Source organism: Pantherophis guttatus, chromosome 5 (assembly GCF_059756535.1).
Source record: "Pantherophis guttatus breed Tessera chromosome 5, ASM5975653v1, whole genome shotgun sequence".
Taxonomy (NCBI): Eukaryota; Metazoa; Chordata; class Lepidosauria; order Squamata; family Colubridae; genus Pantherophis; species Pantherophis guttatus.
The window spans coordinates 94,363,219-94,485,114 of NC_142067.1; the positions used below are offsets into that span (position 1 = coordinate 94,363,219).

Genomic DNA, 121,896 nt, shown 5'->3' on the forward strand with positions numbered 1-121,896 from the left:
GACTCTTGTTCTGTTGTGTATGGGGAAAAATAACAGAGATCTTGGAAAGGCTCCAATCAATATGAATCTGATATCCTCCAGGATCTGGTTTCTTCCAAATATGGAGTCATGCTAGACAGGCATTTTGAGAAGTGAAGTCTAATGTATTTGGAGGACTAGTTGGGAAATCTTGCTGTAGATACAGCAGTAGGCAGTTTGAAATGTTCGTTTCCAACTCCTGTAGCTACACTCTAGCTACAGTACTTTGAATTTATTTATTTATTTATTTATTTTATTCAATTTGTATCCCGCCCTTCTCCTAGGACTCAGAGCGGTGCACAGCCAGAACTAAAACACATACCAATACAAAATTTAAAATTTTTAAAAGAATTATATGACTTTGGCCCAAAATTTAAAACATTCAAACTAAAACCCATTGACAATTTAAAAGGCTAAAAGGGGGAGGGGTTTCACGCCAGCCCTGCTTGATGGAAAAGAAAAGTTTTTAGGGCACGGCGAAAGACCCGGAGATCCGATATCCTTCGTATCTCCGGGGGCAAATCGTTCCAGAGGGCAGGAGCTGCCACAGAGAAGGCCCTCCCCCCGGGGGTCGCCAGCCGATATTGCCTGGCTGACGGCACCCTGAGGAGTCCCTCTCTGTGGGAACGTACTGGTCGGTGGGAGGCTATCGGCGGCAGAAGGCGGTTACCTAGTTTGGGTAATGAATTAATGGAAGCACTGAGAGGTAAAGAAGGACAGTGTTTCTGTACCTATATAGTTGTAATAGAAATATATTAATTCAGTTGTAAAATTTAATAGATTCAGAAAAAGGAGATAAAAACCTACAGTAGAACTAGAAAGGGGCTTTAGGCCATCTAATACAATCCCTGCTCAGTGCAGGAATCCAGATTACAGCATTGTAGAGACATGGCTGTCAGCTTCAGTTTGACTACAGTTTGAAGTGGAGTTTATCAGCTTCCAGTCAAACTGTTCTTACTATTTGGAAATGTTTCTCTATAAAAACATCTAAAAGTCGGCTTTATTTGACAATGAATTGCACTGAGGAAGTGGCATTTCTTTTGGAATTAATTTGCTTTAGAATTGCACTGTATTAGGTGCATAGAAGAATGTCAGGGTATGTGACTTTTGTCATTCCTCCTTTGCAAGTAGTATGAGGCAACTACAAAGGATTACTACTTTTGCATAATAATTTATGGCTTTGTTTCTTCTCCACACTTTTAGGCTAACTGAACACCCTCTATTTTAAATTACTTTTCCTATTTGTGTGAGGTTTGTTTGGTTAATTTTGTTTTGTGACATGCTGCATATTCCAATACTGGGGAAAAAAACTATTAAAATCCATTTATAATTAGCTTAATTCTGACATTTATAAATGGTTGAGATAACTGCAGATATTTCTAAAAAAACTGCATACACTTTGTTGTTTATTTGGCTCACAAGTGTCACCAGTTTTATAGCAAGCTTTCTGAATATAAGTATGTAAATTATATGGTAATCTGTCTGGTGACTACCAAATGTCTGTAATCCACAACATGTGCTTTGGAGCATGACTAAATATGGATGGTTGTCAAATGAATCATTTTATTGATTATTCTCTGCCAAACTGTTCACATTTAGATTAGATTATGTCAAAGATACCCAATCAAAAACAATCATGTAAAACTTTTTACAGTTTAAAATCATATGCACTTCAGTTTTATTTGCAATTCTTTGTGTTTTGTTTATTAATGAAATTTACATTCAAGTTTCAAAAAAGGTCCACTTTCAAAATGAGTAACATTTCATGGGATGAGAGAAAGTGTGCAGTTTATATCAACATTATACAAGTGCCAAAAAATTGTCCTATCTTCTTATGAGGACGCGTTGTTAGGTAAATTTGCAAATTGTCTTTTATTTTTTGGATTTTCCCCCCCATAAATTTCAAAAAGAAAGAAAGAGAAGAAAGAATTGACACTGGGAATTAGAAGAACCAGTGCTTTACACCTTACAGCACTCTTTCCTTCTTAATAATCCCTCAAAGAATTTCTCCATTTGCTGTTCCTATTTGTACAAAAAAAATATGGTTTTTTTTTCTAAACAATGATAGCAATTTTGAAAGCATGGTGAGTTTTCAGACTTTTGTGTTTAAAAGAGATGTCCAATTTTTGCAGTCTCTTAGTTGGGGAAAGAGGATTGTTCCCTTTTAACACAAGGCCATTAAACAATATCTACTTCAGCATTTCGTCTGATGAAATAAATATAAGGAAATTGTTTTAAAAGACATAAGGCCTATCTAGCCTAAGAATGCTACTCACAGTGATGTAGGAAAATTGACATAACTTCGGCATGCAAACTGTTCTCAAGCAACAGAATCAGCTATGACTTTGATCAGCAAGTTTAAACCTGTTTGTCTGATAAACCGTCAACTCACTGCATAGCACATAACACTAGTCATGTGTGAAACAGAGATCTACTTTTTCATGTTGAAGACAGAATCAACCTAGTCCAGAAGGTCACAGGAAATGGAACAGAAAGGAGTAAAAATGAGCTGGACATATACAAGGGTCTATTATGCATAAATTCAAGAAGATATGATAGTAGGAAAGAGCAAATAAATAAAAATCAAACAAAAAGGAGCTTCCCCCCCTCCCCGCCCCTAAAATCCCAGTATACAGTATGGGCATTTTATTGCAGGAAGTTTATGAACATTTTGTAGCACCACTGGACTTCAACCAATTGTTGTAAGAGATTCCATGACACAGTCTCTCTGAGTTTGACAAAACAGAATGGCCTATTCTCAACACTGATTTCTGAGATTTTTCATGGATGCTAGAGTTATCAAATCTTAGAAGGCTGAAAATTCATATACATGTTTCCAGATTTATTTCATATTTCAATAAAATGTTTAAATGTTGTGAAATACCATGGCATGCCGCTTGAAGAGAAGAGCAGTGCACCTGTTCCTGAAGAAGTTATCTCTTCCAATCTTCCATTTTGGGGGAGGATTTAGGACAAGGTGGCATAGTGACAGTTGCAGACACTCCCAGATCAAGCAGCTTATCTGGATTCCTTTTACTCAGAATTAATATCTGAAGATGGGATGAAAACCACGTTAGTGTAAAACTATCGGGACCTGAATGGAGGCAATGCAACTAGATCTCTTGATGGCATTTCATACTTTTGACAATGGTATCCCCCCTGAACCACTTGTAAGGGTTAGGAGTGTATGTCACTGATTCATTGTTGCTTCATTTCTTCCTGACTGGGCTGCTCCAAATAATAGTTATGGGACAGAAGCAGTGAAAGAATGTGTGGCATGTTCCCTGTAATATTTAACACCTACATGAAATTGTTGGGAGGTTTTATATCCACCCTGGGCTGAGCTAGAGTTGGAACAGAGGATTTTATTCCATGTCTGGGGGCTATGAGAGTTTGCATTGGGGGGGAAGATGGACAGACAGAGGTTTGTCTATGCATAATTTGGCTTCCTTGCAACAACCTCTATATTGGATGTGGATGATGAAGTAACCATCCCCCAAAGAAACAAGTCCATGACTTGAGAGTCGACCTGGATCCACACCTTTTGCTTAATAAGCAAGTAGAGGCCATAGCTAAGGAGGCCTTTGCCAAACCTCAGCTGATGTGTCAGTTGCTGCCCTTTTTGGAGTGGGAAGACCAAGCAAAGTGATTCATGTTCATATCACATCAAAGTCAAGATACTGCACGAGATTCCAAATAATGTGATTTCTTTAAAAGATTAAGGGAATGCAATAGATGCAGTATATCTTGATTTCAGTAAGGGATTTGACAAATACCCTGTGGGTATTGTGATTATCAAGGTTTGAGTTGGAGGAATACCAATTAAGTTAATCTATCTAAATTAGTCCTTAGGTCTTCATTCTTCAATATTTCTATAAAGACCAAGAAGAAAGGAGGCAATGATTATCACAGTTTCAGATGATGCATCTGAAAGTAACTAATATCCTAGAAGATAAAAAGAATATTCAAAATCATCTTGACAGGATAGAGAAATGGGCTGAAAAACAGAATGAAATTTAACACAAACAAGCATACGGAATATTACCCTTTGTATTGTGATAAAGATCTTAGAAAAGGATGCATAATAATAAAAGACTGAATATGAGTTGACTGTGATCTGGCTGAAAAAAACATTAAATGTAATTTAGATCTTGTTAATAGTTTCCAAATCATAGCAAGTTGTTTTTCTCCTTGGTCACACCATACTTTGAATACTGTGTTTGGTAAGTGGCAACATCCTTTAAGAAAGTTTTAGACAAACTGGAACAATTTGAAGAATTGAAAATGGAATGATCTTGGAAGAAGTTCAGGGAACAAGCAACTATGAAGAAACATTGAAAGAGTTGATAGAAGGACCTGATTCCTTTGTTTAAAAAGCTGAAAGAATGTCACACATAAGGATGGAATGCATTTCTACGTCCATTACAGTTGTTTATTAGAAAGTATGTTCTATTGGTCTGGTTTAAAAGATAAGATTGAGAAAGAAGCTTAAGGACTTTGAAAACAGAGAGCACACCTATTTTGCAGAGTGAATAGATACCAATCACCCATGCAGCATGCCAAAGATGATGTAAGTATACATTATCGACAATTACGTTACTGGTGACAAAAGACATGTTGTCTTTTCTGTTTCTCCAAGAGCTGTTCTGGCTCCTGTTCGCGTTCTTAATCTCACAGCCAATCTCTTCACAGATAGGATGCTGCAACCATGGGTAACAGACAAGGTTTCATCTGCCTGTCTGTTGGTTTCTTGTCATTTGAGGAAACATCCTGATGTAATGTAACCATGTTTCTAAAATCAAACCCTGCTTTTGTTTTCCCAACCTACTTGCCAGAAAAATACAATCTGAAAGCTCATATTTTTGTGTGTGTGTGTGTGTGTGTGTGTGTGTGTGTGTGTGTGTGTCACTTTGACTGGTTCTGTTTAAAGTATTGCCCAATTGTGGACTTTCTTTTAGATAGATCAATTTGGGCAAGATTGCTTTTAAGGTGCAATGCACTGAAAAGTTCCTCATCAGCATTATAAAGCATGCAAGAGTAAGTGCCCTTCCCTTAGACATTTTGCCCAGAGCAATTTGGGCTTACTCATACACAGGGTTTGGTCCCATTAGGAGATCTTGATCTGCTTTTATGTTCTTCTCCCATAGCCCTCTACAGCAGACTGTTGTTAGCTGTATAATGATTCAGATGAAACTCAGATGAAGAACTGTCAGAAATGAACTGTTCTTGATTTCCATTAAAAAATGACTTGCCCAAGACATACTTAAAAATTGTATACACTGTAACTATATACTATATAGTTACATATATTATATACTGTATATAACTATATACATACGTAAAAGTTTATACACTGCTCAAACAACTAAAGGGAACACAAAACTACTGTATGTAACGAACAAAGTATTTAATAAGGCTATTTCATTCATTCAGATCTCAGATGTCTTCTGCTTGTGTTCCCTTTATTTTTTTGAGCAGTGTACTAAAATGTCAGATGATGTACATTTTCACATACAATTTGTAGCTTTTCTTTTTTTTAATGCAAATAGCATTAGGGAAAATCTACACTGGAATAGATGCGTGTGTGTGTGGGGGGGGGAGTTAAGATATTCCTTGACTTACAATCATTCATTTACTGACCATTCAACAACACTGAAAAAAAAGTGACTTACGACCATTTTTCACACTTATAACCATTGCACCTATAACCCACAGTCACGTGATCAGAATTTGGACACTTGGTAACCAGTTCATGTTTATGACCGTTGCAATGTCCCTGGGTCATGTGATTACCTCTTTTGACCTTCTCACAAAACAAAGTTAATGGGGAAGCCAAATTCACTTACCAACCGTGTTACTAACTTAGCAACTGCAGTGATTCACTTAACAATCTGGGCAAGAAAGGTCATAAAATGGGGTGAAAACTCGTTTAACAACTCTTGTCAGCAACAGAAATTTTAGGTTAAATTATGCTGGTAAATTGAGGATTATCTGTATTTCTTCTACTGATGCAGTCTGAAGGAAAATCTCATTTCTGAAACTGATAGATCTTTGTAAGAAAAGGAAGATTTGAACCCAGAAAAAGTTGCAATTGATATGTTTCCTAGCATCACTTATCCATATACTTGTGCCAAGCAGAGAATGACACATGTACTGTGATGGTAACTGGTTCTTCTTCTGGGAGATTGCTTTAGTCTGTTTTCAGGTCTTGCAGCCACTTTGCACTGGTGTTATGTGTTCTCTTTCTCCCATGTGTTCTTCCAGTACTGCTCAATTTCTGCTGTCAGTGACTCTGCTGTCTTATTGTGCTGCAGTTGAAATGTACTTTGAATGGGATTTTTTTAGAGGCCAGGGCAATTATCTTCTTGGCCTCTGCTTCTATAGGGTATCTTCTTATCCAGGTAGTGTTCTGCCCCAGCTATGGACCCCAAAGAACTCAGCACACACAAAATCCGTTCAAACCTTGGTTTACTAAATAAATCAGTCTTTTACAACAACGGCTGTTACTTAACTGCATTAACAGCTGCCAAGAATTCAAAGAATAATAACTGAAAGCTTACTGTGGTTGGCAGAATGCCCAGAAGCAATTTGCAGGAAGCTGATAAGATAAGCAAGACAAGACACGAAGGTATATGAATGAAGTTGTTCCCTGCAAATTGCTTCAGTTAGCGTTCCTCCTTAAATAGGCTAAGGGAGTGGCCAATTAGCCCCAATCCTTACTCTCGAGGAGACCTCCTCCTGAGGAGCCACTCCTGCCTTTTGGCAGCTCTGCGCGCCCGTGCATCGAGAAGAGGCTCCTCCTCTTCGTCCTCTTCACTTAAAGGAACTTCTGGAGGTTCTGAAGACCCTGGCTGAATCCCCGCCTCTGGCACCACATCTTCTCCAGCCTCCTCATTGTCTGACTCAAGTGCCAGCTGCACAGGCTGCTGGCGCAGCACCACACCAGCCTCCTCGCTGTCTGAATCAGCTACTAGCTGCACAGGCCGCATACGGGTCACAACAGGTAGCCAGTTCTGTGAGCCTTTGTTTAGCAGTCTAGGGCTTCAGATGGAGTCAGGCCTTTATATTTTTTTCAGTAGCAATGGCACTAGCAATAGCACTTAGACTTATATACCACTTCATAGTGCTTTGCAGCCCACTCTAAATGGTTTACAGAGTCAGCATATTGCCCCCAACAATCTGTGTCCTCATTTCCCTGACCTCGGAAGGGTGGAAGGCTGAGTCAACCTTGAACTGGTCAGGATCAAACTGGCTGAGACACAGGGGTGGGTTCTACTTACTTTTACTACTGGTTTGCAATGGGGCTGTGTGCTTGCTTTGCTCGCGCATGCGCAGAAGCATTCTGATGAAGTCGGGGTCAGTGGGCAGAGCCTCCCACCGATTTTACTACCGGTTCTATAGAACCAGTGCGAACTGGGGGCAACCCACCACTGCTGAGACAGAGTCAGCCTGCAATAATGCATTCTAACAACTGCGCAACCACAAGTCTTCAATAGCCAAGTCTTATTTTTAATTTCCACACCCTTATGTAATTCTACCAGCTTACTAATCTCTAAGTTTCCTTGATAATTTCATTTTCCAGAAGTAGGGGGTACATACTGATATACCGTGTTTTCCTGAAAATAAGACCCTGTCTTATATTTTTTTGAACCCTGAAATAAGGGCTTGGACTTATTATCGGGGGGGTCTTATTTTGGGGGTGCAGGAGGTGGTGAGCATGGCCACCTCATGGCTGCTGCTGTGTTGCGCTGCCACTCGTCAGCTGTTCGCTGGGGCAACCAAAGATGGAAATTTCCCCGGCATTCTTGGCACTCGCCCGCCTCCCATCCATCCATCCCTCTCACCTGCAAACTCCTGCCCCGCTCCCACCTCTCCATCAGGTGACCCCTGGCAGTCCCAGACGCCTAAAGCCTGCGCACACCCAGTTCCCTTTTCCACAGCACCCAGCTCTTTATCAAAGGGGGTTGCATGTGGGGCAGGGGAGCAGCAAGACGTGTAGAGCAAGACGGGGCTCGCTCCTCTTGCTGTCTCTTCTCCCCCCCTCGCCAGAGGCCAGGGAGACACAAGACACGTGTCTTACCTGCCTTGCAGCTCTGTCGCGTGTCTTGCTGTTGCCTGCAGGCAAGCATGTTGTAGGGTAAAACCAAACTTCTCGTGAGTTCAAGAAGTTTGATTGAACTCACGAGGTTTTTTTTAACCCTACAACGTGTTTGCCTGCAGACAACAGTGAGACACACGACAGAGCTGCAAGGCAAGTAAGACGCATGTCTTGTGTCTCCCCAGCCCCACCCCTTCCCACCTGCCACCCCAAATTGCATACAATTTGGGCAGGGGTGTGAAGCCGTGCCATGCCCGGTGAGAGAGGAAGGAGACAGCAAGAGGACTGAGCCCTGTCTCACTCCATGCGTCTCGCTTCTCCCCCATCCCACCTGTTATTGCCCTCAATAAAGAGCCGGAAAAGAGAGCCAGGCGGGCATAGGCTTAGAGCATCTGGGGCTGCCAGGATTCGCCCAGCAGAGAGGCGGAAGCGGGGTGGGAGTTTGCAAGCGATCGCTTCCCCTTTGCCTTCTCTCCCAAAAGTGCTGGCCACGCCCACTCCATCACTAAGGCTTATTTTCAGGGGAGGGCGTATATTTACGCCCACCCCAAAAATCAGGCTTGGCCTTATTTTCGGGACATGTTCTATTTTCGGGGAAACATGTTCTACTGTTCTTGATCATATAGCCAAGCATTTCCAGGGCTAGAGCAGCTGTAGCATATATGTTCATTGGTTTGAGTTATGGTGCTTATAGGGATTGTCGTGAAGGTTCTATTGGCATCTTCTAGCATATAATCTGATATTTGTCCACTGAGCTTGGTAATCGGTCTTAAGGTAGCTAGTTTATCCATGATCTTATACCTCACATCAGCTGCTGGTCTCTGTAATAGAGGAGGTGGCAGAGACATTCCATCTTGAGGTGTTGGCTGCACATCCAGTTGTTTTTCTGGGTCTTCTTGAGTCCAGAATGTAATGTGTAATTGGTCTATCTCAAGTTGTGAGAACACCTTCCTTTTCACAATGTTGAATTGTTGGGTAACTAGCCATTTCTCAGTCAGTGTGAATGTAAGTCTTCTGTCCATCCATAGTTCCCTCATAAGTTTCATATATCTCCTCTCACTAGGTATACTGTAGTAGTAGTATTCCATCAATACTAGTCTCCCCCATCTCATTTGTGTATGATTTGTTCCAGTAGCTTACTTATCATCATATTGTTCTGATTGCTCAACATTTGATGTGGACCTTGTTAATGATCAGATAAGTATCAGCCACAATTTGAACTTAATCTCCCATGACAAAGGTACATTCTTACACCATGCTATCCAACCAGTTGCTATACACACAGGTTTACAAACAAGCATAAATATGTAATACCAGTAACAGTAATAATAAAAGCAATAAGTGCCTTGGGTGCAATTCCAAAACATCTGGAGGACCATTTGAACACCATTGACTTCAACAAAATCACCATCAGTCAATTGCAAAAGGCAGTTTTATTTGGAACAGCTTACATCCTGCCATGATCCCTCCTATGATACCTTTAGCATCATAAAAAAAATTGGCTTGATTGTATTTGCTTATTGTTTTGTTTATCTGAAGTTTTTGCCTGACCCAGGCTTTCTGAATGGATTACCAAATCTGCATTTCTATCAGCTGGCCGCCTCAGTTGCTGCTTAGGGCAGGAAAATGGGCCAGTTTCTGCCTCCCTTAAGTCCCCCCTCCCCATTTCTCCTTTAGGGGAAATATTCTATCCTGCCTTTTTAATATTCCCCCAAATATTTCATTCTTGGGAGGGGGGGCTTCCCACACCATGGTCTGAAATAGTTTTATATTTCATAAAGAGCAGTTTGCCTATTATATGTGATTAATGTTCTTCCCATATCTATTCCAATTTCTCTTCATCAATTGCCATTCAGGATGTAAATTACATTTCTGCATACAGTAACATACACCACAACACACATGCAAGTCACACACAAAATACCTTGTTTGATTTCAGCTTAGTGGTCCTCTAAACGCAGCCATTATGGATTTTAAGGGCTTTAAAAGGGTCTAAAGTTTATGCCTTAATTTACGGAAATCCCTTTTACTTTTACGGGGGTCTTACAATTTACTGTGAAACAAAGTCATGAAAGATAATTCCAGTGAATTCCTTGTACTTATTTTTCCAAATACATATATTCAGCAGCCTTCCCAATCAGTCTATTATCCAGGATGGGGACAATGGCAGTTGTAGTCCATTCCAATTCAAGGGCAACGAGTGAGATGCTGTACAACTGTGTGTGCTTTTTCTTTCGAGGCGAGCGTGCAGGAAAGGCATCAGTGCGGGAGGAGGGGCGTTAGGGAAAGCTCAAGTATTAACCCAAATAGTTAATTGCACAAGGATTGAAAAGTGAGCATCTGGATTAGAAGTGAAGCGACTATGCCTGGCACGATGGATAAAACGGCTGGAGCGAAGTTATTATAGAAGTATCGTGATGATTGCTAGTCGATCAGGCGTGTAAATAAAAGACCCCAAAACTCCCATTTTAAAACGACTGAACTTCTGAACTTCCATGCTTGCAAATATCGCGCACTTTATGAGAACTCGAAAGGAATGTTACAGGCAGAGATGTTTTTTCGGAAGCTTAACCAACTGGAAACGCTATCTTTAAATAGAAAATCCATGCTCTTACGAAACATAACGAGAATTTACTTCCGGAGCACGTCCTTTTTTTAAAAAAAAATGGTTTCAGAGGCATCCACTTGCAGCCATCTGCCCTTTCTAAAGATGATGGAATGGCTACCAGCCCGTCCCTGGCCTGTGGAGCTCTTTGTAAAATGCTGTATGGGTTAGTAGTGCTTTGCCCTTATCCAAGATGGCAACCCTTCCGTTCCCATTTTTTTATTTTATTATTTTGGTCCGTCCCGGAGGGGCGGAGCCGATCTCGAAGCACGCCCTCCGGCCCTCCTGCTTACTGATGCGCGCGGAGCCGAGGGTGTGTCTGCGTGTGTCATGTGCGCGCGCCGAATGCTCGCGCCTCGGTCGCGGCTGCCTCCGGCACGCGCCCAACGACAGAGGGAGGAGTGAGCGAGCGAGCGAGAGACGCGGCAAGAACCGCCTCGCGCACCCTACGGGCCAAAGAAGGGCCCGCAGACAGACGCGGAATTCTCAGGCGCTGAGGCGGCAAAGAGCGTGATGGCGGCGACGGCAACGACGGCGGCAACAAGGCTGAAATGGGAAGCGACTCCGCGCTCCACCGGGTCTTCCTCTCTTCCCGCGGTGACCGAGAGCCTAGCGGCGACCACGGCAGTCCCCTGGCTAGGAGTAGCGCTGCGGTTATTGGTCGCGCTGCTTCTCAACGCGGCCCGGGCCGACAAAGAAGGTGAGGAAGAAGCTGCCGATGGATATTAACCTCCTTCTGGGGCGTTTATTAACCGAAGCATCGTCCCCTTAGCTAGAGTGGCCCCGGGGGAATCCGAGGGACGCGGGCGATGCCTTCGGAGTCTCTCTCCCTCCTCCTTCCCCAGGTGCTTATAAACATCCAGGATTTCAGCGGGTTTCTTCCTTTTTATTGCCTGGCCGCCTCTCTTGTCGGATGGTCCTGTGCGGTTGTTATTTGCGGGTCCTCCCCAACGATTTCCGTAACATCGCGTCAACGTTGTTGGCAGGAATTACAACAATACTGTTTTTACGCCCCCTCCCCTCCCAAAGTTTCTGCGTCTTGGGTGCTGCCGTTCCCTAAACCGCTTGTCTCTGCTTTTCCACCCTTCTCGGAGGTCCCTTACGATTTCTTCTCGGAAATCATTTACTTCGTTTTCTTCTTCCTTGGCGCTGTAAGTTCTCTCTCGTCCCCTCCCAGCCGGGCTGCCAACTCACTGCCCGGCCCTCTTAGTTGCTCCACCCGGCTGGGGACCTGCCTCCCCTGGGCTTGACTTTCCCCACTTTGTAGCCGGGCCCGTAGTAGCTGAAGCTGTGCTTGTTTGGTAATAAAAAATGAAGTTGCTGTTTTTTTATTCTTTATGTTTTATATCGGCGATGGGAATGGAAGAGGAATTGCTCTTAGCCTCTCGACTAAATTCTAAAAACTGAAACAGTTACTGCACCATTTACAGCCAACGTTAGACTTGGCTTGCTTGTTTAAAATTACTCTACTCTAAATTATTTCTTCAGGCCACCCAAAGCTTTCTTTACCTCACTGACTAGCTCTCCTTCCTGTCCCCCCAATCGAGATATTTGTGAAAGTATAAATTGTGTAATACTTACTACCTTTGCTGCTTGGTTTATGATGGGTGGGAGTGATACCTGGTTATTGTAATGAAGCACGTATTCAGGTTGTGAAGAAATTCTAGGCTAGAGGGTATAGAAAGAGTCTTATCATATAATATTTGGTCTTGCCTTTAGTGGTTGATACCAATGCAAGAGGAACATGAAATGAGGGAAATGTCCCCTCAAGCTTCCAATCCATTTTTATTATTATTTTTTTATTTTATTTTTTTTAATTTGATTTATGTGCCGCCTTTCTCCGGAGACTCAGGGCGGCTTACAATGTCCTCAGCAATAGCCTTCATCCTTTTGTATATTAGCATATATTAACATGTATAATAAGCATATATTAACATGTGTGGACATTCGTAACTTGGAACTTCTAATTTGTTTTAGTGCTTATATTTTGCAGCTGCTTATGTGTAAAATATAAATTATTATTTAAGGCTTTATCACAACTCAGGAAGAGTTTTGGCCCTGTTATCAGTGGGTTGTTTGTTTGTCAGCTAATTTTTGCAGCAACCATAGAAGTGACTTTAAGCCAGGAGTTTTTGTCCCAGAAAGTAAATCATAGGTATTCTTGGAGAAGGTGCATATCAAACAAATTGCTACATGTGAGCATTTTTCTACATGTGAGCATTTTTGATAACAATCTTTAAACACATTATGAAGATGAATCAAAATAAAATATTTAAAAATCTATTGAGAAGTCTATATTTTAAATCTATTGAGTAGTCTAAATTTTAACTTAGTCAGGGAAACTTTAATTAAGGAACTAGAACCTGTATTGTTTACTGATTAAAAATTGTCAGAAAAATAAAATGTTGATTATATTTCTACTTTCTGATTCTATAGCTGATTTTGCAGAATAGTAGTTGTCTTGTGAATGGCTTGTGTAGATTCTGTTTGAATAAGTTGCTGCTTCATTCTGTCTTAATAACGTGCCCTCACGCTGCCTTCATGTGTTGCCTGGAACTTGCAAAGTCAGCAGTTAGCTCATTGTTCATTTCCTCCCTTCTGCCTTCTGATTATTTATTTATTTATTTATTTATTTAAAGCATTTATATTGGTGCCCAATTCAAACATGTAATTTTGGGATGCATACAATAAATAGATAAACAAAAATATAAAATAGTATATACAATCAGATATAAACAACTGGCAGCCAGAAACTCAGATTTATTGCCTTCTTTTTTTTATAAGAGCTCTAATCATTCTTACCCAAATGCTCAAGGAAAGACCAGGTTTTCACTGCCTTTGTAAAGGCCTAAAGAACTGGGACCCACCATAGGGTTGATGGAAATAACTCTAGAGGGCAGGCACTGCCCTGGGAATGGTATCCCCTTAGGTCTCGTCAGATGACATTATTTTAAGAATGTGCCTACCCCAAAGTGTGCCTACCATATGGGAGCATTTGGAATGGGTAGATGCCATCAGGAGAAAGTGGTGCTGCAAATAATAAGGCCCTATGCCACATAGAGTCTTATAGGTGATAACCAGCTTCTTAAATCCCATTTAAGCTTCTGGATAGTTTTCTGGGCAATCCTATATAGAGCTTATTGCAGCAGACCAATGAGGAGATGACTCAAGTATGAGTGACTGCAAGTGGAACTTTGGCATGTTGGTGTACAAGATGAAGTTATGAAAATGTCTCTAGTAGCTTATAGTAGTTTCCAGGCATACTATTTGAAATTGGTATTTTATTGTACCAAAAGCTGGCATATCATTGTTCAGAAGTCTTGACATGATATTTAATATTTCATAGCTACTGCGAACAAATATTTCTACTTCTGCATATCCATTTGAATAGTTCTATGGTTCCAATATCTTTATTTAAGGCATTTTGGATCCTCTATTCTGTATTCTTTAATGAAATTTATAAGGCATTTCCATCAGTTCGCTTATTTCTTTTAAAAGGGTACAGAAGATATTCTTAATGCTGGTACACTTTTTCAAGCTATCTGACTTTAACTGGATTATTTATCAGTCTTGGCAGTTCATTACTTTTAATTTTGAGTTGTAATGTCTGCTATTGATAAATGTGTAGGCAATTAGGCAATTACTTGCACATTGATTTAGATTTTTACATCAAATTTTAAATACAAGTTTTAGTAAAAAGGGAAAAACGTATTTAGAATGATATATCTTGAATTTGAATTCTTTTAATTCTTTTAATATAAAGGTAAAGGATTCCCTATCCAGTCTAAGATGCGGTGCTCATCTCTGCTACTTGGCTGAGGGAGCCAGCATTGTCTGAATACATTTTCTGTGGCCATGTGACCAGCATGGCTATACATCAGAGTTGCATGGAATGCTGTTATTGAAGTGGTACCCGTTAATCTACTCGTGTTTGCATGCTTTCAAACTGCTAGGTGGACAGGAGCTGGGGCAGGAATGAGAGTTCATCCCATTGTGTGGCACTCAGGTCTCGAATCCAAGGTTCAGCTTTTCAGCTGACAAGCTCAGCGTCTTTAACTGGTGAGCCATTGCGCCCCCTTCTTTTAATGTAGATAGACAAATTGAAAGGTATATTGGTATTGCCTGTGACCTGACAAGAGATGCAGCACAAAGCAACTCACTGTACCTCTGAAAATGCCAGCCACCGCTGCTGGCAAGACATTAGGACAAAAGAAAACTAGATCACAGCTATTCAGCCTGAAAGCTCATTACTGTTTCAAACTAAAACATACTTTGGAGATTGCGTTTAACTTTATCAATTAAACTGCTAACAATATTAAGACAATAATGGCAGGATGGACATTTATCTGCTTTGTCTGAATAACAGGTTGTATTGCACTTGGAGGGAAGAAACCTGATTCAGTGATACATGTGTTGATAACCTCAAGGCTAGACTACTGCAATGTATATTTCATGCAACAGTTTTCAAAGATGGCCCAAAAATTGCAGTTGGTCCAGAATGCAGTGATAGAAGGCAAGTGTCATTTCTTGGAGATGCCACATTGCTCTTATGTTGGAAGAATTCACTATTACTATCGTAGTTGCCTATACCCATATTCTTTAATTGTTCCTCAGAGGATTTAGTTTCCAGTCCCCTGATAATCTTGGAGGCCATCTGAACAAGCTCTGGTTTATTGATGATATTTTAGATGTCTATGCTAGAATGGAATACTATCTTGCCCTCATTTTGGGCAATGTCAAAATCCTAGGGTTTCACAAGAACCTGATTGCATTTCTTGGAATGATAGTGTTAACTCAATTTTCCTCATTATAGCTTTATCATTTAATAAGTGGTCCAGAATTTTTTTTTTTTAAAAAAACAACAGATTGTAAAATTTGAAAAAGTTTGAAAAACTATATTAGTGGGTGGGTGGGTGGGTGAAGAGAGGAAATACTTTAATTTAGATTCCTGAATTGAAGAACTAGGTGAGCTCCTAAATGGTTACTTCTAATTATTAAGATTCTATTAATTTATCCCTGTGGTTCACTCTCAGGCTTGCCATAATTTAACTCATGATACAGATTTAGATGTCATTCTGGATATAATTGTATTTTAAGCTGTGGTTATAAAACTGAATCCAGATTAGGTTAGAATTCCAGTTTAGATTGCATGTTAATTTGTTCATGTTTCCTCTCTCTTTCCTATTTTATCCTTTCAACAATACTGCTCATTCAGCATAAGTACTTGATGATTGTGTATAGTTTTGGAGTTGATCTTCCTTATCAAACTGTTAATGTTTTATTGCCATTGCTGGATATGGTATTACAGTATAATTTACTGTTTCTTTTATAACTGGTGTAGTAGTTAAGGCATCAGAACAGAAACCAGGTGACTGTGATTTCTAGTCCTGCCTTAGGCATGAAAGCCAGCTGAATGACTTTGGACCAGTCATTCTTTCTCAGTCCAACCCACCTTACAGGAGGTTGAGGGAAAATAGGAAGAGAAAGGAGTATTTGGTATGGTCCACGATTTATATCCCACTTTGTTTACAAAAATACTAAAGGTTAGATATAAATAAATAAAAATTGTTTTGTTATACACTCCTGCAATTAACTTCTGGCTCCTTTTAAATTAGATATGGATAGATATCATATTTATATTCAAGTACTGTATCCAAATTTTGTCTTTTAAACAATTCATTGTTTTTAAATTATAAATGAAATAATATACAATATTGTTTTTTATTTTATCAAAATATTTTAATACAAAACCTATTACTCATGCATAAACATTGATATAATTGTTTTTTAAAATCCATTTCTCTATGAATTGTTAATAAGATAACAGAAAAATGGGGAAACTGATATGTCCATGCTAATTTACAGAAGGAAGAAATATAGAAAAAACAATGTAATGCAATTACTATTTTTCATCTTATCCCAGTACCTTCATGTGTTTCTTTGTTATTTAACAGCTGGGAACTGGCTCATAGATAATTCAAATATATCTTTTGGTTGGTTGAGGCCTTGTCTCGCTGTGAATACTGTATCTAGCTATTATACTGAAGTTTTTTGCATTGCCTGAGAAATAATTATTCTCTTTGGATAAGTGTTTAAAGTCTACCTGTCCCCCAATCCTAACATTTCTTGCCATTTTTCAGCTCTAAAATATTCTTAATACGTAAATCCTCCTTATAAACAGTTTTCCCAAACAACAGCATTTCCTCACTATGGCCCTTCTTTCAATAATGGTTTATAGCAGGGGTGTCAAATTCACATCATCACTGCATCGTCATGTGACGTATTGGGACTTTTTCCCCCTTCGCTAAACCAAACTCGGGCAGGGCCAGCATGTGACACATCTGGCCCGCAGGCTGTGAGTTTGACATCCCTGGTTTATAGGATTTGTTTTTCTACAGTACAAAATAAAGAATTAATGATGAGCAACAGAATAAGATACTGGCACTAGCAACAGGGCGTTAAGACATGAATAGTTATTTTAAGGATAGTTTGGTAGAACTTGAATGGATGATGATTTGGGCAGGTCTTTTAAGACAAGCTGATCTGCTTAAACAGCAAATGGAAGCCATGGCCTACTTTAACTAAAATGCCTTGATGACAGTAACTCATGTTATAATCACCACTTGGTTGGATTGTTATAACATGCTCAAAGGGGCTACCTTTGGAGATACTCAGGCTTGCAGCTGGTATAAAATGCAATGATTAGATTGCCAACTAGATAAGCTGGACAGGCAGGAATAATACCTATTTTGAAATTGCTGCATTAGTTGCCTGTAGTTTCTAGGCTTAAAACAGTGCAGGTTATTACCTTCAAAGGTATTTCTGGTGCAACATTAGGATATATCAGGAAATGCCTTGGCAGAATTGAACCTGACTTTCTAGTCCAATCATTAAGAGAGGATATATTGCAGGTCCCTCTGCTATATGAGATGCATGATCAGGTGCAAGCCTTCTCAGTGGCATCCCCCACTTTATGCAATACCTTTCTCCCAGTAGAACACAAAACCCCAAATCTGCTTAAACAAGAAAAATAATTGATTTGAGCATTTGTTCAGCCTTTAGATCAGTGGTTCTCAACCTTCCTAATGCCGCGACCCTTTAATACAGTTCCTCATGTTGTGGTGACCCCCAACCAGGGGTGGGTTCTAAATTTCTTTTACTACCGGTTCTGTGGGCGTGGCTTATTTTGTGGGTGTGGCTTGGAGGTCATGTGACCGAGCGGGCGTGGTTAGCTGGTCATGTGACCGGGTGACCATGGCTATGTGTATAGGGACTACTCAGAGGGCTGAAAAAAAGTCATTTCTGACAGGTCCTCGCACTTTTGACTGGTCCTCACACTTATGACCATCCTCACATTTATGCCTGTGCAGCATTCTTAACAACCATGTCACTCATTTCACAACTGCTTCTCTTCACCATGGTGACAAGATAGGGCAAAAACGTAAAATGTGAGGACAGTCGTAAGTTCGAGGACTGGTCAAAAGTGCGAGGACCAGTCAAAAATAACTTTTTCAGCCCTCTGAGTAGTCCATATGCATAAAAGGATACAGCAATAGAGAGGGATGAAGGAAGGGAAGGGAAATTAGAATAGGAGTGAAGGTAAGAGAGGGAGGAAGAGAGGAGGAGAAGGAGAAAGAGGAAGTAGGGAGAAGAAGAAGAAGGGGGGGGAAGAGAAAGTAAGTAAGAAAGAAAAGACAAAGGTGGTAGGTTTGAGGAGAAAGATTGCTGTACAATAAAAAAGATAAAAGGGAAGAAAGCCAACCCCAAACAAATATAAAGATATTAGGATAAAGAATGAATTGTTAAACTTTAAAGAATAAAAGAGAACAAATAGCAATAAATAGCAATAATTAGAAACACACATACAAACATACAACATATTTTCTTTGAACAGAGTATTTGGCCGGTCCACAAATTTAAACAGTTGTAGGAGGTTAGCAGCCACCCCTTTCCTAGAAGAATGAAATATTTTGGGAAATATTAAAAAGGCAGAATATTATATTTCCCTGGATGAGAAATGGAGAAGCATATTTTACAGACAAAGCAGCTCCCACCTTCCTGCCCCCCACCCTTTGTTAATGGGCCAGAGGCAGAAAGTCAATCCTTTGTCAAAGGACATTTGCAACACAATAGCAACAGAAACTAACACAATGGGCCCCATCAAGCCATGTGATCCTGTCCACTATTAAAACATCTTTCCAAACAATCTCCATGTTTCCAGTGTCTTTTTCCCCACTTGGAGCAGAACCCAGAAGGATATTTCTTCCAACACAATATTTAGTCATTTCAATTAAATTTACAATTTCTATATTTCCTTTTTACCATATTTATTCCTCAACTATTTTTTTTAAAAAACTATATTACCCTTCATCCTCATCTCTAATCTTAATCAAATTCAATTTTTCCCTTCTATTCTATATTATACCCCTTTGCATTGTCATCTATTTTTATATCCATCCTCACATTGGTTAATTATGTAATACAGTTGTTTAATACAAATTCAACATTTTAATATAAATCAATTAGTTATATAACTATCTTTTTTGTATATTTATCAATATGAACATGAATATTCCAATTATTTCCATGCAATCCAATTTCTTACAAATCAATTAATTATATTTACCAATAATAATAAACCAAATATTTTCCCCCATATATTCCTCCAAACCACAACTTAACCATTTCTGCTTTCAACACAATATACAATTAATAGTATCTCAATTATTATAATTCCCTAGTTAAATAGAGCTTTTTTTCTTTTGTGTTTTAAAATCTTGAACCTCCTCTTGCCCTAAATTTCCCATTGTTTGCAGTTTTGTACCTACCTTTTTTGGTGAGGAAAAAGAAAAAGAAACCTCTCTGCCTCATTTTGTCACGTTGCAGCTAAGACCCTGCTTTCGATTTCTCTTTTCAGTATAGCTAGGGGGAAAAAAACTTGCTCCAGGAATTTACCTCTTTGCAGCTAGCTCTTTGAAGCCCCGCGGCAAGAATTTAAAGTTTTTTTCCCTCTAGCCATCAGCTGGGACTCCGGAGCAGCAATAGATTGGGAGTGGGCGGGGTAAGCGAACGGCGACCGGGCGATCCAGCAGAGGCAGAGGGTGAGTGAAGGTGGGGGGAGAGAGGGCTTTGGCGACCCCTGGGAAATGGCCGTTCGACCCCCAAAGGGGTCGCGACCCCCAGGTTGAGAACCGCTGCTTTAGATTAAAGGATTTAGGAAGTTTACTGATTGGTTTCTAGTATTTTTTTTTAATTGTCTTATATATATGTATGTATGTATGTATGTATGTATGTATGTATATATATATATATATATATATATATATATATATATATATATATATATATATATATATATATATATATATATATATATAGTATTTTTCGGTGTATAAGACACACTTCCCCACCCCCAAAAAGTGGGTGGAAATCTCTGTGCATCTTAAAGAGCAAATGTTGCTGAAACCCCTCCCACCTGCCGGCCCCCACCTTTAGCCTCTGCCTTCCAGCAGTTTGCCTCCTTGCAGCAAACAGCCTGGTCAGCTTCAGCACAGCCTGATTTAGAACGAGCAGCTGATTGGCGGTTGGATCGACCCCCTGATCAGCTGTTCCAGGCTGCGTGGATCGCCATAGCTGCCATCTCCACGCCCCCCGTTTTCTGCCTCCATGCATCCGTTTTTGGCCTCCGCATGTCCCATTTTCTGCCTCTGCACGTCCCATTTTTGGCCCATTCCAGGCAGCAGGGATAGGCAGCGGTGGCAAAGAGACTGAAATTGGGATGCACGGAGACTGAAAATGGGGCGCACGGAGGCTGAAAATGGAGGCCGAAAATGGGGCGTGTGGTTGTCAAAAATGGGGTATGTGGAGGCTGACAACGGGACGCACGGAGGCCGAAAATGGGATGCATGGAGGTGGCGATTGGTGGCGGCGATATGGGCGAATGGGCAGTGACAATTCCCGCAGCCTGGAACAGCTGATAGATGGTATTCCAGGAGGCCGATCCAACCGCCAATCAGCTGCTCATGCTAAATCAGGCTGTGCTGAAGCTGACTCGACTGTTTGCTGCAAGCAGGCAAATTGCTGGGAGGCAGAGGCAGATTTTTTTTTCTTGTTTTCCTCCCTAAAAGCTAGGTGCATCTTATAGTCCAGAGCGTCTTATAGTCCAAAAATATAGTAATTTACTACTTTATTAAATTTGTGTCACCCATCTCATAAGAGATGACTCTGGGCAGCTTAGAAACATTAAAACTAGTGCACATTAAAATAATAAAACAAAAACAATAAATAATACCAGTAAAAGATGGAGAGAAGGGGAACACAAAGGATACATGATGAGAAGTCTCTTTTCCTGAAAAGTGGAAAATTCTTGACTGATGGGGTCTGCAGCATGCTTCCTCTACTGATAAAGGTTGGCCAATCCCAATGAGGTGAGATGGTTCTTCAGCTAACTTGGTCCCATGCCTTGAATTGTAGCCGGAAACAAATAGTAGCCAATAGCAATAGTACTTAGACTTATATACTGCTTCATAGTGCTTTTACAGCCCTCTCTAAGTGGTTCACAGAGTCAGCATATTGCCGCCAACATTTTACCCACCTCGGAAGGATGGAAGGCTGAGTCAACCTTGAGCTGGTGAGATTTGAACTGCCGAACTGCAGTTAGCAGTCAGTTGAAGTAGCCTGCAGTACTGCATTCTAACCACTGCACCACCTCGGCTGTTAAAGCAACTTGCAGAACAGTGGTGTAACATGGGCCAACCTAGAGGCCCCAAGAACTGCCTATGTTGCTGCATTCTGCACTAGTTGTAGCTTCTGAATACTGAACCCTGACAGGAAGGGGTCCAAAAAATCAGTTTCTTCCTCTAAAACTGCCAAGCAACCATCTTCTCTATCATCTTCCCTAAAACGGGAAAGTTGAAAACTAGACAAAAATTGTTCAGACAAGTGGGGTGAAGAGCTGGGGTTTTCTAGGAGGGAACAAACCAGGACCTCCTTAAAAGACTGCAGGAATGTCCCTTCCTGCAGTGAAGAATTAATTTCACCAACAAGGAGGGCTAAAGATCTAATTGACAGGTGTTTGCACTGACAGCATTGAGGATCCTGTTCACTTCATCAAGATCGAATCATTTCCATATAACTGGGTAAGGCCTGTCTCCAGGCATATCACATGTAGGAGCACCACACATAGGTTCCAACTGGGAATGAATCTGAACAGCTCTGTCAGGTGTTGAAGAAATTCCTCTGTGCCACCCTGAAGATGATCATCTGCACCCCCTGTCCCAGGAGGGACTAGGTGATCCTGAACAGGGCTTCCAGGCAACATTCTGTGGATGCAATAAGAGTGGAAAAATAATGATATTTTGCCACTTTTACCGCAACAAGATAGGCCTTAATGTCAGCTCATTTCCAGTCAGAGTTATCCTTTGTCTTCCTCCAGTGGTACTCTATCTAGGTCTCTTAATCCTTTTCAAGACCCACAGCTCCTCTGTGAACCATAGGGTGGAGTGCGTATGAATAGTCAAGAGAGGTCGCACAGGCGCAATCCTGTTCAAAGCCTCAGATGCCCTTTGATTCCATGACTTTATCAGAGCTTTGGCAGGGCTGTGCAATGAAGCCCCCAGTCCATTCAGGTTCATCAGTCACTGGGGACAGACCACTCATATAGGTCCAGGAGGGTGGCAGCATAAGGGAATCTCAGGGACACCAAGGTGTGATCTGACCATGACAAGGGAGAAACCAATAGATTTCACACACACACCAGCTCATGTTGCCATTGCTTCAATATGAAAATTGTATTTGGCATGTGGTGACTATCCTGAATTAGACCTGAGATGATCTGAGATAGGCCCATGGCTGCCATGATAGTCATAAACACCTCGGCCACTTCTGAGACCAAACCCAGAAATGACAGATTGAAGTCTCCCAGAACCATAAGCCTGGGGAACTCCACTGACAGCCCCCATATTGTCTCCAACCATTCAAGTAGAAAGGTTGCAACACAGCAGGAAGGCTGGTTACAATAGTTTCATTTTTGTTTTGCCTTTGTTGTACTGCACCCACAATTGGTCAGAATTGGGCAAGTTTTAAATATTGTAAAATAAATAGGTTACAAAGTTCACTTGAATGAAATTTTTGTTTCTTTTTCTTACAGCTTTTATCCAATCAGATAGCATAATAGAAGTCTTACGCTTTGATGAAGGAGGCTTATTACAGGTAAATATTCATTGTTAAATAGAATTATATAGTAACATTTCTTCAAATAGCCTGCTTTACTAGTTACATTATTTTCTTTAATAAAGAAAAAATAATGGTGGAACAACTGGTCAGACTTGATTTCCTTTTCAAATGGTCTCTTGCAAGTCCACTGTGTTATTTTGCCAATAAGTATATTTCAGCAAGTGTCTTTTTTGATGCCGAGATAAAATTTTAAGTGACTAGCTGGATTTTTGGTACAACGATTTTTTGGGTGAACTCCCCAATTCCAAAATGATTTTATGAAATATATTTTTAATTAGTTAGAGTGCTGACTTGAGTTACAACAGCTTGTTTATTTTGACTTATTACTCAGCTAACCATGGTTAAAACAAACCATAGCAAGTTATGTGAAGTTATCTGATATTTGTTAGTTTGTTTTCAGAGAGAATTGTTTTAAAAATTTGTATTTCACTTTTTATTTCAAATGATGCTATTATAAAAAGATTTAAAAGGTAGTCCTTTACTTACAACAGGGCTGTCAAACTTAAGGCCCAAGGGCCAGATCCGGGCTACAGGGTGCTTAGATCTGGCCCATGGGACCACTCTGGAAATAGCAAAGAATTGGCCCGTGGTTCCTCTGCCAGCGAAAATGGAGGCCACTACAGCTGAAAACAGAGCTCACGAGGGCTATGTGCGGCCCTTCTGGGCTCCATTTCTACTGGCAGAGAGTTGCAGGAGGCCATCGCATCCGGAAATGGAGCTTGGGAGCCTGTTTTCGCTGGCAGAGTGCTCAGGCCACCAAAGGCACCACCGACACAAGTGACGTCAACTGGCTATGCCCACTCTGGCCTTGCCCACCCTGGCCCCCCAAGGTCAAACACAACCCAGATGCGGCCCTCAATGAAATCAAGTTTGACAAGCATGACTTACAACAATTCATTTAGTGATTGTTTGAAGTTACAACGGCATTGAAAAAAATGAGTTATGACCGTTTTTTACAACCGTTGCAGTATCCCCATGCTCACGTGATCATTTGCTTGGCAAATCACTCATTTTTATGATGGTTGCAATATCCTGGGATTATGTGACCTTCTGAAGTCAATGGAGAAGTCAGTTTCACTTAACCATTTTATTAATTTAAGAACTATAGGGATTCACTTAACAGTGGCAAGAAAAGACATATAATAGAACAAAACTCACTTTACAAATTTTTCGCTTCGCAACAGAAATGCTGGGCTCAATTGTGATTGTATTTGATTTCAAAATAGTTTTTAAAATTAATTTATCCTGGCTCATGAAAAGGAGATTATTCTTTTTTATATTTAATGAGTGCATTTTTGGCAAGATTTTATATAGCAGTGTTTCTCATTGAGCTTGAGCTTCTTCATTTACCATTTTTGGGGGCTGTTTTCCACTTTCTTTTTCAGTCTTTTCTCCTGTCAGAAAACTAGCATTATAATGGATGAAAGAGGCTTGAGTGTGCATGAGGGAGGGGGGGGGATGTGTCTCACAGCATACAGGTAGTCCTCAAGTTCATTTAGTGCCTGTCCAAAGTTACAATGGCACTGAAAAAAGTGACTTATGACTGTTTTTAACACGTACGACCAATGCAGCATCCCCGAGAATGGAGGCTTAGAGCGGTGCATGCGTCCCTCCGGGCCTCCGTTTACAGTGGCAAAGGGCTTTCCTTAAAGCCTTTGCCACTGAAAATGGAGGCCCGGAGGGACGCATGCACCCCTCCCAGCCTCCGCTCTTGGCGGCAAAGGCTTTTTGCAACAACAGTAAAAGGCTTTGCAAATGGAGGGAAGGCTTTGTCGTTTCAGGCCTTTCCTCTGTTTGCAAAGCCTTTTACCACAGTTCTCATCTTACAACATGCGGGGCCATGTTGTAAGTACTTGGGGGTGGGTGGGTTATTTCATAATTTCGAATGGTCGCTAAGTGAACTGTCATAACTCAAGGATTACCTGTACTCAAAAAATTATTTTTATGTGAATATGTTATATGAACAGCAAAATTATTAAACACCATATTTATTCAAAGGAAAGGTGTTTTTCCCTGTAAAGCGTGACCTTTGAAAAAAGGTTGGTTGTCTTTCTCAGAATACTGGCAGATATTGAAAGGAAAAGTTTGCTTGTGATTGAGATTTTGTCCATGCATCTGCACATTTTTTTGAGTCTTCAATTTCAGTAGGGGAAAAACAATTTAAATGGCTTCCCTCTTTCTTCTGCTTATCTCTTACATCTTTCAAATAGCATAACTTTATTCAAGTATTACCAAAAGGTTAAACCTCACTACTGTAACTCTAATATTGAAGATAAGTCAGCCCCACCCTAGTAAAATGTTAACTCTTTTTATAATTCCTGATAAGCACTTTCCTCTACTTTCTCTTTCAGTTACCTCATTTTTATTTAATCAGTTCATTTTCCCCTCAGTGCAGCTATCCTTTATAATTTCCTACTCTCTTTCTACTAAGAGGGAAAGAAATTTACTTCTAATTCCATATATATATATATATATATATATATATATATATATATATATATATATATATATATATATATATATATATATATATATATATATATATATATATATATATATATATATATATATATAAAACAATCTAATCCATCAGTGGGTTTTAATGTTATATCATTAAAAATTATAATACTTATTTCATGGAGATTTCATATCCATTTTGTAATCAGGACATGATTATTAAACTTTAAGTATACTTGGTTAAAATAATCAAGTCTATATAAAAAAAGAAAATAGTGAAACTATAACTGATAAACAGTGCATAAGTAATACTCTAAATTATATGTAGATCATATCTCAAGTTAAAAAATAAACTCTAAAATCTGAATGTTTTAAATGTGAAACAATTTCTGTATAAAATTTATGCTATACTTGTTCCTAATACATACTCCTATGACGCCCTTATATGTAGGATGAGCATTGTTCTTTTTTCTCCTATTTTCTCTTTTCCATTTTCTAGCCAAAAACTTGTATTTTTATCCCAGTACTGCTGAGTTAGCTTAAAATGGGTGAAGGGCCCGTTTGTAGTGGTTAATGTGCTTGCTTAGAAACCAGGAGACTATGAGTTCTAGTCGTGTCTTAAGCAGGAAAGCTGGCTGGGTAACTTTGGGCCAGTCACTCTTTGGCAGCCTAACCCACCACACAGGACTGTTGTTTGAGGAAACGAGGAGAAAGTAGTATTATATATGTTCACCGCCTGGAGTTACTTATAAGGTAATAAAGACAGGATAAAAATATAAATAAATAGCTTTTGATGAGGAATTTTGTCAAAAGATTTTAAAAGTAAAAATATGCAGCATTTATTGTTCATCTACAAGTTTAATAGTATGTGAGATTAGACATTCTCTAGTTACAAGTGCTCCTCAATTTACACTTTTGTTCAGTGACCGTTTGAAATTGTGACAGGACTAAACAGAGGGACTTATGTACCCAAAGTTACAGCCACTGCAATGTCCCCATGGTCACATAAACAAAATTCAGGTCATTTTGGGAGTAGTCACAATTCTCAGACCACATATGAGTTGGGGAAGTTCAGTGTGTGCCTGGGCCTGCACCAAGCCTTCCAGGGTCTCCCCTACCCCATGCTTTACTTAACAACCACAACATGGAGATCAGGGATTGTGCATCATGAGGCAATCATTTTGGTGCCTTGCTTAACAACTGCAGGTTCCATTACAGTCGCAAGTTGAAGACGTCCTGTAGTGGGATAGACAGCTGATATTTAGTTTTAAATAATTGGAATATTTAGAAGTAATTTCTTTAAAAAATGCTTTTCAATTGAAGTTTTCTATTCTTTTTTAGACTGAGACAGCTATTGGTCTCAATTCATATCAACAGAAAAGGTAAGTTGTTTGCTATAATAGAATATTTGATTTAGTTAAGCAGTTTTTTCAATATCTTTTTGTAATTTGAATTATTTTGACAGTTTGATAAATCTACCACGTTGTCTCCATTACTCTTATTATTTTTCTAAATCTATGATAATGGTGGCTAAGATTGCCTTTTATAAGTTTTAAATTAATGCTTTTGTGCAGACATATTGCAACATTGTTTATAGGTGCTTTGGTAACCATTCACTTGAATTACGGCAAACACAGTATGATGGACTACTTTTCAAAGTAGTTTCTAAACTTCAGTTCATCAAAATGAAAGTTTCAAAGTTTGTAATGGGATTAGCTAATTTAATCATATCACACTTATTTTTGGTAGTTGAATTAGCTGCCAATAAATAATCTATTTCCAGGACCTAAGAAAGGATTTGGAGACTAATTTTTAAAGTTCTGAATGGCTTACAGCTAGAGATATGCAGGTATTCAGAAGGGGAAAAGGTGCTCTGAAGGGTCTGTGAGCATTCCTCCTTAACCAAGATCTCCCTTTTTTCAGCTCTCACTACAGGCACATAGTGCCACGAAAATACATATTTCAATTAAGGAACTGAGAACAGAGTATTACATTGTGCAACAGTTCCTAAACACAAGTGCATTTCTTCTCAGAATCACAGAAATTTTAAAATTAATTGTTTTATTAGCAATTAAAAATTTACCTCATAGCAAGCAAGGTTTTCATTTTTTTAAAGTTATGTGTTCAGTGACGTTGAACTAGCTAAAGAAGAAGATACAAAGAAAAAAGTAGCAAATTATAATTAAATGACTTCTGATTGAATATGGCAAAATATTTTCTACACACACACAAACGTTTTGAATTTTTTTTGCATAAAGTTATTTTTTTTAACATGTCAAAGTTTCATTGTCAATTAAACAGTGTGTTGTCTGGGTATAAATAGTTTGAAAGATAGTAATGATGTTTACAACAATATTTGTTACATTGATACTAATTCTATAATAATAAAAATAGTAACCATATTTACTTCTCTGTTTTAATAAATCTCTCCTATTTCATTAATCTTTTTCTTATATTTCCATGTTTCTAACTTCTGTTGTTGTTAGAGATAAAATAAATCCCATATCATAAAATATGCAGTTTGTTCCTTTTCCTTAATTGCAAGTGTTAATCTATTCATTTCTGCATATTCTAATATTTTTTTAATCACATTTTCATCTGTAGGGATCTTTTCACTTTTCCATTGTTGTGCAAATACAATTCTGGCTGCAGTTAATACATGTAGGCTCAAATACGTATTTCCCTTATTATAATTATCCGGTAGACTACCCAACAGAAATATTTCTGGTTTTAAATCAGTATGTTGCTTTATCATTTTTTCCAACCATGTATATATATTTTTTTGCTTATGGGCATGTCCACCACATATGATAGTACAAACCAGGTATCTGATAGCATTTCCAGCATTTAACCAACATATCCTTAAACATATTTGCCAATCTTGAGGATGAGAAGTGCCATCTATAAAACATTTTATATAAGTTTTCTTTATACCGTGTTTCCCTGAAAATAGGACCCTGTCTTATATTTTTTTTTTTGAACACTGAAATAAGCCTTATTGCCATGCGCTCAAAAGCCTGATTGGGCTTATTATCAGGGGATGTCTTATTTTGGGGGAAACAGGGTAATTAATGAGGGAGTAGTAAATAGCTTGACAATGGTCTTTTATCAAATATGAGTACAAACAGAAGTGGTTGAATCTGTTGCCTACCATCACCTCCGACATTAAGGTCTTATAACTCATAACAGACTTCCCCTCACGATAATGAAACCAAATATAACCTCAAATAATGAGATAATGAGATGGGTCTCACTGGCTCATCGTTCTTGGGAGAATGGAGTATGGGTCCTTGAAACTTGTATTTTCCAAAGCTGTTTGGGTACAATGTAGAAGAAATGAAAAAATATGTCTCTCATTGTGGAAGGGTTTACTAAATCTGGAGAAATATTAAGTTGTGTAAATGTTGCTAGGAAGGTAATGGATATTATGTGGTCTATAACTTGTTGAAAGTGGCAGAAATAGTGAAAAGTTCACTTTGGTGAGGGTATATCATAGGAAATTGATTCAAGAACTTGAATCTGGTAGGGATTACTCAAGATATGTAAGTGGGGATGGGGACAAGAATGAATGAGCAATTAATGAGTGTAATTGGGTATTGTAACAATAGCATAATATTCATAATTGCATGCAGAAATGTGCAGTTGGTATAAAATCTATTAGAGTGGTTTGGTCATATAGAGAGAAATATGATAGCAATCCCGTAATATTTTGCAGCTGTAATGCTATAAAAGCTAGTCTGTGCTACAAAAAAATTTAGATCAACAAATGTGCATTGTGTACAAACTTGTACAAATTGTGGTTAAAATAATTTACCAGTCCATTAAAATATTTTAACAAAATATCTATTTCTGAAGCTTATATTTAAAAAGTTGAACAAAAACTAAAACCACAAAAAATGAAGTTCAAACAAAGTCTCTTAATAGACATAGGTGCTTGCTAATTTCACTTCCTGTTTATTTTTGAAATGTCAGACTTGCAATTTTCAAAAATGCATAAGAACAGTTACAATAAAGAAATCAGCTATGTTCAACTACTTGGTATTAGGGCAGTTTAATACTCCTTCTTTTGCAACAAATAATATTTTACAGATTGCATTTGTCTTCGGTTATGTTCACTTCATAATCGCTAAGTATAAAAATATAAGTAAAATCAGATGATAGAATGGTTGGAGCTTTTTAAGCAACTTGTTACTTAAATGCATTTGTAAGGAAATTCTTTAGTTTTAAATATTTAATTGTAATTGTAATTGATCTAAGATTTTACACTTGCATTCCTATTACTCTCATACCAGGGAGTACAGTGGGGCTTATTTCTGAATGCTGAGAGATAACTATAGTTTAGTGTAATATTTATTTAATTTATATGGCTGCCCATCTCAACAGTGGCTACTAATCTCCTTTATGAGTAGTTTTTAATCTTTCTAGCTCAGGGTCCTTTTGCGAGAACTGATCATAACTATGGGATGGCAGTACAAGAAAGGAGCCTGTCACAAAATGGTACTAGACACATTTTGTATGGTCCTCAGATAGTTATCACTTAATACTATTAAATAGTTAGATATTATTTTACATTAGTACACAATCTTTTTTGAAATTAGTAAATTCTTCACTGTAGAGATTTCTTATAGCAAGAGTTTCCATACTTCAGTTTCCCTAAATTAACTAACAACATTGACTGGAGGTGTCATTGCTGAGCTTTTTTATTTCAAGCATACTTTATTTTACTTACTAATCAAATTTATATAATTGCCTATCTCCCCAAATAAGCAACAATCACATTGATTCCCAAAGAAAATTCCGATTTGACTTATATTAAAAATTATAGGCCGATATCCCTGCTAAATTCAGATTATAAAATCTTCATGACAATTATGGCAGACAGACTAAAGAAAAATTTAGCGAATTTCATTCATACTGATCAAAACGGTTTTCTTCCCGGATGGCATATAAGGAACAACATTAGGATTATCTTGGGTATGATAGAATACTATGAAGTCCACAATGAAAAACAGATGGTGTTGATATCAATGCGCAAAAAGCATTCGATAACATCAAATGGGACTTCATACTAGAACAATTAAAATATATGTATTTGGGGGGAAATTTATAAAGATGTTTAAAACAATCTACTCCAGACAAGAAGTCAGAGTGGTGAGAAACGGGGACATGACAAAGAACTTTTTAATCCAAAAAGGCACAAGGCAAGGTTGTCTGTTATCACCACTGCTTTTTATTTTATCACTAGAGACTTTAATTAGAACAATTCGAGAAGATGAACAAATCAAAGGCTTAAAAGTAAGAAAATAAAGTTTTAAGGTACAGGCATTTGCGGATGACCTTGTATTTATTATTGAAGAGCCTGTACAATCTGGTCTTTGGCTGATGGAAGTGCTGGAGAACTATGGGGAAGTAGCAGGCCTGAAAATAAACAAAGATAAAACAAAAATGATAGTTAAAAACATGACACAAGAGCAAAAAAAAGAAAAAAAAGAAAAAAGAATTGGAGGGAAAGATAAATATTCAGACTACGAAAAAAATAAGATATTTGGGAAGTCAATTGACAGCGAGATGCATTACACTTAAAGAAGGCAACTATGACAAATTAATGGTACAAATTAGGTCTGATTGGAAAAAATGAGGAAAATTACAGCTATCTCTAATGGGCAGGATAGCCACCATCAAAATGAATGTTCTTCCGAAAATGTTGTTTTTATTTCAATGCATACCAATTCAACTCAAAAAAGATTTTTTTACAAATTTCGATAGACTCATTTCAAAATTCATACAACCGAGAATCAGATTCAAATTATTACAAGATGCTAGAGAAAGAGGAGAATTTTGCCTACCAGACTGGACAAAGTGTTATCAGGCAGCGGCGTTGGTTTGGCTAAGTGAGTGGATGCATCTTAAAAACACAAGATTATTGGCACTAGAAGGTCATGACTTACAGACAGGTTGGCATGCTATTCTATGGGAGGAAAAACATTTAGTCCATCAGTACTTCCAGAGGCATTATATTAGGAGAGCACTATTGGATATTTGGAAAAAAACAAAAAGAAATAATTATATGGAAATTCCTAATTGGGTGTCAACATTAGAAATGTACACACATCCAAATTTGACAAAACAAGGGGGAGCTGTCACCTATAAAGATATTTTGAATGAGAAAGGAGAATTAAAAGCAAGAAATACTTTAAAGGAAGAAGGAATCGAATTGGAATGGTGGGCGTATCTCCAAATTCAATCTAAATTTAGCAAAGATAAAAGGGAATGGGGCATAAAGCAAGAATCATGAGAATTAGATAAAATTTTATTTAGCAGGAAAGACAAGACCATAAGTGAACTATATCGATATTTATTAGAACAAGATATGATTGAGGAACAGGTGAAAGAAACAATGATAATTTGGTGTAAGTATTTTGGGCACAGTATCGACTTGGACAATTGGCAAAGTTTATGGGATTTTTTTTTTCAAATCATACTAGCAACTTCCTACAAGGAAAACCTCTATAAGATGTTCTATAGGTGGCACCTCCCCCCCCCCCAAGATTAGCACGAATGAATAAGGGGAAATCCTTGATATGCTGGAAGTGTGGAGAGACCGTTGGGAATTACTACCACATGTGGTGGGAAGGCCCAAAGGCGCAAAAATTTTGGAATTTGCTAAAGAACTGGCTAGAAGAAATTTTGCTAACAGATATAGAAGTCAAACCGGAATATTTCTTATTGGGAATTATAGAAAGAAAATATAAGAAAGATACAAATTATTTATTACTGCATATACTCACAGTGGCACGAATAACCTTCACTTAAAAATGGAAAGAGAAAGATATTCCAACTGAAGAGGAAATATTACTGAAAATCTTTAACTGCACAGAAATGGACAGACTCATTTTGGAACTCAAGGATAAAAGCAAAACTAAGAAATACAAAATCTGGGAACAATTTTATGATTGGACAGATTACAAGAGGGTAGGCAAGACAAATGTATAGTGTTAGAACAAAATATAGATGTTATTATAGATAATTGTATGTTTAAGAGATAAATAAATATACAGAAATAAGGGGGAAAGTATTAATATCATATCATATTATGCTTAAATAGTGAACAAAGCTGAACTATATGTTTATATGAGTACTAATATTATTGTAAAGTGACAGAAGATGTTTGGAACCAGTGATGTCATATCTATGTCCAATGTCTTTTTTAAATTTTGTATTAATAAAAAAACTTTTTAAAAATTAAAAAAAAATACATAAATCAGCCAATATAAAGCAGATAAAAAAATCTAAAAGCTACAGTAATAAATAACATAAAAACCAACATACTGACCCTGGGAAAAGGAAAGACAAAAATGACCCTCTCAGCAGTGGAACCATTAGACAAATCTACAGTTTCTTGGAAGCTCCAGGCCTAGCAGTATAACCAAATTTGACTTTATTTATTTACTTTATATAATATATGTGTTTGTTGCATTTATATCGTACTGCAATAAAAATGACACAGAGGGATTTGCTGATAATAAAATTATTATTTTATACTCTGCTTCCCAAACATGGTTCTCAATATTTTACCCATTATATATGCATTATACATGCATTTGCATTATATATGATCTTTTCAAATACCAGATCTTTTTAGCCTTTCCTCCTTTTATACTGGGTGAGGAAAATACAATTACAACATATTAATTCTCTCAATATCCTCTAGCTTTTGCTTGCCATTTCAGGGAGGACCAAGGCAAATATAACTAGAGATTCAGAATTGTCCAGCCAGTTATCCAGGATAAAAACTGGGTAGGCTTTTTATCTGTGAAGAAATCCTGCATGCTTATTTTTCTATTCACTGTTTAATATTTAGTGAATATTAAAAATATTAACATTACTTCAGTCTAGATCAGTGATGGCTAACATTTTTGCCATTGCGTGCCAAAAGCGGGGGGAGCGCAGGGGGATCACACGCACGTGTGCCCACATCCATAATTCTATGTGCCCCGTCCCCCCATGCTCCCCCTGCTTTTGGCACATGACAGCACATGGGCCCGGTAGGCCCATTTTTCGCTTTCCCCAGGCTCCAGAGCCTTTCTAGGAGCCTAGGAAGGGCAAACACGGCCTTCCCCACCCCCCACAGAGGCCCTCCTGAGGCCGGAAACAGCATGTTTTCTGACTTCTGGTGGGCCTAGAAGGCCCGAAAATCAACTGGCTGGCGCACACATGTGTGCCAGAGCTGAGCTCACGTGCCCACAAATATGGCTCCATGTGGCACCTGTGCCATAGGTTCGCCATCACGGGTCTAGATTCATCAGGGCAATTTGGAGTTGTCTTATCTGAATACAAGATCCCTTGCAGTCTTTTCCTTTGTAACAGGAATGCATAATCTGCAGATTTAAAATCATATGCAGCTCTTCAAATCAGTAGTGGGTTTCAAAATCCGTCGCTACCGGTTTGCTCATGGGCGCGCTTGCGGACACATGCAACACTTCTGTGCATGCACAGAAGTGGGCAGGTGGGCGGAGCCTCCTGCTGCCGCTGCTACTGGTCCGCCCGATCCAGGGTGAACTGGTAGCAACTCACCACTGCTTCAGATGCTTCATGTAAACCTCTGCAAAAGCTGCCAGTCTGATGTTTAAATTTTATTTTTGTCTTGGCCCTTAGTACTATTTGATAGTATGGAATGTACTGCTACAACTGTGGCTCTTGGCCTTAAAAGTGTTATGTACCCTTCTTGCATGATTGTTCAGGAAGCATTGCTGTTTCAAAGAAACAGAGCTGATAAGCAAAAATTACTTTCCAGATAAACGAGGAAAATGTGTGTGATTATTACTTATCTCTTTTATGCATTTAATTGATACACGTCATTTTTCTCAAAATCTCAAAGTGGCAAGCATAAAATCCTGATTTTTCACAAAACAATCCTCTTGTAAGGTAAATAGGATTAAAAGATCATGACTTGGCCCAATAAACTTCCATTACTAAAAGTAGTCTTGAATCTGGATCTCCCTAGATTTGGTTAAAACCAAGGTATTGATGGCCGTTCCTGGCTGGATCTATTCTAATCACCACATAGCTGAGCAGTGCACAAGCAAATTTTTATCTGATTTAGATCTGGGATTTTCTGGAATTGGTAACAATCAATCCAAGTTATTGTTAATCAAGGCAAATATATGAGGACGTTCTTAAAGATTCAGGGCAGGAAACAGATCAATTTCTTGGGTATTGAATTGCAATGAAAACCCCTTAAGTTCATATTTGATAACTAGATTAATTTCTGGATTTACCCATGATAAATCCTAGCTATATGAAAATTCTTGGTCTTCAAAAATATCAATTGTTTAACATTTACAGTTTAATTAGTATCTTAGGTTTAATTTTCCCTGATTCTGTCATTTGATCAAGTTGTTTCTGTCTATCCTACTTGGCCATTAATTTCTAGAATAGTTATCAGCCTTAAATAGCATCTTAGACTTGCCCAACATTCTAACGCTTTGCTCTTGTTCATCTGCAACCAATTTCTCTCAAGAGTGATTATTTCTCTCACAGCACATAAAGCAATTTTGTTTTTATGTTCAGTAATCTGATGTAACCTACAGGTGGCTGCTCATGGAGAATGCTGAGTCACCTAGATCCATCTAGGCTGTGGGTGGGAAATCCTTTTTGTAGCCTGAGGCTGACCTTTGTTTTATTTCATTTCAGTGGCTGATCTTTTATTTCATTTTAATGACTGATCTTTGTTTTGTTTTATTTTAATAGCCTGTTACCACACAGTTGGAGCAGTGATATTAATTGCGGTGTGGGTGTGGGGAAGATTTTTGAAGAATTACTGATGTAATATGTCCCTTTAAAAATTTATATTTTAAGATATTAATTTTAAATTACTTGTGTATAAATTACTTGTGTATAAATAGAAAATACTCTTTTCTATTTATACACAATAAATAAATAAATTGAAGCTCCGGGAGGTGGCAGCTTCTAAGCTAATTTTCATTGATTTCAGAAAAGTTAAATAGGCTTGGAGCATATGAGAATGAGAGATTACCTGAAAATCTAGGGCTGCAGACTTTAAAGGTGAAAGTCTTAAAAAGATCCCAGAAATAAACAGTAGAATTCACTTTTGTATAATTGCCACAGAAACTGCATAATTGTGCCTATGAAGTTCTGATTAATTGAATCCAACTTTAAAAAAAGTTTTTAATTTAAAAAAAATTAAAACTTTTTTTTATCTCCCATCTCAAATTTTCGATCTGATGTCTCATATTTTTGTCTTTTAAGAAAAAACTTTTCAGTTTTACAATTTGAATAATAAAATGTTAGGCAAATAGAACTTAAATATAGTCAAAATATCAAGAAGACAGAGTACTAGATTTTTTCATTTTTTCCAGGGGAAAATACCATATCCATGGTACCCTTTGAAAATGCCTTGTCTCATATATCTGCCAATCTTTTTTTAAGTAGAACAATTTTAGTGTTCAATGTCAGCATATACAATTTTCCATATATAAGGTTATTTGGATTTTATAGATCAATTATCACCTGCTTTAAAACAAAACTGTTTTAAACCTTCAAAACCATTTTCATGCTTGCATATAACTAGTGATCCTTATTTTACAGCCAAATCAGTAAACCATTTTACCGACTAATATTCATGAATCATGAGCAAGAATGAATTGGTGGCCATTAAAGTTGGAAACAGTATGTTATCTCAAAAAATTCAAATTGCATATCAAGTTGCACCTCTGCCTCAGTAAGGCAGCCTTTCACACTCCTCAATTGGTAGGCTACCAGATCTCCTGTCTCTGAGGGAACTGGCAGAATGCTGTAAGCAAGACTATCTTACCAGTTAAAAACAAATTCTTGTTTTTTGCCAAGAGTCCTAAGTTGTGCTCATGGCACATAGATGCTGCCAAATTAAACAGGTTACCAGCTTTAAATGTTTGAGAGTGCTTTGGCTCAAAAAGGCCCATATTTGGTATACAACCACAATAGCACAGAAATCCTCAGACGCCATCGTTAAGTTTCCTCACGGGATGAGGAATATTTCATAGCACCAGTGATAAATCTCTCAGGCAAAATCAAAGGCAGAATTACTTTATGAGATACAGGCAGGCTCTGCCTCCTCATTTTGCCCTTCTGGAACAAGTGCAGTCTCTTAGAGCAACTTTACAACTCTTGAAGTGCCCCAAATGTTATCCTTTGGCTGGAGACAAATATGAATAAGGTGGAGGCAAGTGTGTATATTGTATCTTTAAAATTATGATATTAAAGTATTAAAATATTAAAATATTGCCCTAGAGGATTGCAACCCCCCCCCTCCACAATGCCTATCAATCTTTCTGGATCAAGTCAATCCAACTGAAATTATTCCCTTCTGGATTTCTCCCCTAACAATGGATTAAGACAGGACTAAGATAGCAGTTAAATAAAGAATCTTTGACATAGAATGCCAGGAAAATTGAAAAGATACCAAGTTTGTTTAGCCTTAGAGTGGTTCAAATATTTAGTGATTCCTGCAAGGACACTTTCATAATTAGAAACACCAAGCCACAGAAAACCTTTTATACTGATAAGATGCTAAATCCTCCCCTCTGCTGTACTGAAGGGTAACTATAAACAGCACCCAGTAGTTTAATAGCTTTGTTCCTCTAATGCAGGAGAGGTAAAAACTTGGGGACATGCAATCTTCTGTTGCCCATTCTGTACAGATAAAAGGTTTCCTTGATTGACTGGAATCCTGATAAACTAGATTCAGCTTGTGTCCAGTTTCTATTAGAAGGCAGTAGCCCAGTGGTGTGCTGCAACTGGTTTAAGATTAAACGCACACGCTCACCAGTTCTGTTAGCGAGCGTGCCTAACGTGTTTGCACGTAGTGTTCAAAATACAACAATTTGAAGCTCAGCTGCTTATCTTCTAAGGCAGCCCCAGTAAATAGAACAGCGGAGGCGCAGAAATTAGCTGAGCCAGAAAGAAGGAAATATAAGACAGGATAGAGCAGGGGCTGGTGGGCGGGGTTAGCTGATCATCAGAACTACCGGTTCGCCCGAACTGGTCCGAACTGGCAGCAGCCCACCAGTGCAATAGTCCCTGCATCATCTCTATTTTAGCTTTGACTTAATGGGCAAATGAAATTTATTGTTTTTACTGCTGTTACAGCTTTTATTGTTTTATCTGTACTGGTATTAGGACCAGGGGTGAAATCCAGCAGGTTCTGACAGGTTCTGGAGAACCGGTAGCAGAAATTTTGAGTAGTTCGGAGAATCGGCAAATACCACCTCTGGCTGGCCCCAGAGTGGGGTGGGAATGGAGATTGTGCAGTATTTTCCCTCCAGGAGTATTAATAATAATAATAATAATAATAATAATAATAATAATAATAATAATAATAATAATAATAATAATAATAATAATAATAATAATAATAATAATAATAATTTTATTTCTATACCGCCCTTCTCCCGAAGGACTCAGGGCGGTGTACAGCCAATTTCAAAACACAGGACACAACAATAATTAAAAATTAAAATAATTAAATAGATTTGGCCGATTTAAAACCCCAAAAATTTAAAATACCCCAATTTAAAATTATTATGTTGATAGCCCTGCCTGGCGGAACAACAGGGTCTTCATTGCGCAGCGAAACACCCGGAGGTCGGAGATCTTACGTATTTCCAGGGGCAGTTCATTCCACAGGGCTGGGGCTCCCACAGAGAAGGCCCTCCCCCTGGGTGTCGCCAGCCGACATAACTTGGCTGATGGCACCCTGAGGAGACCCTCTCTGTGGGAACGGATGGGGATGGGGAACGAATGGGGATTTTGCACTATCCTTCTCCTGGAGTGGGGTGGGAATGGAGATTTTGCAGTATCTTTCCCCAGGAGTGGAGAGGGAATGGGGATTTTGCAGTATCCTTCCCCTGGAGTGGGGTGGGAATGGAGATTTTGCAATATCCTTCTGCCACGCCCACCAAGCCACACCCACCAAGCCACGCCCACAGAACTGGTAGTAAAAAAATATAGATTTCACCACTGGTTAGTACCATAATAAAGATATACAATATACAGGTGAAACTCGAAAAATTAGAATATCGTGCAAAAGTTCATTTATTTCAGAATGCAACTTAAAAGGTGAAACTAATATATGAGATAGACTCATTACATGCAAAGCGAGATAGTTCAAGCCTTGATTTGTCATACTTTTGAGGATTATGGCTTACAGCTCATGAAAACCCCAAATTCACAATCTCAGAAAATTAGAATATTACATGAAATCAATAAAACAAGGATTGTACATAGAACAATATCGGACCTCTGAAAAGTATAAACATGCATATGTACTCAGTACTTGGTTTGGGCCCCTTTTGCATCAATTACTGCCTCAATGCAGTGTGGCATGGATGCTATCAGCCTGTGGCACTGCTGAGGTGTTATGGAAGACCAGGATGCTTCAATAGCGGCCTTCAGCTCTTCTGCATTGTTCTGTCTCACGTCTCTCATCTTTCTCTTGGCAATGCCCCATAGATCCTCTATGGGGTTCAGGTCAGGCGAGTTTGCTGGCCAATCAAGCACAGTAATCCCATGGTCATTGAACCAGGTTTTGGTACTTTTGGCAGTGTGGGCAGGTGCCAAGTCCTGCTGAAAAATGAAGTCAGCATCCCCATAAAGCTCGTCTGTGGAAGGAAGCATGAAGTGCTCCAAAATCTCCTGGTAGACGGCTGCGTTGACCCTGGACTTAATGAAGCACAGTGGACCAACACCAGCAGATGACATGGCTCCCCAAATCAACACAGACCGTGGAAACTTCACACTGGACTTCAAGCATCTTGCAGTGTGTGCCTCTCCATTCTTCCTCCAGACTGTGGGTCTTTGGTTTCCAAATGAGATGCAAAAGTTGCTCTCATCAGAAAAGAGGACTTTGGACCACTGAGCAACAGACCAGTTCTTTTTTTCTTTAGCCCAGGTAAGATGCTTCTGACGTTTGTTGTTCAGGAGCGGCTTGACAAGAGGAATACGACATTTGAAGCCCATGTCCAGGATCCGTCTGTGTGTGGTGGCTCTTGATGCACTGACTCCAGCCTCAGTCCACTCCTTGTGAAAGTCCCCAACACTTTTGAATGGCCTTTTCCTGACAATCCTCTCCAGGCTGCGGTCATCCCTGCTGCTTGTGCACCTTTTTCTTCCACATTTTTCTCTTCCACAAAACTTTCTATTAATGTGCTTTGATACAGCACTTTGGGAACATCCAACTTCTTTTGCAATTACCTTTTGAGGCTTTCCCTCCTTATGGAGGGTGTCAATGATGGTTTTCTGCACAACTGTCAGGTCAGCAGTCTTTCCCATGATTGTGATTCCTACTGAACTAGACTGAGAGACCATTTAAAGGCTCAGGAACCCTTTGCAGGTTTATGGCTTAATTAGCTGATTAGAGTGGAACACTTTGAGCCTAGAATATTGAACCTTTTCACAATATTTTAATTTTCTGAGATTGTGAATTTGGGGTTTTCATGAGCTGTAAGCCATAATCCTCAAAAGTATGACAAATCAAGGCTTGAACTATCTCGTTTTGCATGTAATGATTCTATCTCATATATTAGTTTCACCTTTTAAGTTACATTACTTTTGCATTACAAATGAACTTTTGCACGATATTCTAATTTTTCGAGTTTCACCTGTATAGATGCATTTTTATCAATAAAGATAACTCCATATGTGACATATGAGCCGAGGTGGCACAGTGGTTAGAGTGCAGTATAGCAGCTACTTCAGCTGACTGCTAGTTCAGCAGATCAGCGGATCAAATCTCACTGGCTCAAGGTTGACTCAGCCTTCCATCCTTCCGAGGTGGGTAAATGACCCAGATTGTTGGGGGCAATATGCTATTTAGTATACTGTCTTTGGTGTAAGCCACCCAGAGTCCTCGGAGAGTGGGCAGCATAGAAATATGAATAATAATAATAATAATAATAATAATAATAATAATAATAATAATAATAATAATAATAATAATAATAATAATAATAATAATAATAATAATAACGTGTTGCTAAAATCATTCACTGGAAATTGTGTTGCTAAAATCATTCACTGGAAATTGTGCCAGAAGTTTGGATTTGAGTACAGCAAAACCACTGGGAACATCAGGTTGAGAAAGTTTTAGAGAATGAGAAACTCAAGATCTTGTGGGACTTTAGGATTCAGACTGACAGGCACTTGGTCCACAACACACCTGACATAACAATAGTTGAAAAGAAAAAAGTATGGTTCATTGACATTGCAATACCTGGTGATGCACGGATTGAAGATAAGCAGCAAGAAAAAATCACAAAGTACCGGGACTTACAAACTGAAGTTGAGCGACTGTGGAAAAAGAAATTGTGTGTTGTCCCGATTGTAATTGGAGCCCTTGGAGCAATACCCAAAGGGCTACCCCGCTATTTAGAAATCCTAAATTTGCCGGACTTGAACATTTTGACTCTACAAAAAACCACCTTACTAGGAACAGCTTACATCCTCCGACGATACCTTAACAGTTCCTAGGTCCTTGGTTAGGACTCGAGCTGCTGAGCTATTAACCAGCCTCAAAGGCTGTGAATCTCACTAAAGATTAACCAATAAATAATAATAATAATAATATAATCTGTCAGAACTGCGTCCAAGTAAGCATTCAAGTTTTCACCGCATCACTTTAAATAAGAATTACATCTAGTCTTAATTAAGGTTATATTATATTGAATAAAATAAAATTCATTGTCATATTTTATTGCAACTTTTGTAATGAATGTCTTGTTGGAAGTTGTCTGAATAAATAGTAAAATATATAATTATAATAAGATTTGCACGGTTGTGATACTTAAGCTAAATTCCCTGATGGTTCTTTTCACTAATTTCATATGAATGTTCAAAGCAGGTAGGAAATTATGAATGGAACCATTTTGCCTTAAAGAACAAATATCATTGGTATAGTATCTCAGCATTACATTCATGAACATTCCTGCAGATTCCAGGAGTTGATTTAAAATTTAAAGATTTAAGATTTAAAAGAGCTCTGGTGGCTCAGCAGACTAATTAACATCCACTTACATCTGCTGCCTGCAATTACTGCAAGTTCAAATCTCACCAGGCTCAAGGTTGACTCAGCCTTCCATCCTTTCTAAGGTAGGTAAAATGAGGACCCAGATTATGGGGGCAATAAACTGACTTTGTATAAATATACAAAAGTATGAAGGCTATTGCTTAACGTATTGTAAGCCAACCTGAGTCTCCGGAGAAGGGCGGCATATAAATCAATTTTTTTTAAAAAAAATACTACTGTGGCAAGTTGATCCAATTGAATATTATAGTAAATAATAGCAACTGAAAGAAGTCTGTTCCTCTTATGTCTGTAATTAGAAGTCCAACCAAGACTATTTCTGTCTCCAAATCAGGATATTAGCTAAACTAAAATTGATTGAAATAATCCGTGTCATCCAAAGCTACCTGGAAGTGAAAACTAACCATTCTTGATAGGAATGTTAGGAGAGATTTTCTTTTAGCACAGAATACTCAAAGGCCCACACTCGTCCCATTAATGCAACATATTTTATTATAAGCAAGATCTTAAATTATCCGTAATCTGTATACTAAAATTCTCATATCTATAACTTTTAACTGGGTGAAATAGTGCATCATAGGGCAACAACTTTTGAACCACGATACCTCAAATGGATTAATTTACAGAATACATCCAAAATCTGGGACCAATGACTCATGGAGTTGAAATTTAGTAAATAGGTGGTTGCTTCAGTGCTCCTGTACTGCATGCTGCCACCCAAGATAAAAAAAAAAAGTACTTCATAATGTGAGCCATAGCTTTTTTTCAACCAGATTTCTGAATGTAAATTGTCTTAAAGTGTTTTGTACGGTCTGTATATGGCACATGTGTTTTTATGTAAAAAATGACTCCATTATAAACATAGAATTTTTTAGTTATTGTTAAAGTTAGATTATAAGACTTTTAGCTATATATCTGAGTGTCTTTTCTTTTTGTGTAACAGTGTATCTATGTATCGAGGAAATTGCAGACCTATTCGGTTTGAACCACCAATGCTGGATTTTCATGAACAGTAAGTTGGGAATATTTTAATTAATATACTAAACAATGCCTTCAGAAAAACATTGTACAAGGTTTCAGTTCCAGAAACTATTGTATAAGCTTATTTTTCATTATGTCAAATTGCACATTGTATACATGTGCAAAACAACAGTTGCCATTTTTGCATCCCTTGAATAGAAGGCCTGAAATAAATCAAGGGTTATATAAAGGTAAAGTGTTAAAGATGTTGAACTGTAAGCCAGGAGACCATGATATCCAATTCTTCCTTTGGCATAAAGGTCAACTTGGTGACTTTGGGCCAGCCTAACCCATTTTACAAGGTTGTTGTTGTGGGGAAATTGGAGGAGGAAGCACTATGTGCACATATTGAGTTGCAGTAAAATAACAGATAATAAATCAAACAGTTGTAGTAGCAGTTACAGCAAGTGATGTTAAAAGATCAAAAATGATAATAACATGATGTCAGATATCCAGGATTGCTGCTTAGTACTGCAAATGATATGTACAGTACATTTGAATCCTATTTAAGTGAAAGGTGTCTTTATTTGTTCTTTGGATTTAAGTTCCATATTTTTACAGGAATGCAAAATGGCTTATATGGAAATACCTCTTCATGTTACCACAACAATATCCTGTAAGCTACATTACACTGAGAATAACTTGTCATTTTGAAAAATTTTGCAGTTTCAGCACCAATACCATCTGTAATGAATGTGTTTGTATTTGGCAACCTGAATGAAGAAGAAATCAGAATATAGAGGGATTATAACATATTACAATCCATGAATTCTAAATTTGTGACAGAGGATTTAAAATCAGAAGTAAACTTATTTAGTAGCAGGCAGGAAGAGGTTATTTTATGTTCCCCATTTTTCCTATCTTCTTTTTTTATCATCAACAAACACTACAGCTAGAAACATACATTGACTGTAGATATTTTCTATAATTAAAGAAAAACATTTCATAGAGATGTCTCTCCTGCAATAATCTGGCAGTTTTAAAACTAAAAGAAGACAGTTCATGCATGGGTTTGACGTCCTTCATTCTAGCTCTTGAATTCCTAAGTTTATGATGTATAATAATGTACATGTTCAAGTGTGTAGCACAGATGTAAAATGAGAAGAATTTTGACTATCTTTCAGTCTTTACAATTCACAATTGTATTTTAACACAAGCATAATTGAAACAAAATTATATTCTAAAGTTTGTGGGGAATCTGTTTTGTGAGTTTTTCTTCAAGGAAAGTAGAAAAGGTCTGAGTACTTTGTTGAGCTATTATAGAATTGAAATAAGTTGAAATAAGATTCAAGACTCTTTTCTTCCCTAATATTAAACATTGCCACAAGTATATGACTACCCTTATTCTCTGGTTATATAGCATATTCACTTATACATGTTTGTAGTATTTTCCTGTTCCTAATGTTGGGTAAAGGCACATGCTGAATATTTTGTTTGAGTCAATTGCTGTAAAAGTAGTATGCAAGTAGCAACTCAGGCTTTCTGAATGTGAGAAACCTCTATAGCAGCAACTCAAATGAACCAATGAGAGCCCTAATTAAATAAGGAAATGAGGAAAGAGTTGTATTAAGTAATGCTCTATTACTTTGGTGTTATTTAATTATACAGTATATTTTTATTATTATTTTAATAATAATAAAATAATTATTTTATTATTAAAATAGTAAAATAGTAATAGTAAAATAGTAAAATAGTATTATTTTATTTGCATGGGCAGGATGGCTCAGTGGTTACGATGCTGGATTTGTTGGCTGGAAAGCCAACAGCCTGGATTCGAGACCTGAGCATCACGCGATGGGGTGAACTCCCATCTTCGCCTAGCTCCTGCCCACCTAGCAATTTGAAAGCATGCAAATATGAATAGGTACTACTTTGGTGGGGAGGAAACAGCATTCCATGACATCATGCTGGCCATATGACTGCGGAAATATCTTCGGATAGCACTGGCTCATGGCCCTTGAAATGGAGATAAGCGCCACCTTCAGTAGTGGGTTCCTCCCGGTTCAGCCAAGCCGGTAGCGGTGACGATATGACGTCACCGAACCGGTTCTCTCCCCCCACCGCCCTCCCACCCCCCCCCCACATTATTCTTACCTTTTATTTGGTCCCACCCCCAATCTATTGCTGCCTCCTGAGTCCCAGCTGATGACTAGAGGGAAAAAAACTGTTTAAACTCTTGCCGCGGGGCTTCAAAGGGCCGTCCTACACCTGATCAGTGTTAAAAGCAAACAAATGAGTTGGGTTGTAAGTGCGAGGACTGGTCGTAAGTGCGAGGACCTTCCAGAAATGACTCTGACCAGCTAGCCACGCCTACCTAGTCACATGACCTGTAAAAAAATTAGAACCCACCCCTGGCCACCTTGTATAGTTGCTTACAACTAGCAGGCTCCTTTCCTTCCTTTCCTTTATTTGCATACCACCCAATTCGGGAAAGCATCTGGCCAGCATCAACCAATGGAAAAAAAATGTCTGAAATAATAAATCCAATGTCTGAAAAAATAAACCAAATGCAATATCAAAATATTACACCCACACACACAAAATGTGCAACAGCATGCAACAATCTTCAATCATACCATGCTCTTTTCCTGCACTTGATGAACTATTCAATCATGACTACTCTCCTGAGACCCAAAAGGAAGACTTTTTCTCTAAGAAAGGGAATTCCAAGGTATGGGAAAAATTATGAGGCCCAAGACAGATGTCATTCTTCTGTAGACAGGATCTGGAGGTAGTTGACCCTATTCAACTTGATTAGGTAGTCTCCAGCATTAGATGGATAATGGAGAAGATGCCCCCAGATAATCCATATATGGTCTTAAAGGTTGCAACAAGCACCTTGAATTACATCCAGAAGCCTACTGGCAATCATTGCAGCTCCCAAAGCAGTGGGTAAATCTTCACTGTGCAGGCTTGTTACCAACCATAGCTTCTGAATGCTTTCCATGGCTATTTTCATCTAGCGTTTACAATAATCTGTGAGGGAGGTGACTAGGGGATTGGCTGTGAACAGGGTTTCCTGATCCATGGAATTGGTGGTGCACAAGATGTGACTGGGCAAATGTTTTGTAAGTTGTATTGGTTACTAGTTTGTTTATTTATTTATTTATTTGTTTCCATTTCTATACCGTCCTTCTCCAAATAGGAGTCAGGGCGGTGAACAGCCAAAGTAAAAAACAGAACATACAAAATTTAAAAACAGTTTAAAATAATTAAATATTTTGGCCGTAAATTAAAACAACCCAATTTAAAATCAATTTAAAATTTAACTCAAGCCAGCCCAGCTAGTTGAAATAAATAGGTTTTCAGGGCCCGACGAAAAATCCGGAGGTCTGTTATTGTATGTATCTCTGGGGGGAGGTTGTTCCAGAGGGTGGGCGCCGCCACAGAGAAGGCTCTCCCCCTGGGGGTTGCCAGCCGACATTGTCTGGCAGATGGCACCCTGAGGAGGCCCACTCTGTGCGAGCGTACTGGCCGGTGGGAGGCTGTTGGTGGCAGAAGGTGGTCTCGTAAGTACCCCGGCCCTAAGCCATGGAGAGCTTTAAAGGTGGTCACCAACACCTTGAAGCGCACCCGGAAGACCACCAGGAGCCAGTGCAGCTCGCGCAGGAGAGGTGTCACATGGGAGCGCCTCGTCGCCCCCATAATCCCCCGCGCGGCCGCGTTCTGGTCCAGCTGGAGCCTCCGGGTGCACCCCAGGGGGAGCCCCATGTAGAGAGCGTTGCAGTAGTCCAGGCGGGAAGTGACGAGTGCCTGAGTGACTGTGCGTAGGGAGTCCCGATCTAGAAAGGGGCGTAACTAGCATATCAGGCGAACCTGATAAAAAGCCCCCCTGGCCACGGCCGTCAAATGATCTTCTAAAGACAGCCGTGCGTCCAGGAGGACGCCCAAGTTACGAGCCCTCTCCGTGGGGGCGAGTGATTCGCCCCCAATAGCCAGCGATGGCATCAGCTGGCTATATCGGGACGCCGGAAGCCACAGCCACTCGGTCTTGGAGGGGTTGAGTCGGAGCCTGTTTCTTCCCATCCAGGCCCGCACGGCCTCCAGGCACTGGGACATCACTTCAAGGGCATCGTTGGGGTGGCCTGGGGTGGAGATGTACAGCTGGGTGTCATCAGCGTACTGATGGAACTCCACCCCGAAGCCACGGATGATCTCACCCAGCGGCTTTACATAAATGTTGAACAGAAGGGGCGAGAGGACCGACCCTTGTGGCCTTGTTTCCAGGTCTAGTTCAAGGTGGTGGTGTTGAACTTTAAAGCCCTGTATGGCGTGGGATCAGGTTATTTGAGAGATTACCTCTCCCCAATTTCATCTTCTCATATCATTAGATCCAATAAAGTGGGCATGTTTTAAGTTCTCTGATTTAAGGAGCTATATCTGGTAGTCCCCAGGTAGTGGGCCTTTTCTGTTATAGCAGAATCTTTTCTCCCCTCCCTTCCAAGATGAAGTCAACTTTATAATTTCTGAGGATTGGAAAGTCCCTCTGGTTATGCCAGCAGGCCTGAGGACCCAGGGGATGGGTGAACAAATGAAGTTTGTTATTTCAGTGAAGATATTCATCACAATTAATTGCTTGAAAACAAGATTGTATAGTAGTCAAACCATGAAAGGCTATTGAATATTAATTTAGTTAACTATGTTAACTAAATTAATATTGTTCATTCTTTTCTACTGCTTTTAGTTTAGTTTTTATTTTAAGAAAAATCAAGATGACCTTGGAGATACCATGTGACCCTAGTTAACAAAACATGATTTAAGCCCACGAGAGAGAAAAAAACATTGGAACTCAAGCTTGTTCCACCTTAACTCTGTTAAGTATGAAGGAAGAAGGGGAAATGCTGTTAAATGGCTTTCAAATTTCTGTTATGGTAGCCTACATCAATAAAAAAGGATTGTAATAATACTTTTGGAGTCTGTTTTCTGATCTAGCTTACTTCAAAGGGCTGATAGTTCCAAAGATTGTCCCTAACCCTAAACATAAACCCTCTTTGAGAATTATAATTGCAGTGCTATATTTTTTTTAGAACAAAAATCTATCAGTACTTTAAAGACTGCATATGTGCTTGTTGTCTTAATTACTAATAGAAGAAATAATGTTAATTGGAATATTAATTGACTCCATTCTCAACTGAAGCTTCAAAATAGCATGCCAACAATTTTATAAATAAAATTATTTATAGTCCCTGCCTGTTTAAATAATCTTACTTCCTTACTGCAGTAACTCGCATTGTAGAATTAGCATAGTGATAACCTATGATTATTATGGAATAATACCTTAAGCTTTCATTTATTGGTATAATTCTGTTTGTATAAAGCTTTTCTCTCATGTAAAAACTTTGTTTTTATTTCTTTGCATATGTTAAAGTTAGTAATTCTTTAATATGCTTTTCAGTGTCGCTGCATTATGCAAGTTGTTTACTTTCGGATAAAGAGTTAAATACTGCTTGTACCATTTGCATTTCTTTGTTTTGTTAAGTTATACTAGATACCACCTATAACACCTATAGAAACGAATAAGACAGACATTCATAATGATAATTTGTATACCAGAATTTTTTTTCATGATGTATTATGTATTATTATACATTATGACCTGCAAATATAAATTAACTGTGGTAACATAAAAGATAAACAATTCTAAATGCTTTTTCTGGTCTTTCTTTTTATACAGGCCAGTTGGGATGCCGAAAATGGAAAAGGTTTACTTGCATAATCCCAGTTCAGAAGAGACTATTATATTAGTTTCAATATCTGCAACAACGTCACACTTTCATGCTTCTTTTTTTCAAAATAGGGTGAGCTAGTTTTGCTTTATAAAGTTGTTGTTATTGTGGAATCTTTTTATCCTATGATAAGAAACTGTACTTTAAACAAAATCCTAAATATGGGATATTGTAAACTATAAACTAAAATATGTTTATATCATTCTTCCAGTGAGGAATGGTTCAGTAAAAATGAGAGATCAATTCCTCTGGGGATTACATTTGCAAATGTATTAATTAAGTATTGCAAAGGAAAAACCTAATGACTTCAGTTTTATTATGCTACTGTAGTACTAATTCTGATAGTACTAGTACTAGTACTGATAACTGAGGAAGGACAATTTTTTTTTGTTTGATTTATATGCTGCCTTTTTTCCCTCAGGATCTAAGGTGTGCTACATTGCACTTCGTCCTTCCATTTTTCTGCACAACAATACTGGGAGGTAGAATGGGATGAAAGAAGCAATTGGTCCAAAGTTACTTTCCATGACTCAGGGTGAACTTCAATCTGGATTTTTGCAATCCTAGTCCAGGGATCTTAATAGATAGCTTGCATATATCAGTTCTTCTTTTGCATATTTAATACATTGCTTTTGAATCAATAGCATGGCATATCTTCTGACTTTTTTTCTTTTTCAGAAAATTATCCCAGGAGGAAATACATCATTTGATGTAGTTTTTCTTGCAAGAGTTGTGGGAAATGTAGAAAACACATTATTTATTAACACATCTAATCATGGGGTGTTTACTTACCAGGTAAGAACAATGTGACATTGCTTCCTAGTACAGTGTACATTAAAATAACACTGTACAGTTGAAACTAACAACAATTTATATTATTTAAGTCCTTTTTCATAGAACTGGAGTCTTGAAAGCAGGCATTTTGCTCAGAGTGCAAACCATTTGCTCAAATCCAAAGTAAAGCAACTTGCTGCTTAGGCTTTTCTTGAATAGGTTGAACACCAATAAATGGGAGTTTCTATCTTTCTGGGAATTGGTTTCACTATCTAACTGATATTTGAAAGATGTCGCCCTCATTTTCCATGTGTGGACCTGTTGGGTTTTGAATCTTTCCTAAAGTACAGGAATAAATACTCTACTTACATATCCTGGAGATTGACTGACTAAAGTTAAAATAAATATTTCCCATGATTCAGAAACGTATGTCCATTGATGCACTCCCACACAACTTTTTTTTTTCTTTTGCAGCCACATCATGATGTTGAACATTTTTTCATTTTGTTAAACTATTCTACAGTCTTTTTGATAAGAATTATTACAATATATTTTATTTCTCATTCTAGGCACTGTTTCCCAGTGTGTTTCTCTTGAATTTTATTTTATTTTCAGAGGCCCATCAGGATAGTTTTGAGTTTATTTTAGGATATTGGCTGTATTACTCTGAATTCTCTTACCTGTAGATTTAATATGCATTCTCTTATCTCTTCATCCAAGTCACTAATAAAAATGTTGAAGAATACAGACTCCAAGACGATGGCATCCTACTTGATACCTCCCTCCAGTTTTATAAGGATACATTGATATGCACTGTTTGAATATATTTCTTGGAAAGCTGAGATTAGGCAGGCTTGCTTCCTTGTAGATATTGAAATAATTAAAGCCATTCATCACTAGTTCTTTATGTTTTATTGGAAAGTATCAAACATGTCTTCTGCTTGTTTAGATGAGTGAAAGTAAGCAACAACTGTTCTTGATTTATTTATTCCTCCTTTATATTAACTAGATGCTCTTGGGAATAAATTCTTTTAGGAGTTCAAGTCCTTCTTCTTTTCTATTACCTATGTTCCTTTTGAACAAATTGTATTCTTCAATATAATAGCAGGAGTCATGTCACCAGATCTAAGGCAGAATTCTATTTGTTTTTGTTATTCCCAGTAATTATTATTACAGAGGATAGATAACAAAGTCTATAAATATAGACTTTGGTATTCTTCTTTGTTTGTTTTATTAAGAGATGTACAAGATCCCATTTTAGCAACTTTTGTACCATCCTATATAAGAGTAACCTTTTAACTTCTGAATTTTCATCTCCAGGTTATACAGGATTCATTTTATAGGCCTGTCTTCTTCAGGAATCCACCACTATTTGTTCTGTTTTGCAGTTTCTCTTTTTCTTCTTCTGTAATTCAAAGCCTGTTTCTTTTGTAAGGGCTTGAAAGCTGTAGAAATTGTTGTCCCCCGTCCCCCACCAAATGTCTTGTTTTTGGTTGTCATTCTTGTCCAGAAGCTTGCTCCTTTGGTTCATTTTCTTCATTAAGTAGAATTGATTTCTCTGTCAGTCATCTTGAAATGTCTAATTTTTTTTTATTGGATAAATCTTCATTTCATATTATGAATTAAAGGAGCCACTTATTGCTCCCAGTCTGTGACTTTTCCTTCAAGTACTGTTACAGCATCGTACTTGCTGAAAATATGTGCCAGATTGTTGGTGGATAGAAATGCAAACACATCAGAAACAATGCTGCTTACAGTTAATGTTTTCTATTCATGTATGCTTTTATTTCTAGTGCACTACTCACAGAAGATTTTGTTGTTGCTGTTCACTTCTTAGGCTCTCGGAAACAAAGTCAGAGAAAAAAATGTTAGGAACTCTTCTTTAAATACTCTTTGTAAATCTATTGTTAAACTCCTGTTTGCTCATTCAATGAACTTGTTCCCTGGAAAATTACCGTTTTATATACCTCTCATAGTCTCTGCGAATGCAATTACCCAATCATTCCCAGTGAGCAATCAACAAATGTTCAATCTGTGTGGGAAGATTACTTTTTCCCCTTATATCTGAACACATAGCCCTCAGAGGAAAGAAATACTATGGTCATTCTCTTATTGAATTCTACTGGAAAACTTTAATTTGTGATTCCTTAGTGATCATTCTTTTCTCAAATAAAAATTATTCATGGGGAAAAAACATTCCAACATGGTAATGTCTAGAAGTTTTGAACTACAAATGTATCCCAGCCGGTGTAGCAAATAATTATTTTGCCTAAGACTACTGGGATTTGTACTTCAACACATTAGATGAGGAAGGCTAGAAATATGGTCAGTAGTGCAATGCAACAGAACACCCACAAAATGTTCTTTGAACTTTGCAAAGTTTGTGCATTTAACAATATAAAAACTTGTTTTAAGAAGTGTAGTGAATTATTGTTGAACGTTCTGTGGTACTAATGATTCTAATGATAAAAATATAAGAGGAAGATACTTGAATGTCAAAGTAAGTTTTTCAAAAAAATATTTTTCAGTGTATGAAAAGAAATTATCAAAAAGTCTTACAATTCATTTTATATAAATATGGGCATAATTTAACTTCAGAATTTTAAATGATGGAATCAGGAGATAATAAAATATCAACAAATCAAACATTTTTACTATTACTGCATTAGATGATGTTAGAGAATAACATAAAACTCTCATTTGTACTGAGGGTAAAAGGCAGAAAAAATTATATACTTGAATATTTTATGATTAGGAAATTAAGTAATGCCTGAGGCTTTTAAACCTTGCAATAATGAACTTCAGATTCAGAGACCGATGTGGGAGTTTCTTTAGTGCTGAGAATTGGGTGAATTTTAAAACTAGGAGCAACAAAATAACCATATTGATTACTAAAAAATTTTTCTTCCTAAACAGGTGTTTGGAGTTGGAGTACCAAACCCTTACAGACTGCGGCCTTTTATAGGAGCAAAAGTTCCAGTGAACAGCAGTTTTTCTCCTATTATAAATATACATAATCCCCATAGTGAACCTTTGCAGGCAAGTAATAGCATTTTCATATTTATACGTATGTTAAAGAATTGTAATATATTATGTCTTTGGTCTTTGACTTACGGTCAAAGTAAGGGATGGAGCATTTATCAATATTCAGTGAACTCATTAGTGAGGTATCACATGACCACACCAGATTTTATGAGCCTTTTTGCCACCATCATTAAACTGTTGTTAAACAAGACATCATGACCATGACTTAGAACCTCATTCTAGCTTCCCCATTATCTTTGCTTGTCAAAAGTCATCTGAGAAGGTTCCAAATGGCAATAATGTGACTGCAGAATGCTATGACTCTCATAATTGCCTGACAGTTGCCAAGGCCCTAAATCATAGTTGTGACTGTAAGGATGCTGCAATGATTGTAAGTGCTAGAGCTGATTGTAAATCACTTTTTTCAGCACCATCATAACTTCAGTCACTAAATGGTTATTATGTGAGGACTACCTGCATTTCATGCAGTTCTTGAAATATTTGATCTTATCTGTTTATTTATTTTCAGGCTGGGTTATTATCTCTAACTACCCTGTTTCCCCCAAAATAAGACATCCCCCGATAATAAGCCAAATTGGGCTTTTGAGCGCATGGCAATAAGGCCAAGCACTTATTTCAGGGTTTAAAAAATATAAGACGGGCTTATTCCGGGTATTCTCAGAGGTCCAATGCTTTGCTGGCAATTGACTGACAGAGTACAAAAAATTGAAGCGCAGTCTATCCTACTATGAGCTAGCCTATTTTTTTCCTGGCAGGGTAGTATGGAAGATTGCTAGGGTTTAGGAACATTTGACAGGTCCTTCTAATGTTCCTATTCCCAAATTTTACATGGTTCCTTCTACTTTTCTAAGTTTAGGATTTCTTAATATCTGGAAAGCTAAACTTGGAAATCAACTAGAAAGCAAAAGGAGAATCCAATATTATAGACACAACTCTCACTAGACTAATTGTGGTGATTTCTCACTTCAAAATTGGGTATTTTTAAAAGAGTTATTTCACAAATATTGTATCTAAACATGTCGCCACCTTGAGACATCTAGTTTGAATTTGGATTCAAGTTTTATTAACGCTTTTAACAACTTTTTTTCTTCTATTTCCCCCCCCCCCTTTTTTTGCATTTTCTCTCAGGTAGTAGAAATGTATTCAAGTGGGGGTGATCTTCATCTAGAGCTTCCAACTGGCCAACAAGGAGGAACAAAAAAACTGTGGGTAAGTGATAATTCATTGATGTTATTATCTGCTTTTGATGACAAGCAAAATTAAATACGGCATAAGCTTTTATGGATCAAAGCACTGGAGCTTCTTTAGATCAGGGGTGTCAAACTCAATTTCACTGAGGGCTGCATCAGGGTTGTGTTTGACCTCCGGGGGCTGGGGGTGGGCGTGGCCAGGATGGGTATGGCCAGCTCAACATCACTCATGTCGGGGGCACCGGTGGTGGCCAACTGCTAAGGCAGGACTTCCCTCAGATCCTCCCTCACTCATTATAATCTTCCTTCCTTCCTTCTTTTTCTTCTTTTTCCTTCCCTTTCTTTCTTTCCCTCTTTCCTTATTTTTCCTTCCTTGCTCTCTTCCTATCTTTCCTTCTTTTTCTTTGTCTTTCCTCTTTCCCTTCTCTTTTCCTGTCGCTTCTTGCATGCTCAAATGCAAAAGGGGAAACATTTCTCCTTTTGTTTTGTTTTTAGTTTGTTTTGTTAGCCCTCTGCCAGCGAAAAGGGAGCCCAGGGGCCCCACGCACTCCCCGCATCCCGTTTTCAGCCGCAACGGCCTCCTGCAGCCCTCTGCCAGCGAAAACGGAATCCTGCAGCCCTCTGCCAGCGAAAACGGAACTAGATTATCATTAATTATTGCTTTTGTGTGAATGAAGTACAGTTTTCAGAAATGTGAAAAGCATAGAGAAGGGAAACACAGATACATTCTCAAATTACCATCACAATTTAGTCCAACATTTTCATTGCTAAGCAAGGCAGTTGTTAAATGAGCTGTGCCCCATTTTATGACCTTTTTGCCACAGTAGTTAAGTGAATCACTCCAGCTGTTAAGTGAATCATGCGGTTGTTAAGGGAATCTGACTTCCTCCATTGATTTTGCTTGTCAGAAGCCAGTTGGGAAGGTTACAGATGGTGATCACATGACCCTGGAAAATTGCAACTGTCATAAATACATGACAGTTGCCAGATTTTGATCATGTGATCCTAGGGATGCTGCAATAGTTGTAAGTGTGAAAACTGGGCATACATCATTTTACAGTGCCATTGTAACTTAAAACTGACACTAAACAAATGGTTCTAAGTCACAGCCTACTCTAGTACAAGTTGAAACCTCTTTATGTTTCTTTATTGTTATGATTAGAAGCATGGTTATGGGTTTTTATATAGTGATAATATAAAATATATTTCTACTAAATATATAATCAACAGATCAAAATATACTCAACATTATACTAAATGGATTTCTGAACCTTTAATTTTTTTGACTCACATTTTCCTCTATTGTCTATTCAACAGGAAATCCCTCCCTATGAAACTAAAGGAGTAATGAGAGCAAGTTTTTCTTCAAGAGAAGCAGATAATTACACAGCATTTATTCGAATAAAAACAAATGCCTCAGATACTACAGAGTTCATTATTCTTCCAGTAGAAGTAGAAGTTACAACAGGTTTGTGATATAGTTTTTTAATCAGTTCCATGTCCTTTTCTTCTCTGGTGTAAAAGAAGCTAATTTTGATTATTTTCTTTTAAAGCTCCAGGAATTTATTCATCAACAGAAATGCTAGATTTTGGTACTTTAAGAACACAAGGTAAATCCTACATTTGAATATTTCTTATAATTATTATTGATTTAATTACACAATTGACATCCTTTCTGATTTCACACATTTATGATGGCACCTGTATATACGATAAACATGATCATTTAAAAGAAAACACATCTTTAAATCAGCAGCACATCAGTCATCTCAAGCCTAAAAGTTTGATGGGGAACAGCCACAACATTGCTACCAGTAAAATCTAAAATGTGGGAGGGCATCTGAACTGGGGAAAAGCGTATTCCAAAATGACAATTTTCTGTGCCACAAAAACCTGCGACTGAGCTTTGACTTTTCTAAACATCTGGAGAAAAGGAGACCAGCGTTCTGTGCAGTTTATAGAAGTAGCACTGTTGAAGTGCCTCTTAGCATGTTAGCATGCAGACAGTTACATTCTGTGCCTACTACAGCTTGCAGATATTCTTCAAAGACAGCCCCAAGTAAAAGGTACTGCAGTAATTCAGTCTCGAGGTAATGAAGGCCTCAATGCCTCTCTTTCAAAATAGTAAAATTTGTGCACTAAAGCTTGAAAAAGTTGTCCTACTTACGTTCTCCACCAGCAGCTAAAGCAAAAACTATAAATCCAGAAGTCCTTATGTCATGGGCTTCTTCTTTCAAACAGTGTGCAATCAAGGATTAGTATAAGGGACGCCTCCAAATCTGATTGTTTCTGGAGAAATAACTCAAATCTTGTTGTGATTCAGTTTCAGGGGTGTCAAACTGGTGGCCGGTGGGCCAAATTTGTCACACACAGGCCACGCCCATCCTAGCTCCACAAAGGAGAAAAATGTCACGATATATCATGTGACAGTGTGATGCTGCGAGTTTGATACCCGTGATCTTCTTCATCTCCTATCTCTGGGTGTTTAACTGAAGTATTTAACAGTTTCATACAGATCTTAAATGCCATGGAGAAAAAAATCAAGCCCTGGCCAACCAATATGGAATTCCTAAAGGCCCAATTACATAGCTCTCATTAGTGCAAACCAGTGCTTCCCACCCTCAACCTTCTTATGCAGTCTAAAAGAAATGAGATACCATTATGGGATTAATGCATTTTTGTTCTGTTCTTTAGATTTGGTATGTAATAATTATCTCTCAGATAGACAGTGTATAGATACAGTGTATAGATATTTATCTATATACATGCTTTATTATGTTTTTGTAGTACAGATAAAGTAAAATTAAGTAAATGAAACTAAGATTTAGTATCTCCAGATTAATGTACAAATTTATTTGATTTCCTGTACACTATATTTGAATATACCAGCAATAACTTCCTGCCTTGGGCAGGGGGTTGGACTGGAAAATCTTCAAGGTCTTTTCCAGCCATGTGAGACTATGATTCTACACTGCGAGTTAAAGTTTCAGTTGCATTTTGTTTCTCTGGATTAACAGTGCTATACTGTTTGCAAACCATTTTAAAAAGATTTGAAGACTTGTGTAATTGACTTCAAAAACTTTCAGTTTGTTATAATTTCCTGTTCAAATATATAAGAAATATATAGGATTTGCATTTGACTTTTCAACCCACAGTTACGCCCTTGGTCAATATTAATTGCTATATTAAAGAAAAAAGGAGCATTTTAAATAATCTGTTTACCAATTAAAGATTACAATTTTCTAATTAGGAAAATAAAATGCTCTTGTCCTTGGAAAACCAAAATATATACTTACAGCTAAAATTAGTTAAGTTCTGACTTTGGGTAGTAAACTACTTACAATGCCTTCTATATGTCTCAACAGATCTGCCAAAAATTTTAAATCTACATTTGTTAAATTCAGGAACAAAAGATGTACCAATAACTGTAAGTATTGCCAGCATAATTTCACAGTTCATTATAACTTTCCTTTGTTTTGTACACTTAAATTCATATTAGTGACTTTGGGCCAATAACTTTCTCTCAGCCTACCCCGCCCCCCACACACACACACAGTTGTTGTGGAGAAAACAGGAAGTAGTATTAGGGATGTTTGCTGCCTTGAGTTATTTATAAAAATAACAAGGGAGAAAAAGAGAGAGAGAGAGAAAGAGAAAGAAAGATAATTAGAAGTCAAAGCTTGGGTTCTGAAAGTTTAGCTCCCCTTTTCTTTTCTTTTTTTTTATTTAAAAAGTTTTATTTTATAAACAAACAAACAATACATCATCAATCATTCCATATATCTTCTGAATACATCTTTTGTGTCTTCTTTTTACTCTTCCAATATTTATCATATCTTAATATTATCATTTGTTCCCCTTTTCTTATGGCATGTGGTGGAATAATTTGGATTCCCAGGAGGGAGGGGCTACATTCCAGAGAGCAAAGAGGCATCAAAGCCATTGAAGTTTTGGTCTTTGGGAGAAAGACAGTTAAGGATTCATCCTTAACTATTCCCAATGAATATCTATAGTGATGCAAATGGTTGCTTTAGTTTGGCAAGTTTTTTGTCTCTAGGTGAGGAACAATAAGGGAAAATTCTCTAGGATAATTCCAGATGCCCGTCTTGTTTCTTGGGGCCTGACATACCATTTGCATTGTCACCTATCCTTTATGCATAATATTTACTTTTTCCAAGTCAGTATCAACCTTTGCAAGATTATCAGCTTTTGGCACCACATCTTGCCAGAGATTTATGCTACCTGTTTATAATATAAATTAACAGTGCTTTATATAAGTAGGGTTACCCTGAAGGGAATGGACCTAGCAAGTTTCTAGACCATGAAAGTTTCTGGTTTACTAAGCATTTTGAGACTAAATTGGTATATAATATTCATTTTATCTTTGGGTTATGGTTGCAGAGAAGTCTGATTGTTGAAGGTTAACAATTTGTTTTTGAGAATGTGCCTCATTTGACTTAATATTTCTTTGTCTATATGATTTAATACATTTAATAAGATAAGACTCATATACTTGCATCTAGGAAGTGATTAATATCCCACAGAATTATGATTGCCATAAAAATTATATAGTTTTGAGACCCGCCTAAAGAATCATGTCCCAAATTATTTTTGTTCAAACTGTAGCCAATCAAAATACAGGTAGTCCTCAACTTACGGCCACAATTGAGCCTAAAATTTCTGTTGCTAAACAAGACAGTTGTTAAGTGAATTTTGCCCCATTTTACAATCTTCCTTGCCAATGCAGTTAAGTGAATCATTGCAGTTGTTAAGTTAGTAACACGATTGTTAATTGAATCTGGCTTCCCCATTGACTTTGCTTGTCAGAAGGTTGCAAAAGGAGATTGCATGACCCAAGGACACTGCAATCATCATAAATCTCAGTTGCCACGTGTCTGAATTTTAATCATGTGATCATGAGGTAGGTGTGAAAAACAGTTGGAAGTCACTTTTTTCAGTGATGTAATATTGAATGGACACTAATTGAACTATTGTAAGTTGAGGATTACCTGTATTCACTTTTGGATCAAAGTTCTGGAGGTGATATTGGTGTACATTTTGTCTAAAGTTACCACAGTGCTAAAATAGAGTGTTGGTGCATTTACAAAGGTAGCAGTGTTTCTTATAGTGTCCTAATCAGGTTTCTCATTTGTTGTTTTAATTAACAGAGTGGTAGAGCAGAATGTTTGTTTATACATATGCTTGTACACATACTTGAGTTGCTCTTTTAAATCTAATGTAGCTTTCTTTTTTCCTTATCTTCCACACAGAAAATTACATCATTGGGTTATGATTAGTTAGTAGTTTGCAGAGCCAGCAGTTGGCTGGTTTTGCCTCTCTAAATTGATAATAACGTTATCAAAAAGAAACCTTAATTGCTAGACTCAGATTTAGAAGCTTGAGAAATGTATTTATTAACATCTAGCATTGTAGAAATTCTCTAAATAACATCTAGCATGTAGCAATTCTCAAAATAAGATAAAATATGCATAATCACATTGTTATAGAAGAGACTTACCGTATTTTTTGGTCTATAAGATGCACTTCCGCCCACCCCCACCCCCAAAGTGGGTGGAAATGTCTGTGTGTCTTATGGAGCGAATATTGCGGGGGGGGAGGGGTTTTGTTGTGACTCCGACCCCCGACCCTGTCCTAACAGAGGGAGAGGACTCAGAAGGTGAAGGACAGGATTTGGCAAAGCCTCCCTCTCCAGGACCCTCCTCTCTGGCAATGCCTCAGGTTTCCTCCGAAGGCCAAGAGATATGCCAGGAGCAAGGCACTTCGGAGCAGCTGCAGATAGAGAATGAGGGGGATGAGTTTTGGCTGGATCCCAGACAGCGTCGGAAGGATAAGCGCGCATGCAGGGAAAGAGGCGTGGGCGGGCCAGAGATTGAGCTGAGTCACTGGACCACACCCCACAAGGGATAAAAGGGGGTGTGTCAGCTATTCAGGCCTTGTGACAGACAAATTGAAAAGCTTGGAAGTCATATCGTGTTTCTAGAACCCTATTAGAATCTCTTTTTGGATTTCTTCGGACTGGACTTTGACAATTCTTTGCTTTGTGGAATTAATTTGGTATATCGGACTGAGGAGAAGAAACCTCCCTTAGTGAGTAAAATCTCTTGGCAGGCGGTTCATGGGTCGCTGCCAAGTCTGTTATCTTAAAGGAATTCCTGACTGTTTGATTCATTAACTCCTGGCTGTCTGTTTGTGTGTGTGCGTGCGACGGGGACAGAACAGGTTTGGTGCGGCGGTGGCATTCATCACTGCCGGGAGACACTGGAGCCTTCGCTGCTAAGCAGCTGATTGGTGGTTGGATTGGCCTCCCGGAATACTGCCAATCAGCTGTTCTAGGTGGCGGTGATCACTGCCGCCTAGAACAGCTGATCTGCAGTATTCCGGGAGGCCAATCCAACCACCAATCAGCTGCTCGGCAGTGAAGGCTCCAGTGTTCCCAGCAGAGGCAGCAGACACGGTGGAGGCAGCCATTGCAGCGTTTCCAGTCGGTCAGCCCACTGATCGGCGGGGCTACAGGAGGCCGGAATCCAGCTGTCGCTCAGCTGACCAGTGGTGAGCGCAACGGAGCGGAGCCCTGACGAGCCACGTGCTGGGGCCGCGATAATGTGCTGTAGCTGACCAGCTGTTTGCTGCAAGGACGCTAGCCAGATGAATACCGGATGGATGCTGGAAGGCAGAGGCAGATTTCTTTTTCTTGTTTTTCTCCTCTAAAGCTAATGTACGTCTTATGGTCCAGTGTGTTTTATAGTACGAAAAATACAGTAAATACATCTGACACAAGTTGGAGCCTAAGAAACATTTCACGAATCCCTGATCTGTTCCCCATCATGTGGCTTAAATGGTATCAATAAAAATATCCAGTATCCAAGTATCCAGAATTATCAATGGATACTTTCTAAACAATATACTATTGAGTTCCAGAAATAAATCTACACTAATTGAATACAAAACTGCTGTTGTTAATCATAATAGTAGAAAAATACAGATAATCCTGCTGGATAGAACCTGTTTCCATGTTCGTTGTTAAATTGTTTAGTTAATTCTCTTTGTTATTTGATAACCTTATTCACTGGTATTTTACTTTTGGCTATAAGGTGAGATAAAAATATAATGATAGTAATATCCTAATATGTAGAATCCTAATGGTTTGATCACTGACACTTTACAGAAAAATTGGTACATATATTTAAATTTACTCTAAAAGATAAAGTATTTTTCATATAATAGGGAAGCACAACTTTTTGGATCGTGGACATTGCTTCAGCACGGTTTGAGAGCAAAGAAGTCTATTTCAAACGTCATTCGAATGTCATGAGAAAGGCCAAGACTATATTTAGCTGAAATCTAATCTAGATAGTCCTAGGATTAAATTCTTTCAGTACTTTCTAACACTATAGCCAATTTCTATAGCCACTAAAGTGTTTATTCTTTTATAATCATTAAATTCAAAGCTTATGGATTTCAGAAAAAAGGAAGTGTTAATATTGAAGTAGCCAAAAAGTTGTAATTATTTGATTTCTATGCCAGAAACAATAAATCATGAATAAGTAATTCCATAACCTCCAAATATTTTGTACAACTGTATTTCTGCCAGTGATTACATTGGCTGAGCTTGATGAAAGTTCAAAACATTTGATGAATGCTACAATAATTTATTTATTTATTCATTCATTCATTCATTCATTCATTCATTCAATTTCTATACCACCCTTCTCCCGAAGGACTCAGGGCGGTGAACAGTTAAAATAATATACATATAAAATGTGAATATAATGCCTTTTATTGCCTTATATTTACATTTATATTGGCAGTTTTGCTTTATTTTTGAGTTCATAGGTGTGTCAAAAATGACGATATAACCCAACCAAAAACTTGTCCACCAGATTTATGGTTCTTCCAATAGCTCCATGCCAATGCTAGGGAAAACAGGTGATGATTATTGTTTTGAGACCTTAGTTGCACCAGAAGAATTGCCCCACAGGTGACTGGATGTAAGGGCCCTTAGGCCTTAGGAACAAGATAGACTGTAGCCTGTAAGGTTTTGTGATTAAAATAATTTTTCTGCAGTGGTTTCACTTCTTCATTAGTAGGAGGTTTCAATTGCTGTGCAAGGGGGAAAGTGGTATATCCATCAGTCAGGTTACTGTAACACATTCCACACCAGCTGCCTTTTAAGATGCCCTAAAAGCTTCAATTAATCTAAAATGCAATAGCCCATTTGCTAAAACTGAGCATAGTATTTCAGCCTATGCTACCATCACTATACTTGATATTGTTCAATTTCTGAATCCAGTTCAAAGTGCTAGTTAGGCTCACATGACTTGGCTCTTTTATATGTAGACAACCATCTCTAATAACAAGATCTACTAAGCCACATGCATTGTAGAGATATGGGATATGGGATATCCTGAACCTCTCTGCCCTTTCAGATATGCCAGTATGCCAGGTTATATGGAGGTGAGGAAGCACAGGTAAAAGGAGCAATCAAGTCCACTGATAATGCTCATTACATTTTTGGACCAATTCTGTTGGATGTTACCATAATATTTTAAATTCCTATTGCATGGCAACACCAAAAATAGGAAAATGATAAAACTATATCTGTGGTAGGATCCTATCATTTTAACCAATGCATGTTTTTATTTTTGAAGAAGTTTATTAAAGCACTTCAATCACATTAAAAAACAATGCTTAAAAGGCAGGATGGGAGGTGGTTTTATTGTCATTTTGCATGCTATAACTTAATATATTTTTAATTTCAACTGTATGAAAACAGATATTGGAGATTAAAACAAATTAAAATTGTGTGGGTTGTATATTTTCTTTCATCACATGCAATATGCCTAAGAGTTTAGTTTCTTTCTAATGTAATGTAGAAGGCTACCAAGTATTACTTTTATAAAAATCTAAAATGTAAGGGCTTTAGGTTTCTATGTAATCCAGATTATTATGGATTGTTGTCATTCTAATATATTTTTGTGATAGCATACAGTTCTAGTCATCATATTTTCTAACCTAAGAAATAAAAGTTGAAAAAATACAATGAAATAAGTTAAGTAAGTGTTTGGGAATTAAAATTAATGTGTGTTGCTACTGTGAATTGTGTTTTTTTCCCTGACGAATATTTTCAATAATGAATGGATGATCTGAGTTAATTATAAGTAAAAATAATAGTAGTGGGTTGAATTGTTTAGTATGCAAAAACAATTTTACTTCTTTTTCAGAGTGTTAGACCCACACCACAAAATGAAGCTATCATGATCCATTTCAAGCCAATTACATTGAGAGCTTCTGAAAATAAATATACCAAAGTTGCAACTATTAGTTTTGATGGTATGTGATAATGTTGGTAATAGCATTCAGTGAAATCAAAATACATTTTTAAAATTTAGTTTTTATTCAAAGCTAAGAATATTTTAATGAATATAAATAAATGTATTACTATTTGCTTTTATTTTGAAAGTAGTCATTACTTAATATAATACATTTAGCAAATCTTTGTCTAGGGGACATAACTAATTACAATCAATACCTCGTGGATTTCAGCAGATTGTATGAATTAGTTTAAAAGTAGTTAATTTAAAAGAGTCACTGAACATAATCAGGGATAAATTGATTTGTGATATGTATATGATTGGTTGTTCATCAGATTGCAGCAAACATAGCATACCTCAACTTCAGCAAAGTTCTGAAGAGGCTCCCATGAGATTCTTATATAAAGGATGGCAAAATATAGGATGGACTATGCTATCATTAAATGCTTAAAAAGCTGGCTAATGATTGTATTCAGTGAGTGTTCATCAGCAATCAGGTGTAACATTAGGTTTCATTCTGTGCCATTCAACGTATCTATGAATGGAACTGATGAGGAATTGCAGACAAAGTGAAGATAGGATATTGACAAACACTATAAGGAATATTATCACAAGCTGAAAAAATTGGTAGTAAAGAAGATGGTTTTCAACAAGGACAGACAAGTCCCATATTTGAATAGAAAAAAGACGAAGGCTTAGGATGGGAGAGATCACATCGAGTAGTAATACACATGAAAGGTATCTGGGTATGTTTTTGAATATCTGAACAGAAGACAATGTGATGCACCCTAGAATTTCATTTATTCTGTAGCTGTATCAGTAGAAGTGTAATGTCAAGTTCAATAGAAGTCATTGTTTTTCTACTTTGAATTTGTCAAACCAAATAGAATCTCAGATCCTGTTCTAGTTCTGCATTGTAGAAAGGATATTGGTAAACTCAAGCAAGTCTATAGAAGAACAGTTGATGAGGCTAAAAGGAAAAAACATTTGAGGAACTTTGGGAGGAACTGAGTATGTTTAGCTTGGAGAAGAAAAGTCTGCTGAGTGACTGCTGTCTTCAAATTTTTGAAAGATGTAGAAGATAAAATAGATGAAATTGTTATTCCAGGAGAGAAGGGTTCTGTTCTGCTGCTTTAAATATTTCAGCAGATGCCATATAATGTAGTAATGGATTCAAGCAGTGGGCTGGAGTTTGGACTATACAGATTATCTACATGGTCTATTCCAATCCTTAAATTTTACTGTGTATTATCTGATTCAATATACAGTAGTACACAAAACAATTCAAAGTGAAGAATCTGTTGAAGACACTGTCTTCTCCTTTTGACTAAAAAAAATAAAGGAGTACTTCACTTTTAGTTAGTAGTTAGCCTTACGGTATTATGCTTAAATATCAAAATAAACAATTGCATTCTGATATGTGTAGTTAAAAATATACATAAAGTAACATTGATTCTTTCTATTTGTGTATCTGTATATATAGCATCAAAAGCAAAACGACCTGCACAATTTTCTGGAAAAATAACTGTGAAAGCAAAAGAGAAGACTTATTCAAAACTTGAAATTCCATATCAGGCAGAAGTATTGGATGGGTAAGATTACATTAGCATGTGTTTTTGAAAATTGCTTTGCATTTTTAACTATGCACAACATTTTATAGACGTTAAACAATTGCATAGCTCCTGATAGTGATGTGAAATAACTTCATGATTGCAGGGTATAGTTTATTTGAACAGTGTCAAAGCAAGATTATGATTTTTCCTTTGTTTTCTTGGATTTGGGGAAAGAGTGGTATATCCTTCACTGCTGAGTTCTATTAAATCCAATGTAATTAAACTGGGTAGCATGGAATAATTTATCAGAATCATATTATTGAAATTCAAATAGAGGGCACTGTATGTATGTATAGCAGCCCCCCCCCCTTTGGCTTTGGCCCAGTACTAGGCTGCGGCTAGTTCAGAACTGAGTCGTATGAGTGGAAGGCCGACACACGCAACTCAACTTGCGTGAGCAAGCAATGAGCCAGCGTGCACCAACGCAACCAGTTGGAAGGGCCAGTTCCTCCCTCTCCTCCCCCCTCTCCGGGCTGCCAAGCCACAAAGGTTGGGGACCACTGCTATATAGCCTTGGAGATGGAAGTTGCCTACTCGACTTGTATGTCAAATTTTGGCAGAATATTTATTTATTTATTTATTTATTTATTTATTTATTTATTTATTTACTTACTTATTTACTTATTTACTTATTTATTTGGAAATTTATATTGCCGCCTATTCGCACATGGTGACTCAAGGTGGCTTACAAGAATATAAAACCTCATATAAAAACAATAAAACTAATAAGAGAGAGAATAATAGCATAAATTAATAATAATAATAAAATAACCCTCCGCCCCGACAACAACACATTCCATGAGCCATCCAATGGGTTCTATCCCGCTCTGCATTCCCAAGGCCCGCTGACAGAACCATGTCTACAGCACCTTCCGGAAGAGAGAGTGGGGGCCATTCTAATCTCTGGGGGAATGATGTTCCAGACAGAGGGAGCCACCATGGAGAAAGCCCTTCTTCTGGGTCCAACCAGGTGTATCTTCCTAGGGGATGGGACCCACAACATTCCTTGCCTCCAGGCTCTGCTGGGTTGGGTAGATGTGACAAGAGACGGTCTCTCAGATAACTTTAAAGGTCAAATCTGCAAACAATGCAGCTCCCGCAGGAGAGGTAATATATGTGCACAACGAAGTGTGTACAAAACCATGTGGACCACTGCATTTTGCACCAACTGGAGCTTCCAGATATTGTTCAAGGGCAGCCCCATGTAGAGCGTGTTGCAATAGTCATGACAGGAAGTGACTAGGGCATGAGTAACCGTGAATAGAGATTGTTGGTCCAGGAAAGGGCGTATCTGGCGCACAACCCGCAGCTGCGTAAAGGCCCTCTGGGCTTTTTAATCTGGAAATGAAGAATAAATTTGGGTTTAAAACTCTTTATGCAGAAGTCCAATATTGTTAGAAAGAAATGTGTAATAACTACTATTCTCCCTCTCAATGTTCTTCTTTTGAAATAGATATTTGGGATTTGATCATGCAGCAACATTGTTTCATATTCGTGACAGTCCAACAGACTCTGTGGAAAGATCAATCTTTTTAACAAACACATTCAATTTTGCAGTCTTCATTCATGATATAATACTTCCAGAAGAAATCAAAGCAACATTTAAAGTAAGCTCCATTGTATATGGCATTATTTTATAACTATTTAATGTTACACAAATTGTATTTAAAGTTAACTGTTGCTTTATTTATTAAACTAGGTTCACAACTTCAGCAAACCAGTTTTAATTCCACCAAATGAATCCAGATATATTTTCACTCTTTATTTTGTGGCTTCTTTATCATCTTTCCACATTGATAACAATATTCTGCTCATTACCAATGCCTCTAAATTTCATCTACCTGTGAGAGCATATACTGGGTTTTTAGATGTGAGTACTACATTATTTGACTTTTTTTTCCTCCCTTGTTTTGAAAACCACCGAGTTTCATTGTAATTTTATATGTAATTTTATCTGAACCCAAAATGAAACTTTAAATTTTAGTCTTTCCATTTTCTTAAATCCAAATTAAAGGATATATACTAGCTGCAGAATTCACTTCTGCCCTAATTTGGTGCTTTGGAAAATAGCCTGATGAAATCAGAAGTTGCCAAATTTAGGAGGGATCTAAATCCAAAGCGAAACTCCTTCTCCCATTGGCTAATGTCAGAAAAAGTGCAGGTATACATAACTTTTTTACTGTTAGATTTTTAGCAGAATACAATTAAATGTGCAAGCAGGGTAGACTTTTTTTTTGAAATTCACCAGTTTCACAGAAAGAGACGTGCATGGATCTAGGCTTTAAATATTTGTAATTTTCAAGTAAATACTTGAAATACGTCTCATGCAAAATGCAAATTTGGGATGGAAAATAAAAACCTTGATTAATTGGCTACATGTAAAGGAGAGATTGAAAATATGCAGGTATCATTGAGCATCCTTTTGCAAGACAGCTATAGTTTCATAGAAACAGGTGCTCTATTCCTTTTTAAATTCTGTTTTTAAAAAGAATGTTTCTAGAGAAAATCTGATGATAGTTGCAGGTATTTTGTTACCTGCTATGTAAATGAACCCTTCCATAATTCAAGAAAGTAGGTGAATAATGTAATATTTTGATTTGGTCTTCCATCATAAATTTATCAGCCACATTGTGGATTTACCAATTTTTTTCAACCTCATTCTTCTCCCTTCTATCTCTCCTCATTTTAAGCAAATGAAATGCTATGGAAGAGGTGGAGAGTTTTGTTTCAGCACCTTTTTCTTTTTTGAGGGGGGGAAATTAACAAGTCTGTCCCTGCCAGCTTTTTTGTTTTCTTTATTGAAGAAATCTGGGTTTCCAGGGAAGGGAGGGGATTAAGCAAGAGAAAAAATTTGGGAAGCTTTCTTTTTATGCAGGCAAAGGAGACTTCCCCAAAGCCTAAGAGAGGTTTGTAGTTTCCTGACAGTTAGCTAATCAATACAGAAGCCAACCCACAGGCATAGCTTCATTGGCTAAGTGTAGAAGCTTGTTTGGAAGCCTCTCTGACATTGAAATGCAGTGCTAGGCCCTAATCTAAATGGGGTTTTTCCTCCTCCTGGACTATTTTTTAGTTTACAAACCTTTTTGCGGTTGGTCTGCTTCCTTTATGGACCCAGCTGGGTGGCATGTCTCCCAGGGCCTCCCCCATCCACGAGGTACCCCATGCTCACTTAACAACTTGTGCATTTGTTTAATGATGGCATCAGGGAGAACAGGGAGTGGGGATCGTTGAGCAAGGATGTCTTACTTAATGGTTGTCACCACTTGCGACCGTAACGGCAGACTGCATTATGGTTATAAATCAAGGACTATCTGTACAGTCCACAAAAGTTTCACACTAATATGTATATATAAGCATATTCAAAGTGAGTGGGATAGAAATGAACCTACATAATGGTTTTAGAGCATAGGGTTTAGTTATTTATACTGCTACATTTAAATATCTTGACTTGGCATATTAGTGAATTCAGATACTGGCTTTTCTGTAGAGGTGTGATCTCTAGATAGGCCAGATAGCTGAAAGGCAAATACAATGTTATTACAATGATTATTTATATGTATCTAAATATTCTAGTGAATAAATAATATTTGGGTGGACAAGAAGATTTATTTTAGTCACTATACTAACAGATATATGAGATATCCTTCTTTTAATGCAATTAATATTGTTATTATTTTTAGTATTTTATATTGCCCCAAAAACCTGATGAACAAATAATTGACTTTGGTATATTAAGTGCCACGGAAACTAGCACCATTATGTTTGCAGTGCTTAACAGTAACCCAATTCAGGTAAGATCCTTCCTTCCTTCCTTCCTTCCTTCCTTCCTTCCTTCCTTCCTTCCTTCCTTCCTTCCTTCCTTCCTTCCTTCCCATCAGTTTCGTATTTATGCTAATACTATCCTATTTTTCTAAGCTTTTCCTAAAAGGCTGGAATGTTATAGGTGATGGTTTGACCGTAGAACTCCTAGCTGCTGAAAAAGGCAATAGAACTACAATAATTGCTAGTCTTCCAGACTTGGAAAAGGCCAGGATATTGGATCAAACTTCAGTAAGTTACATATTTCTTGAAGTTCCTTATTACCTCTTGTATTTATTTTCTAGATAAAAAACATGTATTATGATTTGCATTTTTAATAAATAACATATTTGGTCCCAGTATATTTAATGTGTCTGATTTCACAACAAAAGAAGCAATTTCTGGTAGTCTTGGCTCTCCCACCTGTTAAAAAAAAGTAGAAAATTATTTCAAAGTGATAAAAATATAGATACCCTGATTTGATAATCTAACCTTGGCTAATCTTGGAAGATAAGCAGGGTTGTCTGATAATGTTTTGATGGGAGACTTCATGCTGCATCTAGCCTGAAGATCATTTTGTGAGTCTTTAGGTCAATCACTCCTAGAGAAGAATGATAAAAAGCAGGAAGGCAGCACATTTCCAATTTTTTTACTCTGATGATAAAGTGTGCCATGCGAAGATCTCAAACTGCAACTTGCCATAGGACAGACTAGGGGCAGCTAATTTCTACCATGACTGCTACAGTTCCACCTTCCTATGACTTTAGAGTAGGAAGCACTGCTTTATTCCTAGACAAGTAAGCTCAGGGATACCTGCATTCCTAACTCTACATCAAGACTTCTTCACACCATTGCTAGGGCCATGCCAAGTTCATCACCATGCTTCTTAACTTAAAGCAAGGAAAAATGTTACAGTGGGAACAGGGAGCAGGAATTTCTTTATATGCAACTAAAGTGCAGTCACCCCTCAGCTTAACCCACCCAGATACAGAACCACACTTCTCATCCTGAAGCTATAGCAGTGAGAACTGTGGTAATGACAGGTGGGTCAAGTTCCTGCACTGGTCTAAGGCTTTTTCTGGTATCTTAGGCAAGAAACTCCTCATAAGAGAAGCAATAATAGGATTTGGCAATCCTCTGCATCTGTCAGGCCATTTAGGTTCACTATGTGGATGTTCGGTCATTCTCAGAAAGAATAAGCAGTTATGCTGGCATTGTGCTGATTATAGACCTCAATTAATATTATTGCTGCTGCAGTATTAAGAAATGCCTTGTTGCCAGAAAACTACAGAAAGAAATAGGAGGAATTGTACACTTCTTTGCAGCATTTGTTTTCATTACAAGAATTCAGATTCTTACCGGATTTCAATGCTGTGTCCATTGGGATAATAATAAATGTCATGCAGCCTTCAAGATAATTTGAGCTGAACACAGCTGTTCTAAAATATATTGTCTGATACAAATAACATTGATGGGCAATTTACACTTAAAACAATGAATAAAGCATAGTTCTTATTCTTTCAACATACAAATCACTCAGATGATTTGGGGGGGTGGGGAATAGGAGACTAAGTTGGAGTACATAATTACTTTTATTTTTCAGGTAACATTGTTGCCTGGTTCATATACTGTATTCAGAGTAAGATTATTACCAAAAGAACTCGAAGGGATCCATGATGGAGCTATACAAATCACAACAGATTACGAGGTACTTCTGAATTATAAATTATATTATATTAATTATATTGATCCTGAAAGTATTATGTATGAAAATAGAAACTAAACTAAAAGGAAAAACCCATGCACTTGCAGGTAGCTATTTTGATTTGCAATTACTGATCTTTTTTTGCTTGCCAATATATTAATTATTTGTTATAATCCTTGATTACTCCTTTATGGGTAACCCTCGATTTATGAATGGTCATTTAACAATGGCCTCAAAAAGAGTGCTTCACAGCCCCTAAAACATCCCCGCACCACCACTGTTACTTGACTGCATTTTGGGTGCTTGGCAACCAGCTCATATTTATGACTGGTTGCCAAGTTCCTCATGATCATGTGATGAACATTTGCAATCTTTTCTGCCAACTTCCAATGAGGAAGCCTGAAGGAGGTTACAGATGGAGGAGAACTGAAATTCTTCAGTAGGCTGCAGGAAAAGAAGAGAAATCTTAAGGGTTCCAGCTCTGTATCTGCAGTCTGCTGTGCATCCTATGTGCAACTTGCACGGAAATAAGATGGAATCCTTTGGTGGACTGCAGGAACATTTGAGAGTGAAAGGGCTGCCTGTGGCGAGGATTTGAGTTCCACTTAACCTTCCAGGAGATCATGTAATGATTGTAACTGGGAGTGCCAAAACTGCAGTTGTTGAGTGAAGCAATTACATGGGCATCTTGCTTAGCGACTGTATTGCTCAGCGGCCAACATTTTGCTCCAGTTGTGGTTGTAAGATGAGAACTGCGTGTATGAACAACTTTTTTGGATATCAAAACCAGAAATTTTACTTCTTTTTATAAGTTTGTTTTCTGAAAGTAAGCTACATTAATTTGATATTTTTGCAACTTGGTCAAGTACACAGGAAAAGTACTAAATTGCTATAAGATAAAAATGATCCAAACACTCCCCCCTCCCCCCCAAAATGCAAAGCACAGGGCAGTTTGATTTCTTTAAGAAGCACTAGCTTCTTAATCACAAATCTGATATAGAAAGGCATCATGAATTTCTTTTATTTCTGATTTTCAATTCTGGAGTAGTGGATCTTTGAAAATAATGGTGGATATTAATTCAATTTTTTAAGTAAACATAAGGATACATATGTTTTATAAAATAGATTTTCATAGTGCATAAAATATGGGTAGAAATGTGTTGATACAAAAATTAATCTAAGATTCAGATTATTACATTTATATTGCTTCCTTACTTTTCTATAGATCCTAACAATTCCTGTGAAGGCTGTCGTTGCTGTAGGCTCCTTGACTTGCTCTCCAAAACACATTCTGCTCCCACCTTCCTTTCCAGTAAGCTTTTATTTGGAATTTTCAAAAGATTCTTCTTGGTTTTTGGCTTTCATGCTGGGTTAGAAGAAAGTTTTGCTAAATAAATGGTATGCTGATATTGCAGGAATTCATTGAATGCTTTGCATTATGAGGCAATTAGATATTGGATTGTCTTAATTTTTTTAGCAAACTTGGAGTGCTTTCCTAACTTGCTCATTCATAATTATAAAAGTAGGCTGAGTAACACTAATCTTTAAGAAGCTAATATTAAGTATTTCAATTACATTTCTGACTTAATAAGCAACTGTTGTTAAAACACTTTTTTTGGCCTTATTTTTGATTCAAGGCAATTTCTTTTTATGTTCTTTAAGAATAAATACAAGTAATTCCCATGCTTCTGCACATTCAAAAATATAAATGCTTATGCTCTGCCAGTTTAATTTTTGCATGAGTAGCGTTTATAAACTTGAATTTGTGATATAAATACAATGCCTGTTCAATAGCAAACAGACACACAGACACACACACACACACACACACACACACACACACACACACACACCCACACACACCAGAAAGGGAACCTCCCATTATATGTATGACAAATCATTGTTTTTATTCTATTACAGTGGAATTTTTCTCAATGATATTGTTCCATTGTAGAATATTTTTTAAAATGAGACAAGAAAATAAGCTAAATTCAGTTTTATATCAGTAGACTTACCTTATTTAACTTCTTGCACATCTCCAAGCCTTTGCTGGAAGATTTCTGAGCCTGAACCCAAAACATATTTGGAGAGATATACAGAAAAGAGATATCAATTTGGTCCACAAATAATGGCTTATTTTTTTTGCATATAGGCACTCTGAAAGTTCACTCACTTTATACAATATAGCAACAAAGTATGTACCTAAACTTAGATGAATATCTTATATAAAACACACAACAAGTCAGTACTTTGTGACTAAAGCCTCAGTTGTATGTCATTCTTTTTATCCTAATTAGTTGTTATTTTCGGTTTATTGACCAAAAGATAAAAAGAAATACTGTAGTCATATAATTATCATGTTGTATATAGTCATTTTACGATTTTGTGATGAATCTGTGACCACCTTAATGTTGGTGAGCTGCAACTTCCTACTATCTCAGGAATCCGAGGGATTCCTTATATAAATATCTGAACAAATATTTGGTTTCTGTTTCCACAAGCATTTCCATAAATAATTATGATTTTGCAACGCTAATTTCTTCATGTGTTTTTCTGTTCATGAATGTTAGGTTGAGTGCATCACAATAAATCAGGGTAATTAGAATAGCTTAGCTGTAATGTTGAAAGATTTTCTGAGTGTTTATCTATTTTTATAGTTTATTATCCTCTGACTGAACAGTTCAACCCTAAACACTTTAATAAATTGGCAGATTTTGAAACACTTGCATGAAAGCATTTCTTAACTTGTAATCATTTAAACTATATCATTCAACTGATGTGGCTTAAAATAGCCTAAATGAAATGTTATAGAGAATGTTTTTATAGTGGTCTCTGAACACGTCAAACAATTTAAATGTTTTGTCTGCTTTAATAAATGTATCAGAATGTTATCACCATGGACACAAGCATTAAAAGGAAAACATTTATATTTTTTCTTCTAGGGCAAGGTAGTTCATCAAAGTTTGAGTCTTATGAATTCTTTCTCACAGAAGGTAAAAATACAGCAGATCCGATCATTATCAGAAGATGTTCGGTTTTATTACAAGAGAATACGAAGTAACAAGGAAGATCTAGAACCAGGGAAAAAATCAAAGGTTTGAGCATTTGAATATGATTCATATTCAGAGTTATCTTTGGAATTGTCATCATTTATTAAGTGTGCTACAGGCATGAAGGGAGATGGGGAAAGGAAAGGGTTTTGTTTTGTTTTTTCTCGTTCCTTTAGTTTTCTGTCTGTATGGGAATTTTTTGTCTCTTTTTACTGGAATCAGTAAGAAGGAAATTATTGCATTGGTTAAAAGGCTGACGTACTTTGAGTATATTTATTGGGGATCATATAGAAACAGGGCTTCTATATATCACAAACCCTTTCACTGATCTTTGAAATTCCCTATTCCATATATAAAACTACTAACAGTATTCTGAGATTCTCAAATATACAAATGAGAAGTGTTTCTCAGTTTTATCTTATAGTTTCAAGTAGCTTTCTGCCGGTATTGGGAGTACACTAAAACATTATATATTTGCTGTCCCAAGATACGTTGTTGTTATTCAGGGTGTTTCCATCTTACTTATATTTTTCAGATAGCTAACATTTATTTTGATCCTGGTTTACAGTGTGGAAACCACTGCTATGTAGGTTTGCCTTTTCTGAGTAAATGTAAGTAATAATTTCTAGAATTAATTATTAAGTGCTGTTATTATTGAAGGCATTTTGGATGAAATATTTTATTGCTTGTTGTTTTTCCTAGCTGAATCAAAAGTACAGCACAGTGTATCAATGCAAGAAGATGCATGGGATTCAGATTGGGAGTTGCATGATAATTTATTCAAAGAATGGATTGGAATAAGAGATTATTCAAATAATCAGTGAGTTTATTTTAAAATATAGTTACATTTGAGTTAAGTCTGGTTTTTTAAGATAGTTCACTTGCTTGTTAAAATGTTGTAAATGATATGTGTTAAGCAAATAAGAAACACAAAAGAAATTATTTTTTAATGAAATTGCAAGAATCAATTTAGAAACTATAAACTTAAGATAAACCATTCAACAAATATGCTGGAGAATTTATCATAAAAGTGTTTTTCCTTAGTTATACAAGGCATGCCCATAAAGGTCAGCAAGTCAAGATAGAGATAAATGAGCAACAATGCTTCAACTTTATAAATGAGTGCTTAATGCAAAAATTAGCGGGGTTTTGATTGTACATTCACACTTGCTGTCTTCATCTTTTTGACACACAGAAATGTGCACATTTACAAAGATTATATTATATACAATTCTGATTATATTAGTCTTTTAAATAGTTCAAAGAATCAGAGTCTGTGCTCGTCAGATAGTTGATTTTAGCAGCTTGTGAATGCTTCTATTTAGCCATATTGTGGTTCATAAACTCTTTGATTCCATACTGTAGAAGCATGTGCCACTAATAATAGTTCCATTACTAATAATAGTTCTATTCATTAAATGTGTGAGCCATAGCTTAACTCTATGCCCAGTAGACGCTTTAAACAAATCTTCCAATTTCCATATTTATTTATTTATTTTCATTTATTTTTCACATTTTTGAACTCCCTTCTCCCTCAGAGACAGACATATGCCAATTATATATAAAATTATTTCATCATTTCCCATGGAAAATGTTTTATGTCTTTCTCAGTATTATGTTCCTCCCTCCTTTGCATCATTATATCTCTATAACTAGAGTTAATAATATATTTTAATAAAATATAATTGTGAAATTATGGTTTTTCTCTGTGAATTCCATGAACTACTGTTACTTTTTTGTTTGTTTAACATTTTTTTAATGTCTAGGCTGAGTGCTGTATTTGAAGTGGACACAGATCTTCAAAAGGCTGTGACATCCAAAATCACAGCAGAATTGGCCTGGCCCTCTTTACCTGGCTCACAGCACCAATTGGATTTCTCACTTACCAATACAAATGGTTCTTCTGTAAGTCTTGGCATTGTTAATAGAGTAAAGCTTAATATTTTTTTTATCTCTTTCATACAATAAATCTGAATCTAAATTTGTTCCATTAGGAAGAAGAAATTGTTCTAGAAAATCCTGCAGATGTTCCCGTTTTTGCTCAGCTTCTTCCCATAGCACTGTACTCTAATCCATCAGTCTTTGTAGATAAGCTACTTGACAGGTAAGGGTTGATACTAACAGGGTTGATAAAGAGATTAACTGTATACTCCATTGACTTGATGTCATTTATATTTTAATTATAAGTTCCTTGTGTGTTTTTCTGTCTGACTAATGCATAACCACATTTGAAAAGTGGATCTCCCCAGTGATATGAATGGGATGTCCTTAGTGATGGTCACTGGTTTCAAAATGAGAGGAGTGACCATGGGATCAAAGCCCTGCAACTGCTTGACATGCATTGTACATGCATAAAAAGGGGTGTTTAGCTGCACCTGAAACTTTGAAACAAGCTTCTTTAAGCAAAATATATATTTAATTTGATTTATATGCCGCCCTTCTCCCAAAGGACTCAGGGCGGTGAACAGCCAAGATAAATACATAAATATAAAAGTTAACAACAATTTAAAACCAGATTAAATACTTTGGCCCACAATTAAAAACATCCCATTAAAATCCAATTTAAAATTTAAACCGTTAAAATTAGGCTAGCTCGGCTTGCTGGAATAACAAAGTCTTCAGGGCACGGTGGAAGGTGCGCAAGTCCGGGATCCTCCGTACCTCTGGGGGCAGCTCGTTCCAGAGGGCAGAAGCCCCCACTGAGGAGGCTCTCCCCCGGGGGGGCCGCCAGTCGACATTGTCTGACCGACGGCACCCCAAGGAACCCCGCCCTGTGGAGCGTACTGGCCGGTGGGAGGCTGTCGGCAGCAGAAGGCAGTCCCGTAAGTACCCAGGTCCTAAGCCATGGAGTGCTTTAAAGATGTTAATCAACACCTTGAATCACACCCAGAAGACCACTGGGAGCCAATGCAGCTCACGCAGGAGAGATGTTACATGGGAGCGCCCCGCCGCTCCCATAATCATCCGCACGGCTGCATTTTGGACCAGCTGGAGCCTCCGGATGCTCTTCAAGGGGAGCCCCATGTAGAGAGCATTGCAGTAGTCCAGTCAGGAAGTGACGAGGGCATGAGTGACTGTGCGCAGGGAGTCCCGATCCAGAAAGGGACGCAACTGGCGGATCAGGCGAACCTGATAAAAAGCCCCCCTGGCCACGGCTGTCATATGCTCTTCTAAACACTGCCGCGCGTCCAGGAGGACACCCAAGTTGCGAACCCCCTCTGTGGGGGCCAATGACTCACCCCCAATAGCCAGCGATGGCACCAGCTGGCTATATCAGGACGCCGGGAGCCACAGCCACTCAATCTTGGAGGGGTTAAGTCAGAGTCTGTTTCTCCCCATCCAGACCCGCACGGCCTCCAGGCACCGGGACATCACTTCAAGGGCATCATTGGGGTGGTCTGGGGTGGAGATGTACAGCTGAGTGTCATCAGCGTACTGATGGAGCTGCACCCCAAAACCACGGATGATCTCACCCAGCGGCTTCACATAAATGTTGAACAGAAGGGGCGAGAGGACCGACCCCTGCGGCACGCCACACATAAGGCGCCTCGAGGACGACCTCTGCCCCTCTGCCAACACAAACTGCGACCGGTCAGAGAGAAAGGAGGAGAACCACCGTAATACAGTACCCCCAGCCCCTCCCCTCCAGCCGGCGCAGCATGATACCATGGTCGATGGTATCAAAAGCCGCTGAGAGATCTAATAGAACCAGGACAGAGGAACAACCCTTGTCCTGAGCCCTCCAGAGATCATCAACCAATGCGACCATTGCCATTTCCGTGCTGTACCCAGGCCTGAAACTGGACTGGAATGGATCTAGATAGACAGTGTCATCCACGTGCTGGGGAAGCTGTCGTGCAACCACACTCTCAACAACCTTCGACACAAAGTGAAGGTTGGAGACTGGACGGTAATTAGCCAAAACAGCCGGATCCAAAGAAGCCTTCTTGAAGAGGGGCCTCACCACTGCCTCTTTCAAGGCGGAAGGCAAGAAACCCTCACTCAACAAAGCATTAATGATCCTCTTGAGCCAGCCTTGTGTAACCTCCCGGGAAGCCAGCACTAACCAGGAGGGACACGGGTCCTATAAACATGTGGCCACACTAAGCCTACCCAGAATCCTGTCCACGGCCTCGGGAGCCACAGGGTCAAACTCCTCCCAAATAGTATTCTCAAGACCCGCCTCCATTATCCCGTCTGGATCCACCCAGTCAGAGTCCAAGCCTTCCCGAATTTGAGCGATTTTGACATGCAGATACTGCGCAAAATCCTCAGCTTGACCCTGCAAGGGGTTTTCCCGCGCTCCCAGATGGAGGAGGGAGCGGGTCACCCTAAACAGGGCGGCTGGGCGGTTATCTGCAGACATGATAAGAGCGGAAAAATAATTAAATTTTGCCATTTTTATCGCCACTAGGTAGGTCTTAATATGAGACCTCACCAGTGTCCGTTCGAATTCAGAACGGCTGGCCCTCCAACCGCTCTCCAGGCGTCTTTTTCGGCGCTTCATCTCCCTCAGCTCCTCGGAAAACCAAGGAGCCAAGTGAGTTCGGCACCGGGTCAGAGGCCGCAATGGCACGACACGGTCCAAAGCTCCAGCAGCCGCCCTATCCCAGGCGGCCACCAGGTCTTCAGTCGGGCCGTGAGCCAGAGCCTCAGGGAATGGCCTAAACTCCATCTGGAACCTGTCGGGATCCATCAGGCGCCTGGGGCGGAACCATCTAATTGGTTCCGCCTCCCTGCGGCGGGGTGTAATGGTTAGAATGTCAAGCCGGAGGAGAGAATGATCTGACCATGACAAGGGTTCGATAACTATATCCCCTATATCTAGATTATTCATCCACTGACCAGAGACAAAAACCAAGTACAAGGTGTGTCCCCCCCCATGTGAGTAGGGCCATGAACTAACTGGGTCAGATCCATGGCCGTCATGGAAGCCATGAACTCCCAAGTTGCCTTAGATGTTTCCCCGATGGCAAGTTGAAGTCCCCCATGACCAAGAGCCTGGGGGTATCAACCGCCACCCTGGCAATAACGTTGAGCAGTTTGGGCAGGGCTGCCGTCACGCAGCAGGGAGCCAAGTACGCAATCAGCAGGCCCATCTGTGCCCTATGACCCCACTTCACAAACAGACTCACACCCGGCTATCTGAGGTACAGTGGTCTCCCTCAGAGTAAGTACTTCCTTTACAAGAACTGCCACCACCACCCTACCCTACCCTGGGATCTTGGTCGATGGAATGCGCGGAAGCCTGGTGGGCACATTTTAATGAGGGGGACCCCTCCCTTGGCCCAACCAGGTCTCCGTAATCCCCACCAGGTCCGCTCCCCCCTCCTGAATACGATCATAAATGAGGGGGGCTTTATTTGCCACGGACCTGGCGTGCATAACATCAACCGAAGGCCCGGGCCCTGAGGGTCTATGCAACCTGGGGAACAGGAAGAGCATTGGGGGCTGGAGCGTGCCACCGCTCGAAGACAGCGAGTGCATAATTAACTTAGAATATATCAAATATATCTTTTAATATATCTTTTCAAAGGGATTTCTTCAAATAAATTTTATTTTTCTAAATTCATAAATGTGGCTAATAAAATATGTTTCTTTTAGATTTAATTTAAGTAAAACAGGAGACATCAATTTGAAGACATTAGAATTTCAAGTTTCTAGAAATTGTGTAAGTAACCCTCACTTCTTGATTTTCTTTAGATGTCAATCTTGGTATAATATAGTAATTAAAAATAAGAACTGTATATTTAGAATTCCTGGTTCAAATTGTATTTCCATTATGTACTTAATGAATATCCCAAAGCAGAATGAGCAGCCCTTGGACCATGGACCAATTCCTCTTCCCGTTGTAGTAAACTTTTTTTGCCCAAAAAAGTTTACTTAGAGCTTACATCACAAAAATAAGAACAAAATAAAAATTTCATTCTGCTAAATCACTGTATCGATGCCATGTTCTATACATCTTTCAGAAACCAAAGATATTTTATTTTTTAAAAAATGTAGCTCTGATACCAAAATTAGTCTTGCTGCTGAAAGAAGTCAGTAACAAACCAAAAGTAATATTGAATATGCACATCTACAAATTGTGCTTTGGTCGTTAGGACTCTCATATATTTACTAAATATATAGATTTGCTTTTTATGTATTGAAACTTAAGATTTCTAATATATGTTGCATATATATATATGTTGCATATTGTATATATACAATTCTCTAACTTCTTAATTTTATTCTCTTTTCAAAGGGTCAGACATTGCAGAGCTCCACAGGATTTATAGAAGGGTTGTCTCGGCAGTCAGTTTTAAATGTAATTTTAAAACCTGGTGAGAGAAAATCTATTAAAATAAAATTCACTCCAATCCTTAATAAAACTGTTTCATCCCTAATAATTATCAGGTACAGTATGCGTTCTGAATATAATTAACACAAATATTACTTCTGAATTTTGACTATACTTTTTACAGGTTGATTATTCAAGATGACTTGCAATTATTTTGTAGCTGTATAAGAAATTAGGTGAAATGTTTTATTACAAGTACCTGATCGAACTTACAGAACTTCTTGTCCTAAAAGTATATTTAATGTACATACATACATACATACATACCTATACCGATTCCTATACCTATACACTCACACTCACACACACTCACACACACACACACACATATATATTGATGCCATTAAATCAATACAATATTCTTTTTCATAAATACTTTGCATTAGAGGAAAGATAATTAGCTAAGATTGTATTTTATTTATGTATTGATTATCATGTGGAAAACATATTTGCATGAAGAGAGACAGCTGCATTTTTATCAGACATTTGACCCAATGATAAGCAATCATGGCTCTTTGTTTGTCCAGTTAACACATTTATTTCTTCAATGAGGCTATCAGAACATCGTAGAGATGTCAATTAGCCTACAATGGGCTTAAATTTAATTCAGTTAGATTCTGTCCTGTCTAGGGTTAAATAACAATTAGTCAGTTATGTTGTGGGTGAAACTACAGATAGTAATTTGCTTACTACCACTTCAATGATCATTCAAAGGTGCTTACAACTAGTCCTCAGAATTCCAGTCAGCACAACAGTCATGTATTTGTGACCTAGAGCCCCGGTACCTGGCTTGCAATTATGACATTGCAGTGAGCTGTGGTCACATAATTGCAATTTCCAGTGTTTCTTGCCAGCTTCCCACAAAGCAAAGTCAATGAGGAAGCCAATAGGAAATTCAACATTGCTCTTGTTCCCTCTGCTTTTTTGCCTGCTGCTTTCTGGGGCATCTGCCCATGCATCCAGTTTTGGTCACCACATTACAAAAAAGATATTGAGACTTTGGAAAAAGTGCAAAGAAGAGCAACTAAGATGATTAAAGGCTTGGAGACAAAAACATATGAAGAATGGTTGCAGGAATTGGGTATGGCTAATCTAGAGAAAAGAAGGACCAGGGTGTGACATGATAGCAGTATTGCGATATTGGAGGAGCTGCCACAAAGAAGAAGGGATCAACTTATTTTCCAAAGCACTAGAAGGCAGGACAAGAAACAATGGATGGAAACTAATCAAGGAGAGAAGCAACCTGGAATTAAGGAGAAACTTCCTAACAGTGAGGACAATTAACTAGTGGAACAGCTTGCCGTCAGAAGTTGTAGGTGCTTCATCACTGGAGCTTTTTTAGAAGAGACTGGACAGCCACCTATTTGAAATGGTATAGGGTCTCCTGCTTGAGCAAGGAGTTGGACTAGAAGAACTCCAAGGTCCCTTCCAGCTCTATTCTGCTTGAAATTGAAGTTGTGGAATAGCTTAAAAATAATTAAATATTGTTATGTGGTTAATTTTATGATGATTCTATTGCTTTTGTTTTATAGAAATAATTTAACAGTAATAGATGTTATAATGGTTAAAGGACAAGGAACAACAGAAAGCATGAAGATTGCAGGAAAAGCACCCGGAGTAGCCAGTTCATTGAGATTCAAAATCACTGAAGCTTTATTAAAAGATTGTACAGAAAGTGAGTATTTTAATCACTAGAGTTAAAACAGTCCATTCCATGAAAAAGTGCTCAAGAAAGATAGTCAATAAAGTATTACTTTTTTCTCTTTTTAAAAAAAAAGACTAAATGAAACAAGGCCAATGATGGTTTTATTAAAAATAAAGAAAACAGATATAGACTAATACTTTTTTATGAAACAACTTATGGATTATAATATTAAATGTTTTGTTCTCTTTGTTACAGAAACAAAGTTAAAGGAGCCAAATTTTACTCTGAAAAGAACATTCAAAGTGGAAAATACAGGACAGCTTCATCTTAACATAAAATCCATGGAAATCAGTGGATATTTATGTGAAGGATATGGATTTAAAATAGTTAATTGCCAAGAATTTGCACTAAGTGCCAATGCCTCTAAAGACATTGTCATATTGTAAGTGTCCTTGTGCTAAATACTGACATCAATTTCAATTTACAGGATAACCCTAAATTATGTGTTCTTTGTATTATGTATAAACAAACTCTTTACCAGGAATTTACACAAATCCAGGAATACATTTTGCGTCAGACCTGAAATGAACTGTTGTATACCAGGTGTTCTGCCACACCATTTTAAATTGGCTGCCCTTCAACAGAAACAAAACCTACAATGTTTCAGTTTGTAACAAAATCGAGGGGATATAAGGCAAAGCTAGTGCCCATCACCCATTTCTTACCTCTTCTTTTACCCCTAACCCTGTCCCCACATCTCCCCAGTTTTTCCTTCTCACTTCCACAAACACCCCTAGCAGCCTAACAGACTGGCCTGCCGATCCCTCTGAATTCTACATCATTGTTGCCTTCCCTCAGTCTCTCCCAGGCTTTTCATTCATAGCTGCTGCCAGTGCACTGGCCTATGTGCCCTTAAACCTTTGCTACTAATGTTCATAAATGTTGCTAAGTAAATTCCTTGGGCTTTTTTCCCAGCCTTCCCTCATCCCTCTAATCCTTTCTGCCCAGATTGAACTCCATTTCAATTATTATCCAGAACAAAGCAGTTGGTCCATACATGGAACATTTCGGTAATAAAATGCCTTGTACATCCCTACCTTTTATTATATAAAGACACCTATGTGTAGATGCAGGAGAAAATATAATGTTGGTTAGGACAAGAAAATGTTCCGTCCCTAAATTATCTTCCCAGGAACTTGAAAAAAAATAATGTCTTGTCAGTTTAGCCAGAAAGCACTTAAAAGGCCAAAGGATGTTGATAAAGCTGGAGGGAAATACTAGGAGGCCAGGAAAATGCTCTAGGAAGCAGGAGAAGTATAAGATAAACCCATGAAAACAACTTCCTAGAAAGTAATTAGCCGCCCTGAGTCTTCAGAGAGGGGCGGCATACAAATTGAATTAATAAATTTAATTGAATTAATAAATAATATTAATAAATAATAATTACCGTATTAATAATACGGTAATAATTACTGTATTTTTCACACATGACCATAAGACGCACCTAGGTTTAGAGGAGGAAAACAAACAAAATATCAGGCAGAGCCCGAGAGGACCACAGATCCTTTCAGATCCGCTCAGGTCCTTTCAAGTGCCAGCTCTGCCTATTGACTCCTGCACTGCGGAAAAGAGACAGAAGAGGCAGGCAATGACAAAAACAAAAGAGGCAGGGTTTAGCACTGTAAAAGGACCCCACCACCACGGCCCAGCTGCTATTCATCAAACGACTGACACCGTTTCCACTCATTTTGGGGGGGGGGAGTGCATCTTATGGAGCGAAAAATATGGTACTTTCATGAAATCCTGCTTGTATGTGCACCATTGTTCTTAGTTCCAGCCCATTACCTCAAAAGATTCCATCCTAATTACCTCACTGACCTTATCATCACTTATCATCACGTGCTGAATCCAGTCATATGCATATACAATATTAATTCTTACAACTCTATATAAAGAAGTGGCATCCTTGCCCCTTTTTTTAGGTTTGCTGCATCTGCCTCCAATACTAAAGTATTTGTGCTTCAGTGGAATATCATATGGGTCCATACTAAAAGCCCTGATACCTTCCTGATTTTGTAGGTCGTATAACATTTTTAATAACCAACTACTCCAGAGTCAAATTACATCAAATTTATTACAGCCCTAAGGCCAGATACAAGCAAAATATCTAATAAAAGTATTATATCATTCTATAAATACATTTAACAGAAAAATGTATAATAGAATCCAAAAATAAATATGAACAAAGATACTAAAATAAATCCAAATAAAATAGCATTATAAAACGTTGCAAACCTAAGTAATGTGGCATATCATACAAATGGTAACAGAAATTTGAGTGATGTGAGAAGTTATTTTCGAGTTCTTGTCTGAAAGTAATATTAAATAGAAATCACACTGATGTGATTTTGATTTGACTATTCCAGAATATATAATAAAAAGGTTAAATCATGGCAAGTAGACCAAAGTTTATTAAACTGAGATGTTTCGTTACTCATTCAAGTAACTTCTTCAGTCAAAATGAAATTTTTTGGTTAGGCATAGAGACAGAGAGCCATTAGAATGTACTAACTCTGCCATACTGACTGCAGAGGGTTTGTCTCCAAAATGAAATGCAATATGTAAATGAAAACTCAATCATCCAGGCCAAAAATACCTAAAAAGGTTAAATTATGACAACTAGACCAGTTTATTAAATTGAGACATTTTGTTAATCATCCAAAATAAATAGATGAATAACGAAATGTCTCAGTTTAATAAACTTTGGCCCAGTTGCCATGATTTAACCTTTTTAGATATTTTTGGCCTGGATGATTGAATCTTCACTTACAGACTACTCCAGAGTTATTCATGTATCATAATGCCTTACTCTGGGGTCTTTCTGGATATTGTATGTACATGACTGAATGAAGCAGTCTTGGACTCAATATGCCACCTGAAACCAAGATAGAGGATAGCCTATACTTACCGTAAATAGCCTAAATATCCAAGAACCTTGTGGATTATCGAATATGAAAATTCATTAGATATAACCTCACTATTCCTTTCCTTTATCTACAATTGGGGCAGGAACAAATTATAGTGTATGTTCTGTTAAGTTTCTTGTATTTTTCAATAGTTTTGTATGCTCCCATATTATTTTACTTACATATATCTTGCCATGAACACCCAAAAATGTTTCATAATGAAAAATGGCATTGCATAGTGAAAGAAATAAAGCAAAATTCAAGCAGAACCCAAATGTGAAAGGATTTTCTCCTTTTTAAAATAAAAACATTCACATGTTTCACTTTTTCAGTAATGCTGCATGGTTGTTTAACAAGAATGGAAGGAAGTTATTACATTGGTTACTGTTGGAACATCAAAAATGACATTGACCTTTAGAATGGCTCTAACTTAATTTGAATTTGCAAAGTTGCTTTTTTATTGTTGTAAATGATATACGGTAACCTGGATAAGTAGAAAGCCTTTCTTTATTCCAACAGGTTTACACCAGATTTCACTACTTCCAGAGTCATTCGTGAACTGAAACTAACCACAGCAGGAGGCTCAGAATTTATATTTGTATTAAATGCATCTCTTCCCTATCATATGTTAGCAACTTGTGCAGAAGCTTTGCCAAGACCAAATTGGGAGTTGGCACTGTACATAGTAGTCTCAGGAATAATGAGGTATTACACTTTTTTTTTTTTTTTAGTATTTTGTTTACTGGTGTTCTCTACTTGTTAAGAAAATAAGTCTTCATGCAGGTAGTTCCCAACTTATGCTCACAGTTGTGACAAGAATTTCCATCATAAGTTAATGTGGTAATAAGTCAAATCATCATGTAACCAGACCCAATTTTACAACCATTTTACCTTAATTATTAAGTGATCATGTTGTTAAGTGAATCCAGCTTCCCCAATTGTGTATTTGTTGGGAACTGACTGGGAAAGTCACAAATCGTAATCAAGTGACTGTGGAATGTAGCAACCAGTCGTAAATGGATTACTACTGAAATACTTGCACTGGTTGCCATTTATTTATTTTTTATAAATTGAACCAGTAAAAATTAAAACAAATCCTGTCTGATTGGTTGAATCAATATTTAAGCTTATTTTGTATATATTATAGTTTAGTAAATCAAGGAATTTTATAATTAGTATCAGTGCAAACAGACTAACATTGTATCTTTTGATTTTTAAGTATCAAAATAATAAAAACGCTTACAATTCTCTTGCAGTGTGCTCTTCCTTTTGGTAATTGGAACAGCCTATTTAGAAGCTCAAGGAATTTGGGAACCATTTAGAAGGCGCCTTTCCTTTGAAGCTTCCAATCCTCCTTTTGATATGGGAAGGCCATTCGATCTCAGGAGAATACTTGGAATTTCATCTGATGGAAAGTATGGCTTTACTTAGAAATTGAATGCTTTCAAAGTGACAGTTTCATTAATGTATGTTGCCCTCAGAATGGATTTGTATTGGACTTGCAACATTTAAGCAGATCTGTGTACATAAAGAATAATTATGGAATTAAAACTCACTGGGCAAATGTGTTGTTTATATTATCTTGCCTAATAAATGCCAATTAATATATTATTTCCCCAAAATTGGATGATCAATTTTAAGGGGAAAAAAATTAAACATTATTTTAATCCTGGATGTATGTCAAATTAGTAAATCCATGGCATATTTTGTAGCAATAGAAGTAGAAAATAAATCAAAATGCAAAAATAAATACTAATGAACAGCTTTATCCTTATCCTAATATACAGATCCTTTGGTATGATTCTATCATGTTCTTGAATATATTATAAGTGATGCATGAGACCAGCCTTTAGATATTTGTAGAATTCTAAGGATAATATATGGTTGAAAGCAGTGGTGAAATCCAATTTTTTTACTATCGGTTCTGTGGGCATGGCTGGGAAAGGATACTGCAAAATCTCCATTTCCATCCCACTCTGGGGACAGCCAGAGGTGGTATTTGCCGGTTCTCCGAACTACTCAAAATTTCCGCTGCTGATTCTCTGAACTGCTCATAATTTCTGCTACCAGTTCTCCAGAACCTGTCAGAACCTGCTGGATTTCACCCCTGGTTGAAAGTCAGTTATAATATGTACATGAAGAAAGAATGGCAATGGAATCTTAAAAGGGGGTTAGCAGTGATTACGGAATGGAAACTTATATATATATTGAGCTTCTAAATCAAAGTTAAGACCAGCCTTTAGATATTTAGATATCCACATTATTCCACATTATTTCCACATATTTCTTTACTGTATTAAAATTAAATTTAATAACTCATGCATTTTATAATATCTCATGCATTTTAGTAAGTAGGTCAAACCTCATATTCTAAATATTTGCATTGTGAGATTTAAAGGCGGTTATTTTTATTTCAGCTTGAATCCCCTTGGATCAGAGTCAAATCACAGTTCTTCCAGAGGAATCTATGGACCAGGAAATTCCTCATCACGATCCAGTGCAGGAAGTCATAAGCAATGTAACTCATCAGTGAATCTACACAGCAATAGAAATTCAGTTGAAGTTGATAATATGAGATTTAAAAACAGTTCTAATATTGCAAACAGAACTTCTGTGCAGGCAGGTTCTGCACAGTCTATGAACAGAGCAGGTTCTGTCTGCTTGGATTCTAATGCTGCAACTCAGAATCATGCAGCAGGCAGGAAATCTAGAAGTACAAAACAAAATTTGCAATCAAACCAGCAGCATGCATCAGTTTTACTAGACCAACATTTACCAGAGCTACCAGTGGTATCTCAGCAACAAGAGCAGCAGAATGAAAGTTCCTCATCACAAATGCAGCAGCCTGCACCTTCACATTCAGAATGTGCTAATAACACAAGGCACAGTTCAGAAGACTCTGATATTGCCACTCTCATGGAAACAATGGATAAAGACTTTGATCACCCAGAATCACCTTCTCCAGAGGTATTTACAGAACAACCACCTTCTCCAGTAGCAAAAAATAAAGGTAATAAATTCCTGATTAACTGTACTTTTAAGCAGTATATAAAGTTAAAGTTAAAATGGGTTGTTGAAAGAAAATATTACTAAACAAGACAAGCCTGTTTCATACATTTCTTCTTTATGAGCAAAACAGTATAAGGTTTTATTGATCTGAGTCACTAACCACTAATTTACAAGTAATTCTTGATTTATGACCACAATTGAACCCAAAAATTTATGTTACTAAACAAGACATTTATTAAGTAAGTTTTGTCCCATTTTACGACCTTTCTTGCCACACTTATTAAGTGAATCACTGCAGTTGTGAAGTTAGTAAAACAGTTGTTAAGTGAATCTGTTAAGTGAATTGACTGCTTCGCAAAAGATGATCACATGACCCCAGACCATCATAAGAATTAACCGGTTGCCAAGCATCTGAATTTTGATCACATGACCATGGGGATGCTGCAGGGGTCATAAGTGTGAAAAATGGCCCTAAGTCACTTTTTCAGTGCCTGTAACTTCAAATTGTTGAAAATCAAGACCTACCTGTATTTCTGAGCTTATCAAGAGATTGGTGATTTGGAGGAGTATTGCTAGATAAGGGAGATGACAGAAGAGGCAATAACTTAAAATTCTAGCTGCTTATATTCCTTCCATAATTGGGGAGGGGAGGGGGAAGCAAGAAAACCACTGTTGCATATTTTGGAAACGGGCCAGAATTGTTTTTAGAGATAAAGAAGAATTTGGCAGCTGGTCTAGCATTTTAATATGTGCGCATGTGTCTCTGTGCAGAAGAATCCTCGGAACCAAAACAAACTTTAGATTTTCAAGCTTTAAAAAATGTGAACATATACAAATGCTTGCTTGTATTCACACACACACACACACACACACACTCCATGATTTTTGGATACACTACAGATCAAAAGGTCAACACTGTACAAGGTTTTGAAACTATTTGATCCATCAAAATACATTACCCGTAAGTCTTTTTTTGTTTGTCTCAAAGACGGGCATTTTTCCCCAGCCTGAGAAATCTAATAGAATGCAAGGAAGCCAAACCTTTACCTATAACTTTATGTAAATGTGAATAAAATAATTTAGTCATAAACACTATGTCAGGAAGGGATACCATGGAAATAAGGAATCTGAAACATGGTTATATCATATGTGGGATTTGAATGCACTTCCTTATATTTCAATTTTTATAATTTTACAGTTTTTAATTGTTTGATTTGAATAATTTTGTGTGCCATCCAGTCACATACATAACTTCTGTTTCATATCACAATCTCCCCGGGTCATTTACCCACCAATCCACATATTCTGGTAGCCAAACATCTCTGTAGTCACTTTGATGACTCAGTGACTAGCTCCGGCTCCATGACCTGATTTTTCACTTTGAGTGGGATTTTAGGGCAAAGGCAAGATATTTCTGCTAGATAACTGTTCCAGGGTTGTGCATCTATTGCTTTAGTCTGAAATCCCTCTGGAACAAAGAATAAAAATGGGTGATTGTAAGTCGTGCATCTTAAGTAAAGTTCACTTATCAGCCATATGAACTGATTAGTTCTATTTTTGCACTTGAGGGACTTAAGGTGGGAAAGTCCCATTTGTAGGTAAATAATATATGTGGCAAAATGGAGCAGGTCTCTCCCTAATATGTACATTAAGCTAACTCTGGAACTAATACACTCAGTTTGCAAAAGTAGCTGCGAGTGAATTAAATAAGGTTTTAATACACAGAGAGATTTTTCACAGAAGTTCAAATGGGCTGAGGAGAATTGTAACTAGAAAGCAAAATAGCACAAAGGCAGCTGGCAGATCAAGTCAGTTTTTAGAAGTTTTAGGACCAAAAAATAAATTGAATACCTCTGGGCCCATTTTTGGGTGGAAGCAGTGGTGGGTTGCCCCCGGTTCGCACCAGTTCTATAGAACCGGTAGTAAAACCGGCGGGAGGCCCCGCCCACTGACCCTGACTTCATGAAAATGCTTCTGCGCATTCGCAGCGCATGGCCCCGTTGCGAACTGGTAGTAAAGGTAAGTAGAACCCACCCCTGGGTGGAAGGATCAATGTCCCTGGAGCAGATTTCCAGAGGAGAGGTCCCAAGAAGAGCCAATTAGAAGATCAACATTGTGCTAGCCACAAGAGTTTGCCAGTTAAGTTTTGTTCACAACACTTAAACTAAGAAGGGGAATGCATTTAATTGAAGATAAATCTTGAGTTTAAGATAAATACACTGATCTCTGAAGAAAACCACAAGTTTGCAGGCAACTGCTAAATAGCAGAGCAATTAGAATTATAACTGACTTGTTTCCTTTACTACATTTCAAACTTTTAATGGTAAACATGCAGGGCAGAGTAATGCAGGACAGTGTTAAGGCAGGGCAGAATAACTGTTAAATATATGCAGTTTATAGAGCTACCAAGGTATAAAGACCAGGTTCAGAAGCATTTATCTTTCAATGTTACAAATACAAAGGAGAAAAGTGGACTGATTTAGAAAAAGAATCTTGTGTGCTATGATTTCACTCTTTAGAATACCTACATTCTCCCCTGACAATGTAAATAAAAAGTATTATAATGGAAAGCCCAATCTATTTTAAAATTTAATGTTAGGGCTAACTTCCATGAAATAATTTATATATATAAAGCAGTCCTTGGGTAATGATGGTAATTGGGAATGGAAATTCCATTGCTAAGCAATACAGTTATAAAGCAGACTATCACATGATCATACTGCTTGGCAATGGCAATTCCAGCAGTCCCCATTGCTGTCATTAAGCAAGAACCTCATTGCAACCACTTCATCATTTGCCACCCTTCCTGCTGGTTTTCAATATCCAGAGTAGCAAAGCTAGCAAGAAGCTGCAAGTCCCAGCCAGCTCACAAATAGGCTGGTGAATAGGCAAGTGGCTGCTGCCAGGAAGGGGGAGGGTATGCAGTGGCCAGCATGGTGCTTTAACCAAGGGTGTCTGTAACCAAGTGGGAGACAAGGGTGTGTTTGTGTGGCCAGCATGATGGGGCTGGGGGGGCTGCTTTCAAGGTGCCGGAAACTTGCCAGACTAAATTGTTGTCTTTCCTGCTGGTTTCCCTATTGACTTTGCTTTTGGGAATCCAGTAGGAAGGATCACAAATGGTGAACACATGACTGTGGGACATTGCAAAGTGCAAACTAATTGCCAAGCACCCAAATCACTATAGCAAGGAAGAGTTATTCCCTCTGGACCTGTTGCTTTTCCAGTCTTTTGTCTGTGAAATAGACCTCACATCTCTTTTTCTAGGATAACCAGAGATGGGGGGCCCAAAGTGATGGCGTCACACATTTGCTGGTTCACTTGCTGAGAGCTGATTCCTCAGTTTTTCAGAGTACCTTTTCTTTGCTGCCCTGATCTCCCCTGTTAATATATTCCTGGCCTAATTGTACAGCATTGTATCTCCTTTCCTGTAGGCTTCCTCTTTGGTACAATGTCGCTGTGAATCAAGATTTATTGTTACTATCTATGCATACATTTTGGTCTGCACATATAACTCTTCATAAAAACTAATGTATGATGTCAAAGTATCAGTGATTTCATCCAGGTCTGCTGAGACAGCTTCGAAAAACAGTCTGTGCAGTCAAGGCAAGCCTGTAGCTTTAACTTTGCCTCATTGGTCAATGACTTCACTGTTTTAACTATCAATTTTATGGTTTTAAGTCTTTGTCTATAAACATGTATACAAGGTGAATCCTACAATGATCAGAGTGTTCCCAACTGCTCTTGATAGAGAGTAATAAGCATCTTTTAATGTTAGGTAGCAGTGGTATAAAATATTCTTGCCTCTAGTGAGACAGCTGACATGCTGAGTGTATCTTGATAGCTCCTGGCTTAGGTTAGCACTGTTAAAATCTCCTAAAATGATGAGTAGGGAGTCTGGATATCTCTGTTCAGCCCAAAGGATTTGGTCAGTTAAGGTTTGCAATGCATTGTTTATGCAAGCTATACCCCAGCCAATATAAATGAGGAGAACTCTCATGGGGCATAAAAGAGTTTGCAGTTAATGAATAGTATCTCTAGGTCCATATCACAAACTTTGTTGGTGTAATGACATTTTTACACCATCGGTTGTTAATATAAAACATATACCCTTTCCCTTTTTCCAGATGTTTCTGCAATTCTGTCAGCTCATAATCGTGAAATCTAATAGAAACTAAACTTAAAGAAAAGATAGGGTAAAAGTGCAAGAAAGAAAAAAAACAAGTATGAATACAATAAGGAGAAAAGAAATATGTAAAAAAGTGACTCAACCTTCATCACAACAAATATAAACAAATTAATGACTCTTCGCCTCCTATAAGTTTACAAACAGCTATATCTTCATCCCATATCCTATCTCTTATCTATAGCAAATCTATAAAACATCATGCTTTCAGTCCAGGTGTCAGCAGAAAGTCCACAAAGAATTGTCAGAAATAACAACTTCATTCTGTTGTTATTCTGATGTTCTCTACTAGCTGAAAAGTAAGTAATAACAATTTCCAAAAGTGATTAGAAAGTGAAGTTAGCAAACTTAATATCCTTTAAAAGGCTGCAATTGTGAACATGATGGCTGTTCCCTTCATCTCCAAGAAGTCAGACTTGCGTGAGACTATTGTGTTGCAGTCTTCTCACAAGGAGCAACGTTCTAGGGCACATGTAGGCAACCTTTAATCCTCTCCTTATTGAAAGAGCTTCCAAGGGGCCAGTCTACATACCAGTTCTTTTTTCCTCATAGTCGGCAGCTCCACTTTCATAGACACATCTTCAGTCCACCATTCATCCCCTGAAAGCCTTCTTTCTTTGGTATTGTTATTTGGACTGATTTCTTGCAAATCTGTTGACCACTATGTCATTATCCAGGCTTCCAGTTTGGTTAGACTCTTTACTGATGGTTCCATGGTTGCTTACCATATTTTGATAGATCAGATCTATCAGATCAAAGAACTTTCCATCAGTTCTTATCATCTCCTAATTTAGAAGCAGGCAAATGCTGATCTAGCAAAATTGTTATTTTATTTTTTTTAAATGCAGTTGATTGCACAAAACTGCTTAGCAGGCACCATGTTATATAGACTTGACTTAAAAAGTGTTATTCTTGAAAGAGTATCATAGAAATAATGAACAGTTGTTATCTTATTCACAAAACAATAAAGTCCTTCATAAATAGAAAATCAATAGCAATTGGATTTGAGCAAAGTTAGGCCACTATAAGCAGCAAATCTCTTTCTAGCCTCCAATTTACAAAAAGGCAATATAAAACTATTTCATTTTCTGCATAAAAACCTCCACTGCAATCATTTAATTTGCCAACCACCATGGAAATTAACGTTCCCATTAACAATCGTTCTTTTTGCAGCAAAGTGCTGAGTCTCATACTTTATCATATACATATGTGTAATTGTAAAGATGAAAAAAAAATGAGGGCAATCCAAGCCAATCTCTTAAGACCAATGCTTCACATGCATGCTTGACACTGGAATGTGATTATGCATTAGAGACTCAAAAATGAATTATCAGATGCTCAGAGATCTAGAAAGATGGAAAAATCTCCAGCTATCAATTTTGGGAAGGGTGGCAACTATTAAGATGTGCTGGTTCCCCAAATGGTTATTTCTATTCCAAACAGCCCCGGTAAGGTTGAATAAAGAGTTTTTTACAAATTTGGATAGGAGTATATCTAAATTTATCTGGCAGGGAAAGAGGCCGCGGATTAGACTTAAAATGTTACAAGAACCCAAAAATAGAGGAGGATTTGGACTCCCAAATTGGGAGCTCTATCACCAAGCAGTGAACTTGATTTGGGTGAAAGAATGGATGATCCTACAAAAGAGATGACTTGACATTTGAAGGAGCCGGTCTTCAACATGGCTGGCACTATTTTCTATGGCCGGGAGCATCCAGCCGCCCTAGACATTTTGATGATCACTATTTACGTAGGACGCTTGGGTACACTTGGGAAAAGGTTAGAAGAAGAGTATATTCAAAAGTTCCATGTTGGATTTCAGCGCAGGAAGCTCAGATCTACCCGACATTGTATAAAGGGGAGAAAACCTTGATGTATGAAGTTTTTTTGGATGTTCAGGGTAATTCAAAGTCACGTGAATTATTAACTCTTCAAGGATATAAGATAGACTGGTGGTCTTATTCTCAAGTGCGCTCCAGGTATAAAAAAGATTTATATAGTGAAGGAATCTACCGTAAAAGACAAGAATTGGATAAGATCTTATTAGAAGGAGGGAAAGGGATACTATCTAAATGTTACGCATATTTATTGTCTCTGCAGATAGGACAGGATGTAGTGAAGGATTGTTTGATAGCGTGGGGGCTTCCAGCAATGGGAACAGATTTGGTTGAAAAATATGAAATTAACCATGGCTTCTTCATACAAAGAAAACATATATAAAATGGTCTACCAGTGGCATCTCCCCCCTGCGAGACTAGCTAAAATGTTTCCTGGGACATCTGCCTGCTGTTGGAAGTGCGGTTATAGTAATGGAACTTATTTTCACCAATGGTGGACCTGCCCGCAGGCGGTTAAATATTGGAAAAAAATATGGCAATGGATTTTGGAAATTACACAGATTAATTTGGAATTAAGGCCCGAGGTTTTCCTATTGGGGGCAAAACCTTTGAATGTTAAATCAGATAGATGGTTCTTGTTGATTCACATTATTACTGCAGCAAGATTAGCGTATGCGCAGGAGTGGAAAAATCAATATTTACCAATGGATTTGAAAATAATATATAAAATTAATTAGTGTGCGGAATCAGATAGATTAACTAGATTGATCAATGGTAAAAAAGATTCAGAATTTTATAACAGTTGGAAACTATGGCACGATTGGGTCCAGAAAAGGTGGGATAGAATAGATATATGATGATGTATATATATGATGGCAAATATATATGTATAAAGGAATGACTTTATATTTATGGACAATGTAATCACATTATACCATGGTGGCAGGATTGTATATTTTATTGGTGTATTGGTGTATAGAATATATTAATAAAAAATATTTTAAAAAATGAATTACTGATTGAAATACAGGCAAAATTCTATCTCTAGCTCAGTTAATTCTTGTCAACAAGTTTGACTCATTGTGTGTGGGAAGGGGAAATATAGGCTCACACTTGACCTATTATGGATTCTCAGTGTTTTTTCCCCATTGATAATACTAGGGTCTCAGGACCTTATAAAATTTCAAGAAATATATCCTGGATTGAGACGAACAAAGATGTACAGGAGTAGAGAAGAATTTCTTACCTATATAACAGCCTGTGGAATAGGCCTTTTTAATGTACATTTATACAGAATTCTCTCTATCCCTCACAAAAGAGGTTGTTTTCCTAGGATTAATGCTTTGGGATCTGGAAGAGAGGTATAGCAACCTTCACTTCCAGAACCAAATCTGGTTCTGCAGGGAGGGCATCACTGAATCATCATCATATGTACTGTACTGCTGAGTTATCTACTGTATCATGTATGGCATTCTGAATTAATATTATCATTTTTTTAAACCACTTCAACCATCAAACTAAATTACCATAGAAGAGAATACATTTTTCCTATTAGTTATAATTCCTTAGAAATGTAGAAGAATACAACAAAATACTGCTTTGTCATGACCACTATAAGAACAATCCAAAGCAGAAACTAGTTTATATCAGAATGTGTCATGTCAGAAAGCATCTAGCTATGATTTTCTCTTTTACTATTTTAGTTTGATATCTCTTTGCTTAATGTTTTATAAACAATGTTGATCTGTGAGGTTTAATAAATTTTGAAACAATGTAACTACTTTTATCATCCTAGGGAAAGGAAAACAATTTCAGCGAAAATCTAAGCCCCCAAAGAAGCGTGAAGAAAAGGAACACAGGGGAAAGGGTAGGCAACAAGAGGATGAATTAAGAGATGCTCTAGCAGATGATGACAGTTCTTCAACCACAACAGAAACTTCAAATCCAGATACAGAAGCTGTTCTGAAAGAGGTACAGAATTTTAATAGGAATAGCTTGGATAGCATTTTAAAAACTGGAATCTTGTCTATTCAATGCCTTCAGTAGATTTTTTTTAATTATCAACATCGCTGCAGTTTTTAAGTTTTATAAGCAGATATATTATTTGATATGGCGGTCCTCTTCCATCTGTTGTTGCTGTATTTTATAGTGTTAAAATATGAGGCAATCTTGTGCTGAACCTTTAGCAAAGTTCCTTCCTGTGCCCTAATTCACAATTAATTCACAAAACTATCAATTTGGAAGGAAAAATAGACTTACCACTGCTAAGGAGTGGCATTAGGGCCAATTGACAATGCAGGCAACATCCAGAGTTTTAGAGAAATACAAAATGTTCTTTGGACAAACCATCCATAGCTATAAGGCATAGCATTATGGAAAAGTGATTATTTAGTTAAAGATTTGTCCAAGTGCTCTTTAAAGTTTGATATAGCTTTTAGGAAGAATACTCAGAAAACAGATATAAGCAGGTTTCAAATTTCTAAATGCTAATTTTAGAATGAAAAACTAGATTTTATTTATTTATTTATTTATTTATTTATTTATTTATTTATTTATTTATTTATTTATTTATTTATTTATTATTCAAACTTCTATACCGCCCTTCTCCTTTCGGATTCAGGGCAGTGAACAGCCAAAATAAAAACATTTATACATAACATTACAATTAAAAACAGATTTAAAATAATAAATTTGGCCCATAATTTAAAATTTGTCAATTTAAAATCAGTATCAAAATTTTAAAAACCAACCCTAAAATCAAGACAGACCGGCTAACTGGAAAAAGTAAGTTTTTAGGGCCCGACGAAAAGTCCTGAGGTCAGAGATCACTCGTATCTCTGGGGGTAGATTGTTCCAAAGGGTAGGTGCCACCACAGAGAAGGCTCTCCTCCTGGGGGTCGCCAGCCGGCATTGTCTGGCCGACGGCACCCTGAGGAGACCCTCTCTGTGGGAGCGAACCGGCCGGTGGGAGGCTATTGGTGGCAGAAGGCAGTCCCGTAAGTACCCCGGCCCCAAGCCATGGAGCGCTTTAAAGGTGATCACCAACACCTTGAAGCGCACCCGGAAGTCCACTGGAAGCCAATGCAGCTCGCGCAGGAGAGGAGTCACATGGGAGCGCTCCGTCGCTCCCATAATCCCCCGCGCGGCTCCATTCTGCACCAGTTGGAGCCTCCGGGTGTACCCCAAGGGGAGCCCCATGTAGAGAGCATTACAGTAGTCCAGACGAGAGGTGACGAGTGCTTGAGTGACCGTGCGTAGGGTGTCCCGGTCCAGAAAGGGGTGCAACTGGCGTATCAGGCGTACCTGATAAAAAGCCCCCCTGGCCACGGCCGTCATGTGCCCTTCTAAAGACAGCCATGCGTCCAGGAGGACACCCAAGTTGCGGGCTCTCTCCGTGGGGGCCAATGATTCGCCCCCAATAACCAGCGATGGCGTCAGCTGGCTATACCGGGACGCCAGCAGCCACAGCCACTCGGTCTTGGAAGGGTTGAGTCAAAGCCTGTTTCTCCCCATCCAGACCTGCATGGCCTCCAGGCACTGGGACATCACTTCCAAGGCATCGTTGGGATGGTCTGGGGTGGAAATGTACAGCTGAGTATCATCAGCATACTGATGGAACTCCACCCCAAAACCACAGATGATCTCACCCAGCAGCTTCACATAAATGTTGAACAGGAGGGGCGAGAGGATCGACCCTTGTGGCACCCCACAAACAAGGCGCCTTGGGGTCGACCGCTGCCCCCCTGTCAACACGGATTGTGACCGGTTGGAAAGTTAGGAGGAGAACCACTGCAAAACGGTGCCCCCCACTCCCAGTCCCTCCAGCCAGCGCAACATGATACCATGGTCGATGGTATCAAAAGCCGCTGAGAGGTCTAATAGGACCAGGATAGAGGAATAACCCCTATCCCGGGCCCTCCAGAGATCATCCAGTAATGTGACCAATGACGTTTCCGTGCTGTACCCAGGTCTGAAGTCGGACTGGAGCGGATCCAAATAGACAGCTTCATCCAGGTACTGGGGAAGCTGTCGCGCCACCACACTCTCAACAACCTTCGCAATAAAACGAAGGTTGGAGACTGGACGATAGTTAGCCAAAACAGCCGGATCCAGGGATGGCTTCCCTGATGAAAGGGCTATTTCTGGAGGGTAGAATTATATTAATCCAACTTCTTAGATAAGAAGAGAATGAAGTCATGTAAGATTAATGCATAATGTTTAATAAGTATATAGTCATTTTTGTGAGACTGCTTGGAGAAAAAAAATGATGTATAATAAAATTATTATTTCCTTTAAAAAATATGAAATCCAATTAAAATTTGATTTTGTTTTTGATTTAGAAACATAACCATAGAAAACTGATGGCAGAAAAAGAGCTATTTTCCCCAAAAATAAGCCCTAGCCTGGTTTTTAAAAGCATTGCCTAATGTTAGCCCTACCCCAAAAATAAGCCCCAGTGAAGGGGGGTGGGCATGGCCAGACAGGAGGTGGCAAGTGCACAGGCCGACAGTGTCCAACAGCAGCCACAGCCCGCACAGCACAGGTGAGTTGATTCCCTGGCCAAGCAGCAGGCAGGGGGAAGCATGTGATCTGGACACGCCATGGAAAAGCCAAGAGTCGGTGGGCCGGAGCTGGCGGCTGGCTGTGGGAGGCTTGTCTTTGCGTCTCTCAGTGTGCCTACAGCCTGTGCAACGCATTGAGATCGCCTGGCTTCTGTCCTGCACTTCTGCCTCCCTCCGCTACCAGTGCCACTGCATGAAGACAAGCCCCCGCAACTGCTCCGGCCCACCGACTCTTGGCTTACCTGCAGCCCATACGGTGTGTCCAGATCACTTGCCTTCTCCAGTGCCTCTGCCTCCCGTCTGCTGCTTGGACAGGGAATAAACTCACCTGTGGGCTGCAGAGTCCCAGAGTGTACCGACCAAGGGACTGGCTGTCTGCAGCTGCTGCTGGATACCATCAATCCCTGCACGCTTGCCGTCTCTTATGCGCATGCCAGGGCATGGGGCTCCCAGTCAGGCTTATCACCCTGAAATTGTGTTTCCCTGAAAACTTAGTGCTTATTTTGGAGCCCCCCCAAAATATAAGACCAGGTCTTATTTTCAGGGAAACGTGGTAGTAGTCCATCAAGTCTGCCCTTTGAGATTGTTTTTTGTTTCCTTTTTAATTAATTTATTGTTTTTAAATATTTTTATATTTATATTTATATTTTTATATAAATTTTTATATTTATATTTTTCTTTTATTTTTCATTTTTGTCAGATGATAGACATGTTTATCCCAAGCATGTTTAAACTCAGTTACTAATGATTGACTCACTACTTCCATTGGAAATTGGTTCCAATCTTCCAGTACTCTTTTTTGTGAAATACTTTCTAAGTATTATTTTTAAACTTTCCTTCTGTCAGTCTGAGGTTATGCCCACATACCTCCCGGGTTCTTGATTTTTGCTCAGTATTGAAAATACTGCTTTCTAGAACCTTATTCACAACTTGAATATATTTAAAGATTTCAGTCATGCCATTTCTACTTTCAGGAGCCAGAAAAACAAAAGGGAAAACAGTTAATACCAGAGAAACAGGAAAATGAAATACATGTAAAGCAGAAAAGCAAAAAATTATCAATGAGCAAGAAAGATGCTCCAACAGATTTAAAGCCAAGGTAACTACATACAATCATAATATAATCCAAATAGTTTTACATTCTTAACATATGGAAAATGATGTGGTCTTTGGTCTCAGTTGTTATATGATTTATAGAAATAAATCAGTGATTGTTGATGTGATGTCTTCTATGCTATCGAGGCTCTGGAAAATGTGAAACATGGTTCTAATATAAACTGAGAAAAGGGGAATTATAATTAATGGAGTATTTTGCCCAACAGAAGTCTTTCTGCAAATAGAATGTAATCAGACATTTTTCTGCTGTTACAACAATTAAATCTAAGAATATCATATTGATGAAGATCAGAGAAATTGATAATCTGTTCTGCATTTTAGGAATGTAAGATTTTTTTCACCAGTCTACTACAAAGACTTTTTTTTGTGTACTTTTGCTTTAGTTCCTTCGAGGCATCTTGTTCATCACTTGAAAGTAAACAGCACAAAAACTTTTCATCAAAGCTATCTGCTCCGCATACATGCACGAATGGACTCAAATCAAGAAACTTCCAGAAAATGAAAGGTATGGTTTAACACTGCCAAAATAAGGATTTTTTGAAATAATTTGAAATGGACTTCAGTTCTCTTTTACTCTTTATTGATCTTACATGTGAGGCTAAAGAAGTTTCTATCTTAGCTTATAGCTTTTTTATTATTATTTCGCTGTAGGTACAAGCATGAAAATGATGGATAGCAGGCCATCATCATTAGCAAAGTTTTTCTCTAGTGGCTCTGGTCAAGAATTAGGCAATACCAGCAGTTCAGAAGGAGAAAAAGATTCACCACCACCAGAGTGGGATTCAGTACCAATTCACAAAGACGGCAGCTGTAAGTATCCGCCAAGTCATGGATATGCAAACATTTTGTACCCAGAACAGCTTGTTTTAACAGCCCTATGTGCAAATTGAAACGTATGTGCTATATTTTAGATTTGACCTGCATAAAAAAGGGCTGGTTTGTTTCTGGTATAAATGAAAATAGGATTCTTCTCAATGGGTTGGATGGATTAAAAATTAGACCAAAAAGAATCCTGACGGTTTCTTTTAATATCCTGCAGGGGGGCCATCTGTGATGATAGTTGAGGAGAGAGGGGAGGTGCTGGGAAGTCCGGAGGCTGTCTGGGTCAGCACATAGCCCATGTGTAAGAGGAGGAGGTATCTCCCCAGCCTTAACCTCCTCCTCTTGTAAAATCACTATAGAATCCCTCTGGATTTTGTTTCATTCAAAGCAGAGAACAACCAAATGTTTCAAGTTTCATTTCTGCGAGACTGTAACCAATCTATAAAAATTCAGCAAAACTTTCCAAAACACTACATTTTGTTTCAGGTTTGAGAAAAAAAGGATATTTTCCATTTCACACATCTCTACCATGTGTCAGTTCAACTTTATGATGACACAGCCTAATTTTTTTTTTCAAATAATTTTTTTTCAACAAAACGATAAAGGGAAAGTGAAGTAAAACCTATCTATTCTGAAGGTTATCTACATACTGCTAAAATTCTCATTGTGCTTATCTGTTTGTACCCTCAAGTTAACCTGTGCATTATACTGCTACAGTTTTTTGAATCAAGGTGCCTAAAATCCACTAACTTAAAGAATGTATAAAAAACTGGAATTCATTACCTCAGCGGAATTTGAATTTCCACAATACTTAGTCTAATTTTATTTGCAAGGTTGTGACCATTGCAGTATCTCCATGGTCACATGATTGTGATTTCCAATGCTTCCTGACAGCTTCCTGCAAGGAAAGACAACGGAGAAGCCAGCAGGAAGTTGGAAGTTGTTCCCACACGCACTGCTTTTCTCTGAAACCATCATCCAAGGAGTCACAGGGTTCTCTAATTTAACACAAAAGGTTACTTACACGAGAAATACTATTTTTCAAACCTTGCCACGTCTCTTTAGTAAATTCTTCTGCAGTGAGAGCTTGACAGAATTTCTGAAGCTCATATATATCAGACTTTCATTCTTTTGTTAGTGGAAGAAATAATTGGAATTTCTTTTGTACAGTTCAAGACCAAAAATAGTATTTTTCACTGAATAGGGAAAATGTCCAAACTTTTAAAATACCACAACACAATAACTTAGCATTTGATATCTCAATATTCAGAGATTTTTCTTTAAAATGAATGTAAAAGGGTGTTCACACAGTCCTTTAAGATACATTGAAACTAAGTTACATTGAAAGAATTGTTTTTAACCATCACTACCCTGAACTATCCTAGGAAAAACTGTTATAAAAATAGAGGGGAGGTGGGTGAGATTTTGAAACTATTTTTGCAAATTAGAAGTCCTGGGTTTCACCACCCTCCCTAGTTTGTCTTGAATAGCATGCAGCTTTAAGTAGCATATAGTATCTGGCTTAAAGGACATTCAGTTTGGTGCTCTACTAAATGTTTTTTAGGAAAATGAATATGAGGGACTTTAACAATTGTGTTCTTGTTCCAGCTTCTGACAACCTTTATAAGTTGTCTTTGCAAACAATTAGTGCAGATGCTTTTCTGAAGCAAAGACAGACCTCACCAACATCTGCCTCTCCATCTCCACCACCTGCGTCATTGACCTATGCCACACGGAATAGTTATAGCAGCATTGTGAACAACTGCAAGTATGTTCAGATAAAAACTAAACACAAGAGTTTTGTACCCTTACTGTATCAAATGCATTTTAGTGTATGCCTTTTCTTTGTGGCTGAAAGTTCTGAAAACGTGTCTTCTCTTCCAAATGTACAAAGCAATTTATTCAGATATTTCCTTAAGATAAATGTTTCTATAGAAGATTGTGATATATTTACATTCTTAGCAATCAAGTCAGATTTCTAAATTTGACAAGTGTTAATTAAACAGTTAATTAAAAACAAATATGAAAGGAGTGGATTTGAACGAGAATACCATATACTAGGAGTGTCAAAACTGCTTTTGTATATGATACTGCACCTTAACACCCATGTCACTTAGCAACAGAGTTCCCAATTCCTGTCAATAAACAAGGACTGCCTATACTTGTAATAGTTAGCTTTTATAATCATACTAACAGTTCACATTGTTTTGCTCTCTGCTCAGGATATAAATTGTCACCACAAATTCCAATATTAGTACATTGTAAAGAATAATATATGTCTTTCCACCTTTTGTAGAGACTCGAAAAGCAAACTACTTAGTGGTGCCAAGCATAAGGTGACAAAGGCAGCTTCTCTTCCCGGGAGGAATGGAAATCCTACTTTTGCTGCTGTAGCTGCTGGTTATGATAAAAGCCCAGGTAACACAGAAACTTGGAAAAGCAATTTTTGTGCTAGCCTGCAATTCCAATATCATCTTATTTGCTAATTAAAACTTCCAGGTGGCAGTGGCCTAGCAAAGTCTTCACCAGTTAAAGCTGAGCCTTCTGGCTGTATGAGCATTTCACACACAGCTGTGGACAGCGATGGCTCTGACAGGTAATCTTTTTGAAACAGAAAAAATTCTAAACCTATTAGGATATGTTTCAGAAGTTTACATCTCTGTTTTTCTATGTTTAAAAACTTGCCTTGTTTAAATTTTCTGAATCTGAAGGGCAAGCAAATATCATAGCAATGCATGTCTACAGGTTTTTATTAGAACACAGTGGTTCAAAAATCCAACATGGTATTGAATGTTAATGCCTTTCTGACTTTTATGGGTAAACCAAAAGTGACTTAATTCAGTTATATAATGATTTTGTAAATTATCTATTTTTTTTTAAGTGCAGTTCTCATGGCATATACATATCAATAACTCAGAGCAAGAATAAAAAATAGTATTTTCACTAAATATGATTTTGAGTTGCTGAAACTGATAGTCCATATAATGTTTAATTGTATTTTGGGGGTTATCTTATAGAAATGATTTTTCCTAACAGAAATGCCCCTCTTTTCTCTTAGTTCTGGTTTGTGGAGTCCTCTTAGCAATCCTAGCAGCCCAGATTTTACACCTTTGAACTCTTTCTCAGCATTTGGAAATTCTTTTAATTTAACTGGAGGTAAGTGATATGAGTTGAACATATCTCAGAAAATACATCAGTAAGCTAGAAACCAGGAGACAGTGAGTTCTAGTCCTGCATGAAAACCAGCTGAGTCACTCTCTCAGCCCAACTCACCTAACAGAGGAGTTGTTGTGAGAAAAATAGGAGCAGGAAGGTGTATTAGGTATGTTTTCTGCCTTGAATTATTTGTAAAAATAATAAAGGTAGAATTAAAAATCCAAAAATCAACTAATATACCTATGCACTGACTAATATTACAAATATTAAATACTGATGTTTTCAAGTTTTGCATTTATATTCTAATGGAAGTATTAAGATTTTTCACTTATATTCCATGCGGGATGGCTATTTTTGCTGGGAGGAGAGAACAGAATATGCAGGTGCTTGCCTTTGTGTGTTCCTTTGTATGAGACAAATGTTAGTTAGGAAATAAGTTTATTTAATAATGATACACAGATAGTCCTTTAACGACCAAAATTAGGAGTGGCAACTCAATTGTTTAAAAAACAGATGGTAAGTGAAGCCAGGACTGTCTCACTTCAGCTTTCCTTTGCTTTACGGACCTGTGAAGGTCATAATGCAAGTATTGATCACAAAGTTACTTTTTCATCCCTTTCATAACTGAATAATCGCTAAATGAGGCAGTCACTAAACAATGAATACCGTATACATTTTATAACCAGTCTATCTCTTTTATAATCAATCTATCTACCTTTTATTAGCCTGGCCCTTCCCTTTATTGCAGCATGACTTCAGAGGTGTATGCATACACAAATGTGAGACATGTACACATTTTATAGAGAAATTCCAGGATTATCTTTATTTAGACTTGGCATAGATTGGTAGGGTGAGAAGATAAGCATTCATAGTTTTTTTGTCTTAGGTTTATAAATAGTTTCTCATTTATTTTTTGGTTTGGGGGGAATCATTTTAAATCCAGGATAATCTTCCTCTCTACTAAGGTACTTAGCAAAATTGAAGTAATTAGGACAAATTTTTTAAAACAATAATTTAATAAGTAAAGTATATTCCCCCCCAAAAAGCCAAAAAACAAATGAGAAACTATAAACTTAAGACAAAAATCAGCAAAAGACTGATTTATAAAACAATCATAAAAAAACAAAATTCTGAATGTTTATATTGAATTGCTCTATGGCAGCGTATATGTACTGCAGATACTGTTTGAGAAGACCAAAATGTCTTTGCTATAAATTATAGCAAAGACATTTTGGTCTTCTCAAACAGTATCTGCAGTACACTTATATAGCTAATATCTGATTAGATTTAGCCTTGATGTGAAGGCTTCTGTTTCAGGATGCCAATGTTTTGTTAATTTATTCAAAATCAAGGCCTTTTATTTAAAATAGAAGTTACATCTGCCTTACTTTTCTTGCCTTCTCTTAGAAGTTTTCAGCAAGCTTGGGGTGTCACAGTCTGTTTATGGTCAGGATGCTCAGCGAAACTGGAATGAGTTTAGCAATGTTCCCTCATCCATCTGGGATTCTTCAGCTACAGATTTTGTACCTTCCTGGCCCACAAGTTCAGGATCCCCAACTCACACAACTTCAGTAAGTATATGTTTCTCACAGCACTGTCTTTAAGTGTTTTAAGATGATTTCTTCAATAATATGGGCTGTTGGGGACATATTTATTTGACAATTCTAGGACATGGACTTAATTGTTCTATTTTCAATAATACTAAATTTTGACTGTACAGTAATACACAATAAGTTCTTAGATAATAAAGGAATAACGTACATGGACACTGGAAATCTGGGTCTAAGGTTAATGCACCTAGATGGGTGCAATATGCACACAGCTCCTGTTTATATTTCAATTACAAGCCATGCCATTCATGTCTGATAAAGTGCAAATTGAATGTTCAAAATTAGATTCTTCGAAACTTCATTCTGAATATTAGCAAGTAAGACCTAGTTATAATACTATGCATCCATATAGACTATCTTTCTTACCTTGCAACTCTGCTTCACAACACTTGGATAGTGGAACTGTTTTTCAAGAGAAACCTCAGGTTTTGCTGTTCTTTACATACAGTACTGGGCAAAGTAAATTTGAATTATTTCATTTATGTATGCATTTATCTTACAGTTTTTATACCCTGCCCAATTTGAAGACTTGGATGGGTTATATAACAGAGTAAAAAATGAAAAGACAATAATAAACCTTCACCATTGTTCCCCCAAGACAAACACTGCTTGTGATATTCATGTTTGATTTTAGTAAAAAGAGTAGTCTAGGTTTTCTCAGGTTACAGAGATTTTATTTTCCACTCCACTGAAAAAGAGAAAAACTGGATAAAATACAGATTCAGTGGAGTCTGCTCAAGAATTCACCTAAATATTTGAGAGCTTGAATCTGCTTGTATGTAGATTATTGAATATAGCTGTAGATATAAGTAATTCTAGTGGGCTTTACACATCATATTTATTCAGAGTCAGATGATAGTTTGGAAATTAAATAGCATGGGAAGTTCTTGATTCACTTCCAGAGGGGCAAGGGTCATTATGAGCAACGGGGAATTGATGTGAAACCTGACCTATTTTGAAGTGCTATGTAATAAAGTTTATTGAGCAGGATTAATGATTGTTGGCTACTGCCAACCCACATTGACCTCTATCAGTGGGCAATATCTTGATTATCAGTCTAGTGATACAGAAGTACTCCAGGGTATGAATCTGATCTTTGATGTCAGTTCTATGTCCTCTATGGACAGTTGCATTAACCAGTAGCATATTTGAACTAAAAAGTATCTAGGTATACAAGGGTTGGATAGCAGGGTTTTTTTTTTTAAAAAAAAAAGCCTTCATTTCTATTGTATGTTATAATATTTCTTATGGTAACTAGAGAAGAAATGCAAAAGCTATTAGCAAAAGATGAATTAATCTGTCAGGCACTCAGTAACAATGTCAGTCCTTTGAGACAGGCCAGGTCAGGAAATAGACTCCATAAGAAATGCTGGAACTCCACTTTACTGATAGACTATAATAACTGGATTTTGAATGCCTGGCACCATTTTCCTTTCCAATTTCTTATAGCAAAGATAGCCAAGGCAAGCTTATTTCTTACACTCAGACTTAATTTGTGTTTTTCTAATAGCCTTTACATTTCTTCTCCAAGTCAATTCTGTGGTTCAAACTGTTGAGTAAGCAAATGAGTCCTGTATCTTAACATTCAATATATTGACATCTTTAAATCAAAATCCAAAAAAATAACATGTTTTAACCTGGTAGTTATGATGGTATGTATGATAAATATATTGTGTGTTGTTGTTTTTTTTAAATAATGCAGTCTATCCTTGGCAACCCAAGTGGCCTGTGGTCTACAACTACCACTCCATTCAGCAGTTCCATTTGGTCAAGCAATTTGAACAATTCCCTTCCTTTCAACACTCCAGCTCACCATTTGCCAGGGATCGACCTTGGGAGTGAAAACACCCCACCCTCCCCTGTTACTGCACCCACAGTAAACAATTCGGAAGAGTTGGGACAACCGTATAATCCTTGGCTAATTTGGAGTCCTGCAATTGGGAGAAGAAGCTCGGATCCTTGGCCTAATGTGCATTACCCATCTGAAAATTGAAATTAAGCAAAATAAAGTGACTGTAATTATTCAGATGCGATCATGGTAAATTCTGTAACATGCCTGAAACATAATTCACAAGCCATTTGTTCCTATTCTTTCTCTTTGTTCCACCCAACAAAAACCATTAAAATCTAATCATACATTCATCACTTGCTCCTCTTAAAGTCTGTCTCGCAATTATGGTAGTGTGAAATTGCTGATCTGATTGGCAAATCTTTATGTGCGGTCATTACTGCACTAGGACTGTTGTTCTGGCTTTTTACCATCTACTGTTTAAATTTTTAAACACTTGCTAAGTTTTTTTAAAAAATACAGTGATTTTCATCTACCAAGCTAGATTTAATTTTTTCCAGTATTATGCCCCAAACCTAATTTTAAGGAGCATCTCGTGCTAAAAATGCAGAGTATTTTTTTTAAAAAAACAAAGCTTTGTTAAAAGACTCTATGAATGTAAAAACATTAGGAGCAAAAATGGCTGAATCTAAGAGCATTCTGTTCAAACTACATTTTATGTGTCTGTTTGTACATTTGTAAACCTGAATGCATTTTTAAGTTGAACTGAAATGTGCATAGCCAATACTTGTGGATAACACAAGATTCCTTGTGCTTTTTTACCAATACAACTTTGAGTTGTACTTGAAAAATAAATAATGCTTTTTTCATTTTTGTGTTATGTCTTCCTTATGTACCTTTTGAAGTATGTTTAAATTTCAAACATTTGGCACAGTTTTGGTTAAGATTTACATAATAAATCATATTTTAATCATAGAACAAGCTTTCCTTTAATTTAGAAGATTTTTTGTAGGCCATCTTAAATAGGTTTGCTGCCTGAGCAGTTGACCATAGTGAACTCTCATCATTCTAAAAGTTCACAGCGGAGGAAAACATTGTATAAAAATAACTGTGCCATGTAAACATTTTTCTAAATGGCAGCTACAAGTGAGCTGGCTGGCAATTTTGTGACAGCTCCTGTAGCTGAGTCACCAAAGAGCATATCATTTCTCATACAACCACCATGGAAGAAAGTCTATTTACCCTGGCTGTGAAACATTCTACATAGGATACTGATTACATACCAGGAGCAAAACGCTTGAACATATTTTCGGGGCTAGGAAAATAAGACTGATATGCTGAAAAAAAAAGATTAATAGGTTTGGAGGGGGTATGAATCTTGATTTGTGACAACTGTCTGGATAAGTAAGCAAAGTCCTACAGTTTTCTTGGCAAGGTTTTTCAGAAGTAGTTTGTCATTGCTTACTTCTTCCGGCTTAGAGACAGATACTCGCTCAAGGTCATCCAGCTGACTTTGTGTCTAAGGCAGGAGTAGAACTCGGAGTCTCCCAGTGTCTCGTCTGATGCCTTAATCCCTACACCAAACTGGCACTTATTTAGAAAGCTAGAATTTGTCTTTCAGAGTAATCTGTTATATCGGGGAGATGTTTTTAAACCAGTGTTAACACATATTGTACATTTCCAATAGTTACTCTAATTGCAAACTTTCTCCAACACAGCACAATAGCATTCACTTTAGAACAGGGAACTTTCAGCCAAGAATCCTAATTCACTCCTGGGACTTCATGGACTACAGTGATCAGCATTGATTTACAGTTGCTTCATTAGACAAAAGGGAATGAAAAGGCTTACGTAATCAGTTGTTTGAATGATGATGCTTGAAGATGCATTTTCAATGACTAATTGTTGTCAGTCAAAACTCTTTTAAACACCAGCTTCTGCTGAAGACTTGCTTCACAATGTTTCCATTGCCATGAATCAGCTCTTCTTCATGAGCTGGATAAGTGCTCCTGGAGAGGAGACTCTGGTCAATCCCATCCCAAAGGCATCATCTAACCTATGGAAGGAGGCCAATTATGAAATTCATATTATTTCTGAATACAAAATGACCAATTATAGGAAAAAAAATTCCTAATTTTTATTGGAATCTTTTCCCGTGGAATGGATGACGTGAAATGTGTTATGGCTGCATAGTTTGACTCCTCATGAAGATCTTTGAATCTTAGACTGGAAAAAGTGATCCACATAGATAATATGTTTTCAAGAATTTAAGCAAGGCTTCCACGAAGTACAATGAAAGTTGAAGTTTTTTGGGGGGGATAAAACATCTGGTGGTTGTTTCATGTCATCATGGTAATAAAAGCTTTCTTCTCATCTGCATCTTTTACCCATTGTATCAACTGCTGATGAACAAATCACATCATAAGGTCATATTGGCTATATGCAGGATAAAGAGTCTTCACACCAAAGAGATTTACCCTATCACCACCCAAAAATAATGCTTATGTGTCGTTATTCATTCAACCAATTTTGATCAAACTAGGAAGTCAAGCACCACTAACACTTGGAGTAGTTGCATGGGGGAGCCAGTTACCTAGTTTGATAGCCACTCGCTATCTTCGAGCGGTGGTGCGCCCCAGTCCCCATAGCCCTTCTCGCACCCCAGGCTGTTCAGACTCTCAGGGCCCGAGCCTTCGGCTGCTGTTGTGCAATGCCAGGTCCATGGTAAATAAAGCCCCCCTCATTTGCAATCTTATTCAGGAGGGGGGAGCGGACCTGGCAGGTATCACATAGACCTGGTTGGGCCATGAGGGGGGGGGTTCCCCTTGTGGATATGTGCCCACCAGGCTTCCGAGCATTCCATCAGCTGAGAGCTCAGGGCAGGGGCGGGGGAGTGGTGGTTATTATAAAGGAAAGTCTTGATCCGAGGGAGACCACTGTTCCACAGATAGCCGGATGTGAGTCCTTTTGTGAAGTGGGGTCGTGGAGTACAGATGGGCTTGTTGATCACGTACCTGGCTCCCTGCTGCGTGGCAATGGCCCTGCCCGAGCTGCTCAACGTCATAGCTGAGGTGGCGGTTGGTACCCCCAGACTTCTAGTCATGGGGGATTTCAACCTGCCATCTATCGGCGAAACGTCTGAGGTGGCTCGAGAGTTCATGGCTTCCATGACGGCCATGGACCTTACTCAGTTAATTCATGACCCTACTCACACAGGTGGACAAACTCTGGACTTAGTTTTTGTCTCTGGTCAGTGGTCGAGTGGCCTTGATACAAGGGATATAATCATTGAACCCTTGTCATGGTCGGACCACTCGCTCCTTCGACTGGACTTTCTAACCGCTAAACCCCGCTGCAGGGAGGCGGAGCCGACCAGGTGTTCCACCCCAGGTGCCTGATGGATCCTGATAGGTTCCAGATGGAGCTTGGGCCATTTCCTGAGACTCTGGCACATGCCTCGGCCGAAGACCTGATGGCCCCCTGGGATAGTGCGGCTGCCGGGGCTTTGGACCGTGTCGTGCCTTTGCGGCCTCTGACCCGGCACCGAACTCACCTAGCTCCTTGGTTCTCCAAGGAGCTGAGGGAGTTGAAGCGCCGGAAAAGACGCCTGGAGAGTAGTTGGAGGACCAGCCGCTCCGAATCCGACCGAACACTGGTGAGGTCTCATATTAAGACCTACCTAGTGGCGATAAAAGCGACGAAATCTAGCTATTTTGCCGCTCTTATTGCATCATCAGATAATCGCCCAGCCACCCTGTTTAGGGTGACCCGCTCCCTCCTCCATCTGGAAGCGCGGGATGATCCCTTGCAGGGTCAAGCTTTGTGCAGTATCTGTATGACAAGATCGCTCAGATTCGGGAAGGCCTGGCCTCTGACTGGGTAAGTCCGGACGGGATGACTAAGGCAGGCCTTGAGAGTGTTATCTGGGAGGAGTTCGATCCTGTGGCTCCCGAGGACGTCGACAGGATGCTGGGATGGCTGAACGCGACCACATGTTTATTGGACCTGTGTCCCTCCTGGTTGGTACTGGCTTCCCGGGAGGCTGGCTCCAGAGGATTGTTAATGCTTCTTTGAGTGAGGGGGTCCTGCCGGCCGCTTTGAAAGAAGCGCTGGTGAGGCGCCTCCTCAAGAAGCCCTCTCTGGATCCGGCTGTATTGGCTAACTATCGTCCAGTCTCCAACCTTCGCTTTGTTGCGAAGGTTGTTGAGAGTGTGGTGGTGCAGCAGCTTCCCCAGTACCTGGATGAAGCTGTCTATCTAGACCCGCTCCAGTACAGCTTCCGGCCTGGGCACAGCACGGAAACGGCATTGGTCGCGTTGGTGGATGATCTCTGGAGGGCTCGGGATAGGGGTTGTTCCTCTATCCTGGTCTTGTTAGATCTCTCAGCGGCTTTTGATACTATCAACCATGGTATCATTTTGCACTGGTTGAAGGGGCTTGGGGTGGGGGGCACCGTTCTGCGGTGGTTCTCCTCCTACCTCTCTGACTGGTTGCAATCTGTGTTGACAGGGGGGCAGCGGTCGACCCCGAGGCGCCTTGCATGTGGGGTGCCACAAGGGTCGGTCCTCTCGCCCCTTCTGTTCAACATTTATGTAAAGCCGCTGGGTGAGATCATCCGTGGCTTTTGGGTGGAGTTCCATCAGTACGCTGACGATACTCAGCTGTATATCTCCACCCCAGGCCACCCCAACGATGCCCTTGAAGTGATGTCCCAGTGCCTGGAAGCTGTGCGGGCCTGGATGGGGAGAAACAGGCTCCGACTCAACCCTTCCACGACTGAGTGGCTGTGGCTTCCGGCGTCCCGATATAGCCAGCTGGTGCCATCGCTGGCTATTGGGGGCGAATCACTGGCCCCCACGGAGAGGGCTCGCAACTTAGGCGTCCTCCTGGATGCAAGGCTGTCTTTAGAAGAGCACATGATGGCCGTGGCCAGGGGGGCTTTTTATCAGGTTCGCCTGATACGCAAGTTGCGCCCCTTTCTGGATCGGGACTCCCTACGCACGGTCACTCAAGCACTCTTCACTTCCCGCCTGGACTACTGCAATGCTCTCTACATGGGGCTCCCCTTGGGGTGTACCCGGAGGCTACAGTTAGTCCAGAATGTGGCCGCGCGGGGGATTATGGGAGCGACAGGGCGCTCACATATGACACCTCTCCTGCACGAGCTGCACTGGCTTCCTGTGGTCTTCCAGGTGCGCTTCAAGGTGTTGGTGATCACCTTTAAAGCGCTCCATGGCTTAGGGCCGGGGTATCTGTGAGACCACCTTCTGCTGCCAATAGCCTCCCACCGACCGGTTCGCTCGCACAGAGAGGGCTTCCTCAGGATGCCGTCGGCCAGACAGTGCCGGCTGGCGACCCCCAGGGGGAGAGCCTTCTCTGTGGCACACCTGCCCTCTGGAATGACCTACCCCCTGAGATACGCACAATATCAGACCTCCGGACTTTTCGTCGGGCCCTGAAAACACACCTATTCCATCTAGCCGGGCTGGCTTGATCCCATCCTCTCAGTTTTAATTGAATTCGGTTTTAATTGGATTGTTTTTAAATCTTGGGCTGAAATTATTTAATTGTTTTTTAAATTGTTTTTAAATTTTATGTGCAATGTTTTATCTTGGCTGTACACTGCCCTGAGTCCCGCAGAAGGGCGGTATAGAAATAAAATAAAATAAAATAAAATAAAAAAATAAAATAAAATAAAATAAAATAAAATAAAATAAAATAAAATAAAATAAAATAAAATAAAATAATAAAATAAAATAAAATAAAATAAAATAAAATAAAATAATGAAATGTTTGCAAGCAAACAACTAAGCTCAGCATCTGGACCAGGGATGGGTTCTAAAAATTTTTACTACCGGTTCTGTGGGCGTAGCTTATTTTGTGGTCATGGCTTGATGGTCATGTGACAATTCTTTAGGATTTAGCAGAGGTACTGGTCTACCAGGCTGTACCGATCTACCCATTTATTTTTGCAGGCACCGGTCTACTCATTCATTTTCTTTTAACACTGATCAGCTGTAGGGCAGCCCTTTGAAGTCCAGCAGCAAGAGTTTAAACAGTTTTTTCCCCTCTAGCCGATCAGGTGGGACTCAGGAGGGAGCAATAGATTGGGGGTGGGGCCAAATAAAAGGTAAGAATAACGCAGGGGGCAGGGAGCAAAGGGGCCCACAACTGGTTCAGTGACGTCATATCGTCACCGCTACCGGCTTGGCCGAACCAGGCCAAACCGGGAGGAACCCACCACTGATCTGGACCCCACAGTTCAACTCTGAGCTACAAATATTCTTTAGATTTTCTTATGTGGGCTGCTTATAGGGAACTTAGGCGACTACAAGAGGTTAAACAAAACATACCCCTAAGTGCCTTGGGAAACCATCTTCCTTTGTGTTTTAATACGCAACTAAGTTTTATGAACTATCGTAATACACTCACAACTTGGTCCAATTGATGACTGCTAAATCAAAAAAGAATAGGGCAATTTTTTTAATTAATATTGAGACATTTTTATTTTGGTTATACATGACCATAGAACACAATTTCAATTGCATTAAAAATTTGTTAGTATTTTTATAATATTTGGTCATTTTACTTGGGCAAAATAAATATGTTTTCTTAAGTAAGTAAACATACTGAAAGATGGAGGAGGAAGGAGACCATCAAAGAAGGAATAGCACTTAAAGAGGATCTGGCTGAAGGATCCAATTTCCCTTATACTACTTGGATTACCCTGAATAGGTTGAGAGTTGGAGTGCCTAAGTGTAAAACCAATATGCTGAAGTGGAGGCTCTTAGCAGCTAACAACATGCTGTGTGAATGTGGAAAGATGCAGAGTACAGCCCATCTGCTGGCATGTCAGCTATTATCAGAAACACATCCCAATGATGACTTATTTTTGGCTAACCACAAAGCCAAGAAGGTGGTTTTATTCCAGCAGTTTAAAGTTTGATCTAGGCACAAGAAGAAGGAAAAGGAGGAGGAGGAGGAGGAGGAGATATCAAAAATAATAGATGCAAAAGCTACTTTAGATATTGTGTGTTTTTATTGCATTTATTCAAAATGCAATTCTGCATTTTGTATATATACATAGTGTATATTTGTATAGATGAGTGTAATTTGTTTAAACAATTAAAATAGACTCATGCCAAACCCAACATCTTTTATGATTATCATTATGTGTAGAAGTAACAGTACGTTCATTTACTGCAAGGGGAGGACAACATGTTTCTTCTGCCTTTATTTTATTATATTATTTTATTATTTTTATGTCTTACACAGCTGCCCATATTATAATAAGAATCATGCACAAAACAGTAAAAACAACAGAATTCCCCAAACCATAAAATAAAATAAAAATCAATAAAATATTTTTCTTTTCTGTGATTCCTGAAAGGACTTCCAAGAGTATCTTTAAAAAGTTGAATTTTCGAATATGAGAGACTCCTGAAAATTCTTGTATAAGTCCTAGAATAGGCTTAAAATCTTTATTAATATCCCATCACCAAAAATGAAGAAAATGAAATCCTGGCACCATCATTTTTACCTCATTAGCCTGCCCATTTCAACTTTCATTTCTCCTAACTACTATTGTCTCCTCATTTATAAGGCATTTCTGTCCTTTCCAAAATCTGTTTTAAGTGCCTGAACGGACATGCTGTTTAATATTTGAAACATCTTTTCTGAACTGGCTAAAAACCTACAAGTAGATAACTCTTATTCTTGAAATCCATGCAATTTTTGTAAAGGGAGAATGCAGCCTACCTAAATCTTGTTTGCATATTTTCAAATTCATTCAATCAATCTGTATTTAACTTTCAATGCCCCTGTTGTTTTTTTTAAAAAGAAACATGCTACCTTAGGCACATTTGAACAGAAAGCTAACATTATGAATAAATAATAAGTGGGTCTCATAATTTGGTTGGATATAAAGTGTACAGCGGTATTTTTCCTTGAAGGGGGTAAGGATGACATCACTGCCTTTGAAATAATTGTTTTAGGAAAGCGAAATATTGATAGAAATTTTATCAGTGTCTTTTTTGTTTTGAAAAAATGGTTGAAGAACAATACATATAATAAAACTTCATTTCTAAAGTTTGTACTAAAAATGCTCCCCCAGAACTACTCTGTTGCAATATTTTCAGGATCAGACTCAATAAGATTAGCAAGAGTTAAAGATTTAACTATATATTCTTTTATTTACATTAGGCATTCTATATTCACTGAATATTCACAGATAGAAGCGAGGGAAAGGGTGTAGGTAGCTCCTTATATATACAATGGGTGGAGCTATATGTGGGAGTGGTGAATTATGAATACATTAAGAAGTGAAGAATAAGTTAACCCCTGATACCCTGTCTGTACACTATTTACACATTAGAGAATAAGGCATTTACATCTGACAAATCCCCCTCTAAATGCCGATTCGTTATACAACACCAGTTACATTCAGATTCAGGACAATACAAAACATACAACTTAGAGGTTAAATATTTATGCTGTTTAGAAGGTAAAGGCTTTGTCAATATATCAGCTAATTGTTCTGAAGTGTCGCAATGCACTGCTTTAATAAATCCATCCTGAGATAATTGTCTCACATGTTTAAATTTTATATCTATATGTCTGGACCTTTGTCCAATGGCATCAGATCTAGATATTTCAATGGCTGCTTTATTGTCTTCATGCATAACAAAGGGCAGAGCAGGTTTTTTCCAGACATCTGAAATTAAATCATTAAACCATACAAGGTTATTTGCGGCTTTGGATAAACAAACATATTCCGCTTCTGTCGTTGAAGTAGCTACTAGTTCTTGTTTACCAGTGTACCAGTAAACTGGACAGTCATTTAAGAGAAATACATAACCAGATGTACTTTTTCTGCATGAGGTGTCTCCAGCCCAATCTGCATCTGCATAACACGTAAGCTTTGGTTCTTTAATATCATTAGGCTCTAACATTAAACAAAAGTCTAGTGTACTTTTTAGATATCTTAAAATTCTTTTAACAGCTTCCCAGTGGTACATTGTTGGTTTGCTGACATGCCTAGATAATAAATTGAGTGGTAAAGCGATATCTGGTCTAGTCCAATTAGATATGTAAAGGAGTGAACCTATGATTGATCTATAGAATGTATTGTCCTTGAACTCGGGAGAAGATTCATCAGAATTTCTTAGAAAGTCAGTTAGCATAGGGGTATCACAAGGTTTGGCATTGTTTAAGTTGCATTTATTTAAAAGTTCTATGATCTTATCTCTCTGGGTAAGTTTGAATCCCCTTTTTGTCTTATTAATTTGGACACCAAGGTATTTGTTTACCTTGCCTAAAGATTTCAATGAGAAATGCTCATTTAGTTTAGTTACAAAAGTTTCTCTTCTTTCTTTATGTTTTCCTATGTATAAAATGTCATCCACATAAATCAATACAAATTCAATGTAATCATCACCCCTCTTGACAAAGGAACAATTATCAGCAGTGGTAGCGTTGAAGTCCATGGTCTTAAGTACTTTTACTAAACAATCATACCACCGTTTACCAGATTGTTTTAGCCCGTATAAACTCTTGTTTAACAACCAAGTCTCATTTCTGTTTGTGTATTGACTATGAGGTGCTCTCACGTATATTTCTTTATCTAATTTTGCGTGTAGGTACGCAGTCTGTATGTCATATTGGAATACATCAAGATTGAGTGCTGATGCTACCACTAGAGCTGTTTTGACACTCTCTGTTCTTACAGTGGGGGAATACGTGTCAGTATAGTCCTCCGGATATTTCTGTGCATAACCCTGTGCAACTAATCTAGCTTTGTATAGAGTATTTCCTCCCTCTAAATTCTTAATTTTATATATCCATCTGGTACCAATAATTGTCTTATCTTTAGGTGCAGTTGCAGGTGTAAATACATTTAGTCCTTGTAAACTTTCCATCTCTTTCTTCATTGCTAATTCCCATTTTTCCTTTTCTTCGTGAGGAAGTTTTAACACTTCCTCGTATGTATTGGGTGTTGTTGGTTCACCATTCATGTGCATTACATAATCCTTGTATTTATTTGGCATTTGATTTCTGGTGTTTCTAATGATTTTTTCGGGTTTACTATCGTTATCATGCAAATATCTTGCTTCCTTTTTTGTTAGTGTGTCTGTCTTTATTTTGAGTTGGCTATTTGTCCAAGTTTTGGTTTTGTTTTTATATTTGTTGATATTTTGCTTTTCTATAGTCCCTTTCTCATGAGATTTTGTATCTTCATGTTTATTTGGGAATATCTCATTAAGATGTAATTTAGACCAGTTAGCTTGTTCATGGAACACAGCTGTTCTGGAGACTATAAATTTGTTGTTACTATCAATGAATCTGTATCCTTTAGTGCCAGTCTCATATCCCATAAATCTGAGTCTCCTGGACACATTTTCTCCCTTTCTTCTTAATTGTTTAGGTATGTGTACGTCTGCTGTGACTCCAAATATATGCATGTGTGCTAATTTTGGTTTTCTATTATACATCACTTCATATGGTGTCTTATTTACAATGCTGGACCATGTTCTATTTTGTGTGTAATTTGAATAATGTAAGGCTTCTGACCAGAATTGTTTGCTTAAGCCAGCATCTTCCAATGTGCATCTAATCATGGTTTGTAATGTGGAATTTTTTCTCTCTGCAATCCCGTTTTGGAACGCAGAAAATGGACTAGATGTGTAATGTAACATTCCTTTGTCTTTTAACCATTGTGAGAATTCTTTAGACATGAATTCGCATCCTCTGTCTGTCATAATTTGTTTTATTTTGATGTTATGTTGTGTTTCTATGCGTTTGTAAAATTCTTTAAATTTTTGAAATGTTTCATCTTTGTGTTTTAATGTATAAACAAATCCATAGCGGCTATAATCGTCCACTATTGTCAGGAAGTAACGTTTCCTATAAGTGATTGATGGAGTTAATGGACCAACTAAGTCCATGTATACTAAATCAAAAATTTTGTTAGTTGATCTGGTAGATTTTCTTGGCCTGGGACTAGTTTTTAGTTTTGTAGATTTACATACTGAGCATTCCAGATAATTTTCACAATTTTTTATTTTAACACCTTCTGCGTGTTCAGTCATTTTTTGCACTACAGGAAAACTGGCATGTCCTAACTTCCTATGCAATATGTGAGCACACTCATCATGAATTGGTTTACCTATCTTTGGCTTCTTATCGTTGTGTGCATCTGTGTGATCATGAGATATTTTACATTCATCATTGTCACTGTTGCTAACATTCTCATCATCTATTTCAATACAATCTTCCATATTTGAATCAATGTTATGTAACCATTTTTCTTTTGTTATTAGATAAGGTAGTCCTCCTTTAGTCACCACAGTGCCTACATTTATTTTATTCTTTTCCAAAGTTGCCTTTCCTTTTGAAAAGACAATGTTAATGTCAGAATCTCTGCTTAGTTTTATGGCACTTAATATGTTATGAGGTATTTCAGGTATTAGTAATACCCCCTCTATTTTTCCTAGACCAGGCAAGGTTACATTTCCTCTACCTAATACTTGAACCTTTTCTTGGTTAGCTACCTTAATTACAAATTTATCTTCTGCAAATGAAGACAATATACTTTTGTTATTAGTGGTGTGATTAGTTGCTCCAGAATCAATAAGCCAATTATTGTTCTCACTTTGTTGTGTGTTAGTGTTGTCTTGTTTATTTAATCCATTCAGTGAACCAGACTTTCTATCCTTTGAATTGTCTCTGCCCCCTCTATTCTCTCTGTGATTTGGTGGGCTCCTATATCTATGCCTTTCTATGGAAGGCTGTCTATAATCGTATTTGTTTCTGTATTCTGATCTATATCTTTCTTTTAAGAATTTTGGGCAATCTCTTCTATTGTGTTCCCTGGATCCACAATTATGACATTTAAATGTTCCACTATATTTTTCTTGGAAAGCTACTTTCCTATATGGTTTATGTTCTGTGTGATTGTTAGAACGATTCCTTCTAGAATTATCTTCTGTTATCAATTTGTTAGATAGACTTTCTATGGATAAATACCCTAGATTGATTGTGTCTAAATGTGACATAAAATTGTCCCATGATGGATCAAGTGAGTTGATAATAACACTTTTCATTGTTTGGTCTGAAATCACCTCCCCCCTCAAATGCAGTTCAGCTCTTATTTTGTTCAAAGATATTAAATGTTCACTTATGGAAACCCCTGGTTTTATCCTAGATGAAAAGAAGTCTTTAGATATCCTTGTGGTGGTAGCTACACTGTCACTGTGAAACAAATTAAACATGCATTGAATAATTTCTGAAACAGTCAAATTTGGCTTAATGCTGTGATACATTGCAGGAGACACACTAGATATTATTAAGAAAAAAGCTCTATGGTGTAAACAATCTATTTTTAGTGTCCAAGGTCTTTTTGGGGGACTAGTGATAAAAAACAGTAAGTTTTCCTTCATAAAGACAACCTGGAGCTGTTGATACCATTCTTGTAAATTAATGCCATCAACCCTTAGTTTTGGGAAGTCACTGGGTAAATTTCCGACATTATTGGGTCCATTACTTACAACCTGAGGTAGTCCGTGGTCTCGTAAATGCAGAAAATTGCAAAACGGCGTGGGGATGCTCGCTACGAGTCTGCATGATCTTCTCTCCAGTTCATGTCTTCCCGGATCGTCAGCGTAGTTTCGCGCATGCGCGTTGCTCATTTCTTCTTCGGCGTCGTCGTGGAAGGTTCTCCTCATTGCGGCTTGTTCGCTCTGCTCTTCTTCAGATGAGTCGGTCTCTGGTTCGACTTTGGGGGTTCTGACGACGGTGGCAGTTCTTCCTCTTCTATTGAGAGCATTGGTGCTTGCTTCGGTCTGCGGCGTAGGGCGGTATCGGCAGGGCTCTCTGGGTTCTGGTGTCAGCGCTCTAGTAGTCAGGATGGGAGCGGGCAGGTCTTGAGGCATTGGCTTGCTCGCTCGCTTTTTTGGTATCTTTTTAGTAATTTTCAGTTTTGGCCCAAATGCAGCAAAGAGCGTTTTCATCGCTGATTTTATTTGGTGTTTTGTTGGATCTTCCTCACTTTCTGGTTCTGATTCTTCTGAGGTGTTTGAATCTTCCTTTTCGTTTTCGTTGTCTGATAACATTTTTCGCGCCAGAAATTTTGAATTGAGCTTGCTGATTGGTTCTGCTTCGTTCATCTTGGAGGCCGGTTGAAACCAAGATGGCCGCCATTCAAATTTTCGCGCGGGATCATCGTTTTTCTTCTTTGTAATGATTTTCTCCGCAGTCATATCACTCACTATTTTTGGATCTTTAGGTTTTTCATTGGTGATGTTTTTCTCTCTCGCTGCTCCGCTGTTCTTCAGCATATCTTGGAGGTTCGCGATGAGGCTTTCATCATTCTTCTGGCTTTTTAATAGTTTTAATATCTCTGACCTGAGTTCGTTATTTTCTATTTCGATTTCCTCCTGGTCATCAATTATTTCTTCGTCTTCAGTGGTGTATTCTTCAGATTCTCTCGAAATTGCATTCGTGGATTCGTTGATTATTTCTTGTTCCGTTTCCATTTCTTTGCTGTAGGCCCTGGTGTTGGGCCTATCTTTCTTAGACATTTTAAAGTTTTTTATTGAGTCAATTAACCATCCTCTGCTACCAGTTTGTTGCAATATTTTCAGGATCAGACTCAATAAGATTAGCAAGAGTTAAAGATTTAACTATATATTCTTTTATTTACATTAGGCATTCTATATTCACTGAATATTCACAGATAGAAGCGAGGGAAAGGGTGTAGGTAGCTCCTTATATATACAATGGGTGGAGCTATATGTGGGAGTGGTGAATTATGAATACATTAAGAAGTGAAGAATAAGTTAACCCCTGATACCCTGTCTGTACACTATTTACACATTAGAGAATAAGGCATTTACATCTGACATACTCCCTAATCAGAACTAAGTTGCTTTGGAGCCAAACAATCACAGAGCCCCCAAAATTAGGGGGCGCTAAAATGGGACCATAGGATTGTTGCTAATAAAAATAGTTAAATAAAAAAGAAAGGAAAGTCTTTTTGAATGTTTAGAATAGTGTAAGAATCCTGCCCTCTTGAGAACTGTAATTCTTGGTTAGAGGAATAAAAACTGAACAAATTGCAGGTGTCGAACAAGTTCTGAGCTTTTTGGAATACCCATTTTATGGCCTGACTGCAATCTATCTATCTTTCTTTCTTTCTTTCTTTCTTTCTTTCTTTCTTTCTTTCTTTCTTTCTTTCTTTCCTTTCTTTCTTTCTTTCTTCTTTCTTCTTTCTTTCTTTCTTTCTTTCTTTTTCTTTTTCTTTTTGAAAAGGGAAAGGCAAATAAAAAAATTAAAAATGGCATTGGTTCCTAAGGATCTCTCTCTTAAAAAAGAATAATAGTATGTTTCTAATTACCATCTTTTACACCTGAATCTTATCCTGTTGAATGGCAGAACAATACTGCAAATCAAAAAAGTTTTCAGATTAAGATTCATTTGAAGGAAGGTGCAGGCAAAACCTCTGCTTCATGCACAGTCCTTCTACAAACTGATAGAAGCCAATTAATTGAGGGCACAAGCTCTATCAACAGGGATTCTTGGAATTTCATTTTCATTTCTGTGTCTTAAGGACTTTACTATTAGCAATTAAATACCACCAGCGCCACCTTATGGCTATAAAAATGGTTACCTAATATTCTGCTATTCTTATTTTTCTATGCTTAAGAATGGATCCAAACTTAGTTATACTGAGATTTAATTTCATTAGTTCTCTTGCTTGACTCTTGTCTTTTAGTTATTTATACATTTCAGTTATTTATTTAGTGCAGATTACTTTGCTTTTAATGCATATATGTTTCCAGGGTTCCTCCCTTTGGGTACATAGTCTAATATACTAAATACTAAATGTTACTATTTATATATAGATACTTTTTATATTTTTATATACTTTTTATATTATACAATTTATATATAGATACTACATGTTGCCATTTGTGATGCGACCTAGGATGGTGTGGTGTATGTTAATGCATCTACAATGTGGAAATAAGAAATCATGATAAATTGCTTATAGACCAAGAAACAAATATATTAGGTAAAAACAAACATTTCTAGGATTTAGTAATATGGAAGGTATACCAAGAGTTTGGCCCCGTAGACAATTTTTTGCATGCATTACATTAAATGTTTCAATTGATTGCCATTTTCTTCTAAATACTTCCTTATTTGTTTGATATATAAGCTCTGAATGTTGCTAAACACAGTAAGATTTTCACTGGATCAAGTAATTAATAAAACATATTTTGAATGGGGCCTGATTTTTGCAACACCTTATAAATTTGGAGATTGAAGACAAGTTTCCACATCTAAAAAACTAAAAGGTACTGTATCTTCCATTTTTGTCAACCTCTTCTTCCCTTTCATATTGTCTTCCCTTAATTATGTTCCTTTCTTTTCTTTGACCTCTGGATTTCTTTTTTTGACCACTGCTCCCATCCCTAAAAATCTGTTGCTATTTTTTTTCACCTTATGGAATCCTCCTGGTCTTGCTCTTATTCCAATCCTATCAATCCAGTTATAGCAAAAGCAATCACATTGATTATTTTATTGGCTAGATAATTTAAAGCTGTAAGCATTTCCTTTCTTTTCTGTTAAATAATAGAGGAGGGGGGGGAGCTACTATGATGAGGTAATATTCCAAGCAAAGCTGCAAGTAAAATTTTAAACACAAATTGGGAGTTAAACACAAAATAGATATTGAAATATATTTCTCTGTTCTCTTATTTTCCTCTAATGAAAGTCATACATGATGGAAAAACAGATAGTATCCTATTCATTCAGCAATACAAACTCTAAAACAATTGATAGGTCTATGCCCAAAAAAGGCTTAATAATCTCCCTCCCACCCACCCCCATTCAATTGTACAGGTAGTCCTCAACGTAGGACCACAACTGAGTCCATTTCCATTGCTAAATTAAGTCAATTTTGCTCCATTTTGCAGTTGTTAAGTGAATCGCAGCAGTTTTTAAGTTAGTGACATGGTGGTTAAATGAATCTGGCTTTCCCATTGACTTTGCTTGTCGGAAGATTTCAAAAGGTGATCACATTGATCACTCCGGGACACTGAAGCTGTCATAA

At 38.0% G+C, this 121,896-nt stretch overlaps 1 protein-coding gene and 1 long non-coding RNA gene across 2 annotated transcripts; one reads left to right on the top strand and one right to left on the bottom strand.

The window, feature by feature from the left end:
* The first annotated feature begins 10,992 nt into the window (after positions 1 to 10,992).
* TMEM131 (transmembrane protein 131) lies at positions 10,993 to 106,651 on the top strand. Its single transcript, XM_087871465.1, has 41 exons — positions 10,993 to 11,421; positions 22,870 to 22,931; positions 26,754 to 26,794; positions 42,434 to 42,502; positions 48,185 to 48,308; positions 48,915 to 49,031; positions 51,927 to 52,053; positions 53,188 to 53,264; positions 54,563 to 54,713; positions 54,799 to 54,855; positions 56,611 to 56,672; positions 62,488 to 62,596; positions 64,061 to 64,169; positions 65,644 to 65,797; positions 65,890 to 66,060; positions 67,871 to 67,981; positions 68,106 to 68,240; positions 69,592 to 69,696; positions 70,919 to 71,005; positions 72,636 to 72,788; positions 73,279 to 73,354; positions 73,446 to 73,563; positions 74,510 to 74,648; positions 74,738 to 74,847; positions 78,348 to 78,414; positions 78,991 to 79,142; positions 80,619 to 80,761; positions 80,987 to 81,173; positions 84,217 to 84,402; positions 84,954 to 85,112; positions 86,115 to 86,707; positions 94,523 to 94,698; positions 98,264 to 98,388; positions 98,789 to 98,910; positions 99,057 to 99,215; positions 100,836 to 100,995; positions 101,524 to 101,645; positions 101,727 to 101,823; positions 102,286 to 102,383; positions 103,791 to 103,954; positions 105,696 to 106,651. Exons 1-41 carry the CDS (start codon positions 11,235 to 11,237, stop codon positions 105,984 to 105,986), a joined length of 5,652 nt encoding a protein of 1,883 aa, XP_087727591.1. The 5' UTR covers positions 10,993 to 11,234; the 3' UTR covers positions 105,987 to 106,651.
* A 6,151-nt stretch (positions 106,652 to 112,802) lies between these two features.
* On the bottom strand, positions 112,803 to 120,016 carry LOC148113526 (uncharacterized). Its single transcript, XR_015734532.1, has 2 exons — positions 119,682 to 120,016; positions 112,803 to 113,897 (listed from the first exon to the last, which is right to left on the bottom strand). It is a non-coding gene; the product is annotated as an uncharacterized LOC148113526 (long non-coding RNA).
* Positions 120,017 to 121,896: the final 1,880 nt, after the last annotated feature.

Bases quoted from the DNA above. Each gene is read 5' to 3' on its own strand.
- TMEM131 (XM_087871465.1), top strand. From the start codon at position 11,235: ATGGCGGCGACGGCAACGACGGCGGCAACAAGGCTGAAATGGGAAGCG. The intron at 53,265-54,562 runs GTAAGTGATAAT...TCTATTCAACAG, and splicing joins GAGGAACAAAAAAACTGTGG to GAAATCCCTCCCTATGAAAC. The intron at 100,996-101,523 runs GTATGTTCAGAT...CACCTTTTGTAG, and splicing joins AGCATTGTGAACAACTGCAA to AGACTCGAAAAGCAAACTAC.